A 143555-nucleotide genomic window follows, 5' to 3' on the forward strand; every position below is an offset into this window, starting at 1 on the left:
TATAACAAAAATAACCTTAATTTTGCATCAATACCTTAAACAAGAGTAGGAACATACGTACAGTTATAACAAAAATAACCTTAAATTTGTATCAATATACAAAATCCATAACAATGTAAGATATTTGAGACTAGTAGTTGCTTTTAGTCTGAAAGTAGATTCAATAATCTACCCTTTTATCCTACTATACCCAAATCCCCCTATTTTCTTTTCAAAAAGAGGTTCTTGAATTTAACCTTCTTTGCTTAATTTCCTTCCTTACCATGACCAATAAGAACTTGCAATTAACCCCCCTAAACAATGACAAACATCCATAACCCACCAAACAACCAAAAAACTCCCACCCTACCTCTTGAGAATGTGGGCATCATGTTCTTAAATTACTTTCTGTTGTCTGAAAGTGACATCATCTTTAGGGGACCCTGAGAAAATTGGGATAATGGTCAAATCCTGGGAGAGGTAGCTGTATCATTTGTTGTCTAGTCTCTGTGTAACAGAAAGCACATGCTTATCTGAAGCCCTGGCTGGTGTAGTGCTTGAGGCTGGACCCTCTCAGCTAGCAGATTTGAAGTTGTTCTGGATGTAGATTTTTGAGGAACTGAGACAGAGGCATTTTTGAGAGGCTGGATCACCTGGGCTACTCATTTTCATTAGTGTCTGGTTCTTTTTTTTTTTTTTTTCTGAAAGCGTGCAAACTTTTAAAGGTAGCATACACATCTGCATTAACACAGTATGAAATATGTGGTGTGCACAAATTAGCTAAAGATGATGTTCCAGTCTATGTTTGAGCAGGTGAAAGGCATTTGTCAACTTTATAAGCCCATTTGGAATGCAAAACCCTTCACACAGCGTAAACAAATAGTCCGCAACAGAGCCCTAAAATCTGTGCAGAAGGAGTTGCTGGAACCCTGGGCACTTTTCCTGGTTTGGGCTACACTGAGTCTATAAGAATCTAGGTTGGAGACAAGGAGTGGTCACAGTGAAGCACCTTGCTACACTCACAGGGCAATGGATCTGCACAGGTCCATTGTTTTAGTTTGCCTTTTATTTAAACTTCATGACCAAAAGACTTGAGGAGGAAAAGGTTTTTTGGGAGGGGGGCGCTTAACATCCTGATCATGGTCCATCATGAAGGAAAATCGAGGCAGGAACTAAAGGCAGGAACCTAGAGGCAGGAACTGAAGCAGAAGCCATGGAGGAACTCTGCTTACTGGCTTGCTCCTCATGGCTTCCTCAGTTTGTTTACTTACACACCTCAGGACCACCTGCCCAGGGCTAGCATGCTGTACGGTGCACTGGATCCTCTCATATCCGTCACCCATCAAGAAGATGCTGACATATTTGCCCACAGGCCAATCTAATGGAGGCGATTTCTCAACTGTGGTTCCTTCTTCTCTGACAATTCTAGCTTGTCTCATGTTGACAAAAAAAGAAAACCTAACCAGTGTACCTGTGGAGCTTCCTCCCTCTTCAGCTACTCTGCCAGGCCCCTCTCTCTGTGCTTTTCAGAGAAACCCTGTCTCCAGCCATTCATCTCAGAGGCGAAGGGTGTACCAGTGATCATTTAATCCAGGGTCCTAGGGAAACTGAGGCCCAGAGAGACCAGCCTAAAGCCACATAGCTGGGGAGCTGCTGGCCTGCGATTGGAACCCAGGACCCTTCCCCTTCCCACCCTAGCTCACTACCTGATGAAGAGTCAGCATACCCTATGCAGAGTGCCCCCTAGAGCCGTGATTCTCAACCTTCCCAATGCTGCGGCGACCCTTTAATACAGTTCCTCCTGTTGTGGTGACCCCCAACCATAAAATTATTTTCTTTGCCACTCCATAACTGTAATTTTGCTACTGTTATGAGTCAATGTAAATATCTGATGCGCAGGATGTCTGATATTCGACCCCTGTGAAAGCGTCATTTGACACCAAAGGGGTCGTGACCCATAGGTTGAGAACCACTGTCCTAGAGGGCCCTGTGAACTTCAGCACCCCCTGGAAGACAATTAGAATTCAGGTGTGGAGTCCCAGATGGTCTGTGTCAGAATGGGTGGGGTGGGCACTCATCAAACCGTTTCTTACACATCACTGCCTTTGGTAACCTCTGGGGCCCATGTCACCATCAATTGTATGTGAGTGTTGCATATAATTTGTTACTAATAATACAGTGCCCAGTTGAAAGAATTATTTACTTCTTGAATAGAGCAGCTACAATAGCCTGGCTCACACATTTGCATAACAATCATCTCCCTTGATCAGCCCAGAGAGCCATGGACTTCCCACTAGCTCTTGGAAACAGGCTGAGTGTGAGAGCTTGCATTTTGTGCTTTTAGTTCCGTATAGCTTTAGCTTGTGTAGCTAAGGTAGCCTCAAACTCTCTTGCTGTTGCTTCCTAAAATCCAGGGCTTGTTTACTTTTAAAGCTTCGTTTTTACTATTATCTATGTATGTTTGTTTCCCATACACATGTGTATGCCACATGTATGTGGGTGCCTGTGGAGGCCAGAAGAGGGCGCCAGATCCCATTGGAGCTAGACTTACTGTGGCTGTCAGCAGCTTGCTGTGGGTGTTGGGAACCAAACTCAGGTGCTCTGGAAGAGCAGCAAACACTCCTAAGCCGTGAGCCGCACACTCCTAACTGGTGAGCCGCCTCCCCTGCCTCCTGACATTTTTGTTATGCTTTGTTTTTTACGCATTCACAAAGTGCTTTGACAGTGGCCTGGCCCTTGTGTATAGGGCTCCCTTCAGTGGGTACCTGGGAAGAGCTTTAAGCATGCCAGCTTGGGAGACAGGCAAAGCTGGTTTGGGTCCATGGCTGTACAGAACGTTTACTCAGAGCTCCTCATTCCTCTCAGTTTTAATTTCCTCATGTGTGAATTGGGAGTGCAAAGTCCTACCCCTTGGGGTTGCTATAGAGGCTAAATCACTCTAAAGTGTGTATAGGAGCATTGATGGGGATGGGCAGGGCTCCCCACAGACTGATACGGGGGGCACTTGGGTCTTGCAGCCTGACTTACACTTGCACCTGGCAAGGAAGGACTGCCTACCAACGGGTAAGGCTCAGAAAAGGGAGTGACACTATTCCCAGCCACAGCAGCTCTTTCCTGCCTTTGGCTTCCCTCAGTGGTGACTTATGGCTGAGGCTGGGCTCATCTTTTCCTTGTCCCCCTTCCATTACCAAAGTTTCTACCTAGCTGAGTTGACTTCAGGGAGAACCCTGGCAGAGCAGGGCCTGGGATGGACGGACAGAAGCCACAGCCGTAGCCCGTGAGCCCCTTCTGCTGTGAGAGGAGGAGGGAGGCTGAGCTCAATCATTCGGGAGTCACTCCTTCACCGCAGTCCTACCTCCCCTCTCTACTGCATCGATTTCCTTTCTGGGACAGAGAGCAAGAAGCTAGCAACTCGAGCGACATGTTGGGAACCCAGTGGGCTGGCAAATTTGATTCTCACACAAACCTTCCCCATCTCCCTGTCCTTCCATCCTCCTCGACCTGCCCATCTAAGCTACTCAGTAGGCTGTCCTGCCTTTTCAGGGTACTGATTGGCAAATGTTCACACTTGCAAGAAACCAATTTTCTTATTCACTGCACACTGGCCTCATTAAGTCCTGCAGTACATGTGACATCTCAGGAGGGGACACACCCCAGGCTCAGGGACTTTCCCAGTGTGTGTCAACTCCTCATAAATAATGGTAGTGGCCCAGTGGGAGCTACTGTCCTTGTTAATCCACCCCCTCACACCAGTGGACAATAAAGAACTAGATTCCAAATGAGCCAAGAGACAGAAATAATGAGAGTTCTCAATATCAGATCGATATTCCTCAGGACACTGGGGCAGAGAGTTGACAATGGCCCTGTGGTGGGCCAAGAGGCCGAAGAATGGCCTGGTCTGTGTGAGTCCCCAGCTCTGGTTTCTGGTTGTGAATTACAGACAGAAGTCTTTCCAGTAGAATGCGTTCCCTGGCTCCCTCTCTCCTGACGTGATACTGTGGCTCTCACCCATCAGCGAAGGGGCTCATTAGCACTTTGGAGGCTCGCGTCAAGGGCAGCTCTTGTTGTTATTCGTGGGAATCAGGTTATCTTTTAATGGTCCATTCCTCAGGGGGGTGAAGTCCTTTGGACACAGACAATTTTTAAAGTGGCAATTTATCTGGAAATGAGTGGCTGACTGTGGGAAGCCTGTGGGATGATTAAAACTATCTTGGTAGTAGGAGTAGCGGGGGTAGATTTATAGAGTGTTGGGCTGTTTATCAGCCTTAGCAAATCTATTGTTTAATCTCTTGCATATTCACAGACACAAGGAGGGGCAACTCAGATACACTTGGTAATGGACTCCAGCCTTGCAGCTGCCTTGGGCCAAGATGCAGAGACCAACCTTTCTTTAGTAAAAAGGTTCCGGCTGAGGGCTGGCAATAATGTGCTGTCTTCCTTCCCTCCCTCCACCTCCCTCCATTCCTTCCTTCTTTTCCATTCATATGTGTGTGTGTGTGTCAGGGGTAGGCCGGAGGACAGCCTAGTGTTCTGCATTAGGTGTCAGTCATTCATCTCTTTCTTGGAAAAGGGTTTCTCATTGACCTGGAACTCACCAAGTAGACTAGGTTGTCTGGCCAGGGGACCCCAGGGATCTGCTTATTTCTGCCTCCCCAGTAATGGACTTACAAGCATGTGCCACTATACATGGCTTTAAATAAACATATATTTACATATATATTATATATATAATATTTCTATTAATTGAGGATGTCATATAATATATTCGATCATGTACCCTCCCCCAACTTGTTCCCTAATTCCTCCCCAATCCATCCCCTACTCCTTACTTCCAAACATACTGGCCCTGTGTTTGAACCCAGGGTGATCCGATGCAGAGGCTGGTGTTCTATAGGACAGACAGCCTATTGTCTTGGGAGGCCCTGGTGACGGGGACGGGGACTATGAATAGCTAAAAAGCAGCACCAGTGCCACTGATGGGGTCATCTTGGGAGACCCTGTGCTCCCTCTGGTCAGGACCGGGTAGAGTGGAGCCTACAGATGGGGTCTGAGATGAGGCGGTGCTTTTGATCTACGCACACATGGGACTAGTTCTCCAACCAGAATGTCTATTTCTGATTCGAAAGGCTGACATAATGGTCTATGCACATTTTGATTTCCTTTTGGGGGAATTGCTTCCCTACTCCTAGATACAGTTTTGATAAGACTGTACATGCAGGTAGCCTGTTCCCCAGGGCATGGGCCCCAAGTCAGGCCAAGCAGACTCTCCTTGGACTTGGAATCTGAAGTTCAGTGACATGGATAGAAGGCATGCAGGGGAGCCCTGCTTCCTTCCACCTTGTCTAAACTCCATCTGGATGCGTAGACTCTGGGTCTGCTTCCGACAGCTGCCCATAGACTCTGGGTCTGCTCCGACAGCTGCCCATAGACTCTGGGTCTGCTCCGACAGCTGCCCACCCATTTGCCCAGTCTGGCCCTTCACCTCAGCTTGTTTGCCGAGGTCTGATCAGCTTGACACCCTGGACTCCAGCACATTTTCAACTTTTCCGGTCTGTACAGCCACCCACAGGGAGCAACGGTTCTGTAGTATGCCACCCGCCCACCTGTTCATGCTCACAACCTCCTGCATCCTGCTTCCCAGGCACTTCCCATCTTTTTCTCTGCAACGTGTTTGCTGCATGTTCTCTGAGTTTGGAGATACCATCCATGGGCTGGGGGACTACAAAAAAATGGAAGATGGTTGGGGCTTCTCTTAACTGTCTTATATATTCAAATAAGATATAGGCCTTTCTGAAGCCATCCATTTATTCTTGCATCTCTCCGGCAGCCAGCTTTCCAGGAGGCTAAGGGAGCGGCCATTCGTTCCCTTCCTATTTCTAGCACTCACTCTCTGCCAGGTGCTGCTGGTGGTAGGGTACCTGATGAGGGAACCCAACTCTGCCCTCTGGATGTTTAGGAACTCTGAACTCGAGTAGAGCACTCCTTGAACTTAGCGCCTCTCCAAACCACCCAGGGATCTTGGTAAAATTCAGAGTTTGACTATGTCGATGGGGCTAGTGCCTAAACTCTACATTTCTAAAAAAGAATTGCATGGCTCTACAGAGTTAGTTCTCAAATTGAATCGGACCCTCTGATCATGCTTTTTAAAATCCCAAAGTTGGCCTTCCAGACGCCTCAGTGGGTAAAGGCGCTTGTCACCAAGCCAAGCATCTGATTCTATTCCCAGGACCCACATAGTGGAAGGAGAAAAGTGACTATCACAAGTTGTTCTTTGGCCTCCACACATGTGCTATGGAATGTGTAGCCCCCCATAAACAAATAAGTGTGGAGTATGCAGCCCCCATAAATAAATAAGTGTGGAGTATGCAGCCCCATAAATAAATAAGTGCAATAAAATATACATTTCAAAAGTTTTAAAGTAAATAAAACCTCCATGCCAAGGTCATGATGAAATCAGAATCTCTCCTTCAGGGACCTTGGCATCTGTAACTTGTATCTATTAAGGATTCTAGTGGGAGGCCAGGATTAAGCATTGCTGATCTGCCAAAATAAGTTATGCCTGCTTTCTAGGGACGAAGTAACAAATTATCACTTAGTTACTAAAACACCTTAGATTTATTCTGTTAAAGTTCCGGGGGTCAAAAGTTCAAAGCCGCCTCCCTAACTCAATTTCACTAGCATCAAGGTGTGAACAGGGTGGCAGCTTCTGTTCTTTTTCTGCTTCTCTGGCCTCACTGGTTATTGATTCCCAGGCCTCCATCCACCCTGATGGAGTCTTTCTCGCTCTGCATCCCTGGAACGGTCCTGTCTTTCTTTCTGATTTGCCGGGGTTCTGGCAATCACAACTCACTCTCTCAGATAATCCCGGATAATCTTTCCAGCTGAAGATCAGCTGATGGGCAATCGTGTCCAGCCTCTGCAGGCATTCCAGGATGGGGCCTGGGAGGGTTTGGGGCAGGGTCATCATTTTGGCTTCCACGCAGACACTGAATCAGGCCAAGTAGTTAATTTAGTTCTGCCTTGCTGGAGAACTGCCCAGGTGAGGTGCTTAGGAATTCTAGGATAACCGAGGCTACAGAGTGAGGAGACGCTGTCAAAATAACAAAAGCAAAACCAAAAAAGACTTGCCTTTGGAAAGACACGGGGAGCATCAGAAGGAAAGGTGTCCTGAGTACCAGGCACTGTGCTGGAAGGGACTCTTCATTGGCTCTGGAGCGTTTTCTGGCAAATTCCCAAGAATGCTCCCCAGGACAGCACTGGTGAATTTAAATCAGCCACTGGAGGAGTGTGTGTGTGTGTGTGTGTGTGTGTGTGTGTGTGTGTGTGTGTGTGTAACATATTATGTATATATAATGCATAATTGGAAAATGTGCTAAATCAGCTTGGTGGATTTTGCTGCTTTGCTTTTAGCTCTTTCAGAGAGTCAAAGTTATCCGCTTCCCAGCACACCACTGCCAAGATGCCCATGGAGCTGAGTCTTGAAGACGCAGGCACCAGTGAGGTGGAGCATTCACCTCTGAAGGCTCTCTGTTCTCAGTGTAAGCTCCCTCTGGGCAAGTCTGGAATTCCAGTGCCTAGAGAGCAGGCTTCTCAAATACTCCTGTTCACATAGTGTGGTAGTTTGAATGTAATTAGCCCCTATAATCTCATAGGGAGTGGCACTATTAGGAGGTGTGGCTTATTGGAGTGGGTATGGCCTTGTTGGAGAAAGTGTGTCACTATGGGGGCAGGTTTTGAGGTTTCCTATGCTCAGGATACTGCCTAGTGTGACAGTCGACTTCCTGTTGCCTGTAAGATGTAGGACTCTGAACTCCAGCACCACATCGGCCTGCTTGCTGCCATGCTTCCCGTCGTGATGATAATGGAGTGCCATGTCTCTTCACAGCAATAGAAACTGAGTAAGACACATAGCTCTGGGTTCCAGGTGGGGAGCTGGGGGTGGGTTTCCAATGAAAACACTGAGTTGATCGGGGGTAGGGACTGAGAGTATGCTCAGAAACTCTGAGAGGCAGGACTCAAGAGCACCAGTGTCTAAAAGTGACCATGAAATAACACACTGTGGGCAACACAGGAAGCAATTAGTTAGGGTCTATGTTTACCAAATCTTATTTAACCAAAGATTCCATTGATTGCTACCATTTTGTATACATTGGGAAAGATTTTTTCTTCAAAGTAACTAGGTGAGATGCATCTTAATTTCAGCGCTATTAGACTATGGAAATGCATTTTTTAATGAAAATGCAGTAAAGTATAGAATTTTCATTTTGTAATTAAAAATTACAGAAAGTTACATTTACCAACATTTATGAAATGGACTGACAAGAGCCCTTCAGAGCCCTTACTTGGTATGGTGGTTTGAAAGAAAATGGCCCCCAAAGGGAGTGGCACTATTAGGAGGTATGGCCTTGTTGGAGAAAGTGTATTGTTGGGGGGGGCAGGCTTTGAGGTCTCATATATGCTCAAGCCATGCCCAGTGAGAGAGACCACTTCCTGCTCTCAGCATATCAAGATGTAGGACTCTCAGCTCCAGCACCATGTCTGCCCTCACGCCACCATGTTGCATCAAGATGATATTGGACTAAATCTCTGAAAATGTAAGTCACCCCAGTTATGTGTTTCTCCTTTAGAAGAGTTGCTGTGGTCATGGTGTCTCTTCACAGCAATAGAAACCCTAACTAAGACACTTGGTCACTTATTGGCTGGTTCTGAGGCCTGCATGACCCAAAGAGATGCAACAGGAAGAGGCCACACATACAAGGGTTGATTTGCTAACCTTTCTTATCAATGGACTATTTTTTATATTCCTATAATTTTTACATTTTATTGCTAGAGATTAGGTAATCTAGCTCTAAATCAATGTACTCCTCATAAAATAGAGAAATGGCTTAAAGGAATCATTGTCATTTGAAGTTAATACTAGTACTCACAAGCCCAAATGAGCAGTCATAAAGAAAGGGAACTGATATTCCTACTTCTACTATAAGTACCGCATCTGCCGGGCTAGACAGTAGCACACTGATATTCTAATCAGAGCTGACAAGACACTCTGGCAAAAAGGAAAAAAAATGATCAGAAACACATCTTGAAATGTGAGTTTATATTTATTTTTATTAGGAATAAATGTTACCTTAAAGACCTTGTGGTATATGAATTAAGTATGTAGTACATATTTGCAATAAATACATGTCCATACCTTAGGAGAAGTAGGTCTGCCCATCACAGTCACCCAGGAGTCCATGTTGATAGAACTACAACTGCAATTATAAGGACCAGAGTTTGGATCTCAGCACCCACGTAATAAGTGGGTGTCCAGCACAAACCTGTAACCCCAGCTTCAAGGGGTGGGGGAGTCTTGGAGACAAGAGAATCAATGGGTCTTGTTGATGCCCAAGCTAGCCAAGAGAACTGCAAATATCCCCAGGTTTAGGGAGACTCTGTCTCAAAGAAATAGGTGGAGAATAGTAGAGGAGGATACCCAGGGCTTTCTTTTGACTTCCAAGAACAGCTGCAGGTGCATGCTCCCCCACTCCAACACACACACACACACACACACACACACACACACACACACACACACGAGCACACATACAACCACACACATAAATAAATCAATCTTGAAAAAAATTTCCAGAGATCATCAGCCTGAAGAGAATCCAGAGCTACAGAGAATATTTTCCATTTAAGTTTTTTAAAAAAGATTCATTTTATTTTTAATTATGTGTATATGTGTGGGTATGTACACATGAGTACAGGTGCCCACAGTGGCCAGAATGGTAGCTACAGGCAGCTGGAACTGAACTCTGGTCCTCAGGAAGAGCAACAAGTGCTCTTAACTGCTGAGCCATCTCTCTAGGCCTAGGTATTCTCAGTTTTTAAAAAGAACGTCAGTGCTATAATAAGCACTGTGGGAGAAATGCCTTCCTGGTGACTCCATAGGAATGTGTCTGAGCTGAGTCTTGCAAGAAGCCAACTTCCTTCACATTTAATAGTGAATACATAAGTGCAAAACAAAAGGCGGTGTTTAATTAGGATGTAATTATTCACCCATGGTGGGCTCCCAGCACCATGTCCTGTTTTCATTAGAGGAACATCATCTCCTCATTAGCGACCCAAGTAGTGTCCCAATTTTGCCTGCCTGGGGCCTGGTGATTTTTGTAAGGAGTAGCAGCTGCAAGAAACCACTGCCATGTGCCCAGGGAAGAGAGGCTGGTGGGTGAAGAGAAGAGGGTTCTGGAGTGTTTGCTGGGAGGTTATGGGGTGGTAGCCCAGAGCACAGAAAACGAGGCATCTGAAGTATTACATTGCACTGGGAATGTGGCCAGTTTGCCTATTAAATTAGTGTCAAAGCTGGGATTAAAAAACAACTTTTTTCTTTTTCTAATCTAATATAAAACTTCCCCACTACTCAGCAGCTTCCTCTGAAGAGTCTTGTCAGAAGCCTCAAGGCTGAGTGAGTTCCTTGGCCCTGTGCGTGTGGGGTCCTCATTCCTGCTGTCGTGCTGTTATACGACAGCGTAATTGTGTGAGTGTAATTGCTGACCTGGTCTCTTCCCACTCAGCCATGACGTCCCTGAGAATGAGACAGGGCTTGTTCAGAGCGGTGGCCCTGGCCAGTGAGATGCACGGCACATGCGCAACTTGATTAAAAGGACGGATGGAAGGGCTGACTTGCTTCAGGTCTTCTACTGAAAACTCTGGGACATGTCCAGGTGGCTCAGTGCCGGGCAGAGTTGGTTTTTGTTTGTTTGTTTGAGACAAGGTTTCTCTGTGTAGTTTTGGTGTCTGTCTTGGATCTCGTCCTATAGACTAGGCTGGCCTCGAACTCACGGAGATCCACCTGGCTCTACCTCTCGAATGCTGGGATTAAAGGCGTGCGCCGCCACCACCGCCTGGTTGGGCAGAGTTTTTTAAATGAAGCTGGCTCACCCTTGTTGGGGAGGGTGCAGGCTTAATGTGGGATTCTTAATTAAACACATAAATCTGATGAAATCCATAACTTTGGTCACCTTTATAGACTGACTCACAGGACTGGCAAAATGGCTCACTGGGTTAAAGGTTCTTGCTGCCATGCCTGATGAGCTGAACTTGATCCCTAGGACATAGTGGTGGAAAGAGAAAACCAACTCTCTCAGGTTGTCCTTTGACACATGCGTGCACAAACACACAAATAAATAAACAAGTAAATGTAATTGAAATGTATATATTTTAAATGATTCACAAAAGAAAACACACACACACACACACACACACACAAATCTCCTGTATTTGTGCGATGTCGGGCTTTAGTTCTTGAGGAGAAGACGGGATGGGAGCTTCTGCAGGGTATCAACAGTGTCTACCAGAGCTGCGTGGACATGGAGAGCCGCTTTCCACTCCTCAGCCTCTGTTGTGCCCACTTGGCTCAGTTTCTCAAGGACGATGTGATGAAAAGTATATCTGAATGTGAGTCCCAATGTGGAAGCCTAACTGACCATTTTGGATTTGGAAGGAAGTGGTCTGCAAAAGAGAGCCCCTTGGGCGGCAATCCCGTAGGAAAGCAATTTGAGACATTGAACCCAAGGCAGACAGGGAATCTGGCTTTGTGGTGCCAAAGGAATTGTTTTGAGTGGGAGGCTGTAGAGGGGTGACCCAGGATCAATAGGTGAACATTACCAGGAGTCAGTTTCTGCTCTTGCCAAGGAAGAACCTTTTCCATTGTGCCACAGAAGATGAATGATTTCCCTGGGGCCGAGTTCCCTGTCACAGACAGACCTACCGAAGGTTGAATGAGCAAACTCCGGGAAGCAGCCAGGGTGATGATTCCAAGAATCCGGGTTTTCTTTTCAGCCTCTGATTCTCAAGTAGTCGGGTTCATTTTGAATGGCGCTTCATTTCCCTTGATTTGGCTCCTGCAAGGCCCGGCTTTCACCAGCCTCACCCATACTTGCCGAGCTTCTGCCCTCAAGTTGAAGTCAAGAGCTTGTGCAAGCGAGCTCTAAACAAAATGAAGAGATTCTGAGCAAAATCTCCCCGGATAATGCAGCGGAATATATTCTTCTAAAATATGAAACAGATAAGCAAAATAGCTTTTATTCCCTTTCTTGAACATCCCAGAAGCACCACTCTTCAAGATTGAGCTGTCAGAGTCAAAGGCTCCGAAATTAATGCAGCGCAATTTTCTGCCATTTGTGATAGATTTCTGGCCTTTTTATGCATGTGAACATCTCAGGCACGCGCAGAGGCGAAACTCAAGGGGGGAGGGAGGTTATTTCTACAGACTTCCTCCAGCCATTCCCCATTGTCTCCATCTGATCGCAGCTCCTTGTTTTGCACCGAATAACAATAAAATAAAAAAATGAGGACAAGTGGGAAAGAAAAGCAATGATGCGATTTTAATGTTCCGCCAACAACGCAGACAGAATTAAAATGTTCTTCGATTTTAGACAAAGGAAGAGGGATTTGGTTAAGGGCAAAAGAAAAAAGATGTATCGTTTTTATAGGAAGCACGTGTGGAGAGTGCTGTAACTTTTCTGGCCACACAAAAAGATCCACTAGAACATTCTTCCCAGTGCGGATCTCTCCTTCGGAGTGACGCACATTATGGTTCGGATTCTTATTTCTTGGAGGTTGGCACAGTTTGTCTTTCTGAGTTGGATACGAGTCCAGTCAGTTTTTCTTGATACTGTTTTGTTTTAACTGTACTTCCTTCCTTTCTTCCTTCCTCCCTCCCTCCCTCCCTCCCTCCCTCCCTTCCTTCCTTCCTTTCTTTGGTGTGTGTGTGTGTGTGTGTGTGTGTGTGTGTGTGTGTGTGTGAGTGTGTGTATATGTGTGTGTTCAAGCATGTAAACACATGCTATGGCATGTAGCATGTGTCAGAGGACAACTTGCATGAGTCAGTTCTCTCCTTCCACAGCGTGGGGCCCGGGGATTGAACTCGGGTTGTTGGGTTTAGCAGCAAGCCCCTTTGCTTGCTGCTGAGCCATTTCGCCAGCCCTGACCCCTGGTTTTGAACTTGCTGTTGTGATTCCTTTCCCCTCTGCCTGACACCAAGGCCATCTCACCCAGACTGCCTGACCTAGAACAGCCCCATGGCCAGACACCGAGGATGACTTTCATTTTGTGTTCTTCCTTAAAGAGTCTCACTGTCCAACAGTGTCTTGCCATTCTGTCGCTTCCTCAGTTGGAATAACACCCATAAAATCAGATCCTTGTCTCTCTGATTCCTAGGTCATTCCCAGCACCAGGAATCACAACTCACACACCTGTCCAGTTGGTGCCTTTCTTGCCCTCGGTCACTTCCGGTTTCCTCCCGCTCTGCTGTAGTTCCTGGACTCCTTTGAGGCACAGGGATCAGATTATACTAACTGGTTCTCTTACTTGGTGACATTACCTCCTGTCCTCCTCAACGTCCACCCCCATTCATGTTACCCCATCACCTACTTGTTATGACACTTAATGATTTTTGTTGTCATAGAAACACTGTGCCCTTTCAGCTTGTTGACCTCGCTGCTCCAGTCTCCTGTTCCGCCTCTTCCTCCTCCTTCTCCTTTGCCTTTTCCTCTTCCTCTAACCCCACCCCTCATTACCTGTGATGTCATTGCATACTTAATCAGGACTGCCACATTATCCAGCTGCCACCCCTGCGCCCTCCATACTCTGCCCTCCTTCGCTCCACACCGGTTTAGACTCCCACATCCATCCCTATAATCGTTCTTTGCGTCATTATAATCGACTACCTTGCCCCTGCCTCTTTCTTAATGTTTACCTGGCAAAATTCTAGTCCTGATTAAATCCAACTCACTGGCTGCTCCTCACCTGCAGTCATGACTGGGAAAAATACACACCCATATTGATTTGTTTCATTTAAATTCATGGTCATGAGCCTCAGGGGAGCCCTCCATGCTGTGGAAGTGTGCCTTTGCTCGCCTAGTTAATTGGCTCTTCCCCTCCAGAGCTGTTACAGACCTTTTCCTCTCTCCTCAGCCTCCTCTTCTGTCATCCTCTCCCCACTCCCAGCTGATGACCTTGTGTATAATTTCACTGAGTCAAGGGAACTTTCCACCATGTCCGTCAATCTGCCAGCACACCGAGTCCGCACAGTGCGCTGCCCTCCTATTACGGGAAGAGAGGAGTCCCCGCCTCCAGCAAAGGCCAAACTTCCAGCTTGAAGTACATCTCTCTTCCCTACTCAAAGTCCTTGCTCCTGCACCGACCCCTCTTTCTTCTGCTTTGTCCCTTTCTGATCTTTACTGGCTCATGCTTATCAGCATGGAAAACATGCTAGAATCTCTCCCATCTTAAAATAAGGTCATCCCTTGACCCCCACAATCCACTCCATCAACTGATTTCTCTGGGCCTTGACAACAAAGCTCCTTGGAGAGTGTAATTACAGTTGCTATCTCTGCAGCCTCACCTACTACTCCGTCTTGCATACTGTCTAGTCATGTGCTCCGTCCTCCATGGGTGGAACCATTGCCAAGGTCCCCTCTGCCACATCCAGTGCCCAGGTCTCAGAGCTCCTGTTTTGGACCTTTCATCTCCCTTTGGAGTGGCTCATGCTTCTTTAAGGATTTTTCCACTCTGCTTCCAACATGTTTCCCTCTTCTATTCTTCCATTCATGGGCTGCTACTTTCCAATCCTTGTGGTTCCTCCTCTCCAGTGTAACTGCAGACCCAGGTCGCAGTCTTGGACCGTCTCTCCATGCTCCCTCACTCTTTTCCTGTGAAAAACACCATTAACAGGTAGCCTATAAACAACGGACCTCCCACCTCATGGTTCCGAACCATGGGAAGTCCAAGATGGTGGCACCACAGGCTTAGTTTCTGGCAAGAACCAGGTTCTCATAGGATGTGCTTCCCAGCTGAATTATCATGTGGTAAAGGGACTGGCTACTCTCTGGGGCCTCTTTAACAAAAGCTTTCATTTCATTTTCGAGAGTGCAATCATCATGAATTCATCATTCTCCCCAAATCCCACCCCCTCAAGCCATCACCCTAGAGTTTAAGATTCCAGGATATACATTTTGGAAGAACTATATAGACTATGATACCTTGGATGGACTTATTCAGTCTCATCTATTAAATGAGCTTTAAAGATCATTTCCCAGGTCAGACGTGGTAGCAAATACCTGTGTTCCCAACACTCAGGAATTGGAGGCAGGAAGATGATGAGTTCAAGTCCAGCCTGGGCTACAAAGCAAGACCCCATCTCATAAAATAAAAACAAAACAACCTTTGCCCTGAACAGATGACCTCTCAGATTGTTGTCACCAGCCTTGACCTCTGTCCTGTACTCCAAATGTAAATACCCAAGCCCTTCCTGATATCTCTGCACGGTAATAGCAATCTCAAACATCACAGACGCAAACATGGATTCCACACCACCCTCACCTCCACCAAAACCACTCTCTCCTAGGAAGTCCTGGCTCTGTCATTGGTGTTACAGCCTCCTTTTCTCAGATCAAAAAGCTGTGAGTCATTATTGACCTCTCACATCTACATCCCATACTCAATCCATCGTCAGCCTTTCTAATTCCACCTTTAAAATACCGACAATCCTTGTTCAGCCCATGTTTAAGCCGTCATGTTGGTGAGACTTTATGGGTTAGACATGCCAAGTAAATGGGCCAAAGGCCACAAGGCCTCAACCCTACAAAAATAACTACAGACAACCAAGGAATGGTGAGAACAGGAGAAATAGTCTTCCTCAGGGAGGGAGCATATCAATTGGTTATTCAATGCCAAATAGTCATCCTTGAAAACATATATATAAGTAACATTCTACACATTGAGTGGGTTATGTTCAGGAATATATGTATATATACATATACATATGGGTATGTGTATTGTCAGGTGTTCACATGAATCTGTTTAAGGGGGTACCTAGGATTTATTAAAGTAATAAAGGGGAAGATACACTCTCGGACACAGAACCAGGTGAATAGCCGCTGTCTGTTCCACCTGGGAGTGAGTGGAACAGTCGTCTGAATCCACCCCAAGAAGAAGAGGAGGAGGAGGAGGAGGAGGAGGAGGAGGAGGAGGAGGAGGAGAAGGAGGAGGAGGAGAAGAAAAGGCTGAGACACCCCCCCACACACACACACCTTCTCCTTTTAAGCAATCACGTAATCTAAGACTTATACCTCAAAGCTAAGTGGTGGAACAAATTTCCACAACACATGTGTCCACTTAATGAAAAAAGAGGCTATGAGTTTGAAAGAAAGCAAGGAGGGATGTAGGGAAGGGTTTGGAGGGAGGAAAGGAAAGGGGGGAAATGGTGTAATTATATTAGAGTCTCAAAACTGAAAGAAGCAATAAAAAATTACAGACAGTCATGACTTACAGTGGCTTCACTGATGATTCATTCCTCAGCGGTGCAAAAGCAAAACAAACCTTTAGTAAAAACTGTCCTTCAACTTGTGAATTTTGATCGATTCTCAGAAAACAATACTGACGCAGCACCAAGGCTCATCTCTCAGTTAACCAGGACATCATGCTGGGGGAGCCGTCCATGTTCTATTGCACGCAGCGTTGCTCAGCTCTGTGGGGTAGATTAGGTGTATTCAAATTATTTTGAAGCTTGGAGGCGGTAGCGCACGCCTTTAATCCCAGCACTCAGCAGGCAGAGGCAGACAGATCTCTGTGAGTTCGAGGCCAGCCTGGTCTACAGAGTGAGATCCAGGACAGCCAGGGATACACAACACAGTGAAACCCTGTCTCAAAAAAACGAAAACAAACCCAAAATTGTTTTGAACTCATATTTCCAATTTATTATGAATTTTTAGATTACAGCCACATCGTAAAGTCATTCCTAGAGTGTGTTCTATTTTGTTGCTGCTATGACAAAATTCCTGAGAAAACTTAGAGGAGTGTTGTGTTTTGACTCATGGCTTAGGAGAGTTAGTTCCATGCTCAGCTGACTCCGTTGGCTTCTCTTATAGCGAGAGCCCCTGTGGCGGTCACCACAAAGGCCAATGAGTCTTTGTAGAATTAACTCCTTAAGTTGTGCTTTTTCCAGAAGGCTGGTGCCCCGAGAAGCATTAAGACCTTAGTAAACTGCCATCCCTCTCGTCTCCAGCCAGGATTATTTATATAGAGAGAAGGGCTTTGGAGATAAAGGCGGTCTGTCATTTCAGGGCTCCCCTCGGAGCCTCTGGCTAGGAGGCCGGCCACAGTTCTGAGATTTGAGATGTCTATGCTTCTCTTGGTATCCTCCTTTGCACTCTGGCCTCATTCTGCAGGTGTTTGGGCTCAGACACTTCTCAAAATGCTCCATCTGTTTAGTTTCGGCTGGTATCGACCTTGTACTCCTTCAGGGCATCCTAGGGAGTGGGATTAACTCAGAAACAAAACATTGATAGTATGTAAGTAATAGGCTAGAGCTAATACGTACACACAAATTCCCTTTTATAATGTGGAGTACAAATGTGTCTTTATAATTGTCTTAGTTACTTTTATATTGCTGTGATAAAACACCTTGACCAAAGAAACTTCTAGAAGAAAGAGTTTAGTGGGGGCTTACAGTTTCAGATGCTTCATAACCATCATGGCAGGGAGCATGGCAGTTGGCAAGCAGGCAGGCATGGCACTGGATCAGTAGCTGAGAGATGACATCTTGATCCACAAGCATGAGGCAGAGAGGATGGGAATGGCATGGGCTTTTGAAATCTCAAAGCCCATCCCCAAGTGACACACTTCCTCCAACAAGGCCTTATTTCCCAATCCTTTCCAAACAGTCCCATCAAGTGTCCAAACATATGAGCCTATGGGGGCCATTCTCAGCAAACTACTACGATAATACAGAATACAAAATTGCTCCTCTCTGCCTCACCTGTCCCCTGTTTCCCGCACTCCAGTAGTGACTCTTATCCATGAGATCTGCAGTTTATGAAAGACATGCTCACTGACGTTTATTACCAGTGTGGAACTCTCCAGCACAAAGTTGTACAGGTCAGAGTACTCCACATGCCACAGAAAGCAGTTAAGACTTGGTGTGAAACTATTTAAGAAACTGTTTAAGAAACGTGTGTGCCAGAAACAAAAGTAAGAGCCAAGGTTAGAAGACACTCACTGCATCAGGTAGCCTCGGATAAAATCGTTTCTCTATAACCCCTCAGCCTTGGTTACTTTTGAAATGGTTGGAATAAATCGACTCCGGTTTTTTTGCTATTGGCTTTGAGACATGGTCTCCTTACGAAGCCAAGGCTGGCCTTGAACTTCTAACCTCCCTGCTTCAGCCCTGCAAATAGCCAGCATGACTTTGTGTTGATTCTGACCTCGTTGTTTGAAGCATTAGTCTTGTATCCATGCGCTGAATTTTGGAATTTTAATAACCTTTATTCGGCATACACAGACCAGCTTTAAGTTGCCACCTTCTCAAGCCTTGTGTGATTTGCTCAGATGTTTTCCAGCATGCTTAAGCCCACTGGGTTTGTCCACATCTTTCCTTTCGCATTTTGGAAAATTATAGTCATTTTATCTAAGGAGAAAATTTTATTTAGCAATATAAAATCCTTCCTTTTCTATTCAGTTTTCCTTACCCAAAATTGTATCCTCAGACTAGTCTTCTCTGTATACCTTTTCTTTCTTACTTGATGTTTTCTCTGTGCTGTATTTCTCCCCATAATATCGTAAGAGTAACAGAAGAAACAAATTTGCTTGCTTTTATTAAAAGAGAATTGAGGGCGGGTGGTGGTGGTGGTGGTGGCGCATGCCTTTAATCCCAGCACTTGGGAGGCAGAGCCAGGTGGATCTCTGTGAGTTTGAGGCCAGCCTGGTCTACAGAGTGAGTTCTAGGACAGGCTCCAAAACTACACAGAGAATCCCTGTCTCAAAAAACCAAAAACAAACAAAAAAAGAGAATTGAGTCCAAATTGCATTTTTGAGATAGTATATCAAATTAACATAATCTGTTCACGCATCATTAAACCATGCTTTTCTTGTTTGTTGTAAACCCTAGGCAGACTTTACTTGACATTTTTTAGACTCTTTTACACTTTCTTTACACAAAAGTCTGAGTGAAAGAATATTATCTTCCAGGGAGAGCTGGCCAAGACGGCAGACTGGACAGAAAGAAAACAGGCCAAACAGAGGGAAAACACACAGAAAATCTTCCTATGTTAACTCTGTAATTACCATTTGGCATACAAAAGACATTTGCTCCCCTGATGACTTGGGGGATATACAAACAGCTGCTTTTTAAAAATAGAGGTATGAGCTGGTCAGACCAACTTATCAGAACATGCCCCAAGAGGCCGTTTCCGGCACTGAGGCTGTGTCAGGCATTCTAAAAGTCAGAGCCCCGAAACAAGCCGGACAACAGAACCGAACGGAACAGAACGGAACACGTGCCCACACGGCCCATAACCTGGGAATGAAAACAGTACAGAATACGCTTTGAAATCAAAGGCCAAACCAACCTTAACCCAGGCACCGAACCAGAAAGCTCCACGATTCCCTTTGTGAAGTGAAAGCAGCATAGTCTATGTGGCAGGGTCCCGGGAACCAGGAAGCTCCCCAGTGGAGGAGCCACTTAAGAGTGTTCCAGCCCGGAAGTCGGGCTTCCCAAGCCCAGGCATCGATGGCGATGCCTCCTTGACTCGGGGACTTTTTGGGTGGTCTTGAAGCCGTCCTTGTGGAGCTGCCAGAGTTTACCAGAGCTTGTGCTGTCTGTGACCAGATTGGCCAGTGAGCAGTGCGGAGGACTGAGTCTCTAAGCGCACTTTACCCAGCAAGCTGGGCACCTAAGGCAGCGGGTTAATGTCTTAAACATGCCGCCTACATCTCAGCTGCAGCCGGCAGATTATTTGGAAGTGCGGGGTGGGGACCAGAAGCAGCTGATCCTTTCGGAGCTCAGTTTTGCTCTTCTGTCAGGTGGTCAGGCACATTTCTGCAGCTTGTGATGCCGGTGCGTTTCTTGTTATCCTTGCCTTCTGCCTCATCTTGTGGATGTCTGGGCTCAGGTACTTCTTCTAACACCGGGTCGTGGCTGCCAGTGCCCACCTGGTATTCCTCCAGGGGCAACTGGTTTGGCTGGCTGGTGGTGAGAGGGTTAAATCTGAACAACAGTTAGCGTGTAGGTGCTACAGTTGTAACAAGATGCAGGTGCACATCCCTTTATAACAAACCGAGTAGGTGTATTGTTACAATACTGAATATAAAAGAATATAAAAGCCATCTTTTCTGTCCCATACCAGTAAGGCAGAACATGTTGGCATCAGAAGTTTGTGTAGAGGAGAGTACTGACATCATGGCAGACAGGAGGGAGAGAGGGAGGGAGGAAGAGAGAGAGAGAGTGAGAGACTGCTCTGTAACAAGATATACCCCCCGCTCCCCGCCAAGGACATGGTCCCTAGTGACCTACTTCCTCAGACACCACCTCCAAAAGTTTCTGTTGCTTTCTAATAATGCCATGAAATTATGAGTTCATCAGTAGATTAATCCACTGATTAATGGGGTAAAGGTTTTAACCCATGAGCACAGCCATTTGTATAAATAAAATTCAACTTCAACCTACCACCTCTACCATCCTCATCCAGGTTCAGGCATCACCACCTGTCTCTCTGGCATTATAATATTCTTCTCAGTGACGTCCCTACTGCCACCCTTGTCCTGTACTGTATGCGCCACACAAGCAGAAGGACACTTTGGGATGGGACGGAGACGAGACAGGGTGGCACAGAGCTGAGGTTGGGCTGAATTTACTATGCAGCTGCGATTGGCCTTGAACTCCTGACCTTTCCAACTCTGCTTCTCAAGCAAGGGCTGGGATTGAAGACTTCTGCCACCTAATTGAAAACGTGAAACAGCTCATGAGCATTCTTGTCCAAATCCAGATCCTTCTGTCACTCAGCATCCACCCCGCGTTCTCACTGAGGTCTGCGAAGCGCCGTGTGGGCTCTGTCCGCTAGAGCGTTCTCAGCGATGGAAGCATCGCCCTCTTTGCTGGCCACTGTGGCACCACAGGCAGCTGTTAACACTTCTGAGCAGCCTACAGCAACTGAGAAGCTGAATTTGAATTAAAGGAGATTTTTACATTTACTTATTGTGTGTGTGAACACACGCACAAGCCACGGTACATGGAGGCCAGAGGAGGACTCGCAGGAGTGAGTTCTCTCTCTCCTCCCACCGCCTAGGTGCTGGGGGTTAAACCCGGGTCCCCACGTTCCCCGGAGTCACCTTTACCCACTGAATCATTCCCCACATCTTTTTTTTAAGGACTTTTAAATTTTATGTGTGTATTTGTGCCTGACTATACGTATGTTCACCATGTGAGGAGACCAACAAGGGCATCACATCTCCTGGAACCGGAGTTACAGGCGCGTGTAAGCCGAACAATGTGAATGGTGAGACTTGAACCCAGGTCCTCTGCAAGAACAGCAAGTGCTCTTAACGGTTGATCTCCAGCCTCTTGATTTAAAAAAAAATGTTAAATTTCCTTCCATTCTAACTAATTTAAATTTAAATAGCAACATGTGTTTATTTATATTGGACAGTCCAGCCTTCCTCCCGGACTTGGCCTCCTACTCATTCATTCACACACTTTTCTGGAATAGATGCTGAGTGCACACCCTTCTACTTGACAAATACTCCATATGAGATGTAGTCCCATTCCTTCCAATTCATTCATTCGTTCATTCATTCATTTTGTACGTGTGTAAGAGCAGGTGTACCACAACGGCACATACATGGAGGTCAGAGGACAACTTTTGGGAGTTGGTCCTCTCCTTCCAATATGTGGGTTCCAAGGATCTAACTCAGGTCTTCAGGCTTGGCAGCAAGTGCCCTCAGCCACTGAGCCAGCTCACTGGCCTCATTTTTCTCTTTCATTTTGCTCCAGGCACACTGACTTTCCTGATGCTCCTTGAACATTTAAGCACATCGTGCCCATTGTACTTGTTTTTCTCGATGTCTGGAATTCCTTGTCCTGGTTATCAAATGTCTCACCCCCTCATTTTGTTCTGGTCAAATGTCATCTCTTCATAAATGTTTCCCGAACAATCTACCCACAAAGGCGTCACCTGTGGCTCTCCACCTCTGTTCTCGAGCCTAATTTTTCATCCTGACATTTGTGAGTGCCTGACACGGGCTCATCCTCCCTCTCCTCTATTAGCTTATAAGCCTCTGAGGGATGGGAGTCCGGGTCCGTTCGCTACAGTACATCCTATGCTTAGATGTGGATTCAGTCAGCAGCTGAATGTGTTCATTAGAGAAACAGGCCTTGGCCGAGAGTAAGCACCTAAGCGGCGTTGTATTGAAACAACAGGCCGACAGCTGTCAGAAGTTCCCAAGCATTGAGTTGACAGTGACGTTGGGGACGTCTGTGATGTGAAGGAACCTGCACAACAGCCTAAGGACCAGTGGCAGGTGTTTGAGCAGGCTGTGGGTGAGAGGGTCAGGGTGTGAGTGTGGTCTACAGAGGTCAACACGGAGAGCAGGAAGTGAAGGAGGAGAGAACAGCCCATGTGGGGAATGATTTGGCTGAGAAGACTTGGGCACAGTGCCCAGGTCAGGGCCTGGAGGGAGGACGTGGAGACCACAGGCAGACAGGAAGCATCCTCTCCCATCAGACGTAAGGTCTCCTGAAGCTGAACCACAGCTGCTCACCACAGACCATCTGGCCTAAGACAAACTTCTCAGGGTCCCTCCTCTTCTGGAAAGAGCTGGCCTGTTGACAGTGAGGCTCTAACTGTGTGCTCTTTGTCTAATGTTTGTTTCTCTTGTCCACATCCGCTCTGCGCCCTGCCTCAATTAATTCAATTCTTTTGTGATGAGGAGCAAGGAGTCCCTCTGGGCTTCAGATCTAAGCTGTGTTCTCCTTTCCAGCATCACCTGTGAGAAAGGAGATATTTGATCTCTCTTTGGTCTCTGTGTCTGTTTCTGCCTTAGAATCTGGAGATGGGACTCTCTTGGGGACCTTGATACCTGTAGCACCTGTGGTTCAAAATGCCACTCTTTAAAGAAAGAGTGGCCTCTCTCTGTGTCTGTGTCTGTCTGTCTGTCTGTCTGTCTGTCTGTCTGTCTCTCTCTCTCTCTCTCTCTCTCTCTCTCTGTGTGTGTGTGTGTGTGTGTGTGTGTGTGTGTGTGTGTGACTTGTGCCCATGGGTATGCTTGTAGAGGCCAGAACAAGACATTCCACGTCATCTTCTTCTGTTGTGCTTTAGTTTATTATTTTAGACAAGTTTCTCAGTGAATGAGAAACTCACCGTTTTAGTCTGGCTGGGCAGTGAACTCTAGGTATCCACCTGGCTCCAATCCCCACCCTCACCCCTACCCAATGCTGGAGTTACAGGCACACAGCCATGACTGGCTTCTTATGTGGATGCTATGAATTCGAACTCAGGTCCTTATGATTGCAGATAACCACTGTTACTCATGAAGCCATTTCCCCAACCTCAAATCCGCCGTTTCTAAAGCCTTCCCTGGATCCCAGAGACTGGAGCTCCCTCTCCAGCCTACTATTCTTTTTTTTTTTTTTTTTTAAGATTTATTTATTTATTATGTATATAGAAGAGGGTGCCAGATCTCATTACAGATGGTTGTGAGCCACCATGTGGTTGCTGGGAATTGAACTCAGGACCTCTGGAAGAGCAGTCGGTGCTCTTAACCCCTGAGCCATCTCTCCAGCCCGCCTACTGTTCTTTGTATACGCTTGACAACAGGCTCAAGACACCAGGCTGTCACAGTATTGGACAGCAAGTTCCTTTAGCTTCCAGACTCTTCCTTATCTGTCCCCTCAACTTTCAGCTCAGAATAAGGGTCCAAGAAGCCCATGAGTGGAACAGCTGGCTACGACTGGGGAGACAGGGTAACATGTACACTTGGGCAGAGTCCTAAGTCAAATTTTGTAACGATCATAAGAGACAGAGCCTGAAGGCTGGTTAGTCTTCATGTCCTCCTCTTTACCTCTCCACTAATGAGTTGACTGGCCATACTCAGCTGTCTAGGTGGTTCTACTGGGGACCATCAGCTTTGGATGAAGACATTCAGGCACTACTTCTTAAAACTCTTGTACTGGAATGGAGATGAATGCTCAGTGGGTAAAAACACTTGTTCTGAAAGTATGAGGACCAGAGTTCAAATCCTCAGTACCCATGTAAATAGCTGAGCATGGCCATGGATGTCTGTTACCCCAGCATTGTAGGGCAGAGACAGGTGAGTTCTCAGGAGCTTGCTGGCTAGCCTAGCCATTTCAGTGAGAGACCCCTCTGTCAAGACAATAGGGCAGAGAATGAGAGAGAAAGACTAATGCCCCACTCTGGCCTTCATATGCACATGTGTGGGCATGTGTACCCACATACACACATGCATACATCACACACACACACACACACACACACACACACACATACACACACACCATGTATTTTGGGTCAAAATATGCCAAATATTATAAGACATTGTACACAACTGAATAACAATTACATATTGTATATAAGAGAAATATTTTGTTAGTTTTTTTGGGGGGTGATGGTTGCACATATATGCAAAGTCATATATGTATGCACATATATGTATATATTAGAAGTGTATGCAGACAAATTGACAGATATGCTAATATAATGTCTGAAATTTACCTTAAGGCTTTTGAAAATAACCAGGTGAGATATGAAGTGAACAAGGTTAGAATATCAATATATTTTGAAGGTAGGTGATAGGTATGTGCGATTTCATTTTATTATTCTTTCCTTTTATTTTTGTACGTCTGAAAACATTTATCAAGCAAAACTCAATCACTTGTTCTCTCCCCTCATGAAGCTGAGAAGGTCACCCTCCATCCAGTGCCCTGTGCTCTCTCTATGTACCAGCGCAGTAAGAACCCACAGATCTATTAGTGAGACAGCTTCATTAGGAACCCTCAGATTCCACCTTAAAAAATGAGCTGATGTCAGTAAGCTTAAGAAGATGATGCTGTGAAAGGTCAAAAGGATTAGGAGAGCCGAGAGGGGGTTTGCCCCTAGACTAGGGCGTGACCTTCATCACAGTGAGAGAATTTCCAGGCCACAGAAATAGCCACGTGAACCACAGTAGATAAAAGCAGGAGCTTGGGGCTCCGGGCTTTGCTGGCTGTGAGCAGAATTTGCTCCCCTCCAGGGCTTCACACCAGAGCCCAGGCCACACAGCAGTGGGAGTAATTAAGCCAGGAAAGGTCATCGATCCATAATTCATGTCTAAAGGGCTCAATTTAATCATCAGCCGCCTCTCCACTTCCTCACCAGTGTCCACCTCAGTGGAGAAGGAAAAGGGCCACCTGAAGGCTGTGTTCTCCCCTTAGAGCAGATAAGGGCAGTTTCTGCTATCAGTCTTTGCTATTCAAAGGTGGGTAAGGTGTTCCCCCTTATAAGAGGACTTTATCTAGGTCACACTCTTGAATTTGAGGTCATTCAATAGACCATAATCAAATCCAAGTGATAATCACATTGCTGCCGTTTATTGAGCACTTAATATATGCTAGACCCTCTCCAGGAATTATTCCAATTCAGGAAAGTGGTCATATAATCTTCATTTTACTGTTCAGGAAATGGAGGTTCAGATGGGCTATAGACACTGAATAAATCAAACAGACAGGATTTAGATCTGTCTCTGACCAGCTCCAAGGCCCACGCACTTAACCTCTCCGTGTTTTGCCAACTAGAATTGTCTTGGACTTAATAGGAGAGCCACCCAGTGCCAAGTGAGCTCCTTGTGTTCTTCTTTTAAGTTGTTATCGGAGAAGTCAGAGTGGCTTGCTCAACTCTTCTGAAAACAGGCAGAAGCTGGAAGGAAGTGAGTACTTCTGCCTTGCCCGGAACCCTCTGCTGTCACCCATGTTGGGCCCTCACAGCACAGCATCACACCAGCAGCCCTGTAAGCCGTTCTGAACCTTCACAGGTGTTGGTGGCAATTGTTTCCTGGGACCTGACTTGCTTTGTGTTGGTCCAACTCGACCTGTTACTCATGTCTGGGTCCTGCCTTTGGTCTCCAGGAGCCTTTAACATTTGGCTTCCTCGTACAGCACAAGCCACCACTTGGCTGTTGCTGGAGACAAACTCTAGGGACCCTCTTCCGGTTGTTCAGTTGGTACTTTGAGGACTCAGTCTACTGGCTCATCCTCACAGGGGCCTGGGCGCAGGAAAGGTCTGTGGGCGTGGAACCTGGTCTCTCTGGTCAGAAACAGATCCAGAAATGATGGCTATGGTAGTGCTTTCCTTAGAGTTCTGGAAATTTTTTTTTCTTCAAATGCCAACTTGCTGTGGCATGCTGAGAAAAATCAAGGAAGAGGATTCTGGTCTTCACTTGGGTAGGGGAACTAAGAGATGGAGTAGGTGCCCTGAGAAGGACATGGAGGTGGCTGCAGGACCCTAAAGTGACTCAGGTGGAAGCAACTGAGGCCATTAGTTCAGGGAAGATGCTTTGCAGGCATGGAGCCCACCGGGCAGTAACAGCCCAGAAGATCTCTGGGGGACCGTAGTGCCAATGTCAGGGAGCCAAAGAAAGGAGATAGAGATGGGGTGTGTCTGTCAATCTAGGTAGCCGAGCTCTGTAGGAAGAGCTCCAAGACGTGCCTAGGGTCTTCAAAGCAGCTGTTCTTAACATATGGCCAGCTTCAGAAAGCCAGATAGAGGATGGCGACAGCCCCTCCCCCACGGTGGCTCAGCTTGAGATGCTTGGTGGCCTTCACTTCCCTTCCTGGCAAGGAGGAATTAATTAGACACCGTCACCACCTCACAAACTTGGAAACTCCCGTCTTGGCTGAGCTACCCAGATGGAAGTGCTTGAGTACCTACCTACTAGGCAACGGACACTGTTTACCCAGTCACTTTTGGGGGCCCTTGTCCAGGACAGTTACACCAATAGCAATAGCATCCTCTAGGGGAGGCTAACTCAAAGAAGATGTCAGAGAAGGAAGGTGCCATGCACTGCCTCTGGGTCTGGCCCTGCGGGAAGAAGAGGGAGTATTGGAATGGAGGGTCTTGTAGAAATGTTTTCTTGGCTAAGGAACTGTCCTAACAAAGTTTGAGGAAACCCAAGAAAAGCATTGCCCAAGCACCATTCACAACCCAGAAGCCGGATGCTAGTGTGCAGTAGCCCAGAGGCTCCCAGGCTAACCTTTCCCTCCCCAACTCACTCACAACTAGACTAGCTTCTGGGGAAAACAGACACTTTTCTTTGTGGTGCCGTTTGGCTCTAGCGTTTCAGTGGGATGAATAATGAAAGTGCCCTGCCATTCTGGCTCCCCACCCCAGGTGGGCACAGCTGTGAGGAAAACAGTTGGTTTGGGGCAATTTTCATGCCCAAGAATGATAAAGAATTGAATAGAGGCAAACAGGCCATCCAATCCACCTCCTGCTGGGGTGGCAGGCTCTCAGACTCTGCGGTCTCCCTGGGCTCTGGAGCAGCCACCTCCATCCGAGCCTGCTGCTCTCGCTGCAAGAGTTCCTGGAATCCTGGCCCTGGTTCCCAACCTTCTCCCCTGAGGTTGCCTCACGGAGCCATTTCCTCTTTTCTTGTCCTCCTCCTGAAGTCGTCATCTGCCCTGTCCCTAGGGGCTAAGGTGAGCTCCAACCCACCAACTGGCTTCCTGCTTGCCCGAGCAGCCCACTCTGAGGAAGCACCCTTAGGGACAGAGGTCTCTGTGGTTATCTCGGAGTTTTTAACCGTGCCCTGTTCCACTCTCCTGGGGAATGCTAAAGTTTCCCAAAAGCTGGGTAGCCGCCGCTAAAGGAGAACTTCAGAGTATCTGTCAGATAGATACATTCAGGAGTGTGACCGAAAATTCTTGTGTGTGTGTGTGTGTGTGTGTGTGTGTGTGTGTGTGTGTGTGTGTGTGTGTTAGGGGAAATAATTACTCAGAAAGAAACAAAATCTATCCCATCAAGCTTAGCCGTTGTTCTTAGAAACAAACACAGCATCACCCTCCCACAGCATAGCTACCCAGCCTTGACTCCGGCTGCCTCCTCCATGCTGAGACAGAACTCCTGTTGCCCAGACACTAGACAGGATCTCCCGGGCGATGGATCATGCCTCCACTCTCTACCACTCTCTCAGCCCCACGCGTGCTTTGTTAATTTGGGGGGGACTGAGAGTCAAAATGTAGTTGACGACAGCCCCCTCCTATGTCTGTCCCTCCCATGCTTTCTCTACCACCTCACCCCCAGGTCTGGGAAGGAAGAGGTTGAGAAGAATATATGTGGAGAGAGGACAAAGCTCAGAGAGGTAGAAATGGGGGGTGGGGTGGGAAGGCAATTTTGCATTCCTCATTAGCAGCACTAATTGCACAGTAATGACTTTGTGTTATTATCAGAAATTTATCTTGGCAAACAGTCAGCTCCCCAGCAGACACACGCTTGCCTCACAGCGACGGCTTGACACTCAAGAGAAAGAGCAATTTCGTCTCTAAAAGAAACTTCTTGAGCCCCGAATTCTGCTGTATGTGCTGAGAGGTTCTGAGTACGTGCCTCCAGCCTCCTATGGGGACGTTACTCTGAGGCAGAAGGCCAGGTTGAGACCTCCCCCACAGCTGAGGGAGCCTGAGCACAAATATCCGAGGGCCTGGGGTCCCCTCTCTCACTTGGTTCTGGAAAGGAAGTCTGCTGCCTTCTCTTTTCCAGAAAGTATTTGTTTTGGCTTCAAATATTTAAGCCTGGAATGTTCCCAGTTCCTTCTAACTCAAGTCACCTGGCAAAACAAGAAAGATAAAACAACTCAGAGTGCTCAAAACAGTTCCCTTCCAAGAAGCCTGCCTGATTTGGCCTGGGAAATCACTTTGGAGTCACACACACACACACTCACACACACACACACACACACACACACACACACACACACTCATACCCTCACCCTACACAAGATGTGGACCTGATGTGAGCCACTAAGGGTTTGAAGACTGTAGGACAGGTGAATCGGGGTTGGGGATTTAGCTCAGTGGTAGAGCGCTTGCCTGGCAAGCGCAATGCCCTGGGTTCGGTCCTCAGCTCTGGGGTGGGGTGGAGGGTGGGAAAGGAGAGGTAAATCTTGGTTTAAGAAGTATACAGGCTAGGAAGTGTCTTATTAAATGCCATGCCAAAGGAGAACACCGTGTGCAGTGGGATGACGAAAAAAGTGGACACCTGAGTCAGCTCCAGGAGTCCGCTGCCAACTCATGGCAACCTCTCAGTATCAAAGAAAGGGGAGCAGCTTCCAGCATCCCCACTCCATTAATGAGAAAACAATGGCACAGAGAGACTTAGCAACTGGCCCATGGTTGCACCAATATTATATCATTCATTGGTCACAAAGTTCCAGAGCTTAGAGCAGCCAAAGAAGCATAGAATCATGCAAAGTGGGGTGGCAGGCAGGGAGGGGGAGACGCAGGAATTGTTCCTTTGAGACCACAGCTCAGGCAGCCTATGGAGGACACCAGCGTATAGAGAAGCAGCTAGACAGAGGGACAGGGGGGAAAAGGCCAGGTCTAGGGGGGCTTTGTCTGCCCTACTAGAGAGAGCCAAAGTTAACATGAAGGGCCAAGACAATCTGGGAAATTGTGAAAAGGAGGGTGGCATAATCATGTGATGTCTTGCAGCATCCATGATCTGGAGGAAGCATGCTGAATGTCTAGACTAGGGTAGTGAGGATGCTTAGGAGAATCAGAACAGGGCATGGCTTCAAAACATTTAGAGATTAAGGAGGCCCAGTGATTGACTGTGTGGACACAGACGAGGGAGAAGGAGACGTCAGGAGGGCCCTCAGTTAAGACTCCAGTTCAGTTATTGTCTTTCTTTAAGGAGGAAGATCAGGTACACAAAATAAAATATAATTACCAGCTTGGATGTTTTGGATGGGAGAGACCTAGGATCGAGTTGTTTAGAACTGGGAGTTAAAAACGCACATGCGGAAGCAAGAATAGAGAGTCAGGGACCCAGAATAAGAGGTCCTTGGGATGTGGCTCTGGAGTGAGGTGGCCTGAGTTCCAGCCTGGTCACTTGGCCTCTGGAAGCTTTGGCTAATAGGGCCGTTGTGAGGATTAAGGAAACAATCTAGAGCCCAGACTGGCTTAAGGGCTCAGGGAATGTTTGATGTGTGTGTGTGTGTGTGTGTGTGTGTGTGTGTGTGTGTGTGTGTGTGTGTTACATTTTATTTACTTCATGTGCACATGCATGTGTATGTGTATGTCACAAAAGTGTGCCACAGTGGTCACCTAGAGGTCAGAGGACAATGTGCAGGACTTGCAGGAGTCAGTTCACTCTTTCCACCACACAGGTTCTGGGGATCCAACTCAGGTTGCTAGGCTTCTCAATAAGTCTTTACCTGCAAGGCCATCTCACCAGCCCACAGTGCTACTATTGATAATAGTATTGTTGCTGGGCATAATGCACGCCTGTAAGTTCAGTCCTGGAGAAGTGGAGGCAGGAAGATCAGGAGATCAAGACCACTCTAGGCTACATATCCAGTTGAAGGCTAGTCTAGGCTAAACAAACAAAAACAGTATTGTTTAACATTTGAAGTTCAAAAGGAGAATGGGCCACTTGGAGAAAATGTACAGGGACACAGGAGGAAAGCTGAACCCTGGAGAAAATGGAAAGATTGAGAGCGGAGAACTTAGGAGGATGGAAATTTAGAGAGGATTGAGCCACAGAAGTTTCCTGGTCAATGCAGACATGGGCATTTGTACAGCATAGAGGTCAGAGAACTCATTTTAAATCAATTTCACTCATGGCCTCTCTCCACAGCAATCCAGTGCTCTCCCTCAGGATAGCAGCCTGCCCAGAGCTCCAGGATCTGCATATAGTGTGGTGTATTTGAAGGTTGCCATGTACAGGAAACAGGACTGTGTCTCAGTTTCTGCAGACTGGGTCTCAGTGAAGACCTTAGTGAGTGCTGAGAGAGGGCACACATGAATGAATGAAGACACAGGCTCAAGTCTGGTTCTGCCAGGACTTTGGCTAAGAATCCAGGGCCTGTTATTTTACTCTCTCTGTCTCTGTCTCTGTCTCTGTCTCTGTGTCTCCGTCTCTGTGTCTCTGTGTCTCTGTGTCTCTGTGTCTGTGTCTGTGTCTGTGTCTGTCTCTGTCTCTGTCTCTGTCTCTGTCTCTGTCTCTCTCTCTCTCTCTCTCTCTCTCAGGTATTGGGGGCTCACCAGTGAGATGAGATTAACTAATATACCTTACTCTTAGGGCATCTCCCTCACAGAAGTTAACACCCGAGACTGCCTTGTCAAACGCCTCTCCCTTTACAAATGAAGCTTTAGTAAAGGAAAGAGGTGATGCCTCAGCCAGTCATTATACTCCAGCAAACAGCAGGAACATAGATGCTACCTGGGGTCTTGGATAGGAAAAGAATTTGATCCCACAGTGTAGAGGGAAACTATAATTTGGCAAACAGCTTTGTTCTTTCCAGGGACTCTGGCCCCTTCATTCCGTGGGAGATTTCAAGCCCCTGATTTGCTGTCTGAATTCTATCGAAATCCAGGATTAAGACATCTTTTGGCAGGCCTTTTCCAACATGTCACTTTAATTACTTTGGACATTTTATTTGGTTTTCTTTCATTAGTAGAACAGCCAGAGTCTTGAGATTGCAAACTCTCGGCAGGCTCCTGGGGAGAATTCCCACGCTGAGGCTGTGCTCTAGGTCCTTTCCTGGAAGCTGGGCCCTGAGCACCGTACACATCCCAGGTGTAGCCACCTGGAGAGTCCCAGCTCTGCTCAAAGTCAAGCAGTCAAGCATGTTTAGAGGAGGAGGAGTTGACCAGCCCAGGTTCCGACTCTGGGCTTTATCAATGACATCGACTTCCCTCCAAGCCAGCACCCGGGTCCCAGAGATCTTTGCAAAGACACACAGAACTGAATCTTCCATTCCTCTATAATTAATTTATGAATACCTTTTACATATAAGAAAGTCTATTGGAAAATATCATAACCTTTTAAAGGGAAATATAAAAATTTCACAACCCTACCAACCTTCTTTCAATATGAAGAAGGAAGAGGCATTACTCTGGTTAGAGGGTCTGGGAAGCACCTTTCTCACAACAGTTGAGGACTGAATGAGATAAATTCCTTCTTGGCTGTTTTCAGGGACTAGCTTAGCCAATGAGTACAAGTTAGCCTCTGAACACTATGCTTCCTGGGTGACCCTCTCTGATCTCGGAAAATACCTCAGAAACCATGGGGAAAGGGAGGTAGAGAGAAGAGCCTGGGCCCTCAAAGCTGGGTCACAGACCCCCTGTGGCTCTGACTTACTTGACAAAGCAGTGAGCTCCCTTGTGTCTAGTTGTCTGTTATCTCTCTCTGCACGTCAGACTATCCACCTTTACATCTCTGCCGGGGACTGGAGAGGCTGGGGGTGGGGCTGGGGAGAGGGCTCCCTATTTAGAAACGGCACTGAGATGGAAAGATGATATGACACATCAGTTCATGTCAAAGGAGCTCACTCTTCCCGCCTACAGCATTAGCAATTTCTTACCAAGGTTCAAATTAAAAAAAAATTATATGGACCTCATTTATTTTATTTGTAGCATAATTCAACAAGACACCACTGCTCTGAGTAGGGTGGGTGCTTGCCCCAAGGGCAGAGAATGGGGATGGGGGTGGGGAATGTGCACTTTAGCTATCTAGGGAGAGGATGACAAGGGCCTGGGAATGGGAGACCTCTGGTTTCTGCTTCAGATCTCTCATTCTGCCTCAGGCCCCTTGTCTAGACACATTCTGTACTTCTGAGCAGCCTGGTCCAGGGACCCCAGATTCAGACAATTCTGGCCAAAGCTAGAAGACAGCCGGGGGAGGGGAGGGGAGCTGGGCACATGGAAAATCATCTTCTGCTTCTAGCCTTGAAGGGCCCCTGCTTCACAAGGACACTGAAGTCTTGACGGTGGCTGGGACTGCCCTAGGCCTCCTACTACCCTGTCTGATGTCCCTGTTTGGCATTTGGCCATATTTCCCATGCTCCCCCCCCTTCCCCATGTGTAAGCCCACACTCAGCATAGTCTTTCTCTGCAGGGTTGAATGGTCTACAATTCCATTTCTTTCAACCTTTTTCCCTCTGGCATTTGGATGACGCCCTGGGAGTCTGAATCTGGTTTCTTCATATGAGAAGACTTTTAGATGTGTTTGGGAATTGGGGGCGGGGGGAAGGGTGTGAGAGATACAGGAGGAGGGTTTCCTCTGTTTTGATACTGGCTAGTCACCACAGTGGTATCAGCAGCTGATGGTGAGGCAGGAAGAGACCAGCTAGGGTGAAGCTTGTCATAGTGTACGAAAAAGTATTTTTAGTGTTACTTTCTGAATGTGTGCCTTTGTAGGTGTCTGACTAGGTTTCTCTGTATGTCCTACCCCCAGTCTCTGTGCCTGTCTCCTCTGTCTCAGTGTCTCTGTCTCTTTCCTGCAGTTACTCTGGCACCAGAAGCCTGGAGCTCCGGCCTCTTCCTGCAGCCCTGTCAGGGCAGAACCTCTTTCGCTCCGTTAGGTTGAGAAATGCCAGAGATGCAGAGCTGCCCGCCGAGTGTGGAGGCTGGATCCGGGAACAATGAGAAATTATCTGTTAATTCTCAGCTCCTGCCACCTGCTCTGCTCCAAAAAGGCTCCTTTGCCTTTAGTTTAGAGGCGAATTCCCCCACTCAGTGTAAGCAAAATATTGATTTCACTGCATCACAGACCTGGGCCCTTGGAAAGTTGGTCCTGTGTTTTTTCATTCTCTGCAAAGGCAAAACAAGGCGCTTTGTTCTGCGAAATGTCCCCAGGAACTCGAGAGGGGGAGGGAGAAATCGCCGCGGAGTGAGAGTTGCCGTAAACACTGGCAGAGAGCAGCTCTCCATTTGTGTTTTACATAAACACAAAACCCCCGCTTGGGAAGCTGCTAATGAGCATGTAGCCTGGAGCCTCGGAACTCCGATCTCTCCTGGGGGCTGGGGTTTGCATTGGCGGTGGAGGGGAGGATGACGGGGAGTCTTGGGTTCCTCAGGTGAGTTGAAGACAAGTGGAGATGCAGAAGCTTACCTGTTGTTTAGACAGCAACCCAGCACCACCGGCTGAAGGTGGTCCAGACTGCACAGGGCCCATGGATCAAGCCTCCTCAGTCCCTCCCGCCCGAAATCCTACATCTCTCAAAGGCAGATTCCAGGGACCCGGGTGGAAGCTGCGAACCGGCTCTAATTAACCGCCCCTCCCCACTATTCCCTAACACGGTGCGCACAGGCTGGTTGTACTAACCGAGCCTTCAGCACCACGGACAGGGCCTCAGCCTTTCCCTTGCTCTACCCCGCCCTGGCTGTCTGGGGTTTGCAACTGTAGGGGCCAGCTGATGAGGCTGGTGCAGATGGTGCACGATGGGGATCGCCTGGAGCTGGCGCTCGGAATCTCCTCCCTCCGGAACCTGAGTCACAGCCCAAGCCACTTCCAATTAGCTTGCTAATTCAGAGGAAAGACCCTCCTCCCCGACCACTTTCCCTTGCACACACCAGCATGTGTGTGGGCTCCGGCTAAAGTTTCTCTCCCAGATCCCACACATTGATGATAGGTGAGGGCAGGAATCTACCGTGATAGGACATTACAGGGCTCTGTGCGCTGGCAGTTAGCAATGGCTGCTAGATTTCCAGGGCTGAGTGAAGCATCCCAGCCATCCTGTTTCAGAGTCTCACTTCACAGCTTCCCGTGAAGTGAGACTCCTATTTAGTTTTCGGTCTTTCTGGCTCTTGTTATATATGCTTCATAGAAAAATATATTATTTCTGGTGGGTTTGGTCTGATGCGTGAAGGTGGGTCTGGTGGGAACCGAACCCCTTCCTGAAATGCTCCCCATTCCTATTGGCCAGAAACTTTCTCCTCCCGTTGCCATGGAGAGAGACGGCCGCTGCCTCCGTCGCCATAGCAACGTGCGGGTGCCTTGGACCACAAGCTTGCGGGGCTCTGAAAGTCTTCTGTACAGTTCCCCTCACTCCGCAGTCTTGGGGTCTTCTATCTCCGAAGCTGAGACCCGGCAAGTCTGGCTAACTTCTCCTGTCAACAACCATGGCAGGGTCCTCCCGCCGTACAGTCAGGCCATCCCTTTTTATGTTGTGTTATTGCGATGCCCACTTGTGTGGCATGTGGCAGTTTCCCCAACGTTTTCACAAGTACTACCTATATTCTCAGGGAGCTCACGAAGCACCAGTAATCATTACACCTCTTTTACGAGAAGGAAAAAACTGAGTCCCACCGCAGTGGTCACATCCGCAGTGGCCTTGAATCCTAAACGGTGTGGGACCACGGGGTTGGAACCTTCCCGGACTCAGGCAGGTCCCTGCGTGTGGAGGGGGCGGCCGAGAGGCGCCAGACTTGCCAGCTGCCGCGGGATGCCACGTGAGGGGCGGGGACCCTGCGGGGAAGTGATTAAAAGCACAGTCGAGCCGCAGGGGGCCGCTGCGGGGAGGGTCTTCTTGGGGCCGCCTTGCCCCGCCCCAGTCCGGTCGTGGCTGGGGTTCGAGCCACTGCTCCGCAGGCCTGAGTGTACGGGGCATGAGCGGGGTTTGGGGGGCCGGAGGGCCTCGGTGCCAGGCGGCGCTCGCGGTCCTGGCCTCTCTGTGCCGGGCCCGGCCGCCCCCTCTCGGGCTGGACGTGGAGACTTGTCGGAGCTTCGAGCTGCAGCCCCCGGAGCAGAGTCCGAGCGCGGCCGACTCAGGTACCGGGAGACCCAGAGCCCCCTCCATTCCTGGATTTTCACCCCAGTGGCCTCCCTTCCCCCAAGGCACCGGTCCAAGAGCCCCAGAAACCTCAGAAGTCTAGCTTAGGGTCCCAGCCTGGGCCAGTCCCCTGGCTCACCGCCCGCAGGAAGAAATTCGAAGGGGATCCGGGAGGAGAACCCCTTCTCCCCTCGGGTCACTAATGGGAGAGCTCCGAGATGCGGCACTCCTGGGGCCTCAGTTTCCCTGGTGTCTCTAGGCTCACCCCAGGGGCGATCGGCCGGGGTCGTGGAGTGGGAGACATCCTGGCTGCGGAGGAAAGACTGAGTTCCCCGGGGATTCCAGGGTCCAGGGCCCCTCAGTGACTGGGTGAAGGCGGGTCGAGCCCCTGGGCTTGGGAAAAACTTGCGTCTGCAGCTGGCACGCGGTCTTTGTGTCCAGGTCTCTCAGCAGCCAGTGGCTGTCTGCGTCTCGCCGGGGGTGGGGTGGGGGTGGGGGTGGGGAGGGTGTCGTGGCGTACCCCCCCCCCCCCGGCACCCCTATAACTCGCTCCCCCGGTCTCTCTCTGACTCACTCGGACTCCGGGCGGGTGCGCAACTGAGCCGGTGCCTCTCGCCGACTTTGCCAGGCGGGAACCTCCTGCCCGGGCGGTGCGGACCCTGCGCCGGACGTAGCCCCGGCGGCCGCCCGAGCCAAGTCGAGCTTACCGGAGCCGGTGAGTCCAGAGCCCGAGCCCGAGCCCCGCGGGGAGGGTCCCGCGTGCAGCCGCGACGTCTCGCGGGAGTCGCGACAACAGGGGTGGCGTGTCGCGCCCTGGCGGCGGGAGCCGCGGGAGTGTCCGCGGCGTGGCAGCCGACCGGCCCGGGTATGTACCTGCTGCACCGGTCTTTGCCGCCAAGCTCGCCCGCTGCAGCGGGATCCTTTGTCCCACAATTAGGAGGGTCCAGGACAGAGCGAGTATGGGTCGTGTCCCCTTGGATGGAAGGGCCCGGGGCAGCGCGAGGCCCGGAGTGAATGCGGCGTGGGGGTGGGGAGATCCTGCAGAGACCGAGGCGCTGGAGTTCCTCGGGGCTCCGCAGACTCACTGAACCCTGTCCCCAACCGAGACCCGGACTCGGACCCTAGTGGCCCTGGGCCTAGGCTTAAGTGGGAGTCGCTTCATGGTTCCATATGGCTGGCGCGGGAAAGAGAGGAGGGGAATGCTAGAGGCAAGAACATGGTCCCCACTGGTCTCCCCAGGGACAAGTGGCCAGGGACCAGAGGATAGATTCTGGGATCAAGTGCAGGTCGGGTAAGCTCTCCAGTGACCTCAGACTCCAGAACCCTGTTTCCATTTGAGGCTAAAGGTCAAAGATCGAGGTAGATTCTGGGTTAGGAATAGAGCCTTTGAGGGAGGGAGTAGAGAGGCCGGGGAAGGCTGTGTGTATCCTCCAGGAGGCTGTATCCAGCCTTGTGTGAGTGGAGCCCACCTCACATCTGTATGAGTCATTAGGAACGCTGCTCTCTCTCTCTCTGGCCTTCTCTGGCACTATTTTATCAATGAATTGATGACCACAGCAGAAGAGACCAAGACTAGACTTAAAGAACTTTGGCGTAGAACAGTGGTTTAAGTTGCTCTCCCTCTTCGGTATTCTCAGGACAGATTAGAGTGTCATTAGAGACCGTTTCTCTGGCGTCATCTTCTTATGCACACCCCCAGCTCCATATACTCCCAAGACAGAAATTTTCTCAAGTCAGTCACTTCCTACCTCCCCCCTTTCCATTAGCTGCCTCCCATCTTTTCCTCAGATGCTCCATCTGCAGTGGGGTCTTCCCTCTGGGCTTGATACCTCAGAGTATGGAGGGACAGAACACATCCACAGAGTTCTGCGTTACTACCTGTCCACCGCAAAAATGCTGGGGGCAGGGTAGACTGTTGTGTGGATGTGTTGGGGGAAACACTGGTATTCCGACTCCTGAAAGATTCCTTTAATCTGAACGCCCAAGCTGAGGTGAGTGAAGCCTGGGCGAGAGGCAGGGTACCAGCTCAATCAGTACCCTGCCCTAAGGTGAATTTGAGTTGTACAAACTGCCCCGGCCCTGGGGAGCTTTAACTTGGTTACTGTGTCTGTCACAAGCCCCCAAATCTTGGGGCCAAGATAAGCAAGGGATGCAGGTAGTCAGGGGGCTGGATCACATCCCTGGCTCTGCTGGCTCCCGGACCTTGGGGATTTAGGTGAGCACTGGATTGATGGAGATGTGGTATTCAGGCCAGAGTGCAGACTTTCCACCTCCCAGCCTGCTCCTTGCACCCCAGAGACTCCATCTAGGATCCGATCCTCCAACCAAAGCAACGCTGGATCTTTTCATCTGCAGTTTTATGAAAAAAGTGCAAGTGAGCAGAGTATGCTCGGCTCCCTTTTCCATCCTATCTTTTTTTCTTGCCTTCTGCCAGCTCCAAAGTGTCTAGCTTCCAGGATTCCCAGTAATACCCTGAGCTTCAACAGTTGAGACTCAGAGTCCACTACCATTTGTACAGACCTTCCTATAGGCCAGGGTCTGGGTAAGGAATTGCATCAGAAATCTCCATGAGTTAGACCCTGACTTGGAAAGATCTATACTGAAACTTTTCGCTTTCCCACTTTCTCTAAAAACCCTGAGAATAAAAGGTCTGCTTTCTTTCTTAATTTACTCCTTATATGCCCCATGCACTCAAATAGTCACCAACAGGCTTTCCTTCAGTCATTTTCCCTGTTGAGGTGAATGAACTTTATATATCGTCCAAGTTGCAGAGGGCAAGTGTGCAACAGAAATCTGACTGTTCTGGAATATTCTGGAACCTGAAATCTGACCCAAGCTGCCTGGTGCTGCAGGCTGGCAGCCAGGAGCAGTTGTTCCCAGCCTACCTATGGCCCTAGATGGATGTAATGTTTGTTAGCTTTGCTAATGACTCTAGAGATGTTCTGTGATCCAACCACCTGGTTTTGAAGTTGGCTTTTGCAGCCTAGAGAATGTTTTTTCCCCCTGTGTGTGCTGGCAAATGAAATGCAATGCACATTTCTCTAAAACAGAGTCCCATTTCTTCATCTGAAGAATCAGACACTCCCTGGCCCCTTCTAGACGAAAGGAAGGAATATATTTTACATTTGTGGAAGCCATGCACCACCCTGAACAACTGGCGGGGTGGTTTACCAATACTAGTATGTTTCATTCCTTAACTTATTTTTCCTCTCTTGATGTTTTGAGACAGGATCCAGCTATGTAGCCCAGGTTGGCCTGGAACTTGTGACAATCCTCCTGATACAGCACCACCACACCTAGAATGCACTCTGAGTGTCTTAAAGTCTAACATCTAACAGTTGTGGCGCCCTTGCATTCTAGATGTCTCTGGGAGTTCTGTTCTCCCTCTGGCTGTGATGGGGCCAAGTGGAGCTGGTCGTTCTAGTCTGCTTCATTCCTTTGAGCTCTGTGCAGAAGTTGTGTTTTCTCTTCTTACTGCGCAAACATTTCTTTGTCTTCTTGGCCCACTGAGCTGGGGGGGTGGGCTGTAAATGATGAGGACTGACTTTGGGGCTGGGGGTCGGGCCATGCTTCTTTAGGGTTGTCTTGAGTTGGGTTGAACATGGTAAGATGACCTGATTGAGCTCACCCTCACCCCCACAGCTTGGACTTAGGAGGAGGAACCTCTAATACTGAGCCTCTTAGGAAGTCTGGTCAGAGCTGCGGCAGCTGGGCAGCCAGTCCAGACACTGCAGGTTTAAATGACACCTTATCCCTCAACTTTTTTTTTTTAAAGATTTATTTATTTATTATGTACACCGAAGAGGGTGCCAGATCTCATTACAGATGGTTGTGAGCCACCATGTGGGTGCTGGGAATTGAACTCAGGACCTCTGGAAGAGCAGTCGGTGCTCTTAACCTCTGAGCCATCTCTCCAGCCCCCTTATCCCTCAACTTTTTCTCTCTCTGGGGCACGGAACTCCTTCCCCATGACATCCCACGCAGCTCTCGCCTCTCACTAGTGCAGCTATAAACTGGGGCGGAGAACAGAAGGGAGAGAATGGCTGACTGTTCCTCCCCTCCACCACACCAACTTTTAATTCCCCATTTAGGGGTACCATGGGTAGAAAGGTACAGGGACCATCTGCAATAATAAAATAATAATAATAATAATAATAATAATAATAATAATAATAATAATAAGCCGAATTAGTGCCGAAGATTTTTCACCATAACGTTCTACATTAGTCTCCAATTTGTCTCTGAATCCTCAAACGATGGTGGAAGCAGGCACCCAGTCATAAAGCTTGGTGCGGCCATAATTAGCCCGGCATTGTCTCTCCTCATCACAGTTTTTTCAGGAGCATTAATTCCTTCTCTGTTTGGACTCTGCTAATTATCCCCATCGGTGGCTTGCCCGGCTCTCTAAAGAAGAAAAGGAAGCAATGGCCCTCTGCTCCCCCTCCCCCTGACTCTGAATTTAATTACACCCACTTCTCCTAATAAATTTACAAGCCACAGCAGGGCTTATTATTAATGGACCGTGTCTGTTAGCCTCAGTAAGGACCAGCTACTGTTTTCTCAATACACACACACACACATACACCACACCACACCACACCACATCACACACACACAGCACACACACAGCATTCACCACATACACACACACACACACACACCACACCACACCACAGCACATCACACACACACATCACACACACAGCACTCACCACATACACAACACACACACACACACACACACACACACACACACACACACACACAGAGACACTCATGGGTATTCCTCAGGGATATCACTGGATGGGGCTTTTCAGGAGCCACTAGCTATTTGGTAGTTCATGGGTAACTTGAGGACATGCACTTCTCAGAGAAGAAGAAAAATCAGAGTGGAGGCTAGTTCCAGCCCAAGACTACAGGGATCTGTCCAGGTTTAAAAGATCAGGCCAAAGAGTAGAGAACACTCTCATCTTCTCCAGATTCCAGGTAAGAGATGTTTCCCTGACTTTGCTGTGCAGGTTTGAGTCTGCAGTGCTAACGCCCCACCTCCAGTCCCCAGAGATGCCTGGTTCAAGAGCCTGGACCTGGGTGTCAGAAAGCCCTGCATTCAAATCCCTGCTCTTCTGCCTCACACACTCCACATCCCTTGAGCCAGTGACTTGGTTATCATCTCTATACTTGGTTTATCTGTGAGAAGTGAATATGAATTCTTCAGGAGGCTGTAAAGATTAAATGAGATGATATGAAAGGCACAATGCTTGCTGCATAGAAATGAACAGCAAATACGATCATTAATATTAATACGAGTGGTTCTGCCTGGAGTCTCTTCCCTCCCTGGACTAAATGCTGTTCCTTCCATGTTATTGGACCTCTGTATCTCTTCTTCTCTGAGCTGTGGTTTACCTGTGGTCTCCACAAAGATGTGAAGAAAAGCACAGCTGGGCATCTGTATTTCTGAGGGGCCAGCAACAACTCCAGGCCCTGGGCCAGGCTTCTCTGGTACTGGAGTGAGCTGGGAACCTGTCCTTTCTTTGCTATTTCTCTCTCCAGTTTGTCTTTTCAACTACAATCTGTTAGCAAGAATGCCCGTGATGGTTACAAAATGGATTTCCCTGATGTGGGAACACATTAGAAAAAATGGCAACAAGAGCAAGCGATATGAGTTGCTGATGAATCCTGACACTGTGGATGGAGGGAAGAGGAGGGGGCACCTGGTCCGTCTTTAGAGAATGAAGTGTCACAGGGCAGACAAGCAGGCCCTGGGATGCTAATGAATAACTTAGCATCCCTGGATGAGGAAGGAGGCCATGAGCCATCATCCTACCAGATAACCAGATAGTCTCACTTAAGGTGACCAAGCAGCAGGCCCTACCCTAGTGACCTTCAAGGGGATCTTAATTTCCCAGGAGGGAAGAGGGAACTGAGGCCACTTTGCCCTCTGACCTAGGGTCTCTGTTCTCTGCTCTAGAGGCCGAGCTGTACATAGCAAACAATTATACTTAACCAAAAGAGAAAACCAAGTCTTGGGGAATAATAGCAGCTTGTGTTTGGGGAACACTCTCTTCATATTAGGGCTGTGCTTATTTCATTTTCATAATGATTCAGTGAGGTAGGAAGAACCATTAGAAAGCCACGTGGATGACATGCACTTTTCAGTCATCTACACTGGTTGCGCCCCCCCCCCCACACCTCCCGAGATACCTGCCACATTTCTGTGTACCTTGTGAAGTCCAGGTCCCCAGCTAGGATTAAAGCCACATGCCTTTGTTCCAGACAATGTCCTTGGGATTATGTCTCCAAAGCACAAATAGATCTACCCATCTTTTTCTCTCCCAGAGGTGGCTAGATGGTCTGAAAGCAGGTGCCATAGCTTGGATTGGTAGCGTCTACCCAAAGGCCCATGTGTTGCAAGCTTGTTTCCCGAAGTCAGCCTGTTGGGAGGGGTAGAACCTTCCAGCAATGAGGCCTACTGTTGTAGCAGGCCCCCAGTCCCTTCCCCCTTCTCTTCCTCTCTCTTGCTTCTTGGTCTTGGTGGAAGAGGTTTTGTTTCACCACACCTGTCCACTATGATGGGCCACGGTGGGCCAAACAATGGGACTGACAGATCATAGACTACAGCCTCCAGAACAGTGAGCCAAAACAAACCTTTGCTCTTCAGAAGTTGTTATCTCAGGCATTTGTTAGAATGACAGAGAGCTGACTCACACACTGGGGATGAAGGTTGGCTGAGTTCAAGACCACCCGTGTTATTTTAAGTCCTCTACAATTACCACCTCCTCTTGTCTTCCTCCTCCTCCTTCTTCTCTCTCTCTCCCTCTCTCTCTCTCTCTCTCTCTCTCTCTCTCTCTCTCTCTCTCTCTCTCTCTCTAGTCAGATTTTTTCCTTTGGGCTGCTAGTTCACAAATAACAACACAGAGACATTATTAATTATGAAAGTTTAGCCTTAGCTCAGGCTTGTTTTTAACTAGCTCTCATAACTTAAATCAACCCATTTCTATTAATCTACGTTCTGTCACGTACCACTCATCCTATTTCCTCTGTGTCTCCTCGAGTCTCTCTCATGGGGCTAGATACTTCCTCCTATTTCCTTTCCCTGCCAGGAAGTCCAACCTATATCTCCTGCCTAGCTATTGGCCATTCAGCTTTTTATTACCCCAATCATAGCAGTGATTTTTTTGTTTGTTTGTGTTTTTGTTTTTTAAGACAAGGTTTCCCTGTGTAGTTCTGGCTGTTCTAGAACTCACTCTGCAGACCAGGCTGGCCTTGAACTCACAGAGATCCGCCTGCCTCTGCCTCCCAAGTGCTGGGATTAAAGGCGTGCGCCACCACTGCCCGGCCTGCTCTTGCTTTCTTACTTACCACCTTATGCCTCCCGTATGGATGAACTCTTTCAGTGTCCAGAACCTAGTTCTCCTTGCATTGTCTGCCTGTGAGATGTCAATGCCCAGGCTCTTCTAGTCCTGGGAGAAGATTCTCCAGGCATGGGGTGGCCCTCCTGTTCTTTCATAACCAGTTTTGAGTGCTAGGGACTGATTCCCAATCATCCGTACCCTCTGTCTTCTCTAAGCATAGAGCCAAGGGAGCAGCAGCTGGAGGTCACATGGAGAAGCAACTACAATAACAACTACACAAAGCTGGGAGGGGGAAGAATCCCCTGGTCCCTCCCCCACCTTCTTTCATTTATGAATTCAGTTTTTTGTTTTTTGTTTTTTTTTTTTTTTGTAAAGCTGAACATTTAAATGCACTCTGTGCTCTCTGGATTCCCCCCTCACCTCCTCCCTTCTCATTAAAATTCTAATTATTACCAGAGCAAGTAAAATGTATGATCAAAGGAAAGCACGGCCCTAGAAATACCTTTTGTTTTCAAGTGGCTCACTGCAGAAAATGGGCCCAGAATAACCATAACAAAGAGCGCACATGGGAAGGGTCCAGAGATGTCCAGACACTTAGAATAAGGATATACATATCTACAGTAGCTTTCCAGATGCACCCAGACGGGTAAGGGCTTGGAAAGACAGCCTCCAAGCCATTTAGATCATAAACGTACAACAGGAAAAAATCTGAGTAAGTGCTTCCAACATATGTGTACCTGTCTCCAAGTTATATACATACTCTACCAAAGTGCTATTGCTGAGTCCTATGCACGAGGCTGGAGACTAGACCCACCTCACTGACTGTGTGACCTGGGCAATCTGTTAATTCTCTGGATGTTACTGGATGCAAAGAGAGATCAATAATTTCACCTGTTTTCATTAGAGAGGACCACATGATTGGATATATAAAAACCATTTTAATATTGGACATAATGATGTTGAATAAATTGACTAAATCCAATAATAAAATACTTATTACTATCAACCCATATATGACTTTTTGACTACTTATATGACATAATAAATATTACAATATCTTGGAAATTTTCTCTCTTGGGATACATGCATGCCTCATTGGAGACCTGGTAGCCTCTAGAGCAATAGTTCTCAACCTTCCTAATGCCATGACCCTTTAATACAGTTCCTCACATTGTGGTGACCCCAATCATACAATTATTTTTATTGCTACTTCATAACTGCAATTTTGCTACTGTTATGAATCGTAGTGTAAATATCTGTGTTTTCTGATAGTCTTAGGCGACCCTGAGAAAGGGTCATTTGACCCTAAAGGGGTCAGGATTCACTGGTTGAGAATCGCTGTTCTAGAGGACAGGCTAGTGCTAGTTCCTAGCCAGAGAAGGGCTCTGGAGTCCCTGTGCTGGCCTGAGTGGGGCAGAGGAGGTGGGGAGAGCCTTGCAGACAATCTTCTCTTCACCTCTTTTCATGGAGGCACCTGGCTGCTGGGGCAGGGACTAGACAGGAAGCTGGAAGGCTCCTCAAGAGCATGGCTAAAGTTCTTACTTCCTCAGAATGTAGGGTAGTTTTCTTTTAGGACTGGATACAGTAAAAGTACCTGGAGGGACCTAGGCATTTTGCCAAGCCTAGCTCAGAATCTGGCAATCTGGCATAGCTAAACTTAAATAGGAAAGATTTGTAACTCATTCATGTATGCCTGCTCATAAGCCGGTTCATGAATGAAAACACACTATACCTGGAACCAGTAGGAGTCTAGAGTTTAATCTGAGACAAACATATCATAGAAATGGAAAGAATAAGATAGTGGACACTGGGCCTGGCCCAAGTGTCCTATGTCTGACTAACCTGTGGCCTCTTGTAAGCCACTCCTCTGGGCCACTGCTGCCATCTTTAAATAGACGGCCTCGCCTTGGTACTTGTTGACTAATTGCACACGGTAAGATTAGTAAGGCAGTTAGCAGCCGGTCCAGAGGCTCCAACCTCCAGGTCTGCAGGGACCAGTCAAGTGAAAGACAGCAGAGGGTTGAGCTGATGGGACTCATCCGTGTAGAGGAAGTCACCCATCTGCCCACGGCCAGTTAGCAAGTCATTGGCCATCTTCCAGAAAAATGTCAAACATCTGGAGTAGTGACAGTTATGGAATTTCATAGCTTCTCACACAGTATTAGCCAAACCAGACTCCTAGGCTGGCTCATCCACAAGTGATCACGTGACAGCCCTGCCAGGCATACCTCTGGCTCAGAGCCTTCTGACTTCTGCCTCAGGCTCAAAGATTCATCTTCACATCTGGGGAGAGGAAGTGGGGTAGGAGCCTGCATACCAACTCTGCACATGAGGAGGCATTCTGCACAGCTGTCTTGAGATGATGGACACCCCTGGGTCTGGACAGGAGCAGGTTAAGGCTTTCAGTGCCTGCTTCCAACCCAGGCACACCGATCACAAATACTCGGTTTACAATAAAACTTCCAAAGAACCACAGAATGGAAGAAGACAGTGACGGGAGTCATTTGTACTTTGTAATTAGCCTTGACCTATATAGACCCTAGTAATCAGGTTCCAACTTACTACAAGTACCTGGTTAGCCTACAACAGGAAGAAAACTCTAGGGAAACAGAGGCTAACACACCTGCCCTTAGGGAAATGGGGCTGGACTCCTCTCCCTGGGAGAGAGCTGGGTGTTTATTGAATTCCTGCTTTGTTTCCGGATCAAACAAGACTAGAACCTGGACAAAGAAGGGAGCGTGAGTTAGCCAGCATCTGCCCCTACCTCACAGACTGTGTGTGGGTTGTGTGCAAAAATCACCGTAGGGGGCTGGAGAGAAAGTCCAATGAAAGGTGACTTGCATAACAAGGGCAAGGCTCTGGGTTTCATCCCCAGGACCCAAATAAAAAGAGTGAAAAAGAAAAACAAGACACTTAGAAGTCTGGCCGCAGTAACTGCTCTGATAGAAATTCAAACAGTGTACAAATATGAACGCTTCAGGAATTTGCACATTTGCTTAGATTCCCATTTAAATCACTGTCCCCTCCCTGGGCACAAGCCAGGAGCAGTAGGGCACGCAGCCAGTGCTCCCCAAGCTGGTAAAAGGTGGAGGCAGGGTGATGCTGAAGCAGTCAGACTCTGGTGAACACCAGGTTGCAGAGAGTTGACAAAACGGGCCATCAGTGGTCAACCCCCAAACCAACGCCTCTTCCCGTGACTTGGCAGCTTGGCTCATGACCGTTCTTCTCTCTTCTTCCGTCTTTGTCCCTTCTGTGTGTGCCTTCTTCCAACGCCTCACCTGCTTATCCCCACCTCTGTCTGTCTCTGTCCTTCCCTGCCTGCCTCACGCCGAGGGCAGGCACCTCTGTCAGCCTCCTCGCCGTGGTAGTTATTGTGTGTGGCGTGGCCCTGGTGGCAGTTTTTCTCTTTCTCTTTTGGAAGCTGTGCTGGATGCCCAGGAGGAGCAAGGAGGCTTCCAGCCCCTCTTCTGCTAACCCTGCTTCAGAGACCCTCCCAAGTCCCAGCTCCAGACGCAACATGGCGGATAAGCTGAAGGACCCCAGTGCTCTGGGCTTCCTGGAGGCGGCTGTGAAGATCAGCCACACTTCCCCAGATATCCCAGCCGAGGTGCAGATGTCAGTCAAAGAGCACATCATGCGTCACACGAGGCTGCAGCGACAGACCACAGAACCAGCATCATCCACCAGGTGAAGGGTGCACCTCTCCCCTTCTAACCCCCACGCGCCCATGCTTTCTGATAGAGTGCATCAGAGAGATTCCAGCCTCTGAGAACCAGGGTCCAAAAGTAATAGCATGTGTCTTTGGAGGACCAGATCAGATGGTGTGATCCACGGTGGCAATCAAGAGGGGAGGTGGCGTCAGGATAGGTGTGACGGAAGGGGAACCTTCATGGTGAGATGCTGTGCATGTGGTAAGCACATGGCTGCGAATGTGAGAACACAGAAGACCAGACTAGAAGCTAGGGTGAGAGTTTTGAGGCAAGGAAAAACTTCAGACAGGGGGAAGAGTCCATGCAAAGGCCCGGAGACGTAAAAGTTCACGGTGCATTAAGGGCTAAGTCAATGAAACCTCGCAGCTACAGTCTGTCATATGTTGGAGGTAAAGCAAGAGAGTCCAGGCTTTTTAAGACCCAGGATTTCTTTAAAACCCGTTTGAGTTCCCCACATGGCAGCAGTTGCATAACCTGGCATCATCTAGTTCAAAAGCCTACCAGCAACAAACCTGAGGGCCGCCTGCTTACTCTAACTCCAGAAACACCTCTAAAAAAAGATGTGGATAGGCGCTGTGTTTACTCAAAATCTGAGAATTTTGTAAATTCCTGGATCTCTGCAATGTTCCTCCAGGCTCAGAGACACCGATCTAAGGGAAAGAGATATGGTCTTCAGAAGACAGGCATGAAGATGCTAAGGTCTCACAGGCCGAGTCTGCCATACGGCCTTGGGCATAAAGCTCATTTTAAGCCTCACTTTTCTAAACTGTAAACTAGGGTAAATGACTCTGCTAAGGTTGTTGTGAGGAACCAATGAAAGAATCCATGTGATATCGCTGAGAGCTAACCCATGTTGCTAATCACGCACTTGGCCCCCTTCCAAGCACTTTGTGTGCGTCTATTTTACCCTCACACAATTCTATGCAGTTGTTACTTTTATTATCTTTATTTTTATAGTGCAGAGAATTTACTAACCTGTCTAAAGTAGCAGGACCCAAATTAACCTATGTGGCCTATCTCTAAAGCCTGTTCCTTTAACTACTTGACTGTCTGCTGGATGCTAATTCCTAGTAAGTAGTCATGATGGTGGCAGCAGTGGTGATGGTGGTGGTGATGATGATGATAACGATGAAGATGTAGGCAGTAGGAAGGATAGTCCTCCTCTTACAGAGGTTCATGCTCTGATGGAGAAAGTAGTCATGCCTACCAGGAAAGAAACCTAGAAAGCAGATGTCAGAAGAGCAAGAACAATGATTAAAACAATGGCTAACATTTATTGAGCTTGCTGTACAGCGGGCACCATTCCAACTACTTTACATATATTAAGACACACAATGCTTCCAACCACTCAGTGCGCAAAGTGTATGAATAGGAAAAGCGGGGTCAATGAGAGGGAAGGAAGGGGCCCCACCAGGGGGAGGATGAGGCACCAGGGGTGGGTCTGTCTTTATCCCACTCCTTCCCAAGCCCTGACACACATTTGTGTGTGTGTGTGTGTGTGTGTGTGTGTGTGTGTGTGTGTATGTGTGCCTCCTGTCCTCTACCAGACACACGTCCTTCAAACGCCACCTGCCACGGCAGATGCACGTCTCCAGTGTAGACTACGGTAACGAGCTCCCGCCAGCGGCCGAGCAGCCCACCAGCATTGGCCGCATCAAGCCTGAGCTCTACAAGCAGAAGTCAGTGGATGGGGATGATGCCAAGTGTGAGGCCGCCAAGAGCTGTGGGAAGATCAACTTCAGCCTCCGCTATGACTACGAGAGCGAGACCCTGATTGTGCGCATCCTGAAGGCCTTTGACCTCCCTGCCAAGGACTTTTGTGGAAGCTCTGACCCTTACGTCAAGATCTACCTCCTGCCCGACCGCAAGTGCAAGATGCAGACCCGGGTGCACCGCAAGACCCTGAACCCTACCTTTGACGAGAACTTCCACTTCCCCGTGCCCTATGAGGAGCTGGCTGACCGCAAGCTGCATCTCAGTGTCTTTGACTTTGACCGCTTCTCCCGCCATGACATGATCGGGGAGGTCATCCTGGACAATCTCTTTGAGGCCTCTGACCTGTCCCGGGAGACCTCCATTTGGAAGGACATCCAGTACGCCACTAGTGTGAGTACAGCCCTGTTCCCTTGGCTGCCTGGGCATTGGCAGTTCTGAGTTGGGTGGGAGACAATGTCCCCAGGTCTCTGTCCCGCTAAAGAGACATAGGAAACTATGGGGACTTCCTAGTGGCCCAGTTCATTCGGGGGAAGCCCTTGAACTCTGCCTAGATGGGGTAAGGAAGGAAGAGAATTTGTGTCTTTTGATTTTGGTTGTGTGGTGTGGGTGTTTCTCTCCATTTGCTAAGCCTTAAGTTTGTTATCTATAAAATCATGTTATGTAGTCTTTTAGATTGAAGGTAAGTCCATACTGAACTAGTCAGTAGGGTCTAGTAATTATTGATTTGTTTTAGAAGCTTGGAATCAGTGATCAAACTAGGCTGTGCCAATCAGTATGAACCAGGTCATGCATGCTGAAGTGACAAACAATCCTGGGAATTTGTGGCTTAAGACAACTCAAGTTTATTTCTTATTTGTGTTATATGTGCTTCACAGCTTGCCTGTGGGTTCTACTGGGCCTTGTCACCAAGGGAGCCAAGCCAACAGAGCCCTATGTCAAAGTATGCTCCCACAGTTAGACGTCAGGATGAAGAGGCTATGGCAAAGCGGGCTGTATGCCTTAATGCTTCTAGGCAAAAGTGACTTGCGTCACTTCCACTCATGTTTCATTAGCCAAAACAAGACACGTAGCGATTCTCGATGTCAAGGAGGCAAGGGCAAAGCAACCCTACTATGTCAAGGAGGAAGGCTGCTGCTTAGGAACAGCACACAGCACAGTCCCTCATCTTAGGCATGGTCCTCTCACTAGTCTGGGAGATGCAGGAAGCTAGCCTAAGAGAATGGCTGAGTTCACACACAAGGCCTGACTCCTGGCCTGTCCACAATCACCTGAAAGTGGCCAGGGAAGATTTCAAAGAGTCAAGGTTTAATTTCATTCATTCATTCATTCATTCATTCATTCATTCATTTTTAGATTCAGAAACCCAATTGTAAATCTAAATGTGTATATGCATGTGTCTGTTTGAAGGAAGGTTTGTGCATGTTCAGGCAATGCCTACAGAGCCTTGAAGAGGGGCATCAGATCCCATGGAGGTGGAGTTAAAAGTAGTTGTGAGCCGCCCAGTGTGGGTGCTAGGAACCAGTCTCAGGTCCTCTGCAAGAGCAGTGCACACTCATCCACTGAGCTACTGCCCCCTCAAGCTGGGTTTTTCAGAGAAGTGGAGGATGCGCTGGGTACAGGACCTAGTGAGGCCTACCCAAAGCCTCTGTTAACACTGACAGCATGAGATGATGGCGTTGTTTAAGGCATCCTGCAGATGGAGCTAGGCTGTACCCCTCTGCACCCAGCTGTGTGGATGAAAGTCTGCAGAGGCATTTAACCAAACTCTAATTGACTTTAGTGCAAGCTGCTGAAGTGTCTCCCTGGATGTTTCTTGAATTGTACCTTAGCAGAGGTGACTATATATACATACACACACACACACACACACACACACACACACACACACACACACAAACCCTACCTTTGAACAGTCCATATTTAACATCATTATGTGGAATCTGGCGTGAGCTGGCAGCCTGGCTAGCAGACAAACTGTGTCTGGGGTGGGGGACAGCAAAACAGTAGCAGCACCCTGAGGGGGCCCAGGAGCTCTGCAGCAGAAATCACTCTGAAGTTTACATCTGGTGCATCTCTTCCCTGTGTTCTCATAGAGCGGGGCTTCATTATGGTGGCTACAGCGGCTCAATTCTCACAGTGAGGCTGTGGCCCAGGGAGGGGAGCGCTCCTGGGCAGGGGCTCTGGTCCACTCTGTCCCCCTAGGAGCCTCCTCTGTCCCTGAACAGAGTTCAACCTTCCTGTCTTGGATGAAGAGCCAGCCTTGTCATGGAACAGGCTGTCTATGTGCAAGCACATCCCTCACCTGTATGTAACTTTCCACTTCCTGGAATGTAGCTCTCCCCACCCTGGTTCCATTGTCACCTCCCCTGCTCGGGTTCAGAAGAAGGCAGGTCCTCCCTAGTCAGTGTGAGTAGAGGCTTCCTCCGTCTCCTTATCCTAAGAGGACTATGAGGGGCCCGCGTGAGTGTGGGGCTGGGGTAAAAGGAAACCTTTGTGACTCACAGGAACTTAAAATCTAACCAAAGAGACAGGTGGTTTATACTCAGCAGCTGCAGGCCAGAAAATACTGTTTACTGATCACAATCTCCAAAGCCATGGGAGAGAAAGACCGTGGGGAAGATCTCCAAATGAGAGGGCTTGAACTCGATGGGGAAGGATGGACACAAATAACCCACCAGGCCCCAAACAGTGGGGCATTCTAGATGAGGAGTAGAGGGAGGCCAGCCCAGGCATTTCCAGGTCTGCAGAGCTGGGTACCAGACCTGGACTTGCCTGCAGTCTCTCTGAGCTGGGCTCCCTCTTCAGGTGAGGAGCATGGGGACCCCGCAAGCCCAACGACTCACCAGTCAGCATGGGCCTGGAGAACTGGCTCAAACCGCACAGACAAGAACTCAAGGAAGGGGAGGAGGGCTTCTACAGACAGGCTGGTGGTTCTTACCTCTGTGGTGATGTTGGCTGTGAAATTTAATTATTTGGGGACCAGGGAGACCCAAGTCACAGTCACAGGGAATGACCGAGCACTCAGAGTGTATGAAATCCAGTAGCCCGTGCAGGGGTGGTGGTGGGGAGGGGCAGATGAGTGTCGCCAACAGCCAGGTCTCGTTTCTCCCTTGTGCTTGATTTTGTCCTCAGAGCTGTACTTCAGACCTGAGCTTGGAATAACAGTTTTCCTGCTCCAGGCCGGTTGGTCCCTCAATACGCCCGACAGTCCTGCCTGGGTTTGCAGGGCTCTGTCTTACTTTTGTGATAAAATACTGACCAAAAGCACCTCGGGAGAGAAGGGTTTATTTCAGCGTACAGCTTACAGTCCATGGTCAAGGGAAGCCAAGGCGGGAACCTGGAGACAGGAACTGAAGCAGAGGCCATGGAGGAATGCTGTTTCCTGGCTTGCTTTTCATGGTTTGTTCAATTTGTACAGCCCTGGGCCACTTGCCCAGTGGTGGTACCACCCACAGTGGGCTGGACCCTTCCACCTCCGCCAGTAGTCAAGAAAATGCCCCACAGATACACCTACAGGCCAGTCCGGTGGAGACACTTCCTTAATTGAGGTTTCCTCAATCTTCCAGCATTTAGTTTGTGTCAGGTTGACAAGAACTAACCATCACAGACTGGTACATAGATCTGTCGCCCACCTCTCTGCCAGGCCAGTCCACTTTCCAACACCTCCATGTGATCTTCTGGTGCCATAGCAGCCGCCCCTTACATATATTTCTGTGTCCCCAAGGTACATCTCCTATTGTATTCTGTGTTGGAAAGTCTGAATCCTCCCAATGGAGGATTCAGGAACAGCTGTGTCTACAGTTGACTTTCTACTGGTGTTGAATTAGGTTAACCTGGGAAGGTTTCCTGGAGAAGGTCCAGTCATCTTTTTGCAGTAGGCACAACCAAACTTGGGAAGGGACGTTCTGTGTGCTCACTCAGAGTTCAAGGACACAGCTTGTTCTGGTGAGGGCAAGAGACTAACTAGCCAGACAGTCTAGACTGGAACAGAAAGCTAGTGACTCACAGCTTGAGTGGGAAGAGAGGTACCATGAGTGGAGGATTAGAAGGATGCTCTGTGACCATGCTCTGGTATGGATGCTATCCCAGCCCATCCTCAAGCGCATCGGGTGGGAATCACATTCAGCCCTAGCAGGAGGAACCAGGCTGGTCCACTGGCCCAGTGCTCAAGTTGGTTTGAAGTAGCAAAGCCTATTATTGAGTGTCTACAGAGCTTGAGGCTAGTGAGAGGGAGGTTAACATCTGGATAGTCTAGCTATGTTTATTGCAAACTCAAGTCCCAGGGGCCCCTGGCCTCCAGCTGTGTACAGCACTGGCCTGTGGGAGGGTGAGAAGCAGGCAGACGGGATATTCTGGGGCAGTTAGGCCCTCAGGTCTTCCAGTGATTTCCAAGCCTAGCCTTGGGAAAGAAAGCAAGTGTGTTCATGGCATCCGTTCCAGCCAGGGACACGGCTCTCACTCCTATGGACACAAGAAAGCCCCTGCCAGTCTCCCAGGCGATCTTAGGGGGTTGCCTCTGTCTCTCCAATCGGAGGTCCCATTGACTAAATTCATTCAAGTCTTCCCTCCCCCCTCTCCTAGCCGTCTCATTATTTCTATATAAAGCTGTGGATTTATCATTGTAATAGACCCACTGTCACTGGGTTTGCTAGCATCCCTGTAGTCTCGTAGTTATTGTTACAGCGGCCTCAGAGCCCAGTGCATGCCACTGTCTCTGTCAGTCACTGTCCCTGCTGTAACTGGAGCCATAAATATGTTGTGTTTGGTGGTGCCGACTGACTCGGACATCTCCCTGCTTTCCTGGGTCTCTACCAGATGTGTGTGTGTGTGTGTGTGTGTGTGTGTGTGTGTGTGTGTGAGAGAGAGAGAGAGAGAGAGAGAGAGAGAGAGAGAGAGAGAGAGAGAGAGAATGTGTGTGTTTGGATTGTTTGGGGGGCTGATGATAATTCCGGGGAGCCTGCACTCGGTGTGCGGGGTGGAAAGGATGCCTTCGGCAGTGGAAGAGTCTCCAGCACAGTAAGGAGTAGGGCCGTGCAGAAGAGCTTCCTCCCTCCTGGTGTCAGACAAACTTGTGTTCCATTCTATCTAGCTTCTGCACTTACATGCTCTGAGCCCTTGAGCATATTTAGACCGTGACTCAGTTTCACCATCAACAGACTTGGGGGCAATTTGTCTTTTCTGTTCTGTAATGGTAGTGTAATTCCTGAGCTACCTAGGGCAGCACTGGCCTAGAGCTACCTGCTTTCATGGAAATAGAGCTGTGTACACCTGTATGATCTCCACAGAAGAAGCCTAGAACCTGGGGTAATCGTACACTGGCACGTGCCAGATGTTCCTCCTCCTCCTATAATTTTCCCTATCAGTCCTCTTTCGGAGCCTCTGGAGAATAGCCTCAGGTCCTCCCCACAGCACCAGACTTTTCTTCCTCCTTCTCCCTAGAGGCACAGGATTCCACAGCTGTCCCTCAGCTCCCTCCCACTTACCTCCTTGAAGATCCCCCACTCCTGGGGAAAAGGAGTTTATACTCCCTGAGCTCCTGAGATGCCAGGAGCATGTTCTTTCTCACGCTGATCCTCGCCGTAACCCAATGATTGTCCTCTACATGTGAATACAGAAATGAAGGTTCAATGTTAAGTGACCCAGCTAAGTTCACCCAGAGACAAAATGGTAAACCGAGATTTGAATCTAGCTCTTCAGTGTGTCTAGATCATTCCTCGGGACAAACACTGGACCCTGAAATTGTGGGGCTCACCGAGATATTTGGCTGTTTTGTTTGGCTGTTTCCCTGTGGCCTGGTTAGATAGCTCCATTTGTCTTAACATCAGATTGTTTGAGGGGCAGTTTGTGTGCATTTGTGCTCTTTTTACCTTTTCTAGCATCCTTCCCACAGACACTGGCTTTGATAATCATTCCTCTCTCACTTAAACACTTACTGGGTGCTAACTGTATAACAGTCAGCGGCTTCCCTGAGTGCTTGTTGGCTACTATGGGAGAGATGGCAAAGAAAGAACCTCGCCTTAGAGTGCCCGGGTGCAAAGGAACAGGAGCGCATGCCTGGTGTGATCACACACGTGCGTACTCAGAATGCGCACTTGGCCAGAGACTAATTTAGAGTGCTTGACCACACAGCTATGCAAGCTGTGTCCTCCTGCAGACCGTCGAAAGAGGGCGAACAGTCAACCGAGAATGGTCTAGAAAACTTCCTAGGAAAGGAAGTTCGGGGTCACTCTGATGGCCGTGAAGATGTTGGTAGGAAGATGGATATAGAGTCTAGAGTTCTGGAGTAAGGCCACAGTTGAAGAAATAACTGGGAGACAGCATGTACAAGGAACTAAAGTCTTGAGGCTGCTTGAGATCCCAGTACGGATAGGTCTAGATAGAGAAGAGGACCCAACGGATAGGTCTAGATAGAGAAGAGGACCCAACGGTGGGCCCTGGGGCAGTGATGTAGGAACCATGAAGAGACACCAGGCAAGAGCCTAGGAAGCTAGCAACGGTGCCATGGGAGCAAGGCTGGAAAGGCACAGTGACTTGGGAAACAAGGAAGTCCTTCCAGAAGAGGAGGGAGGCTCCCCTGCGTCAGCTGCTGTGACTAATGGAGAGGAAGGTTGACTGAGACTTGACCATGATGCCCAGCATCAAAGAGGTCACCACAAGCCAGGACATGGGCTATCTTGGTGGACCCTTATTGGGGAAGGCCATTCGTGGGAGACAGGACAGGGCATGCTATTGTAGGAGAGCTTCCTAAAGGGGATGGCCTTGGACGTGGGATTTAAAGGCCCAGGAGGGTTGGTTTTGCAGTGTGCCCACAAGGCCATCTCACGTATGAGAAAAGCATGGGTGTAGGCATGTCTAGGAGTGAGCCTCCCCGAGTCTTTTAGCATCCCTCAGGCCAAGGAAATCCATTCTTCAGGACTCTGACGCAGGGCCTTGGCGTCCCTAGGATTCTGCCTTAAACCCCCAAGTGTCTGCTGAATTCTTGCATGGAGGACTAAAGCAGAGAGGGAGAGCTTGCCAGAGGAACCCTTTGGGGCAAATCATGGGCACACTGAAGTTCCAGAAGGTACAAAGGGAACAGAGTGGTCCTGCGTGAGCCATGGAGACAGCTCCCTGGGGCAAATCCCACACTCAGAACATCCTGAATAATTCACAAGGCTGGTCAGCCCTACCCTGCCCTGCCTTTTGAGCAGCCCCAATGAGCCCCATCTGCAACCTCCCTGACAGTTACCTGAGTCAGAAACCACAGGGCCACCAGGGGCTGCAGGACTCCCTTGTTTACTTGTGGCCCAGTGGGAGCTGCTGGCTGGCTGATTGCCTTGGCTGGATGCTCGTTTACCCCACTCCCCCCTCTGCCTTAGCCCCATTATCCTCATTAGACGCTGCATGCACTGCTCTCCCTCAGCCCCCTCTCAGGGCACCCTCTCTCTCGGGCCAGTGGGAGGAGATGTCTTTCCATCCGGGCCAGGCAGACCTTCCATATTGGGAGTATTATATACTTCAGAGTGTCCAGGCCTTGCCTTTTCTGAGACTGCCTGAGGGACCAAGATTCCTCAAGCAAAGGACTAGTGACAGTCTACCAAAGGTTGAGAGAGAGAGAGAGAGAGAGAGAGAGAGAGAGAGAGAGAGAGAGAGAGAGAGAGAGAGAGAGAGGTGTTGACAAGGACTGCAACCCATATTCAGCCTTCACTAGGATCCTGATGTGAGTACAGGAGGTGAGCCCCATGCCCCACGTCTATGAGCTTTTCCTTCTGTAGAGGTAACGGGTTTATACCAACTATTCTACACCCTTCACCTGGGCCACTTGGGACCAGCAACCTTTCTCAGGTACCCGGGGTTCGAGGTTTCCTATGTGGTGCTGTAAAACAAAGCTAATTGATCCAGACAGGGCTGTGACCTGGCCTTAAGTGTAGTTAGTTGCTCAATAACCGCTCTACTGGCCGTGAGTGTTCTTATTTCTAAACTTGTCCTTCTGCAGTAGGCCCTCTCTTGTAGCTTTAGAGGAAATAGCCTCACGACTGCTCGAGGCTCAGCACAGCAGGCACAGTTCCACTCTTCCTGTGACGAGTCCCTTAGCATGCAGAAGCCCTGCTGCCCGCCGGAGCTTGCCCACTGCAGAGCCCAGCTCCCACTGGCGACCACAGCACAGCTCAGATTTACCTCCCCCTGCGCTTGCATCTTGCTACAGCACAGGGCTGACAGGGTAAGCCCATGCTGCCCTGTAGCCAGCCCTGTGTGCCCCTCATCACTATGCTGTGCCTCTCAATGGTATAAATAGCTAATCTTTGCCTTACACAAGAATGAATGGGAAATCGTTAAGCAACTGGCTCCAGAGGCAATCCCAAACTCTGCTCCTCCAACTCGGGCACTCTGTCTCCATCACCCTTTGTCTGCTTCTTCTGGCACCCAATAACAACAGTATAACCGGCAGTGACATTTTCCCCTGGAGGGATATTGTGAGGCCCTCTGGACACTGTCACAACTTTGAACTCCAGGATTTATGTGTGGGGAAAGGACTGTCTTGTGTCCCCTAGATCCGCAGCAATTCAGAGAGACCAGGGCCTTGAGGCGAAAGAGTGCTGACCAGAATAGCAACAGACTTGAAGCACTGGGACCATTTGGAGACAGACTTCTTGTTTTCTCGTGGACCACAGTGTTCTGACTCCGTGTTCTCATTCTTGGTCTTGGAAAATGTCAAGGCTGGAACAGTTTTCAAAGATGATCCAGCCCAACTTGTGCCTGCCACAGACAAGTCAGTTAGGACCGTGAGAGTCATACAACCTGCCCAGGTGACTCCATAAGCTAGTGGACAGGAGACACGTCCTTCCTACCACCGGCCCTGACTCTAGCTTCTCAGAGGGAATTCTCAGGCCCTGCTTGTTTTCCATAGCACCCCACTTTTGTCCCGAGGCCCCCATCCTCTCACTGTCTATACAGTGAGCTGTCAAAGGGCACAGAACAAGGCAATATCAGCAGGTGAAACAAGATAGAAAGAGAAGCCATTCATCAATGTACCTTGATGCTGAGCCAACCAACCCCCGACTCAAAACATCCCCTTGGGCATAATAAATATTCATACCTTGAAGGAGAAGATGGCACAGGAGCTGCAGAGTCTAGGTCAGGCTGGGCCAGTGGCTAGCATATTTTTAAAGTGTTTGAGTGTCAACAACAATATAGAAAAACATGCTATCTACAGCAGCCAGCCCCCACTCAAACGCCATGCCCCCGAACACCATGCCCATCTGACTCTCATATATTTTCCTCTCATGTCTGAGTTGACATCTACTTAATTCTTCATGAATATTTCATCTCTTCCTTTCGAGACAGAGGAAGGTCTTAAGGGTCTCTCCAGGGCCACACCAACACTCAGGAATGAGAGATTTCCATGGAGTCCACTTGACCTTGGGATGAGGGCCAGTTGCTGGGGCTGGAGGACCAGGCATATTGTTAAGGCCTTCAGCCTTTTCTGGTCAACACAGACTAGCTTTTCCCTCAGTTTTCATGGCCTGAGAGATACTAGCTTACCTCGGAGGACTTCCATGTCTGTCATTTTAAAATTCTGTTCCACTGATGTTCTGAACTTGACATAGCCTGGACACCACCCGTAGGTGACTTTGGGAGTGGTTTCTAAGAGCTATTGTATATTATCAACCAAAACATGTGGGTGGTGGGTGTGGAGTGAGCTTGGGGAAATCGAGGGGACAAAGTCAGAAGACCAGCAAGTGTGGAATCGTGATTGCTGGTTTAATGATAACCACTGGTGCGCCTCAGCCTTCTGAGTGTGAGATGCTAAATGCCAGAGATGAAGCGTACTCCTCGACACCTCAGAACAGGCTCCAGTGTTATCCCCCAGTTTCCATGTACGGTGACTTGGGCAGCCCACTCCGTTACAGGGTGAGTGGTAGGAGTCATCCTGGGTGAGTTGACCTTCCTTTGACCTGCCTCTCTGGAGCTGGCTGGGAGAGGGCTTTGCCAAGATACTTGCCTCTCCTGGGATGGCAGCCTATATGTTGTCCATAGTCCCCTCTGGCTCCCATTGTCTGACTCCTCTGAGATGTCATTTTCTCTGTCTCCGAAGAATCTTCCTTCATTGACCCAGTCAGTGTATATCAGCCCAGCTCCACACACCCATGCCACATGAGGTGAGTGGCAGCATCACCTGGTGGGGGGGGGAATGCAGTGATGGGAACAGTGACCCAGTCAGTGTACACCAGCCCAGCTCCACACACCCATGCCACACGAGGTGAGTGGCAGCATCACCTGAAGGTTGCAGTGATAGGGACAGTGACCCAGTCAGTGTACACCAGCCCAGCTCCACACACCCATGCCACACGAGGTGAGTGGCAGCATCACCTGGAGGGTGCAGTGATAGGGACAGTGTTTCCTCTACCAAAGCCTAGCATGCAGTGCCTGCCTGCCCTGCCTCTTGTCCAGGATCTTCAAAGAGCGACCATTCCCACCACCCTGTCCTCCCCCAACTTCCCCAGATCCAAGCCTCCAGATCAAATACATAAACACACAAGACCCCTCTTTAAAGTACCCAGGGTAACTGAGCTTTCTCTAGCTCTTCCCAGGCTCATTTCCAGCCTTGCCTTCCCATATCCAACCAAAACCCAGGGGCATGCAATGAGGTGGCTACCTACTGCCTTCTGCCTGCTCTCCCCACCCTCCCCAGGAGACCTCTATGCTTTCACATGACGTTTCTTTTCTCTTGTTGCCTATGCGTTGTCGCAGCTTGCACGTTGTTGCCTGCACGTGGGGGAGGGGCCCCTGTTGGGAAGATGTGTTCAGTGTGCCTGTGACTGGAGCTGAAGTAACCACTCCCCATCTCAGCTTATCCAGTGCTACTGGAGGCTAGCACAGAGTCCCTAGTCCTTCTTACCCCCTACTGAGGCCTGATGGGTTAAGGAGAGACCTAATGAGGTCTTTCCTGGGAAGCAGACGGGCTATAAGGAGATTGCAGATGAATATGGAGAAAAGAGAGGGTACCAATGCCCAGAAATAGGCAGAGAGCTGCCAGGAGAAACCAGGGAGGGGCCTCTGAAGGGTCTCACCTTTGCCTGGCACCCATGGCCTGGGGCCTCTCAGGCCTTGTCAGTTGATGGCCTGTGCTTACTTTCTTTCGGTCACCCTAGCACTCAGAGCTCCTTTTTAGGTCACCAGGTAACTCCAGGGCAATGGACAAAAAAAGCCCAAGAAGTGCTGGGGTCTACACCCGGGCAGTCGCAAAACAGAATATGTGTTGGTAGCCAGAACCAAAGAGAAACCAAAGGAGACTCTGGGGTTGGGCAAGGATCGCTGCTCCAGCCACTCCCACCCTGGCAGGCCTCTCTGAGCCCTCTCTGTACCTTGGAAGGCTCTGTTTCTTACTGGAATAATGGAGGCTACCTGCATGGAGAGAAGTTGTCTTTGCCCCATGCAGCGGACTGGCCAGGGGCCCCACCCTCCTGGCACCTTCGGCTGACTCATCTTAGTGACACATTGGGATCTGCCAACTTCAGAAGAAGAAAACAGCTCGGTGGTGTGTCATGCAATGTAAGGCACATTTCTCTTCTGGAGAAGTTGGGGACAGGGCTGGCTTTGTGACTCGAGGCACCCAGTTGGAAATGCTGCCCCCGCACCACCAGCAGCGGTCTCCAGCTGAGTCACTCCCAGAGGCCCTCTGAGGAGAGAGACACTGGAAAGAGCCCTGCCCTCCCTGGATCAACACATTCAGTCAGCTGCTGAGAGGTGGCCGGCAATCAGGAAGGTGTAGGGAAGGACACACCAGCCAGCATGGTGTCCAGAGGCCACAGCGGATGTGGAGCGCTCTGCAGCTAGCAAGTTGAGGTGGGACAGGCTGTGTGGGCATCCTGCAGGTGTCGGGTTAGGACTCTGGTGGCTTTTAGGGGGAGAAATTATGAAGATTAAACTTTCTTTGGGTTTCTGGTGCTTTGGGGTAGGTTTGAGCGAGACCAGGGAAAGGCAGGCTGTGGATACTTTCCTAATTCAGTCCTGCTGACAAGGCTATTCTCTCTCTCTCTCTCTCTCTCTCTCTCTCTCTCTCTCTCTCTCTCTCTCTCTCTCTCTCTCTCTCTCTCTCTCTCTTTCTCCCTCCCTCCCTCCCCTATCCAAGGCTGGGCAGACACCCAGCTCTCTTCAGGGAATGAGTGTACCCTAAGGAAAAACACTCCAACCTGATTTGGAAGATTTTTTTTTTTAAATCAAAGAAACTCTGGCTGAACTCTGCTGCCGTTTGCATGAAATAGAAAAGGAGAATTGAGTGTGGGTGCACACACACACACACACACACACACACACACACACACACACCCCTCTCACATCTGTACCACACTGGGGAAGCAATGGAAGGGCCTCACTCTAGACCGTCTCACCCTCTCCTCCCAGGGGACCCCAGCCACCCCAGAGAGGGGTACTTTGGTCCTTGTAATGAAGTACATTTGGAAGAAGAGAATTTCTTGTGTGCTGGGAAGTGGGCATCTTATTAATAGCCAGGAGTGTGGTTATAAGCCTCACACTGCATCCACAAGCGCTGTCGGAGGAGGGTAAAGATTACCCTCCCCATCTTGGCTCTGAGATGCTGATAAGGGAGGTTAAAGTCAGCCAGGCCATAGTCTGGATTCGAGAGGTCTGGGAAGGATTCTGGTGTGAGGGTAGACTAAGTGTCAGCCCCCAAGAACCTTTGGCGAGCGTGGTGGGCTCTAGCTGCCCTTGCTTATGTGGACTCCAAAAAAATAACATCACCTATTCCCTTAGTAGTCAGATGAGCAAAAACAACCACTGCTACAGGCCGGACATCAGGGCAGAAGGAAACCTGGGTGAAGGAGTGGGGCTTCCCAGGTTACGGTCACGGTTCTTGCTCCTGAGTCTAACGACAATACCTTAGATGTTTATAAAGAACTTCCCAAATGCATTACCTCACTTCACCATCTCAATACAGTAAGAAATCCATTTTATTGATGAGAAGAACTGGGGGAATTCCCTGGAGCCGCACAGCTTTAAATCGATGGAGCAGAGAAGCAAAATTGAGATCAGTTTCTCATTTATTTATTTATTCATTCATAAAGTCTTACTCAATGGCCTGGATCTCACTATATAACTCAGATTGGCATGAAGCTTTGCAGTGATCCTCCTGCCTCAGCCCCACAGTGCTATGATTGTGGATACAGGCCACCACACCTGGCTGCATTGCTTTAGATGCTCTAGTAGATGTATATCGTCCTTTGGCTCAAGGTGAATGGTTATAGACTTACTCTAGACACTTTGGAAAGAATGACAAAAAGAAGGAAAGGAAAGAAGGAAAGAGACAGGGAAAGAAGTGGGGAGGAAGAAGAAGGTAGACAATATTTTCACAAAATCCCCTGTTGCCAAACAGTCGTGTGAACGCAAGAGTTAGGAAGATGCTCCAGAATGCTCTGGAAAGAGGTCCAGACCTGTGAGGTTGATGCACCGGCTAGGTGAGGCCTAGAGGATTCTAGAATTAAGTAATTCTCAAAAAAACGCTAGGAAGTGGGGTTGGCTAGAATGTTGTCTCTACAGTTAAGGGCATTTACTGCTCTTCCAGAGAACCGGAGTTTTGGTTCCCATGTCAAGCAGCCCACAGCTGTCTGTAACTCCAGCTCCAGGGAGTCTGACACCCTCTCCTGGGCTCCATGGGCACCTGCTACACATGGTCTATACACACATGCATCCACGTACAGTCAAAACCGCTGGAGGGAAGGGTGGGCAGCAGAAAGGAGGTGGGCAGGCGTGCAGGCTCAGAAGTGGGGCAGTGAGGCCAGGCTGTTGGTGCCATGGGCCATGGCTACTACTCCTCTGTAATGGGAATCTTGAGGTGTTAGGCCTCGGGTCTCCTTTTACCAGGTGTTAGGGCTGAAGCCTTCCCAAATTCTATCTGGAGGGCCTCCTACAACCTGACCAGGAACTGTCTCCAGCCAGTTAGCTTCTTGGTGGGTGGAGCTTCCATCCCGGGGGATGGGTAGTTTGAGTCTGCCTTTGAGCTTCTTTGCAACTGTGGGTATCTTCTCAGCAACACAGTCCTGGGATCCAAGCAGCCAGCCAGCACTGTCCCCCTTCCCAAGCTGCGATGCAGACACTCCAGGAACAGGGACCACACCTTGCTATCAGAAGCAACAAGCTAATAGGACATCCTTATGTTTCTAGCACACTGTTGAATTTACAACACCCTTTTACCTGACTGTTTCGTTCAATCCTTAGGGAATTTTGTACAAGGCATTATCCCAGCTCTGCAGATAGAGACAGGTGAGCGGAGAGAGAGGCTGGGTTGTCCGAGCTTTCAGGGCAGTAAGAACTTCCGTTCATTTTGTTGTCACGGTGTAGCTGGCGCCCAAGACAATCGCAAGATTAAAAATGTGCTTAACACCTCGGACAGCAGTAGCGAAGGGGTGAGCGAAAGAATGTCAGATGGCATCCTGCAGGGCCCCAGACAACAGGCATGCCCTGCCTCCAAACACTGCTGAGCTGGAGGCTTCACTTTTGACTTGGAGCATCTGGCAGCAAATTCGGAGAGGAAAACATAGGCACAGAATTCAGCGTCCATTAAGTAAAATAAACCAGATGCTGGAAAGAGAGTCCTAGAGCGGGAGGCAATTGGAAGAACAACACATCAGCATGGGGTGAGTTCAGAGCTCAGTTTTTGAATTCTAAACTTTATTCATCTCGTTAAGACTCAGTTTCTTCATCTGTAAAGTGGGAGTAATAATAGCCCCAAACTCAAATGAGCAGAGTTTCAGTCCAGCTAGAGGGTCACACAGTGAAACTCTCAATAAACCAACCAAACCAAACAAAAGCGTTTCATGTGCTAGGCATGCGGTAGCACACATCTGTAATCCAAGCGACGTGGCGGGTAAGGCAAAAGGATCATGGCAAGGCCAAGGCTAGATCAAGGCTAACCTAATCTACACAGTAGTTCTACACTAGCCAGGACTGCACAGAGACCCAGGTCAAAAAAACAAAACAAAAAGACAAAAAAAAACCATTTATTTGTCACAACAAAGTTATGAGCTGGGTTTGCAAAAGGGTTTTAAATTTACTATCATTATTAATTACTATTATTATGTATGTATGTACAGTGTGTGTGTGTGTGTGTGTGTGTGTGTACCTACATGTGTCATGTACATGTGTGGAGGCCAGAGGGACAACTTTGTAGGGGTTGGTTCTACAGTTCTGAAAGCTTTACATGTGTCTGGAGATTAGGTCGTCAGGCTTGTGGCAAAGGCTGTACCCGCTTAGCCATCTCGTCAGCCCAAATGAACCGGGTTTTGAAAGCTGGTGTAGACCAAGCTGGCCTTGATCTTGATCCCCCATCGTCAGCCTTCTCAGCGCAGGGATTAAAGGGTCCCTTGACACCATGCACCCCACAAATGAGTTTATCGTAAAGAGAAATTTAAAAAAAAAAAATGAGTCCGTGGAGTTGGTCGAGAGTCCAGAAGCAACGGACCTTGGATGATGCATGTAATGAATGTGGTCCTTGGTGAAAACCTCACAGAGAACTGGGCGGTTTGGCGTAAGGGTTAAAGAAAAGGAGCTTGGGTCAGGGCTGCCTGGACTGGACTGCACCCCCTTAAGACAAGTTGAGCAGGCGAGTTGATTTAGCATCTGTTCGCTTCTGTGGAAGATGTGGTAAGAGGAGTCTCTGTAAAGCCGTGTTGGGTGTTGCAGGAGAAAACCCACACCAGGTTCTTTACAGCCTGCACAGAGCAAGCTTCAAGGAAACACTGGCTATGAGCAATGTTTTCCCTCACTTATCGGTTATCTCCCTCCTATGTCGGAGACAGATAGACCCTGGAATCCAGGCCACTCAACTTCCCTCTGCCACCCATCAGGCTTATTTCTATGAATGGCCCCTGAAGCCCTGAACCCTGGCCTTGTATTGACAACGTGAGATGGGACTAGAAAATAAGCAAAGAGGTTTCAGCATGGGAACTCCATCTAGCATCAGATCAGCTGGACTGTCTGGCCCTTCAAAGCCTTCTTCTGATGTGTAAACTGGGAAGGAATCTCTAATCTCCAGGAACCCGGCACCCCAACACCGGCTACCACAGACGAGTCTTTACTCCAAATCTACAAACCGTAGAAGAACCAGGCTCGCCACACAGTCTTTAGAGAGGGTCAGTGAGACCGATCAAGTCGTCACCCTCCTCTCAGGGACAAAATTAGGCTGCAATAGAGCCAAATCTGGGGCATGCAGACGGCGGTGGCCACAGATTTATAGGACCCACCCCAGTCCTGGGAACACAGGACCCTGTCGCTGGGCTTTCGGGTCTGCTTGGAACCAATTGATTCCACCCCTGTTTGGGCCCTTGCCTCCCAGAGGAAGTCGCCTCAGCTGACACTGACAGGAGATGACTGGGTGGGGTGTGAGAGGAGAGGCAGGTGTGGGTGGGGGAGGCAGGAAGAGGTGAGAGAGGAAATGCTGGTGGCTGTGTGGGAGGCCAGGAAATGCAGGGCCTGACTTAGGAGAGGAGCTGTAGAGAAAACCAGGATGAGAACCCCAGGAATAGCCAGCCTGAGGGCCAGGGCTGTGGCCTGCGGAATGGTCGGCCTTGATGCCTCGGGATGGGGCTCTTCCTGAGCCAGTAGCCAGGTATGCCATGCTCCTTCAGGGCAGAGGAGCTTCCTCTGAGAGACAGAAGGGAAGATCTGAAATCTGCTGAGGAACTCAGGCACCCCCAGCTGTAGCTCTGAGGCCTCCCCCTGCCTTAGCTCTCAGGTGTCTCCACCTGTAACTCTGGCTGAGCCTTGAAACGTCTCCGTGGATGCTCCCCACCCTTTTCCTCCTAGCCTGAGCCTCAGTCCCTCACCACTCTGCCACTGCACTCTGCCTGGAAAGGAGGAAATAACCATTAGTGTCGCCTGCTCACCAGTGGGTGCCATTAGCCGGCTCTGGCAGAACACGCGGCCTATAATTTTTGGAGGCGTTACAATAATGGAGCTAATTTGGTATTTCATCATGTCCTCCGGGCAGGCTCACAGAAAGGGGGAAGGGCGGCCTGGGGCCTGCCTGCTTCGGAACAAGCTCTCTCAGTCAAGAAGAGCCTTGTCCTTCCTCTGGTGTGCTCAGGATCCTGAGGCCTTTTTCTCTGAGGTCTTTGTCTTCCTCTGCTGCGACGACAGCCTTACCTTCTGATGATGGGCTGTCAGAGAACCGCTCAGAGGCTTCGGGAGCCACCCCTAGCCAGCGGCACCACAGCAAGTCAAAGCAGTGGGGGGCTAAATCTTGACAGGATGTCTGAAGAGTCACATGCAACCTACCATGTAGAGGGCCTCAAAAGCGCCCATTCACTGGCCACAGAGTTCACCCCGCTCCATGGGAGGAAGGTCCAGTGTTGTTTCACAGCTGAGGACAGCAGTTCACGGAGGATAGTGACTTGTCACACACATCATTTTGCTCGGTAGCACTGAGCTGCAATTTAAACCCAGGCATCCCCACCGCCACCCCGCCACTCGTCCGTCTCTCAGTTTAACATTTCCCCTAAGTTCATCCGTTGCTGGGGCACCTGACCTGCAAGTCTCCTCTGGTCTGACGGGGGGTGAAGCCTGAAAAATAGCACCTCCGGGGCTCTAAAGCTGGCTATAGCCTTAGGAACCCAGGTCAAGAGATGGCCCCCTTCCCATCTTCCACCTAGGAACTACCCAAAGCCGTTGCTTCTTCCTCTTCCAAATGCAGACTCAGACTTTCATAGCACACCCCTGAGCCCTTAGCCCACAGGACAGGCAGATGGGACAGCCACCAGGAGTGACAGTCACCACCTGAGCCAACATGGCAGGAAGTCTACAAACTGCACACTTGCTCCAGAGGAGAGGGGCTTTGTCTGTGAGCAGCTGGTCAGGGCCCTCCCTGTGCCTCTCTCATAAGCTTCCGAAGCAGGGCCTGCGACCGACACCTGCCCAACGGAGAGCTACCTCAAGGATGACAATGCCACCCGCGGCCCATGGTCAGAGAGCTCCAGAGGAGTGACATTTAAGTTGTACCACTGGGGAGGCAGAACCCCAGAGCCCTATGGGGTTGTTTGCAATGGCTTCCATGCAGTGGACCCTCCTCCCCTTCGATTAAATAAAAGGCCAAGACCCAGCTCCTCACCAAACTCCAAGTCACCGAGCTCATTATTTATACTTAATTATGAGTGCCGGTAAAAGACGATCAAATTGCCTGGAAAATTTTAAAGCCAGGCAAACAACAGTTGATTTTGGAGAAAAGTAGATGGAGTAAAGATGGATACAGGACCCAAGAGTGGTGGTGCATGCCTATAATTCCAGCACTTGGGAAGTGGAGGCAGGAGGATCAGGATTTGAATTGTAGACATCCTCTGCTACATAGTGAATTCAAGGCAGCTTGAGCTACATGAGACCCTGTCTCGGAAACCGAAAGGGAAAGGGATGGATATGGGCTTTTAAAAAGCACAATGGCATAATTAGGATGATAGATGGTAACGAGGGGAAGGGCGTAAGCAGCCACGGAAACACTGTTGAGGACATCAAGGTGATGACTTCTTGAACTCCACGGTGTCAAACTACTGAGAAAGGTGGGAAAGGGTCCTCCCAGCTGAGACCGGAGGAGTTGGTGGATTACCTGCCCCTTGCTGCCTAGTGACATGTGACCAGTATCGTCTTGTTACAGACTACAGAGATCACACTTTAAGGGAACGAACTCTAAGGTTTGACATCTTCAACTCTCCCAAGAAGCCTGTAGGGATGGCAGACCATGTCCTTATTCCTCATCAAGACCTAAGAAAGACAACCAGAAAACCAAGTCCAGCTTTGTGGGCAATAGAGAGGCTACACTTGACTTGTTCAGAACTTCTTCACTGATCGTATCCTCGCCACAATGCTGGCAGCTGCATCCCAACAACCCAAGTGGAAAGATCTGTCCAGAGTGCTTCTGGCCTTTCCACACAGCTACTACATGTAGGAACGAGCTCTGACTCGGGGGTTCTGCCTGCTGCTGGAAGCTTCTTTCTGTCTTCCTTGAAAATGACGCATTGACCACAGGAACAGTTTAGCATCTGAGAAAATGGTAACAAAGCAGATAGTTTTCATGAGAAATGGCAGGCTGAAGCCAGAGTGTCACACTAGCTGTTCAAGTGGCCAAGAGGTGAGTCCTCCTGCAGTCTGTGACACAGGGTGACACTGTGCTTTAGTCTCTAGTAAAGAAGAGGCAGCAGGAAGACATGTTCTAAAAGGTCTAGTGCTTCTTGCTTCCAGAACACCAAAACTGTCTCCTCCCTGGGTCCTTAGCATCCTTTGATCTTCAGTGAGCAGGGGCAGAAGGGGGGCTGGAACCTGGGCAATCCTAGAGGAGGCTGGCAGGGATGACAAAGAGCCAGGTCTTCCGAGTTAACATCTGAGACCAAATCAAAATGGATCACTCAGGCAGTAGCGAGGCATTTAACTCCTCTGAGTTCCAAGACAAGGTGCCCGTGAGAGTGGGCGCCTCTGAGTGAAATGAACTGAATACATATTAATTTCTCAGCATGGTCCCTAGCTGATGCTCCACAACTGTGAATTCTCTTTCTTGACTTTGACTTTTATCATTTAAAAAAAAAAAAAAAAAAAGGTTAAAAAGTAGTAGAAGAAACTTCAAAATGCTGGCCAGAATGGCCTTATTGAAGTTGGTTCCTCTAACTCAGTAGTTCTTAACCTGTGGGTTGTGACCCCTTTTGGGGTCAAATGACCCTTTCAACAGGGTTTGCCTAAGACCATCAGGAAACACAGATATTTACATTATGATTCATAACAATAGCAAGATTACAGTTATGAAGTGTCAATAATTTGTGGTTGGGGGTCACCACAACATGAAGAATTGTATTAAAGGGTCGCAGCCTTAGGAAGGTTTGAGAACCACTGCCCTACCCAGCAGCAATGGTTGTCAGTTCCCTGACTTCACTAGTGCTTGTTAAAACAGACTTCTGGGACCGGCCCACTGGTGAGAGGTGATTCTGAGAAGCTCCAAGTGCTGCTGATGTTGTCCACCAAAGGAGTGCACCTGGGGATTACCTTAATAATTAAACCATAATGACTAAACACCATTACTTTTAAACCCTTTAAATTTGGGTGAGCCATTTTCTTGCTAAAAATGAACTCCCCAGCATACCTCATGGCACACAGGCGGAGGCCGGTGGTGATGCAGAGCAAACTCCTCCACACGGGCCAGGACCGGTCGAGGCTTCAATCATCAGGCTCTTGTTAAGCCCAACAAAGGAGAGGCTTGGTTAGGATGTGGTCACTTCTGCTCTGCCTTGGTATCTAACGACTTTGGTTACATTGGACCATGGTCTGTGCTACAGTGATCCCAACAGGGTCTGTCCCAGGGCGGCTTCAGAAGCTTGTCCTTCGCTTTCTCTATATACTGAGGCTGTGTTCATCAATAATGTGAGCGCCTAGACCCTACTTGCAGAGATTCTGATTCAGAGATCTTAGATCCCACTCGGGAAACAATCCCCCATCTCTTAAAAATCTATTTTCATTTAGTGTGTGTGTGTGTGTGTGTGTGTGTGTGTGTGTGTGTGTGAGAGAGAGAGAGAGAGAGAGAGAGAGAGAGAGAGAGACAGAGACAGAGACAGAGAGACAGACAGAGAGACAGAGGTGTGTATGATGTCTGTGGGCATGGGCATGTCATAGGGTATGTGTGAAGGCCAGAGGACAGCTTTGTGGAGTTGTTTCTCTTGCCTTCTACCTTCAGTTCCAAGGATCAGACTCAGGTTACCAGCCTGTTCAGCAAGCTCCTTTACCCACTGAACCATTTTGCCAGCCCTAAGACCCCCCACCTCCTGAAGCGACCTTCATGCAGAAGTCATGCCACTGCTGAGAAACACCTCCGAGGTCTGCTTTCTGTTATAGCATCCTGGGGAGACGGGGGTGGGGTGGGGGGGGAGGCAAAGCAAGCGCCTGTTCCTGTCACCACTCTAGTTTTACTTTACACTGATTGGAGATGGAATCCGGGGTCTACACAGGCCAGGCGAGTGCTCTACCACTGAGCCGCACCCCCAGGCCCCTTCTCAACTGTCTTCCTGTCACTGTCTTAGCCAGGCAAGAGGCCCTGCCGTGTGGAGCTGCTCATCAGTGCAGCAGATACTCGGCAGCGTGTGTAACAGACCAGGCAGCGTGCTCAGTCCTGGGAACACAGTGGTGAATAAAATAAAGGGTCTAGGGCAAGGCAAATGAAATAGCTGGGCGCGGGGCATCGAAAGAGCAGCCATTCTCCAGGGCTCACCCGAAGCTAAGCATGAGTATCTCGTTCGCTTTTGCCTCTTCTGCCTCTCTATTACCCTGGTAAGTCCCTGTCCTTTAGGAGCATACAGCAGCAGGAACGGTGTGCAAGGTCCTGAGGCAGGAGGCCCCTGGGCATGGGAAGAGCCAGGAGATAGTCTGGGCTGAAGTTGGCACCATTCATGTAGGCCCCTCTGTGGGGCTTGGCAAGAGTTTACAGCATTTCTCCCAGGGCAAAGTGTGTTAGTGATTTTCTCATGGTTGTGACAACATGTCAGGCAGGAACAAGAGAGGAAGGATTTATGTGGCTTCTGGTTGGAGGGGATACCATCCGTCATGGCAGGGAAGCATGGTGGCAGGCTGTGGAGGGGCAGCAGCCGGCAGCTGCTTGTTACATGGCGCCTAAGCAAGAGGCGGAGAGCTGGGCTGGATATGACTGTCAGTGCTTGTCCCTTCACAATGCACTTCCTTCAGCCCCTCCTCCTCCTCCTGAATGTCCCACAGATTCCCTAAAGAGCACCAGTCTCAGGGGATCAAGTGTGCAAAGGCACAAATCTATGGGGGGTCACTGCACACTCAACCACATCACGAGGGAAGCTTTGGATGGCTAGCTGGTGGGGCAAGGCCAGTCAGTCCTCTCCACGGTTTGAAAAGAATACTCTGGCACCTAGGTGGGAATAAAGGGAAGCAAGGAGCTCAGGCAGGCGTGGGAGATGTGCCTTGGCTTCCTGTGGCATGGGAGGTAGAGAGAGGTGAGGAACTCGAGATCTGGAGGCAGAATTTGCTTGGTGTGGTAAAGAACTCAATGTAAAGAACAGAGTGACTGGGCTTCATGTTGGTTTCTCGTTTCTGGCTTGAGCACTGGGGCAGATGGAAGAGCCGTTTACCAACGAAGAGAAAACAGGGAAATGTAAACGAAGGATGGAAAGCTCCACTTTGAGCACCTGTGAATTCTGAGGTTTCTGTGAGACAGCCAGGCAGTGGTTCTCAACCTTCCTAATGCTGTGACCCCTTAACAGTTCCTCATGTGAGGGTGACTCCCAACCATAAAAATTATTTTCATTGCTACTTCATAACTGTAACTTTGCTACTGTTATGGATCATAATGTAAATGATTGTTTTCCAATGGTCTTAGGCGACCCCTGTGAAAGGGTCCTTCGGTCACCGAAGGGGTCGAGATCCACAGGTTCAGAACCGCTGGTCTAGAGCCTAGGAGTGATGTCTAGGGGATCCATAAGCCCCCAGGAGTCATGACTACGGTGGTGGGTGAGGGGAGAAGACATTCCAGGCCTGGATAATGATGAGAACCCAGTAGGCAGAGACAGGGTCTCTAGGAAGAGCCACAGAGGAGCTGGGGAGGAGTAACCCATCAAATAGGAAGGGAACCAGAGGAGGTTCAGCAAGACCAAGAGATCCTGGAGTGAGAGAAGCAGGAGGCTGGTAAAGACGTAAACCTTCAGGGAGCCCAGCCCCAAATCTCCAGAGATGCTGGAGTCAGAGAAGCTGTCAAGCATGCCCCAGAGCTCTGTCTACTTGCCACCTCCAGGGGAATTGTTTGCAGAAACCTTCCCCAGCCACCCTTGGGGACTATCTACTTGGACCAGAGCATCCTTTAGAGAGACCCTGTCACCACAGCCAGTGAGGAACAGCGAGCTGAGATCACTTACTGCTGAGATGCCACCTTCTTCCCTGGGAAAACTGACAACTGACAGCCACCTACCTGGCAGACAAGTTGCAGGCAAGGAATGAAGACAGATTCTCATCATTAGCATCACTAATTTGCCATTTACTCCTTCCTGCCACCCCGGTATGCCATTAATGAAAAACTAATAGCAGCAGCAGATCTGACGGGAGCCACCCCCTCCCCCCCCCCCCCCCCGGGTCCCTTTTGGACAAAGCACCTTCTGCCACAGACTCTGGCTTTAGAAGGCGTTGCCTCCATCCCTTCCAGAACCTCCCCAAACTATGTTCTCCTCAAGCTCCCTTCCTCCCATGCTTGATCTACCCTCTCCCAGCTCCACCTACCTTCTTGAAGTCATTAGGAAGAGAGCTACCTTCCCAGTGTGATCCTGACCCACATGGCTGTCTAAAAGAAAGAGTGTGTGTGGAACTCTGAACCTCTTGTCAACGGCAGGTTCAAAAGGAAGAGGCTGAGGAGGTTTCCTAGGTGTCCCTCAAGATGTCCAGATACTCAAACATGTACCCCCCACTGATGTGTTTTAGTCACTCAGGGGGGGTCCCCTGAGATCAAGCACAGCTTGGGTGACCTCAGTCTTGCTCCTGGCACCTCTGTTCCCAGGAATCACCAGCTCTTCCACGGCCCAAGCTCTTGGCGTCCACACCGAAGCAGAAGCTAGAGAGTGTTGAGTTCCTTTAAGGCACCTCTGTTCTAATTGATCATTTATTCATAACCCGGCGCGGGCTTTGGGGCAGAAAAGCACTTGGGAGAGAGACAAGCAGGCAGGGAATTCTGAACACATAGAACCTGCCCCAACAAATCCAGCAGGAAGCACCAAGCAGCTAGACCCAGCAACCCAGCAACCCAACAGATACAGCCCACCTCTCCACCTCTGCCACCCTCGGCTTTCTCAATGAAGCCGTGAAAGCCCAGGCTTGAGGGACACAGGGAATCACCTCATCCCCTGGGCCTGATGCTCGCAGCAGGTGTCTCCAGTTGGCACCCTGAAACATATCCCCACCTCCATGGCTCACTCTCTCAGCAGGAAGCCAAGCCAGCCATGAGGGGGTGTGGCGTTCTAGGTGTCACTCACTTGCCTCTACACCAGCCCCACCATCCAGTGGGCCACCAGATCCTATTGCTTCTATCTTAGAGATAGCCTGCTTCTTCATTATGGCACGTGTCACACCTGTCCCTAGGGACATGGGAACACACCCTCAAAACAGGCCAGGAGGTCAGGGAAGGGTGCCCAAGAGGTGGTGACAGGACAGCTGGCCCGGAAGGACAAGCGTTCTCTAGGACAACCATCAGAAGCAGGGAGGCTTCATTTCAGGCAGTGGGAAGAACAAGGTGATGGCATTGAGGTGCAGAAGATTTGGGGACGTCTGAGGAGGGGGACAGTTGAGGCAGCACAGGCCAGTGCTGGAAGTGAGGACTCTTGAGCCTGAGTTCACATCCCAGCTCTGTCACTGAGAACTGTGTGTCCTAGGGCTACGCATATCACCTCCGTACCTCCGTGTACCTATGGGGGAAGGGGGCTGGGATGGCTAGTGCTAATCACAAACTTGACAGAATCTGGAATCACCAGGAGACTAGGCACGAGGCACACCTGTGAAGGATTAGGTAGCCTCTGGAAATGCCTAGGAAGGACTGTCTTGATTGAGTCCATTGATGTGGGAAGACACAGATCTTAACTGTGAATGGGACCGTTTCCTGGACATGAATCCCGGATTGCATAGAACGAAGACAGGGAACTGAGCATGGGCATGCCTACGTTGTTCTCTCCTTTTTTTTTTTTTTTTTTTTTTAAACTGTGGTTGCAATGTAACTAGCTGGCTCAAGATGCTCATGCTGACTTCCCAGCCATGATGGACCATAACCTTGAACTGTGAGCCAAACTAGTCATTTCTTCCTTACGTTGCTTTTGCCAGGGTCCCTCATTATGGCAACAGGACATAGTAACCAAGTAACTAAGGTAGGTGCAGGGTACCAACAGGACCCATCTCACGAGGCTTTTGTGATGACTAGGAGCTTGATGGACATAAGTACTTAGGACAGGATGGCACATAGTAAATACTCTACGATGTTCTGACTTTGTGGTTGGATGTAAGGCAACTGGGGAGGAATGGTGCAAGGTGAGGGGGGCTAGCAAGGAGGCACGGGCCAGCTCAGTAAGGAGCTTGATGCCACTCAGTTCTGGGGACAAAGGGTCTTCAGGGAGGGAGCTGGAGGCAGAAGGTGGAAGAGCCCCGTGTCAGAGCCACTGCTCATCTGTTGTATAGACTCGCGCTTTTGAATGACATTTCACTCGGAGAAGTTGTCCAGCTATACAAAACATATGTGAAGTGAGGAGTCACTGAGGAATTCTGACCAGAAGAGCAACGTTCTGGTTCCAGAAAGGACAGATCTGACGTGTGGGCAGAGGGGGTGGGAAGGTGGCAGAAGCCGGAGAGGCAGTGTGGGTCAGAACTAAAACAGTGCCACGGGGAGCGGAAGCACTTCAGGGCCTGGGGAAAGTCAACACAGCTTTCGTGAGAGAGTGGGGATCGAGAGTCATGCTCTCCCTTCTTTTCATGCCACCCATTCTTTCCACACCTGCTGAGGCCCTCCACCTGCTTCTATTCCTCCAGAGACTCTGCATTTCATGAGGGATGGTACCTGAAGACTATCAGGGCTTCCCTCCACCTCGCCATAGTCTCCTCTCAGCCTCTTCCTCCTTCCTGGCTATGCCTAGAACTAAGCCACACCCCTTCTCGGGGCACCAGGCCCGTAGGCTCCTCCCCTTCTCTGGGCACCAGGCCCGTAGGCTCCTCCCCTTCTCTGGGCACCAGGCCCGTAGGCCCCGCCCCTTCTCGGGGCACCAGGCCCGTAGGCCCCTCCCCTTCTCGGGGCACCAGGCCCCTGGGCTCCTGGCCTGCTGCCTTTTTACTGAGTGCTTTCCTTCCACTCTTGGCTCTTGTCGTCCCTCAGCTTTCAAAGCTACTCTGTCTGTTGTAGCCTTTCACCCCCACTCACTGTCCTGGCTCCTTGGATGCATCTGGCTTCATCTATCTCTGTCTCCATCCCCTACAATATAATCTCCCAGTGGGATTTAGTTTTGCCTTACACTGTCTCTGTCTCTGTCTCTGTCTCTCTCTCTCTCTCTCTCTCTCTCTCTGTCTGTCTGTCTCTCTCTCTTTCTCTCTCTCTCTCTCTCTCTCTCTCTCTCTCTCTCTCTCACACACACACACACACACACACACAGAGTAATTGTGAGATGAATAAGAGACCCACGCAGGAATGGTCTTCAGTGGGTGTCTGGGGAGTAGGGGACAGTGAGTTGAAAACAGAAGGAACAGATGTAGAGTCTCTCGTCACCTGAAGAATCAAGGACAAAGACTCATGTGTGGGCCACGAGGCACTCAGGGATGGGCCCTGCTCCTGTTGCCACCTCATCTAGGCTGCTGTCTATCCCCATCCCTTCCCTGCCACACCCTTTGGCTGTATGGAGCCTCTCAAGTCGAACTATGTCTTCACGTACTGCAGATCCATATACCTGGAGGATCTTGCTTGATCCCATCTGCTGACAAAAACCTTTTATTCACCTCTCTAGATCCTGTCAAATGTCACCCTCTCTGGAAAGCCTGCCCTGATACTTCTGGCTGAGTTTTCGCTCTCTCTACTCTCCCAGGTCCACCCAACTCTGTTATTAAGCTCACATTATTACACAAACCAGCCCTGACTCCCTTCCTCTCCTCTGTCTCCACCTGGAGACCATGAAGTTTCTATCACAGTAGTAATTAGAACAGCGAATCCATACTGAGCACTTACTCTGTGCTAAACACTAAGCCAAGCACTTTGCATGAATCACCTTATTTAATCTTTTCAATAACCCTAGGAGGTAGGTTGGATATTAGCCCCAAGTCTATGAAGGATTGCATAAGCTGTATTACTCATGAATCCGAGCTAGAACTTGGTCCCGGAGCTGCTTGATCCCAAATCCATATTCTCATCTACTATCTGTCAGGCCCTGGGCTAGGCATGAAAAAGTGAAATGATAAGTGAAGCCAGATCCCAAACCTACTCTCAAAGGGCCTACAAGCATCCATCATAACATCCCCAAATTAATGTTCAGGTTATGTGCTGTGACCCATGCTGTGAAGAGAAAGGCACAGATACCAGGGGAGTTAGCTTGGCTCAGAGGCTCCAGTCTCTATCTCTGATTCATCCTTGTGCCTCAGCCCTAAACCTCAGGCCTGCACAGAGGGGTTAATCACTGCATGCTTCTTTACCCATCAGAGTAGTCCTTTTGGCTTCTACCCCACCTCCCTTCCAGGTCCACTTGGCCCAAAGTAACTTAACAGCACTTCCTGGCCAGTGTCTCCAAGAGCCTTTTTAGGTCTCCCGTGGCTCTCCTGAAAGTGTAGCGGATGCTTCTCTGCTGATGGTGAGAGATTCAGACAAGCTACTTAATGATTAAGAGACTAGACGTGTTCTCTAAAAGATGGGAAGCATTGCTCTTGCTTTGCCCAGCCTGCGTTCCCCAGGCAGACTCAGGGCATGGATGCCACTCCTTGCCTGTTTAGGAAGCAGCATGATTAGCCCTGGAGAACAGCAAAACCTTTAGGGGGCTGTGAGAGCTAAAGGTTTGGAAGTGTTTGGACTGTCAAACGAGATTGCTAGGTTCCTTGAGACGGGCAACGGACACCAGTTCAGCATCCTTGGACCATCTCAGCAGGTGATGGTTGACAGATTAGAACTTCTAGGGTGAACGCTTAGGTCTTGTGACTTGCAGGATAGATATTGAGCACCACCCTTTCATTTTACAGGTGAGAGTTCAGAGATGTAAAGTGACTTTCTCAAGGTCTCACAAGCTAACCAGCAGCAGAGGAACTAAAAGCCTGGGTCTCTTGGATTGTGGTTCACTGTTCTTTCCTGGTCAGCATACTATAGGATTTATTATTACATCATCATCATCATCATCATCATCATCATCATCATCATCATTTACTATGTTTAGGCTTATGTTAAGTGCATCAAGGAGAAAGAGATGCTTTAATGATCTGTGGCAAACAGCTGCTGTGGAGCCTATGAAAGCAATGTCACAATGGATACGCCCTCAGAATCTTGCGGCCCAGGCATCCTGGACCCTGAAGCCAGGGAGCATGCTGCTATCATGGGCAGAAACATTGGTGGCTGGAAGATGTGTTGCACTTAGGACAGGTCTCTCCAAAAGCCAGTTTTCTGCTTCCCCTCCCCTGGCACCAGGCCGGCCTCCTCCCAGCTTCAGCCGAGCTGCTAGTCAGCTGGGATCAGCCCTATCAACCCCTCGGTTAGCAGAGGGGGCAGATCCGGTTTCTGCCACTTCGTGGACATCAGTGACCTCTCCCACACTGGGAGCACATTACTGCCCTCAGGCAGCCTCTGACATCAGGTGGAGATGAAAGCACCAAGGCACCAGCTGGTCTCCAGCCCCTGGTTTTTATTAAAGGCCAAAGTCTCAAACATTCCTAATAGGACAAAAGGCTGGCAAGGTGTGTAGAATTGGGTTGAAACCTGAGACAGGGGTCAGAGCAGAGAGAAGACTGGGGCCCAGCTGGGGCCTCCCTTCCCACTAGGTACGGGGACTACCAGCAAGGGCTGACTGGCTGCTGTGTGTTTACCTCCCACCTCTCCATTTACTCAGAATTAACCTACTTGGCTTGACCAGATACCCCAGCCCTATGTTGTCTGCCTGTGGAGTGGAACAACATTCTTAGTCCACCGAATCCCAGCAGCTAGCTGGCCAGCCGGCCTGGGAGACCCAGACTGCCATAGCAGAAGCCCCTGAAACTGGACTTCGGCCCCCAGACTCATTTCCTTTCTGAATCATAACGAGATTCTGGGCCAGTTTCTGTCTGGGCCACCAATGGAGAGTGAAGTCACCATTAGGTGTGGGCTTCTGGGGGTTCCATACTGCACCACACATCTAGCACCCACATGTCTTCACATCTCATGGGGAAGGACAGCCCTGCAAACCGAGGGGATCCCTTGGCCCAGTACTTCCCAGAGGGAGCCATCCTTGAGAGCTGTTCCCAGAGACTCCATTTACCCTGATGGATCCCAGGCAGGCAAAGCCAATCTCCCAGGTTCATACACAAACCAGCTCATATGCCCTGAAAGAGACAGCATATGGAAATGCCACCCTGCTCCTATGGCATGGCAATGATGGGGACATGGTGATAGCAGCCTTTGTTTGTTCCCTGTTAGAGGAGCCAGAAGTCTTCCCAAGGCCCTACCTCGACCATAGCATGGACACAGACATCCCTCCTGCCGGGAACCTTTTGGCTCTAAGGCAGTCATCCTGGCTTGCCGGCATCTGCAGCTCCTTGTGTGTGCTGTTGGCTGTCACCAAAGCACACGTGGTTTGCTAGGCAGGGATCCTCCACCCAAAGGGCCTTTTGTTAGCTACTCCATGGTAGGGGAGGGCACAAGTGAAGAGGTAAGTGACGTGGTGATTCCCAGGAGCTATTCATCAGCTATGGAGTTATCTACGCAAGGGGGAGAGGATTTCGGCCTACGTAACTGAAGATAGACACGTTATGTGGAACAGAAGTTGGCATGCGGAAGAGAGTAAATGAGGACGTGAGGTGGAACTCCGTTACTGAAAGCCCCCAAACAAAGAAGCGGAGTCTTGATTCGGAAGCCGAGCAATGGAGGAGCTGAGGTGTTTAAGCAGGGACATTGACATATGAGTGTCTGGCACTAAAGGACTTGCTAGTCACGCAGCCTCGGGCAAGTCCTTACCTTCAGGAACATTCATTTCCTCCGGTGTGAGGCAGGCATGATAGGAGCTCCCACCTGGTAGTACCAGCTAGAGCTCATGGAGAGAAAGTAGCTAAGGACTCCCCGGGCAAGCGGACAGCACGCAGTGCTGGCTCCTGTTCCTGCACCTAGTGAGTCTGAAACGGTGTCTGGGACTTTCGGCAGGGTCAGAATTAGAGCGCTGCTAAGGGAAAGAGGGAGAGAGGGACTTCTTCTTGTTTCTCACTGACTGCTTCCGTCAGAGATGGTGTGTTATCCAGACGTGTCACTGATCACACAGATGGACCCCAGGCACAGAAGGGGACGGTGATGTTCCCACAGTTCCAGGGCACAGGGCAGCTTCTGGGTCTCCCTCCCTTGATGAGGGGTCTGGGAAGATGCCTGAGAAAGGTGGGAATTTGAGCGCCATCATTGACTGGTTGACTGTGTGAGCATGGGGACAGTATCCACTCGGCCCCGCAGCATGTCTCCAGGAAGTATTCAGAAAATAAGAACAGGCCAGCCCGGGCTGGAGAGACGGTTCAGAGGTCAAGAGCACCTGTTCTTGCAGCCCACATGGTGCCTGACGACCGTCTCTAACTCCAGTTCCGGGGGATCTGACACTCTCTTTCGACTTTCATAGGCACTAGGTACACACACGCTGTACATGGACAAAATGCACACATAAAGTGGAATAAATGAATCTGGAGCCTGGGGCCTGTGCTGAGACACTTTGCTCAGCCTTGGTATAGGGAGGAGAGGACTGGACCCGCCTCATCTGAATCTACCAGGCCGAGCTGAATCCCCAGGGGAGACCTGGCCTTGGAGGAGATGGAAATGGGGGGAGGATTGGGAGGGAAGGCTGGGGGTGGGGGGGGAGGAGGGAGGACAGGGGAATCCGTGGCTGATATATAAAATTAAATTAATTGTAAAATAAAAAAAACTAAAAAAAAAATAAATCTGAGAAAAGAAGAATGAGGAGGAGGAGGAACCAATCAATGAACAGATGGATGTAGTCAAGGTTCACCTGACTTAACTGTCTAAAAATTCTGCTAGGATCACCTCCCCACAGTAATTTATTAACTCCCTTTTCTGTCTGACTTTTTTCCCCTTAATACTTCTGACTAATTTGTTTGCCTTTTAAAATATATATATATAGTGCCAGGCAGTGGAGGCGCACGCCTTTAATCCCAGCACTTGGGAGGCAGAGCCAGGCGGATCTCTGTGAGTTCGAGGCCAGCCTGGGCTACAGAGCAAGATCCAGGACAGGCACCAAAACTACACAGAGAAACCCTGTCTCCAAACAAACAAACAAACAAAAACCCCAAATATATATAGTACCTATGGCCCTAATTGTAAGCTCTGTGAAGGTAGGGGTTTTTGTCTCTTTGTTCTCTCCTGTAAATCAACACCCAGCATTTGGCAGGTGTTCAATAAATATTTTTGACTGAATAAATGTGTGGATGAATGAACAAATAGAAGGCCCTATCTGGAATCAGAACCACCTCCAACTCTGGCATCATCTTGTTCCTCTGCCTCCTCCTCCCCTAACCTACCTCTGGGAGATAGATCCATATCTTTGAATTCTAAGCCGTCTGTACCCCTTTCAATAAATAGGAAGCAGGCAGAGAAAGCAATCTGTTGAGGTGCTCTCTCCTACAACAGATGGGCATGCTTGCCATCTCTCTAGAAAGATGCTGTGACTTTCTAGGAAGGGACACTCTGCTCTCTCAGAAGCTTCCAGGGATCCCGAGTCAGGATGATTCTGGGGTAGGAGAGGCAACAGAGCGTGTGTGTATTTCTGAAGGATCATCACATTTAAGGGAAGAGGACAAACTGGATGTGAGGCGGGTCATAAAGCACGGGATGGCAAGTGTACATCTGGCTGGTTGGCAGAATGGCCTCAGCAGGGTATCGATTCCTTGCACATCTACTTCTAGACAGGAAGATAGAGCCTGGGGCCACGGCAGCCGGGTCATGAAAGACAATAAGCTGAGAAACAGAGCAGAAAAGAGTTGCAGATGTCCTGGAAGAAGAACGTTCCAGGGGCTGGAGCGTGTGTTCTGACCACATGACTGGATAGATGGGTCGTCGAAGGCTTAGTAACAGGGCAAGGGCATATAAACACCAAAGGTCTGCAGCCATGGCATGCATGCATAGAGCTAGTATCCAAAGCAGGATACACAGATGGGGCCAGAATCTGATCAGAAGCAAGAAGGATGGGCTGCCGGGCCGCTCTGGTGGCAGAGTGCTTGCCTAGCAGCTCAGAAACCAGTTATGATGCAAGCTTGTAAGCCCAGCCCGAACTCAGAGGGTAGAAGCAGGAGAATTAGAAGTTCAAGGTCATCCATAGCTGCAGAGCAAGCTTGAGGTGAGCCTCAAACTGGTCTCAAAATTTAAAACAGAGAGAGAGAGAGAGAGAGAGAGAGAGAGAGAGAGAGAGAGAGAACACTGAAGAGGTGAGTATTTGAAGGGGCATCACTGTAATCATTGCCCTTGGTTCCCAGTTACCCCAGATGAGACCAGTCCCTTGGGTCTTAAACTCATCGAATCCTGCAGTTCCGAACACTTTGAGCTCCAGAGTTCCCCACAGCCATTGCCAGGAAAGCAAGGACACCTCACCTGCTCTTTCATCTGCTTCTTTTGCAGGAAAGTGTGGACCTGGGAGAGATCATGTTCTCGCTCTGCTACCTGCCCACAGCAGGCAGGCTCACCCTCACAGTGATCAAGTGTCGCAATCTCAAGGCAATGGACATCACAGGCTACTCAGGTACCTCTCCTAGCCGGGGCTTATCATTTGGCCTCCCTGAAGTCCACACAGTAGGATTTAGAAGAGTATTCAGGAAGAAAGGGCAAGAGTTGCCACTCTCCTTAGGAGGCAAACTGCCTGCGTCTGAATCCCCCTCTGCCCCCTCCTTCCTATGTAAAGATGTGGATTCTGTACTGGTCTTCTGCCTCTGTGTAGGCATAGATCTGTCATGACTGACTTGAAGGAGGAAAAGATTGTTTGGCTCACAGGCTCTAGGGTGTCAGCCCGTAGTCATCTGACCCTCTTACTTTGAGCCTGTGGTAGTCCAGTACCTCATGGCAAGGAGACCTGTTAGGGGAACCTGTTACCCTCGTACCAGCTGGGAAATAAGGAGAGAGAAGTGGGATCAAGGTCCTAATATCCCTTTCAAGGGCATGTCCCTAGGAGCCTAGAGTTTCTACCATGACTAGTTCCACAGGCTGGGGACCAGGGCTTCAATATCCTGGAGGGACATTCAAGATCTAAATTGCAGCAGTTTTTTACATCTGAAAAGGAGGAGTGTCAATCCTGTGCACTGGTCAAATTCAGAATATGCTCAGTAATCCACACACTTATAGGTACTCAGTAGATACTATTCTTAGTATTCTTAGTATTAGTCTCGTTGTTGGGGATGGTCAGCCTTCCCAGTTAATATGGGGCTCCAGAACTTACAGAAGTTATGTGGAGTTAGAATGTAAGTGTTAGCAGGTTCACCCAGGCCTGGGGCGGCAGTCTGCAAACTGCATTCACCAAAGGAGTGGATACACTGGAAAGCAAAGTGCATTTGGGTTCAAGTATTTGTGGTTTTCCTGCAAAGCTCCTGCATCAGTCTTAGCACCACAGCAGCTGCGTTGAATAGAAATCTAGTGCAGTTCCAGCCGCAGGGAGACGCTTGTGTGAAGGCGGCTGCAGAAACTTGCAGACTTGACGGGGTACAAGAGATTCGGTCCTTCCTGCCGCTCTGCAGGTTGCCATAGGGCAGCGGTTCTAAACCAGTTCTAAACCCCTTCGGGGTTGCATGTCAGATATCCTGCATGTCAGAGATTTACATTAAGATTCATGACAGTAGCAAAGTTACAGTTATAAAATAGCGATGAAAATAACGTTATGGTTGGGGTTCACCACAGCATGAGGCATTGTATTAAAGGGTCACAGCATCAAGGAGGTTGAGAACCACTGTCATAAGGGAACTTATCTGTGTTTTGAGTTAACAAAGCAGTAGCTTGAGGCCTGGAAACCTCCTTCCCCACTGTGAGTTCAAACGGCCCTGAGATGTGTATTAGTGAAGCCTTCCAGAGAATTTCCCAGAGAGCATGGGGCTGCATCAGGATGCTGAATATGGGAAGAGGCTTGGTTTGTTTCCTAAGACCTCCATCCAGTCTTGAAATGATTCTGATTATCAGTGTAAAACCATATGGAAGGCATCTCTGACCTTGAATGAAAATACAGAAAACAATTTTCCAAGTGTTTCTTTTGTGTTCACTATTTATTTTCCTGGAAATATGATTACAAGTGCCAGGAAAAGGTGATGATAGTGGGAAAAAAATCATAGTGGCACACATCTGAATCCCAGAGTCCGGGAGGCTGAAGCAAGAAGACTTCAATTGGAGGGCCGTCTAGGCAAATAGCAAGTTCAAGGCCAGCATCAGCCACGTAGTGAGACCCTGTCCCCAAAACACAAGAGCCAGGTACGTAGCACAGTGCTAGAGAGAGTACTTGCTTAGCATGACTAAAACCCTGGATTCAGTACCCTCCATGGCAGAGAATAAAACGAGAGAGAGGCTGATGGTCCAGCTGAAAACATCTGGGCCCAGGTACACCCTATGAAGATGGAGGAAGAGGTCTGGGGACTTGGAAACTGAGTTTTCTTTGAATCCTTTCAAGTCCCTGCTCCAGCCTCCCACAGTCACTGCAGTGCCCACTTGAGTCCTCAAAGCCCTCACCCAGGGCCCCCAAGCAGCTCTTCCTCCCCCAAAGCATCTGACTCACATCAGGATGCAGCAGAGAGCGTCATGAACCTCTGCTGACATGGGAAAAAGCTCTCGGCAACAGCAAGCCAGCTTCCCCCAAATACAGCCAATGTAGATTTCATTTTAATACCAAAATAAGTGCACACGAGGACAGAAATTCACTAAGGACTCTCAAGGCGGCTGAGGGAAATAGGATTCTGCTGCCCTAGTCCCCAACACTGTCTTCTCTGTTGTAATCAAATTGATGTGCTAGAGAGTGATCTCAGAGGGAAGCCATAGATGATAACAAGGACTGCTATAAATCAGAGGGTTTGGGGTGAAGCGATTGTTTTTAACGTTAAGTTCTAACCTCTCCCTCACAGCTTCCCCTTGTTCCTACCTGGGTCTGGAATCCTATGTTAAATCTCAGCTGGATTCTGTAAATGCAAGGGCCTCCTTTGCACCTGAGATGCATATTTTGTTCATTGAGATGTGCAAGTCTCTGGAGCAATGCGTGAAACATCATAAGCATTCATGAAATGTGGACTAATGAATGAGCAAGTGAACGGTGAATAAATGAATTTACAGATAGCATATGAATCTGGCCCAAGGTGATGAAGTGGATACCCGCATGCCCGGGGCGCCTTATGATCTGTTTGTGAGGTTGAGGTTGTGGTTGCTTTCAGCCCAGACAGGTCTGACATTGGACTAAAGTGGAAAGAAAACAGAGCTCCTTAATTTGTGTTCCAGCCTTAGAGGTCTGGCACTGACCTCTAAAACCAAAGATCTTCCTCCTCTCTTTGATCCAAACTAGCCCAGAATCAACTATCCAAGCCTATCTCCTAGAACCATGAGAATAAAAGTGGTACAAAATAATTAGAAAAACCAGTATGCTACAGAAGTGTGGATTAACCCTTTTGTCTCCGATGCCTTTGGTTTACACTGCTTTGTATCTAGTGGTCAAAAGTGACTTTGGAGTCAGGCCTGGGACCAACTTCCCAGGCAAATCATTTAATCTCTCTAAGCTTCCATTTTCTGCCTATGAAATGGAGATATCAGTGATAAATGTTTTGCAGGGGAGATGGAAAGTAAACCTGGTGATAGACATCTCTTATCATAAGAACATGTACCAAATGCTGAATTCTGATGACTCCCACACAATGAGGCAGGAATACAGTGCTGGGCTTTAGGCCCCCTGGTGCTCAGGGCATCATAGAGAAGAACAGACCTCAAGGATCATCTGGGGCCACCATTTCACTCCATGCCACAGCCATTTCCCAGAAGCACCCTGGGGAGCAGTCATCTCTGCTCTCTGATTAGCCTCTTGGATGCTGGTGAGAGCTCAGTTCCTGCAGAATGAAATCTGCTCACTGAATGCTATAAACCAGATATTCCTTGCATGGATGGACAGAGCTCAGAAAGAAGGCACCGGCCCAGTGGCTCATGGGACAAGTGGCTGTGCCTGTATTTTCCTTAAATGGAAGTGTGTTCTGAATGGAGTGTCTGACCCCAGGAATAGAGGAGGAACAAGGTGGCGCAAACCTAGAGACACTTTCTAAAGCAGTGTGTAGCTGGAGAGACTTGAATATTAAAAGATGGGTCTTGGGCTTGGCTCTTTCCACTTGTGGTGACCTGAGCAATGTCCTGGGGAATAACTATAGGGAAGGGAGCCTGTGGGAACCAGACAGCTGTAGCATCCAAGCTCTCAACACGTCTTCCTCTTTACCAAATGCTCCCTAGAACGGGGGGGGGGGGGGGGGGGGGCCCTGAAAGTGTATAGTCAGGACAGGAGGTTGATTAAATTCCTCATGGTCTCCCCAGCTCCTCCATAAACCCAAGTGTCCCTGTGGCTAAGGCACAGCTGCCACCGCCATACTGGTTAGTCAGCAGCTCCCTTGGACGTCTATGAGAATGCTTTCAAGGCTTGGAGCTCGGTTGGGCTCATCTCGTGGGTGTCTAGTTTTTACTCTAAGTGGAGCCTTCATCTGCCCTTTCCCTACATGACGCCAAACAGTATGAGGCCTAGTGGGTGCTCAGGGGTCCTGGAGGCACAGCTGCTTACCTCAGAACTACAAGGCCAGGAGCGGGGCTACTTTGGCTCGTGCCTCCTAACAAGTTCACATGCGCCTTGGCTTCTGGACAAGAAGGTGTCTGAGCACATCGAGGTCTCAAAGCTATTATTACCTGTGAATTGTCTTTTTTCTTGAGCTGTGCAGCATAAATACTAATTATGATGGTGACTGAGACACCTGTGCTATGAGATATAATAGGTGTCCCTTCATCTGGATGAGTAGAAAATTTCAGGGTAGAAAGATGACCATGAAATACCCATTCAGAGAGCTAAAGGGGAGAGAAGATTAGGAGGAACATGGGAGTTTAATAAAAAGACATGTCTTTGCAGCATGGAGAGAATCCAAGATCCCACTGAGAAATAAAATGTCAACCAGCTGCCCCAGTCTTTGGGGATTGCTCACTCACTCTCCTGGCCACCGTTCCTCCTTGCTTCACTGCTCAGAAGTGGCCAGGAAATGGCTTCCAGGGAAGCAGCGGGCAGGGCCACTTCTCTGCTTCTTGATTCCAAATGGAAATGAGATTACTGGGACAGTGGGACCCAAAATCATGCCTTTGAGTGGGAAGGAGAGGAGCGGCATTGTGACTGATGCTGTGGCTTCATTCTAACACGTGGCTGTTCCTTGGGCAGCACTGAGTCCTATTTTTACCCCCTTTATCTTTTGGCTAAAAAGCTGGCACACCTCCAGAGAAAATGATTCTGTATAGGTTGAAAAAAAAACTAGGGCCTTTGTTAGCGTCAATGCTCTCTTGAGCTCTCCAGCCACGGTGCAGCTGAGATTCAGGGTTGGAAACTACATAACCATCGACAAGTGTCTTGTCTAAATTGGGGCTAGTTTTCCTATTAGTGACACACCATTAGGCATTCTCCCAAGAATACAAAGGTAGCTAAAGACTGCGTTTATTAAGTGTGGAGCATCCTCAGAGACAGGTGTTCTACATAAGTACAAAGTGACTTAATTATCTTAACCCACCGATCCCATCTGATGAGCAGCCGTGGGTCCAGAGATTCAGTCCCTCTGCGACAAAGGCTGTTCAAGAACATCTGTCTATCGAGGGCTCACACCTGTCATCTCAGCACTTGGGAAGGCTGAGGCAGGCAGATGGTTGTGAGTTTGAGGCCAGCCTGGGCTACAGAGTAGAGCCTGTGTTGAAAAGCAAACAAACGAAACAACAACTATCAGTTTAACGCACCATGTTCTTGCACTGACCTCACTGGCACAGATCCCTACGTCAAAGTGTCCCTGCTGTGTGACGGCCGGAGACTGAAAAAGAAGAAAACAACCATAAAAAAGAACACCCTCAACCCTGTCTACAACGAGGCCATCATCTTTGACATCCCCCCAGAAAACATGGACCAAGTGAGCCTGCTCATCTCTGTTATGGACTACGATAGGTAGGTGCCTTCCCAGAGGAGAATGGTTACCTTCCTCCAATGCAGCATAGGGGCCCTTGACCTTAGACCTGTAGTTCAGGGCCCATCAGTTTCAAATATGGCTCCACTTAAGAAACACATGGGAATTTGAGGAAGAACATGGGCTTCCCCTTACCAAAAGCTCCAATTTCCCTTCCCAGTCTGCTCCCATCAGGGATAACTCTACCTGCCAGCTTGCTTGAATTCATCCCTGACTACTTTTCTTCTGCTTGCCAAGCCCCGTCTTCTGCCCTTTCAAACACCTCTCTAGCATCTCCTCTCCTGCAGGATGGCTCTGCAGCCCTCATCACCCTTGGCCCTAAGTCAGCCACCGCCTGCCTGGACACTTTGCTCCTGGTCCTGCCCTTTTGAAAAACCATCACTGGCTCCCATTGTCCAGACCTCCAATAATCTGGACCCCAAATTACCATCCCACTAACTCCCCTGCCCTTTCTTTTCTCTTTTTTGGATTCTTCCCTCTTAAGGCTGGCTCAGATCCATTTTCAACCACTTCATCTCCCATGACTCTTCTCCAAGTATCGTTTTAGCTGAAGGATGCAGAAATCACACAATAAAGCCTCAACCTTAGATTTTTAGCTCGGGTTCTCAGGCATAGTAGGTGCTTGATGAACATACTTGAGGGATGATTTATGTTCTTGCTGAGTGAATAAATCGAAGCCTAGCCACTAGCGGTATGGAGAAATGATGCTCAGGGCAGGTTGGTTTATTTCCAAGTGCTGGGATCTCCAGAGAGGTTGTAACATGCTTCCCAAGTCAAATAAGTGAAGAGTCGGGCTCCTAACACCCAGCGGGGCCTTCTGTCACTGTTTCCTGAGATTCCAAGTAAGTCTGTAGCCTTTGCTCCCTTCTTTAAGTCCCTTACCATAAGAGGTTGGGCAAAGCCTCAGGGCCACTGGCAGCTGAAGACCCTGATATGCATTGATCTTCAGAGCTCGTGGTTCTGAGTTAGATGTACTAGACAGAGTCCCTCTCCCAAAGGACCTCTCTTTCTGGTAGCATTTTGAATGACCAATACTAAGACCTTTGTTTCTCCCTCAGAGTTGGCCACAATGAGATCATAGGAGTCTGTAGAGTGGGGATCAATGCTGAAGGCCTTGGCAGGGACCACTGGAATGAGATGCTGGCATACCCACGGAAGCCCATTGCACACTGGCACTCCTTGGTGGAGGTAAAGAAATCCTTCAAAGAGGTGGGTGAGGTCGCCTGGCCATTGCCATGTTTACTGCATGATGGCGTGGGCTGGAGAATGGCAGACGGCTGCTGGGAGTCCTCCGCCTTTTATGGAAAGGGACACGGGGAACACCCAGTGGATAACACACAGATGAGAAAGAAGATGGAGGCTGCCTGGCAAAGTCCCTGAGCATTGTGAGCATTTCAGAAGTAACAGTGATGGGCTAGGGATGCAGTTCAGTTGATGCCTGGCCTAGCATGCATGAAGCCCTGAGTTCGAGCTCCAGCACTGCCTAAAGCCAGGTGTGGTGTGGTGGCCAGTGTTTGGCAGGAGGAGTCATAGCTTAAGGTCACCTCAGCTTCATAGCAGGTTTGAGGCCAATGTGGGCTACACAGGACCTTGCCTCGAAAAATAACAAAGTTCAAAAGCAACACCGAGTTCTTAATGGAAAGTAAGAACTCTGAAGAAGTTCCCGGAAGTCCATTGTGCCAGGCCTGAAAAGCTTTCAAAAGCTCCTGGGCCAATTTAGTCCTGTAGGAGTAAGCCCCCAGGGGGTGAGGTCAGAATTGGCAAGGAATTCCACCTCCATCAGAACAGTAAGTTCCCTGAGGCTCCAGACAGCTCCTGCTTGGCAGGCCATCTCATCCACTGAGACAGCCAGCGAGCACACTTCCATCTGCTGCACGCTGCTTCTTACTGTAGCTAGGAGGGAGTACGGTGTCACGTGTCACACACATCCCCTGGCTGAAACTGGAGGCCTGCATTCTAACAAAGCCGGGCCTCCAGTCTTGGCCTCCTCTGAGCCCATCACTCCTCTCTCCATGGCAGCTTTGAGGGATATTTATTGTCTGTCCAACCTGCACCAAACCCAACAGATGAAAGCTCCTGTGCTCTTTCCAGACTCAGGACACATCTGCCTGGACACTTTGCTCCTGGTCCTGCCCTTCTGAAGAACCACCACTGGCTCCTATTGTCCAGACCTCCCATAACCTGGACCCTAAAATACCATCCCCCTAAATCCCCTCCCCTTTCTTCTCTTGTGGTCCCCAGGCCTGCTTTTCCTCAAATGTGCTAGGATTTGGGTGCTGGGGTGGGCAGTCAAGCTTTTGGCTTCGTTTTCAGTATCTCATACCCAGCTCATCCTGGAAAGCCTGCTGATAATTCCGCCATCCTAGTAGGCACTCACTATGCCTAGAGAACTGTACAAAATAGGAAACCTTTAATTTCAAACTAAAGAGTTCTCCCTTCTTCCACATGGTCTTTGAGAGTGACCCACTTTTCCCACTCCGATCAGAAAAGGCACGGCACACCTGCAGACCCCCTTCCTTCCTCGGGTGGGTACAGCAATCCCAACTATTGTCCAAGGTGTCGTCTCCAGAAAGAACAAAAGCTAAGGGGGTTGGACATGTTGAAATCTATTGGAGAAGGTGGCTTCCAGGGAGCCAGACTAGTCAGCGTACCTGCCCAAGCCCCGAGGCAGAATCGAGGAATAGGCCAAAGATCCTGCCAACTCAGGTCTTCCCATCCAGGCTTGTGGCTGCCCAGCTTTTACCACACCTGTGGTACTTCAGTGAGAGACCAGTCTCCCAGGACTCCTCCTCCCTTCGTGGAGCCCTGCCCTCTCAGCCAGAAGACTCTTCTGGCTGAGTGAGGGTCCTACTCCCAGTCATATGTAGGCTCACCGGGCAGAGCACTAACCAACCTGAAGCCATTCTTGCATCCCACCGAAGTCCATGTGGATTCAACCCGGGGACAGGAAGTGATGCCTTAATCCCCCCCCCACCTCCGGTGTTATAATATTGTGGAGACATTTAAGAATAGAATTTCAAGTAGTTTGGGGGCCTGGCATGGAATGTGCCGTAAGAGGCCTTCGGTGTGCTGTGACGCTTTAAGTAATTCACTGCCCTCCTCTGGTCCTTGGTTTCCGGGTTGATAAATGAGAAGAAAAGACACCCCGATCTCAGCTGTTCTGATGAGTGCTAACTCTCAGGGGCAAATGGGCCCAGGAACCTCCATGTTGAACCACAGCTGTTTCTCTAATCTGCAACCTGCAATAGAGAGTCACGTTGCCAGGCCCTCCCGCCCGCCTCTGACAAAAGAAACCACCAGAGCAGCAGCGGCCGGCCGGAGCGAAGTGCGAAGTACCTGAGCCGTGCCAGGCCCTGATCCTGGAATCGTGATGAATACTGTCTAATTAAGCCAAATAATTGATTCCAAGGGCCTTTTCTTTGAGAAACTCCAACTGTCTGGTCCAGATGACAAAGGCAAGATAAAGCGGAGCGAAGCCCTTGAAAATGAATATTTGATGAGACAGTAAAGGGAAAGTAACTGTATATGGAAAACGAAAAAGAGATTAAATTGATTCATATCCTTTGGGTTTACTTTTTTCCCTTGACCTGGCGGCGGGGAGAGCGCCCCTCCCCCCACCCGCTCTCCTCTCGTTTTTTCTTCTGCTCAGAGGATTGCTTCTCTCTGCGAGGAGACGCTGAAGATGACATTTGTCTTGGCAGCTTAGGACTCCGGCAGTCCACACCGGGGTGGTTTTACTGCCCCTCTCAACACCCACAGTTAACGCACCTTTCTAAAACTGCGTCTACAGCCTTGCCCGGCTAATAAGACCTTGTCACTCTGTTCCTGGGCTTCTTTTCACCGGTGTCCTCCAGACATCCCGTGAGCTCACACCTTGCCTTCTGTGGGACTGGTTAGCTACAAACTCAGATCTTGTATTTGTGCTACCCATAAAGAAATCTTCCCAGCTTTCGAGATGATGAATGGCCTAATCTCTGCAAAGCAGTCCATGTTTGTCTCACACCTCTCTCAGCGGAGTTTCCAACGCTGTGATCACTTCTTTTTTATTAATGAGAACAGAGAGCACCCTGCACGCTCGACTATTTGGGGTTTAAAATTAAGGTTGAGGGAAACAAATTAACTGGAAAGGCATTTCTTCCCTGATTGGATCTCTCATGAATAAAAGTCCATTAAGCCATAACCAGTACCCTTCCCTCCCAGCGCTACGCGTCACTGTCGCCGCCCCCCCTCCCCAGATGGTTTGACCGGTGACCTTATTCAAGGTGCTTCATGAACAAAGGAGCATGTTCAGATCATCTGACATAGATTCTGAGATCGCAGTTGGAACATTACCCATTTCAGTACAGCAAAGGACCCGAGTAGGACACAGCTGCCCCAGAACAGCGAGCTCCCCGTGTGCTGGGGACAGGTTTTCTGTCATTTTAGAGCTACCTTGATTAGTCTGCTGGAATCACTCGCCTTTGCATTGTCCATGAAGCCCATCTCTTCCCTTTATCTTCATAGGAAAACTCAGGGGCCGGGAGCGGGGCCAGTGTTCCTCATTAGTTCCAAATAAACAGTTATGCTCTGCGTGACTGCTCTCTGGGCTGCCATAGAAGGGAACAAGGCCCTTCGCCTAGTCATCTCGTGTTTTCGACCCTGACCTGGCCTGTGGGTCAGGCTGTTTAAGTGGCATGCTTGCCCAGGGGAGAGTCCCGTCATTGCTGTGTACCTTACACTGACTAGAGGTGGGAAGGGAGTGATTTGGAGTTCTGCTAATGGAAACACAAGGAACCATCTCAGGTCACCTTCTGGTTAAGAAACACTGGAGTCAGAAGTCACAGGGGGCTCAAGAACCAGGCATTTATGTATCTAAAATATTTCACCAGGGAACCCCTCGGTTGTGATTTCACTCACGTGGATGCTGCAAGCGGAGAGACAGCCACTGGAGTTAGGAGTAAGTACCTGGTGTGGACCTGAAGAGGTTAGGGTTCGGCTTACACTGTGTGTCTCTTTCCTCCCCTAGCGGGTGGTCACACGCCAGCACAGTGGCAGGATGGCCTAGAAAGGACGGTGTGTTGGGAGTGAGGAGACCTGACTGGGTCCTGGCTCTGCCCCTAACTGTCTGGATCTTGACTTCTCTGTGTTTCTGTTTGCTTACTTGTGTCCCAAGTTCACCCCTGGTTCTAACATACTGAGATAGTTCAGGTCAGGGGCATGCCGTGGCTGTCATCCACACCTCCAGCCCTTAAGGTGGTTGTAGAAACCTTCAGTGTGACTGTACAGGGAGAACTAAGGAGAAAGTAACCCAGAGAAGAAGCATGGACTCTCCTTGGCCCTGTAGGCGTCCCGTTTACTGTGGAGGCGGTACTGAAGCTAAATGGTCTACTTCTCAGGTATCTCAGCTCCGTCTGGAAATGGTTGAGAAAGGGGAACTTTGTCCTGGATTCCTCCCACAGCATTCGAATGCATGCTCCCTCGGCTCCATCTCTTCAGGAAAGAGATCCCTATAGCTCATGAGAAGCAGAAAGGCGCTGGATTTGTGGTTCAGAAAGCCATCCAGACCACTTAGCGCTCTCTCTCTCCCCCCCCTTCCCTCCTGCCCTCCCTCCCTCTTCCCCTCTCCATCCCTCTCTCCCTCTCCCCCCTCCTTCTGGAGCCTGCTCTGCTGGCAATGAGAAAGCACTGGTTCTCCCAGCCACAAAAGATTGAGTGAGCAGCGGACACTGCCTCACTTTGAAGTTAAAGCCCTGCCAGATAGGTCAGGAATATTCACAGGGTCAGATCTCTGCCCAGAAAACATCACAAACCTATGACTGGCTTTTATATCCAAAGAAGGGTCCAATGGCTCCAGGCACAGGTCCATCCATCCTCTGCGCTCCTTCACTCCATTACGCCTCATTACATCACCCACTTCAATGGGGCTCCGAGGGGCACAGGGAGGAGGGGTGTAGAGGGAATGGGCGGGGCTGTGTCTCCTCACCTCCTGCCCCTTCACAAGCCAGTGCAGACGCTCATAGGATGCCTTAAGACTGAAGAAGAGAGCCCCAACCGAAGCAGCACCAGGGTTACTTTTTCCTGTGTTAACGGCTCCCAGACAAATCACTAATAATTCGTGATCGCAGGTTCTTGGCAGTAAGGGCACATGCTGCCTCTCTTTGCTGCTAACATAATCTGATTTTCAGTGTGTGAAAAATGGCCAAAGCACTCAGAAATGGTTCAGTCATAGCACTGCATTAACACACACACACACACACACACACACACACACACACACACACACACACTCCATATCGTAAAGGAAGCTGAAATTAAGTCTGCAGTAGATCTTTTCTAAAAAACCAAGCATTGCAAACAGCTCTGAGCTTGTATCTTAGTTTTGCATGGCTGACAGCAAAGGTCTAGAAAGCTTACTGAGGCCGGGAGAGATGGACACAGTGCATGGGCCAGCGAATCTGAGATATCAATCCCCCCCCCCCCATCAATAACCGGGTTTTCTTCTCCCCACAGTGGCAGGGCCGAGCTGCCAGCTTCGACAGTGAGAGCTCATGCCCATCTCCGAAACCACCTCCGACACCATGAGCCGCACAGCCGAGCCACACAAACGGGACTCAGCAACGTTCTTTTCACACTTCTTCTGGTCGTCCAAACGCAGTGTTTGTGCAGTCACGGTGATGGCCGCCGCCGCGCCGCCGCCGCCGCAGCAGCCACTGCCTGCAGCCCATGGTCTTCACTGCTCCTGTGCGGGGGCAAGGCCGAGACACTCGTCTTTTGTGATCAGACCTGTCTTAGTCTTTTCTGTCTCCCAAGGTGATGTTTTCGTGGTTTTTCGCTTTGTTTGGGTCTCCTGTCAAGAAAGAAAGGAAAACACAATGGTTAGAGATATAAAACAAAGAGTGGAGAGCCCAGAAGTTGGTTCTGGGACATACAATGTAAAATAAGCTGTCTATTGGGGAAAGGCAGACTGAATCTGAGATTTTGTGCCTCCACCAAGCGCTCACCCCTGGAGCTGTGGCCATGTTTTCAGCGTCCTGCAAGAACGAGACCTATCAATCTCGGAGCCTGTCTGAGGTGGATTGTTCTTCTTGGGAGCTCTTCACTGCTGTGACACAAGCCAAGACGTGGTCTTCTTGTCCCACGTTGAAATCATGAGACCTCTGCCATGTTTGTGACTCTGTGGGGGACCCCTGCTCCCCTCTTTCCCCAACTGGAACAGTTTGGATTCCTCGCGGGAACTTAGCACTTTCCTTAGGAACGGTCCCGCTGAAACTAACCACGCCATATGTTTTCCAACACGCCACAGTTAATGATCACATTTGTTTGAAAACACAAGCTTAGTTCTCAAAAATAACTTTCATTGTAAAGAAAGGAGGCGCATATGTTCCAGAACGATTTCTGTGTTATACATAGCTTTATAATTCCACAAAGCACCAAGCAGCTGCTTAAAATGCCTAAACAGAGCAAAGAAAAATCTAGATAACATGTTCTTATCTGAATGGGGCATTTTGAAATCCAAACCACATTTTTAAGTCTGCCTGTCTGTGAAGAGCCTCCTGTTAGTTGAAACCCAGTCAGCCAGAGACTAGTTCAGACTCTGAGTCACTAACTTACCTTAAACTTTAGTTCTATTAACTAGTAAGTATTCTGTGTTGTTTGTTTCTGTCTCAGTGAGAGGATCTTTGCTTGTTTGTTTGTTTTTCTATTAGATCTCTACCTTAGGCCAAATTCAGTTTAGAAAACAAAAACGAACGACTGTATTTATAATAGCACATTCCTACTGAGTGACTAGTGGCCTTCCCACCATGCCCTAGAAGCAGGGTGATCTGCTCAGTCTAAAGCAAACACACGAAGGTGAGTTACCACTCCGCTTGTGGCTACACGGTACCGATTTTCAGCGCTGTAAGATTTGCAGGAAGCCAGTCAGCTGGGGAAAAACCCTTCTTTCAACAACCGAAGGTCAAGAACACAAAAGCCACCCTCATACCTCGTGTCTTACTCTCTACCTATGCCCCCATGCTATAGGAGTAGCGATTTAATAACGTAGCTCCCGCCGGGCGGTGGTGGCGCACGCCTTTAATCCCAGCACTTGGGAGGCAGAGCCAGGTGGATCTCTGTGAGTTCGAGGCCAGCCTGGGCTACCAAGTGAGTCCCAGGAAAGGCGCAAAGCGACACAGAGAAACCCTGTCTCGAAAAACAAAACAAAATAAATAAATAAATAAATAAATAATGTAGCTCCCATTTTAAGTCAAGCCACCAAGGTTCTCTGCTGATCTAACTTTATGTCTTCGTCTGCTAGCCAGAAGAGTGGTCAGATTGGAATGAGCCAACGGGATATTGTGGCAAGAGAAGCAGTCCACTTTTCTAGTAAATGTAGATGAGTCTAGACCCCACTGAGTATGAGCCTTGGGCTAGGGGCTGGTGTGTAAAGATTTTCTCCCCAAATATCTTGATATGCCTTTTTGGTCAGGCAGTCCTCGTCCCCTATTTAGAAGTACTCTTGAGATGGAGAAAACCCACAAGGTCATGACAAGAGTCCCAGCAAGCAAGCAACTTCATTGTATTTCTTGACTCTAGCTGGACCATTGCAGCCACACAGCAGGATAACTAGGAAGGGGACAGTTGGGTCCCCTGGGTCATAAGGAACGTAGACATTAGTGTGAGCACTCCATCCTCCCAGAAGTGGGTTCCAAATGCATGCCCAGCTGCCACCCCTAAACCCTCAGGCAGGTGGGATGCTCCATTCTAAGCTTTTAGAGAGGAGGGTGTGGTCTGCATGAATTATGGAATAACACTGCCTGTCTGAGAGACCCTTCTATGTCACAGATACTCTGTCCCATAAGTGAACATCCCAACAGTTTCAGGAAACCATGCCCTGGTCAACCTCTTTAGTTCCATCAGCTTTGGTATACATTAGGCATGGAAGCTCACTCCAGGAAGGCTTTTAGCTCCCAGGTTCCCTTCCCCGGAGCCCCCACCAAGGGTGGCCAGATCAGTCCTCCTCATCCTGAAGCATGAATGATATGAATAGACTTCTGCTTTCATTAGCCTCGGATTCCTCCCTCACAGATGAGAACTCACAGAAAGCTCATGCAGAATAAACTGGAATTCAAAGTTGACTGGCTTGTTGGCTTCCCCTAGTGCAAGGAACCCTTGGGGATGGTGGTGAGCTTTGCTGAAGTTGTGATAACCCAGGCCATTTGCACATAGAGGTTTGCAAAAGACACCAGATTCTCCTCTCCTTCATTTCACAGTGTTTCTTGGCTGAGAGATGCTCCCCTCCCCCTTTGCACTTACCCAGGATGTTAATTAATTGTATCATCATTTAAAAAAATTATGTTGTTAATTACTGCTTTGTGTCTTCCCACCCCTGTCACAGCCTGGAGTTTTTATTCAATTAAATCTCTGTCTCTTGCCCATTTCTCTTGTCATTTTCTGTTGCCGGATTCAGCAGGCGGCACACGCACACAGGGCACAGCATAGCTTTTGTTTTTCTCTTCGCTTCACGTACGTGGATAGCCACTTCCCGAGTCAGAGACAGGCCGAAGGGCCGTTGGGTTTTCACTGCTCGAAGGACACCTGGGCACCACAACAGGCTGGGGCCTGCCTGCCTGCTGTCGGGCTGCAGCTCAGAGCACTGGGGACGTGGGACCTGGCTGACCCTCAGCCACTCAGCATCACAGGCGGCCTCTACAGATGCTGAAGCCTCTGTGAGGAAATGGGTCACACTCCTAGCTGGAAAAGTACAATGCTTTTGTATTTTGTATTTCCCGGAGAGAAATACTGCTAACTCTCATAAAAGTACAACTTGGCAAAGCCTTAGGAAAAAAAACAAAAACAAAAACAAAAACAAAACAACTATTTAAAAAATAGTATCATAGACTCAAAAATTTTAAAAGAACACTCCAGCTTAACAGAATGTCCTCTCTTCTTACCCCAGGCTTCTAATTAAATTCAGAAGGTGGCCTGTAGAGAGGCGAGTGGAAGGTACATCCGTTTCTGTACAACTGCATCTAAATTACTGTTGCTCTGTAGGGAACCCAACTGCTGAGAGAAGTCCTCTGATGCCCAAGCAGGCCGCTGTGCCTTCTTCCACCTTCCTGTCTGGTCAAGCAAGCAGAATGCATTGAGGCACCGGTTCTAATGAGAGCCTTAAAAGCTAACAGGGTCAGTATTCATCAGCGCAGGTCAGGTTGCGCTGCACTAACAGCCTTCAGCTCTCAGAGGCTGGAAAGCAGCAGAGGCATATCTCTTGTTGTTCCTATGGGCCCATCCCATCAACACGGGGAGCCCTGCTCGATATATTTATCCAGAGGCACGAGATGACAGAGCAGCCAACATCTCAGACATTGCTCGTTACCATGCCTGAGGGAAAAGAACACTGGCATCATATTGGCCTATGTGCTCCGGCAAAGTGACTCATGTCACCGTTCCTTCACAGCTCATCGCTAGAATTACCCGTATGACCTCGCGGAACACACGAGGGGAAGAAGACAGGAAATATTTACTGAGTAGCTCTAGGGAAGACCACAGCGAACATAACCAGCCTGTGGAGGGTGGTAGCTACTGAATGGTTGATTCAGAAAAAGGGAGCCAAGTACAAATAGTAGATGGGGAAACCGGGATGCCTGTGTAGTATGTGGTCACAGTTGGGACAAGCAGGAGTGCTGACAGTTGAGCTGAGCCGGAAGCAAGGCCGGGGAAAGGGATTCCTAGTGTGTGTCTTATACATCATGTCTTTCACTACAGCCAGGAACAGCAGAACAAGGGAAAACCAGAGTCCTGTTTGGGCCAAACAATTGGAGATGCTGGAGTGAAGTCTAGCAGACAGCTGCAGTTCCAGATGCAGCCTGGCAGAGAGGTCAGGCATGAGATTGTTAATTACCGAAAGCTTGCATACCCAGAATGAGATGCGAAGACACTGCTAAAAGCTGACAGTGCTCAGTGGGTACCAGTAGGCAGGGAGGGCCTCAAAGACAGGTTCTCCAGGAACCACCATCCTTAGAGCTCAAGGGAGAAGAAAGCAACATGAACAGTGATGGAGAGGTGGCCACAAAGTGCCGATCAGTGACAACGCTGATGGACAAAAATAGATCGGTCAAGGGCTCAGAGGATGGATCTTCCTAACAAGCTCTCCCGAGGTGCTTACATACAACCCTGTTCACAAAAGGCCATTTCACTCATGTTTGCAACGGTTTCTTCCCCTTCTCCTCTCTGTTCTTCCCTTGCCTTTTAAAAACTGTGGTAAAATATACATAACAAAACCCATGCCGTTTTGATGGTTTTTAAGTACAAGAGTTCAGTTCCACTGTGCATACTGGTCTGCAGCTATCATCACCACCATCTAACCACAGAACATCTTACAAAACCAAATCTTAGTGCCTTTCACTCACCACCCCCAGTGCCTGGCAACTACAGCTCTGCTTTGTCTCTTTATACATTTGAAAAGTCTAGGTCCCTCACATGAGTGGAATCATAGGGTTTGCCATTTTTACATCTGGCTTATTTCACTTAGCATATCTTCAAGATTAATTATGTTGCAGTATGTGTTAGAACTTGCTTCCTTTTAAGGCTAATATTTCATTATGTGTAGACATGACATTTTGCTTATGCAGTCATCTGTCAGTGGGAACGTGGTTACTTCCGCCTCTAGGCTATTGTGAATAATGCTTCTCTCAAAACTGGTATACAAAAGTATTTCAATTCCTACTTTCAACTCTTATATATACCTAAAAGTAGAATTAATTGCAGGATTATAAAATCTATTTTTTTTTGAACCACCATCCTTATTTCCATAGCAACAGGACCATTTAATATATCCTCATCCAGGGTACATAAGATGTCTGATTTCTCCACATCTTGGCCAGGGTGGTTTTGTTGTCACTATTGTTTACAGTGGCCATGCTGTTAAATGTAAAGTGGTATCTTATTATGGTAATTAATCAATTAATTGAGACAGGGTCTCATGTAACCCAACTATGTATCATTCCTCTATCTCCACTGTGGGTACTAAATTTCTAGGCATTCACCACAGTGCCTTGTTTTCTATGGTGCTGGCAATCAAAATGAGGACTTTGTGTCTGCTAGGCTAGCACTCTACCAACTGAGCCCCAGCCCCAGCCTTATTATGGTTTTGATTTGCATTTCCCAGTAATTAGTGTGCTGAACATCAATGTGCTAATTGGCCATTTAGCATCTCTGGAAAAATACTCAAATTCTTTGCTCATTTTGAATTGGCTCATTTGCTGTTGAGCTGTGGGGGTTCTCTACACATTCTGGATACTCATCTTCTGTCAGGTATGTGTTTTACAAAATGATCTTCCATTGTTGGTTTTTGCTTTTGGGTGGGGGTTGAGGGGTGCTTGCACCCGCAGGCACCCAGGGGCCAGAAGAGGGCACCAGCTCCCTCAGAGCTGAGTCACAGGCATTTCAGGTGGGACACCTAACTTGTTATGTTGGTCCTGGGATCCAAACTCCCATTATCCCGATGATTTTGCAGCAAGGGCTGTTAACCACTCAACCATCTCTGAAGGCCCTGTTCTTTAATGCTACTGACCACGTCCTTGAATACCCCAAAGTTATTAACGTCAATGAAGTGTTGATGAATGGCTCTTCTGTGGCTTGGGCCCTTGATATCTAAAAAAATCAGTGCCAAACCCAATGTTTTTCCTCTAAGCCTTTTTTTTTTTTTTTTTTTTTTTTTTTGGTTTTTCGAGACAGGGTTTCTCTGTGTAGCTTTGCGCCTCTCCTGGAACTCACTTGGTAGCCCAGGCTGGCCTCGAACTCACAGAGATCCGCCTGGCTCTGCCTCCCGAGTGCTGGGATTAAAGGCGTGTGCCACCACCGCCCGGCTAAGCCTTTTTTTACATGTAAACCTCGACCCATTTTAAGTTAGGTTTTGTGCATGCTATAAAGAATCCACTCCATGAATACCCACTTTCCCTAACGTCATTTGTTGAAAAGACTGACCCTCTCACACTGAATTGTCTGGACTGAAAATCATTTGACCACATATGCAGCAGCAGTTTATTTATTTCAGAGTCCTCTAAACTATTTCACTGTCCCACATATCTGTCCTTATGTCAGTACTATGCTATTTTTATTATCGTAGTTTTGTATTAAGTTTTGAAATCAGAAAGTATTATTCCTCCAACTTCATACAGAAAGTATTCATCCTCCAACTTATAGCTATATGGTAGACACTTGTCTAGCATACATCAGGCTCTGAATTTGATCCTCAGTCCCACAAATACATACGTACTCTTTGGGTAAGTTTTTCATTTCTTTAAGAAAACATCACTTACATTCTGATAGGGATTGTCATGTATCTGTGGATTGCTCTGAGTAATGCTGACAGGAATTCCACTCTTGAGGAAACTATAATGACTCCCACAGGATACCATATGCCCACATTCTGTCCACAAAGTCACCTCACCTCACTGGGAATCCTACAGGTTGTGACCCTTAGTTCAGGACCAAGCACAGTTCTAGAGGTCAAGTTCAGCCCTCCAGACCTTGAACACTAACTTACCTTCTACTTATTTCCTGTGGAAATCGTCTCCCACAACTGTCAACAAAATTCAACTCTACAGTCCAACTTCTCTTTCCTGCCCTACCTCAAGCCCAAAATGCTCAACCACTTCAGCGGCCTTAATCCCTATTACTGCAGGTCAACCTCTTCTGCATGCACACAGGTATTTACTATTCACTTACTCAGTAAACATGCTGAGTGCCTTCTCAGCATCAGACATGTGAAGGCCAAGGATATGCCAGTCAATACCAATAACAGCTAACATACACTAAGAACCGATTATATGCCAGACTACATTGAAAGTACTTCACAAGGCATTATCTCATTCAATTCTCCTTTCAATCCTATAAAATTAAAGAGCTTGGCCAAGGTCACATAACTGAATCCAAATAATTAAAACTCATGCTCAACCATGATGTTAAGCTGCCTTCTAATGGAGCACAGTCTCAAGGAGCTCACAGTCCAGATGAGGAGACAGCCACATAAGTAGAAGTCAGCATCTCTGTAACATGGTAAGGACAATGCTAGGGATACACCAGAGATGTGAGGCCTCCCAGAGAAGGACTGCCTAATCCAGACATCTATACAATTGTACTTCATTGGGCATCTCTAAAACTAACTTGGAAACCTCAGTCTCATCTTTTCCATGACAGTGCCCTGCAATGGCTTCTTGGTCCCCAACATCAGTAATTCCCTCCAGGAGCTGCTAAAATGTCATGGGATCTGCTCATCACATGCCACCCTAGTTGATCACCCCATATACGTGCTCTCTGATGGATGATGCTGGGAAGGCAAAGCCTTGGTGTACCCTGGCGGCTGTACTGGAAAGTAGCATGGAACTCTACAAAGGCAAGCATACTCACTCCAGTACAGCATGTAGCTCCACATGTGCCGTTAGACTCAGAGCAGACAGCTGGATGGTGAGCCACCAGAGGTCAGGAAAGACAGTGTTTGGGGGACCTGGGGGAGTCCTTCAACCTCAGGCACTGCCACAGGTCCACTCAGTCCCCAGCCATGACGCATCTCCTTCCCCACAGTACCAGAATGTGACTCTCCTGCTGTAGGGCTCTCAGCTGAGGCCAACCAGCTCAGAAAATGCGTGCTGTGGAGGGGCACTGAGAGGGTACAGGATGCTGTTTCCTGAAGTGGCTCTCTTTTACTCTTGTAGACTGGGGAAGTCTGGTGACACATTGGGGACTCTGCAGACACACCGAGAGCATCCACGTAGGCAGGCGCCTCAGGCTTTCCCGAGACGTGTAACATTTCTCCTCTCTGTGGCTTCTTCCTGAAAACTCCGCCAGAGTCAGGCGTTCGAGGACTCCTTCAGGATGGGGCACTGGGGGATGAAAACTCGTGGCTAGAAATGATAAGAGTTTCTGGATATGTGAGTCCCTGAGATGACAAGGGACTTGCTAATCACCAAAAAATAAGGGACAGAGCCATTTTGTATCCTGGCCTTTCATCTCCCTGGAGAAATTACTGACAGTGACACACAGCAGTTAAAATAGATTGTGAAATCAAAGAGCCACGCAAGCTTCAGACATTGTCTTCCTTAAATTACCAATAATGTTCTCTTTCACATAATCCAGATATGCCCAGCTCCCTTTGCAGAGGCGCCCGGATGCCTGCGGCTGCCCTGGTGCCCTTTGCTCTCTAACCCTCCTACCAACAAGCAAGGGTACAGTTGGGTTCTCCAGCTTATTGAATCCCTGTGGCCACCTGCCGTGAGATGTTGTTTCCTGCCAGATCTTTCTGGTAGGGGTGGATTCATCTCTTTGATACCAATGTGTTTGGTAAACTCAGGGGCCAAGGGTCAGAAGATCAGGGTTAATTCCTGACTTCTTGGATTTCTTTGATCTTGCTATGGTTTGAATGCCCCTCCAAAATGTGTGTTGAGTGTGTGTGTGTGTGTGTGTGTGTGTGTGTGTGTGTGTGTGTGTTTGTGTGTACTGGAGTCCCAGCCTTATGCATGCTATGCAAGCCTTATCCCACTGAGCTACATTCCCAGACTCCCCTGTTGGAACTTAACTGCCCTCTTAATGCTGTTAAAAGCTGAGACCAGCAAACAGTTATTAGGTCCATGAGAATTGTGCCCTCATGAACAAATTAGTGTGGTTACCATGGGTGTGGTCTGGTTATCTTGGGAATGGATTCCTAAGAAAAATGGATCTGCTAGATTTTCTGCTCCACCGTAAGTGGTCACATACCCTTCCAGCACAAGATGACCCAGCACAAGGCCCTTAAGCAAATGCTCTCTCCATATTCTTAGGCTCCCTGGCTTCCAGAACCATGAACCGAATACATTTCTTTATAAATTCTCCAGTCTGGGACACTGTTACAGCATCTGAAAGGGGACTAAGATGACGCGAGTCTTTTCTGGTGCATCCCTTAGCCTCTCCGAGCCCCATTTCTGCCCCTGTGAGGTAAGTTTCTGACAGCAGCTATGCACTGCTCATTGCTGGGGGTGGGCAGGGCGCACGAGGACACACTGTCTCTTAGCGCCTGCTAAGACTTTGAAGGCTTCCCTCTGCTCACCTCTCACAACTGAGGAACTTGGGAACAAAGGGAAGAAGGCACTGGGCTGCTCTAAAGCAGAAGAAGGGGGGGAGGGACAGGAACAGGGACGCATGGGGGAAATAAATCAAGTGGCTGCGTAATTAATTTAGAATAACTTAAGCGCTGCGCATTAAAGGGAGACAAAAGTGGTGACATTTAATGAATTGTCGGTCGATATCTCACTCATTCCAGCTGTCTTGTAAAATGTCAGCTATCTCACAAGTCCTTTTCCTTGCAGCTGAAAGGTGTGTGTGTGTGTGTGTGTGTGTGTGTGTGTGTGTGTGTGTGTGTGAACAACAACCGCTAGGCCTGGCTTCTGCACGGTGGGTTAGCTTAGACACAATTTCAGAAGCAGGGGGTCCTGCCAGCTGCAGGGAGATAGACAATGCCCAGAGAGCTCTGTGAGCAGCTGTTCATTGTCTCCCCGCCCCCGCCCCCAACTGACTCATTCTCCGAGCCCTTGCTCACTTTCCTGCCATCAACTATAAAAATGCACAAGGTGTTTGTATCTGTTCATCAAGAAAGACAAGGTGGGGCTGAAGAGTTAGCTTTGTGACTGAGAACACTTGCACCCGTGAGGACCTGAGTTCTGAACCAATGTAATAAGCCAAGGGTGGTCTCACCTGAGCCTGAAATCCCAGTGTTGATAGGAAGTGGAGACAGGATGATTGGTAGGGCTTAACTGAAAAACTCAAGTTCCAGGTTTAGGGAGAGATTCTGTCTCAAAGTAATAGAGATCAGTGGTAGAGGAAGACTCCCAACACCCTTCTCTGGCCTCTGTGTGCATAAGCACAGTGCATTTGGTGCCAGCAAATACATACATATCTCCGTCTCTCTGTCTCTGTCTCTGTCTCTGTCTTTGTCTTCATCTCTCTCTCTCTCTCTCTCTCTCTCTCTCTCTCTCTCTCTCTCTCTCTCTCTCTCTCTCTCCTTCAAACTTCCTTCAAACTTCTAACTTCTCCTTTAAACAGAGTTTTGTATTTTCCAGAGAAAACCTTAGCTGAACTCCAGTGGGAGAAAGCCAGGCCATGGTTGCTGCAGAGAACTCTGGGCTCAGAATTCCCACTGGAAGCTGACCGGCCCTTGATTTGGTCTTGATTCTGCTTCAGAGACTAAGCGGGTAACATACCAGCTGGATTTTCACTTTAGGGGAAAATGTGAAGACATGTGGTACCAAACTGTTCCCATCTCAGACGGACAATGGCTCTCCCTGAAAGGGCACGCCTCACTTTGGGCCCCAGCTGAGAGCAGGCCTCTCTGACCTCACGGGCTGCTTGAGGTAAGCGAGGAGGAGCTGCTGAGGTCAAACAGAACCCTGGCTGCTGTTTGGCCAGCCTGCAAGCTGGAGCGGCCTGGGCAGATGTAGAAGTTCCAGCAACTACGGCTCATGGACCAGAGTGCAGCTTCTCTGGCTGGAGAAGTGAAGGGCTGTGATAGTCCAGACCCCTTAACAGCTCGGCCTCGGCTAAGCACAGCTGCAGGGAGGACCAGCCACACCTTTCCATGCTCGGCTCATATCCAGGTGTGCAGGGAGCCCATGCCAGCCCTGCAAATAGAGCCAATCACACTTCAGCTCTACTTCCCAAGGACACACATTAGGGAGTTCTGCTGAACCACGTGAGTATTCATCCCACTGCCTCTCTCCAGCCCGAGGAACCAGTGGGCTGTCACTAAAGCAAGCAGCCCCACCCTGTTCCCCTTGAGTCCTCTCCTTACAGGACTCTGATCTCCATCATGGGACCCATCTTCGCTGTCACCCCAGTTCACACACATACACACACCCTTACAAGTCAGAACCAACGGTCCAGTCCTCAGCCTCTCTCCAGTCCTCAAACCTCTCACATCGCCGACCACGTGGTGGAGAACTGACCCACGTCCTGGCTGAGTTCCCAAGTCCCCTTAAGCAAGGGCCCTAAGATGTCCTGTGCGGCCTGATCCCAGCGTCCCCGACAGGCCTCCTTTCTGTGGACCCCTGCAGCAGCATCCACTTGGTTTAACTCTTGACTCCCCTCCCTCAGTCTCCACATGCCGTATTTATTCAGTCTTTCTTTTTTCCCCTTTCATCCTTTCTCACTATCCCAATCTGTCTCCAGGTCTCATGAAATCCCTTCTGGATTACTCCGGCAATCCCTCCTACTTGGAATTCCAACTGCTCACCCTCCTTTATGCCAATCCAGGAGTTGTGAACTCCAGTACCTACAGGGGATGAGCAGGTGGCATAGATGTGACCTATAACATGAAGTGACAGGCACTAGACAGTGAAGGCTCTACTTGAAGACAGCCAAATTATTTTTAATTAATTTATTTGTATTTTATGTACATTGGTGTTTTGCCTGCATCTATGACTGTGTGAGGGTTTTGATCTCCTAGAACAGGAGTTATAGACAGTTGTGAGCTGCCATGTGGGTGCTGGGAATTGAACCCGGGTCCCCTGGAAGAGAAGCCAGGGCTCTTAACCGCTGAGCCATCTCTCCAGCCTCCAAATCATTTTTTTTTTAAGCATCACTGAGCAAACCACTCCTTGTGTGTCCCGTGGATAATAACTGTGTACCCAAACCCCCCTGCACTTATCTGGTAGCTCAGCCATCATAAGACTTTGGCATACACCTCTCCATTAACAAGGAAACTTTGCTGACTACCCTTTTGCCCACAGGAAGAGAATGGAATAATTAATGTTTGCAAAGAGCTTTAAAAATTAGCAAGGACTTGGCTGTCTGTGAAACTGGCATGCTTTCATCTTCCATTCAAAGAGCGTCAGAGGTCTCCATACTTGTTTCTCAAGCCTGTGACCCCTCTGTAACTGAGCTTGTCCTCCTCTACCCAAGAAACCCAATCCCACTCAGAGTTTGGGGTTTAACTCCACACCAGCCTCTCTGGGGAACCTAGAGGGGACTGTCCTTCCCTCCACAGCTGAAGCTGGCACTGAATCCACACACCTATTCCCTCTCTCTCTCACCACACCCATCCTCTACCAGGAATCCAGTCAGAGCTTTCTCATCATCTGGCTCCTTCCTGCCGCTGTCCTGCACACTTGGGTCATGGAAGATTCTGCTAGAGAAAAGAATCTCTGGATGGAAGCGGACCGATGGTCAAGTTCCAGGCTTCACAGAGACTGAGGGCCAGCTCTAGCAGCGGCGTTTAGACTTCCTGTGCACCTACCCACCAGAAAGCTTGGTGGACACAGGACTCACGGCCCACAGAGATTCCAATGCAGCAGTTCTGTGTTGGAGCCTAGCAATCTGTATCCCAACTTCTGACGGTTGGTTCTGATGCAGGGTGAAGGTCCATGCCTTCAGGTACATTTGGTCTCAGGATTAGAAACTGGACTTGAGTGTGAATGGTCATTCCTGAGAAGGCCTTTACCCAGCCCTGGTTCCCATGGTGAACCAGGGAATGCTCTGAATTCCTCCCAGCAGGTAGTCACAGGAGAGGGGGGACTCAGGTCTACCCCAGGCTTAGAGTGTGGTTACTTCCCCCCACCCTGGCATCTGTCCGGTAGCCCTTGTTCACAGCACAAACCGAAGAAGGCCTTCATGGCAGAGATGGCCGCTCTAGAAGCTCTGTCCAGGGCCCTGAAGGTCACCTCCTGCTCTCATCAGGGCTATACACCTCAGCCTCCATGACAGCAGGGTGAACCATTTACTTCCCACAACCACATCCCTACTTCTGTCTTCCAGATTGGAAAACAAAGGGCAGACAGTTGGTCATGACTGAGGACATCTGTTTATAACCCACGCTGGGGACAGACAGGCACATGAGGAAGTCGGGGAGAACTGCCCTGGCTTGGCAGCTCTTTTGGCTACCCTTCAGCTGCCCATCTTCTTCCATCAATCCTCACCTTCCCACGGGCCACAAGTGTTACCCAGGCTCCAAGGAACAAACCCCGGGGGATTTCATGAAGCAGACGCCGGACAATGAAGGACCAATGGGTTGAGAAGCTAGAAGCAAAAGTGGGGGCCTGGGCGGACACTGGTTCTAGCCACTGAGTCCAAGAATGGGAGGTTAGCTGAGCCTCCACCTCTAGGCCCATGAGAAAATATTCCAAGTTGCCCAAAGCAGCAACCTCTCTGGAGCTCCCAGCTTCCTGCTGGAGAGTGCCACACTGATTCTGCAGGAAGTTTACACAGAGTACCCCCTAAGGGACTACCAGTCTCCTTGGGTCTCCTCTCAAGGCTGTAGCCCCATTAATATTCTCAAAGCCGGGCTCAGAGCCTCTGACTCTACTTCACCCTCTTCTCAGCCCAGTTACTCATCAGATCCTAATCATCCCATCCAAAGAATGTTCTAGACTTGTTCCCATCATCATCTGGACACCACAACATGCCTTAGTTCAGGCCTCTTCCTTTTGGCCCTGGGCAGTGCGGGGGTGGGGGGTGGGGGGTCTATTAAGGGGTCTGCAGATCCCTGCTATTTTACTGCCTACTCCATTGGCTCCCAGCCTAGCACTCTCCATACCTAGGAGTCATCAGTGTTTGAAAGAACTGTCAGAAACGGTACATTTATCTGTGATTAGTAACAAATGTAATGGGTTAGATCAGTGGTTCTCAACCTTCCTAACGCTGCAACGCTTTAATACAGTTCCTCCTGTTGTGGTGACCCCAACCATACAATTATTTTCATTGCTACTTCATAACTGTGATTTTGCTACTGTTATGAATCTTAACATAAACATCTGTGTTTGCCAGTGGTCTTAGGCAACCCCTGTGAAAGGGTCGTTCAACACCCCCCCACACCCCACACACATACCCCCCCACACTCCCACCCCCCACCCCCTCACTCCCCCACTCCCCCACCCTCCCACCCCCACAAGGGGTCAAGATCCACAGGTTGAGAACCTCTGTGCTAAGTGTTTGAAACTAAGCTGTCAGATCTACAGGGAAAAATTCATGACAGGGTTTTCCTGGCAGTAGAATGTTGGGACTCATTGTCTATCTATGTTCATACAGTCCTGGTTGGTGATTTCTCTGGAAGAAACGTCTAGCGTTGTCTTTCTTAGGCCTTCCCGGCAGACTCTCACAATGGCATTTACACACAGAGCCCTGTGTGCTAATTTCCTCTCTTCTCTCAGGCTGCATTCACCAAATACCTATGCATTTCCACTTCTCCGGGAGTTCACCAAAACTCTTCCCTCATTCTAGAATGTTCTTCCATCCCTCCTTTGCCCATCAAAGCTCTTCTCATCTTCCACACTTGCTGTGGTTTGAACATGGTCCATTCTCTCTGATATTCATGTCTAGTGACGTTTGGTGGCCATTGTGGTAGTGTGGTTAAGTGGGTCCTTTGAGAGATGCAGTCATAAGGAGGGATTGGCTTTCTCACAGGAGTGAGTTCATTCTCATGGCAGCAGACTCATGTAGCAAGGGTGGGTTTCTATAAAGTGGAGTCACCCATTTTGTCTCTTTTTTGAATATCCACTTGCCCCGCTTTTCCACCACGTTATGACACAATAGAAGCTCCCCACCCCCACAGTCACAGCTGCCGGATCTTAAGACATTCAGTCCCCAGAATCATGAGCTGAATAAATATACCTTCATAATAAATTATTAAGTTTTGAATATTTGGTATAGCACCAGGAAAATGAACTAAGAGAATATTCTTGCTCAAACACCCCTCCTATGTCTGCCCAGAGTTCTGTACCTTTCAGATCAAATGAGTAGCTCCTTTTTGTCCCTAAGTCCGATGCTTGTGCCTTTCTTCTAGAGTATAATCTAGTTAGGGTCTGTCCCATCAGAGAGCTGCTTAAGAACTGAGGTCTCTAGACTGCCATGCATAAGTGTGTGACATGGAATGGGTGTTTAACTAATGTTGGTTCTCTAAAGAGAACTAGGAAGAAATGAGTAGATAATGTCTCCTACAGGCCAAAACCAGCAGCACCACAGCAAACTCAACCTGTCCCGCCCTGTGCCCAGAGCACAGGGTCACTTTCAATTCTCTGAGTATGCTCTTACGGTCTCCAGAAGCCACTTAGAGCCAGGAGGGCTACCATCTACCAATGATACTAATCACATCAGCTGCCATCTGTTGAGTGATTATGATGTGCCAGGCACTATGCCCAGCCCTTCCCATACATTGAAAGGATCACTTCTGCTATCACCCTTGAGATATCTCCTGCAGTAGCGTCCTATCACATATATGAGGATGCAAGAGAAGTATGGGAAATTTCCAGGCCGTGGAAGAAGCTAAGATTCCAACACAGAAGAGTCTGGTCCTACCCACTCTATCCTGCTTCCACAAGCCTGGATCCTGCTGTCCACACCCATCAGTCCGGAGCCAGTAGCACAGATGGCAGGTTCATCTCTTGCCAGGGACAGCAGAAGTCTCACAGGAGAGATTGGGCCCCTGCAGAAGGGACAGCTCACTGACCAGGCTTTCCCTGCTCTGGTCAAATCACAGGTTCCCTCACAGACTCCCTAACCCTTCCCAGAAAACCCGGCTCAGGCCACTGAGCATCACCATAATGAAAGCTCCTCTTCTGGCCCTTGCAATCCTTCCTCTCTCCGCAGGATGGTACCTGGGATATGATGCTTCTTGTGAAGGAAGCTTTCAATATCTGGCCAGTCCTACTAAGAAGGCTTGAATACAAACTGGGCCAGCGGAAAAGGGTAATTAGGCAGAGTTTTCCTGATGAAGTGGGAGGATCAGCAGGGGTAAGCTCGGGACCTTGGTCCTGGTGTTCATTTAATTAAGTATCGCCATTCGGTTCACACATTGGCTGCCAAGGCTTGGGGGGAAAATCCCAGCCAAACTCTTTCCTCATAACCCCTGGTGGGAACAGAGGAAAGAGGACGAGTGTGTGCTGCCTGTCCACCCTCACCCCCACCTCCGCCCCCGCCCAAATCAACAAGACAAAAACAGAGCAGCCAGAAGCCAGCCTCTTCTTCATGCTCAGCCTTTGATTACTAAAAAGAATAACCAAAAAAGAACAGAAAGAACCCTGGGGAGACAGGCTCTAGACTCCCAGGCAAACAAAAGGATTGGAGGAATGGAAAGGCATGCCTGAAAATCAGTTAGGCAATAGCTTCCAGTCATCCCATTTAAATCCTAACAAGGCCGCTGCTCTGAGATAACAAAGGCCACTGTGTTTAATGAAGGGTATAAATGGTAGAAATATGAGACAGGAGCTTTTGCAAGCTGTTAATGAGGTGGATAGGAAACCTCTAAAAATAAACCAGGGCAAGTTGAAAGGGTAATTAGGGGTGCAAAAATAAACAGAGGGTGTCAAGCTTAAAGAAGTTCAAGGCAAAGGCTCCTCCAACATGTCCTCAGTAGGTAGGGCAGGAGAGGGGCAGCTCAAGAACATGGAGTCAGAACATAGATCCTCTCTAAGAACATAGGAGCTCCAGCCACCTACAGCAACAAGCTACAGCAACGAGCTTCAGCCACCACGAACAGGCTCTGCCTTATTTATCAAAGTGTCCCCAAAGAGACCTGAGCAAATATTAGGTGATGGGAAACTTCAAACGCCAAATAATAAAACCCAACCTGGTTCATACCTTTGAACCGACTGCCAGCAATTGTGCCTGTGTGTGTGGGTGCATGGCTGTACAAACACACAGGTGCTTGTACCACATATTCAACCCACACACACAAATCCCCACCTACCTACTGAGATTTCCAGCCAAGGTCAGTTGCCTATGAATAGAGAGTGGGCGGCTGCAAACCCTTGAGGAGGATTTGAGATGTTCCGGTGTGCCTCCCACTTCCCACCTCCCACCTCCACAATGTCTTTCTCCCCTTCTCCATTACTGCCACATTAGAAAGCTGTTCTGTGGTCAAGTACATTTGGGACATTCTTGGCGTACCCTAGTCTAGGAGATGTGTATTAATGCATCAAGAACAGACACCTCCTTTTGTTTAATTCAGCATTCCCAAATGATTTCGGCCATGTAAAAATGTCCCACAAAATACCATTTACTAATGTCCTTATCCACTGCCCACTTCCAACTAGTAAAACTGGGGGCATTACCCTAACAATGGTGTGGGGATAGGACTGAGGAAGGTCAGCTGTGGGGCTTCCCTCTGATTCATGAGTGGGCAGACAGGTTAGCGGGTCCCATCCGGACAGGCCAGAGAGGAGCAAGGCTAGTGATGATGGGTAGAGTGGGGGAAGAGAAACCCACCCCCCAAAGAAAATGAGAAACTCTGGGGATAAACGTCCCATCATTCACTTGCTCTCTTCCAACATGTCTGCAAATGTCAAGCAACACCAGTCCTGGAGACTACAAAGTGGTACTCCCTTAGGAGAAGAATTGCTCCCGCAGATTCTGGTCCAGGGCACATAGCTCTGCCCTGTGAGCTCTGAATCCTTTCTGTTGCTAAGGAACTGAAAGATGGACTCATCCCAGGCTTTTACAGTTACTCCTGTAGGCTGTGTGACCCAGGCAAAGTAACTTCACCCTTTTCCATCACTTAGCTCATTTGTAAAATGAAAGCGGCCGGTAGCTTCCTCACGGAGCTGCTTAGAAGGCTTGACAGAATAAAGGCAAGTATTTACTTTTTTGTATGTCCTCCATAGTACAAGGCATTTATAACGACCAGAATAAGAAAGTGTTTCTTTCATCTGCACTTTTATTGTGTGATTTCATACACTCTCAGGGTCTTAGGTACATGGAGATGTGAATGGATCTGAAAAAAATGTTTGCCTAGATCTTGCTCTTGAATTTCCACTTTATGCTTATTACTATGCTTATGCTTAAGTATAAGAAAGCAGAAGACAATGAACTTCAAGGACCCCAGAAGACCTAGAGAGCAGAGAAACTAGCTCGGCATGAAGCTCTCTTCCTCTCAGGAGCCATCAGCTCCAAAGACTTGCTTTGTTCTTATCCCATACCCCACCACCTTCCTCAGCTTACTCCCTGATTTACCAGGGTTTAGAATCCAACTCCAGAGCCCCTTCTAGACTCTATATGTCTTTGCTCAGATCTCAAGAGTGTTTGGATGAGCCTATCCATTCATAAGTCTAGCTCCCCAACATGAGAGATCCATCCCAAATCTCATAGCTGTGGCACTACAGAGGGAGATGTCTAAATGACACACAGAACTGTCTTCCGACATCACTGGACAGGACAAATAATCCAAATTTGTCAGTTTTGTTACTCTGCTCACCTGCCTGACACACAGAATCTTTTCTCTGTTCCAGTATTTTCAGGGATGCCTTTGTCTAACTTGATCACATTTATAGCTTCAAGCCACGCCTCTTCCCCCCACAGATGACAACTTGAAGGTATAGTCTACTCTCCGTTCAGAGGCAGTAAGTGTCAAGAAGTCATCACAATATTCAAATTAGGTCCATTCCTCTTTTATTCCGTGAGATTCTGCAACTTCTTGTCTTCAATTTGGGAAGTATATGGTGAACTTAACCTTGGTCATACCCCTGGCACCCAGCACAGTTGCAAAACCAGGGAGGCAGAATTCACAATAATTATCTGCATAGGGAAAAAAAACACAAAGGAGAAAGGAATAGCTCTTCAGGAACAAACAACAGCATTAGCATTTTTATTCAAGCATACCTTAAGTGCTACTGCTACAAAGAGCCTTGGCTGCTCTGAAAGGACAGTGTCCTTGGGATAGTGCCTGTTCTTAATAGTTGAAATAAATTTGAGAACCGTGTCCATAAATTTCCTGCTGTTTAGAATGCAGGATTAGCCTCCTCAATCTGACTTTCCTTCTCTCCAACAGTGATGCCGTACTGTATGAAGAGGTGCAGCTGACAGGCAGGAGGTACGTCCTTTCCAATCTCCTCTCATCCATAGTCTAACCTTAGCTACTTAGTGGAAAGGGGTCTTTTTGTTTTGTGGGGAAGGCAGAATAAGAACTGTCTTGGAGGAGCTTTTGAGGGTGTCATGTCCCAGCAACTTCTCCCAAACAGCCCTCTCCCAACAGCCCCAATATCTATCTTTGTCAATCAGGGATTTAGCATCGGCACTAGAAACTCAATGAGACAGAAAATTAGGACTAGACCACAGTTTAGCAAGGACCATTAGTTTCTGAACTTGATTCTGAGTAATCAGAGAGCTCCAGCTACAGGCAAAATGGGCTCTTTGCACCAAAATTATATAATCACCCTGCCCTTATTTTCTGATAGACAGGCCTTCCAGACAGAACCCTGTCTCTCTGCTGCTAGTCTTTAGCTAATGTCATAAGCAACCAATAGTCTTCTACATTCTCTGTTAATTCAGTCATCAAGCCTCCAATGGATTTACCTATGCATGCGGCAGGACTTACATGTGTCTATTATTTATTTCTCACCAAATATCACAGGCTGCAAACTTCCTGTCCTGTGGAATGTTTTTTATTATATATCATTCCAGTGATATCATAGCTTATTTTTAAGATTTTTTTTTGTTGTTGTTTTGTTTTGTTTTTCGAGACAGGGTTTCTCTGTGTAGCTTTGCGCCTTTCCTGGAACTCACTTGGTAGCCCAGGCTGGCCTCGAACTCACAGAGATCCGCCTGGCTCTGCCTCCCGAGTGCTGGGATTAAAGGCGTGCGCCACCACCGCCCGGCTTTATTTTTAAGATTTTAAGGCTTTATGACTTGAAGCCCCACTTCTGATACCAATTTCTATTCTAATGAGAACTCTGGTTATAATCTCAAAAGAACTAAAATGAAAAAATTTACGTATTTGTATTAGTCAGGGTCCTTTAAGTAATGGAACTGACAGAATATGTATTTATTTTGGGACTTATTAGAGTGGTTTACAGGCTGCGATCCAGCTAGTTCAACAATGGCTGTCTACTAACAGAAATGCCAGGACTCCAGCAGTTGTTCAGTCCATGAGACTGGATGTCTCAGCTGATCTTCAGCATGCACGGGAGTCCTGAAGACATAGACTCTAATACCAGTGAAGGAATGGGCTTGCTATCGAGGAGACAGCAAGCAGGCAAAGAGCAAGGGCTTCCTTCTTCCATGTCCTTTATATGGGCTGCCAACAGAAGGTGTGGCCCAGATTTAAGGTGGGTCTTCCCACCTCAAAAGATCTGGATTAAAGGTGGGTCTTCCCACTTCAAATGATTTAGTTAAGAAAAATCCCTCACAGGTATATCCAGCATCTTGGGTTTTAGTTAATTTCAGATGTAGTTGAGTTGACAACCAAGAACACCCATCACATCACAGTATTCAATATGTAAGATATGTGAGAAAGTGTGTGTGTGTGTGTGTGTGTGTGTACTTTGTCGTGTTCAAGGAATCAGGAACTGAAAATCAGAACAAAACCAGGTGTTTCTTCACTCCCTGTCTCTCTGTCTATCTGCCTTTTTCTTTCAGGAACTTGAGGACAGCAATTTGGTTTCTAAGTTCTTCATCAGTTTTTGTTTGCTCCTTCTTCCTCTCTTCTCAAGTCTTTTAGGAAGACAATAGGGATGGCAGCTTTCTGCCTTCTCAGCAATTTACACAACCGCCCGACAGCTGCCACAGCCCAAGCCTGAGAGACAGCCTCATACCGTTCGTTGTCTATTTGTGGCTGGAAGTACCGGGTAGCTTGCTTGGACGAAACTCTTCAGAGACAGGATATGGCTGACATTTGTTTGACCCCCGACCACACAATTGACTGGTTAGCCAGCATATTTGGTTGCTGTTGTTTCTGACAGTTGTCCCATGCCTAGTCAGCACTGACAGTCATGTGAGAACCAGGCAGTCTGTAATTCTGCCCTTTTTCTGGAATTACAGCATCCAAGAATTCATCATTAAAATATAAATAGCAGCATGTCTCGGTATCTGTGTGCACACATGTGTACATTTATTTCATCTCATGAAATCCAAAGTGCCCCCAAATATGTTGTATCCCAAAGTGAAATTATCATCTCTGCATACCCCAGCCCTCCTTCTCTGTCTATGACTGTGATCTCAGTGGGTGGCACCATTGACCCTGTGGTTATCTAGATATAATGAGTGTTTTGCCCTTCACTCTTTCTTCTACTCCAACCCTTATATCTAATTAAACATCAAGTCTTATTGATTTTACCTCCCAAATATCTCTTGAGTCCATCCCATTCTGTGAACCTTCCAGCACTATCTTGGATCAGGCAATTATATTCTTGACTGGTTTACCCTAGCAGCCTTCTACCTGATCTCCCCTCATTCATCTTTCTCCTTCCAGATATTTCCCATACAGCATCGAGACAAATCTGCTTATGTGACCCCCTGCTTAAAACCTTCCGGCAGCACTCCAGTGTTCCAGCCCCTCAAGGATGTGGCTTCTGTCTACTGCTCCAGCCTTCCTGTTTGATCTCACTCTCAGATAGATCCTTTCTGAACAGTTTTTCAGCTCTCAGAATCCCCATTTTCACTTCTTTAGCTGTACCATGCCCGGCACCCCTCCTTGACCTGTCTTCAACTGAATTAGTATGCTTTCTGTGCATTCTCATAAGAAGCTTATCATTACTATGGTTCCTATCATTCTGTATTGCAAGTGCCTATTCCCTTGCCTGTCTGTGTCTTGGGAACTTTTTAGGTGGATGTGGTGGCGAATGCCTATAATCCCAGTACACAGGAATTCCACAAAGGCAAGAAGGATCAGAAATTCAAGGTCACCATCTGTTACATAGCAACTCCAAGACCACTCCTTGGAGAGGGAGAGAGAGAGAGAGAGAGAGAGAGAGAGAGAGAGAGAGAGAACAGAAAAGTTGTCTTTTTATCATTATACTTGACACATATGCTATTCAATATTGTAAAATAAAACATACATATTCATGCACACATATATGTATAACCTGCCCCATGCAGGTACTTCATCATCACAGTGACTGTTAGCATCTGTGTAGGGCCTTCTTCCTCTTCTTCTTCCTCCTCCTCCTCCTCCTCCTCCTCTTCTTTTTCTTCTCCTTCTGAAAGATACAAATTGTATGTCCTTGGATTGCCACTAAAGTCTTCCCAATCCTGGCACAATGTTAAGAAAAAAATAAAGAAGAAACCACACTCTTATTTACTTATAAGGAAGTGTGCCTTAAATATGGCAAGTGTCTTATCTGTCGGCAAGCGGCTGTGGTTGGTTCCTGTTAGGAAAACCCCATGATTGGAAAGCAGGTCTCCATCTCCGGCAGCAGAGAAAAGGGCAAGAAGCAGCGAGCACGCTCTGGAGAAAGATGGACTGCGAGTAGTGAAGTCTGAAAACTTAGAAGCTACTGACATTGTTAGGAGGACTGTGAAGAGCCTGTACCAGGATCCTCTAACTGCCACGTGGACACAAGGGAGGGGGTGACTTTTTGTTCCAACCATTAACGTAGGTATTATGGTCCTTAAGTGGTGATTTATAATGTTCCTAATGGCAGGGCACATAGCTGGGGCTGAGTGAGGATTAGATACAACACAGTGGCTCAGTAAGCAGCTAAAAAATCATTGACCAGGGAAAAGTTAGGTACAGGGTGACCTGATTTTCTAGAGAACAGCATGACAAAGTAGGCCTAGCAGAGGGAGGAAATCAAGGGCCAGGCTGGATGACAGAGTAAATACAGAATGGATTAAGCGGCAGCTGCCTGTGAGGGGTGAGGTCCGTCCATCTTACAGTACTGTCCCAGCTATCTGCATTTCCAGCACCACTCAGAGCCTCCTACCTAATTAATAAGACCACCACTGGTATTCTTGTTGTGTTGTTATTATTTTAGTGCCGGGAAATCAGAGCATAATAGTGACAAAAATATTTCACATACAGGGGGTAGATAGCCTCAGGAATAAAAGACAGATTAGGTTATATCCAGCAAACCCAAGCCACTGGCCGATGCATGATGACAGAGGCACACTTCCATTTGCTTTATCAGTTGTCCAGAAAGGAAAAGAAAAGCTGCCCCAATAACAAACGGCTTACCAACAGACACCCTTGCCTACAGGCAGATCTCAAGCTGAAGCTCCTTTGCTGGGTCCGAGACTTCGGGCTGAATTAAAAGCTCCCTAAATGCTGACAGAATAGTTCTACAGATAAACATGTGTTTGCATAATTGATCCAACCACGAGTAAATGTAAGACCTGTGTTTCTCAGCGTTGTGCCCAAAGCCGTGCCTTCTATCCGGTCTGACAGCTCTGTCTGTCACTGTTGCTGTCTCCAGTCCACTCCTACCACTCTTCACCATCCCCTTTCCTCTTCGGATTACCGCACGGAGCTGTAAGCCAGCCTCTGCCTACTCTCCAGTCTCCTTGTGATAGGATGACATATACGTTGTGTTTTCCTACCACAGATCCTGGATTGCAACTCCCATAATACCCTTGTTGTTTTCCTGAATGACTAGAGCAATGAGCATGTGTTTTGTTGAAGCATAATAATTGGCATCTCATCCTTAGGGGCTGAAGCGGTTTCAGAGCAATAAAAATGAAAAACAATCCTTTTTTTTTTTTTAACAGTATAGAGGGTAGTTTGGGACCCCAGAAGTGACCCACAGAGCAATCTCTTTCTCTCTAACTTACTCCTTTTTCTCTGCAAGGTGAGCCACAGAAGTTAGAATTTCTGTTCCCCAAAGAGAATCCCAGGCCTTCTGCCTTGGAACCAGCCATCCAGAAATCCTCCAACAACAGGCCAATGGACACTCACTTCAGAAGGGGCCATTCCCTAAGCCCTAGAGGAAGGAATGCTGCTCAGTGAAGTCAAGGAGATTCCGGACACACATCCCTGCCAGGCTCTCATCTGCATCTGTTAGCGTTAGCTCCCACTTTCTGTGTCCGATCACCTTCCCACACTGGCATCTATATTTCAGTCCCACTTATCCAAAGAAATCTTTACCGAACTCCAAAGGATAAGACTGGGAGAACTTCTCATCAGCTGAACACACTGGGACTTACAGGGAGATGAACAAAAATTCATTTAGGTGACGAGACGGCAGCCCATCCCAACTCCAGGATGAGATCTTGTGCTCAGGATGCTTCTTGACTTTTATCTCGTGTCTCTTCATCTGGCTGCTTATTTGTATCCTTGAAAGTAATTTTACAATAAAGCAGTAAATGTCTTTCCTTGAGTCCTTCGAGCCTCTCTAGCAAGTTAACCAACCCAAAGAAGCGGTCACGAGAACCTCAGTCTGTAGCCAGTTGGTCAGAAGTACGAAAGGCCCAGGCTTGCAGTTGGTACCTCAGCCAGGGACAGTCTTGGAGCATGAGCCCATAGTCTGGGAGGTCTGCTGCTATCACCAGACCCATAGCATTGGAACGGAACTGACTTAGAGGACCTCCTGCTAACATCTGTTCCAGGAGTGAGTGCTGCTGGCCAGCGGAGGAAAACCTTGCACATTTCGGTCACAGAAGGATCTGTGTTGCTAAAATGTCATGTGTGAAACTGAGTTTAAGGTTTGTTTTCCTTTATAATACCAGATCCCTACAATTCATTCTCCCCACACAACACAGTCTTGTATTTGTAACTTATTCTAGAACCATGTTTTGGGGGAAGGGCTCTGGAGAGATGATTCATCAATTAGGATCATATATTGCTTTTACAGAGGACTTGAGTTCAATCCCAGCACCAACATCTGGCAGCTCACAACTGCCTGTAACTCCAGCTCTAGTGGATCTGATACTTTATTCTGGACTCCAGAGTACTGCATTCATGAACACACATCATCCCCATACATACAACACAACTCCTTCTCTCTCTCTCTCTCTCTCTCTCTCTCTCTCTCTCTCTCTCTCTCTCTTTCTCTCTCTTTCTCTCTCTCTCCTCTCTCTCTCTCTCTCTCTCTCTCTCTCTCTCTCTCTCTCCCTCTCCCCCTCTCCCCCTCTCCCTCTCCCTCTCCCTCTCCCCCTCCCCCTCCCCCCTCCCCCTCCCCTCCCCCTCCCCCCCTCTCTTTCACACACACACACACACACACACACACACACACACACACACACACAAAGAAAAGAAAAGAAAATTTAAAAAGGAAAAAGGCCCTCAGATATGAATTAGGGAGAATCTGAAACCCCAAATGCTTGTGTTTTCTTTTTGTAGAATATGTCAAAGAAAATCTCAGGCATAATAGCACATCACTCATATATATCCATGCATTTTTTTTATCTCCAGCTTCTACAGGCTTTAACCTAAAAATCATGGTATCATTGCACCTAACAAAATAAATAATAACATTATTGAATACTGACCTCTATTTAGAGTTCCTGGGTTCGTTCCAAAGATGCTTTGGAAAGGATGTCAATGAGATGGGACTCGGTGTTTGGTTTCCTCCCTCAGGCTCTTTTACTCTGTAACAGCCCTCCTCCTCCATGTGTTCATGTCCATTGTTCTCTTGGAAATATAAACTGAGATCCTTCTTGTGATTCATAAATGTGGTGATTGAGTTTTCGTGTCACAGTGAGGATAGGCTTCTCTCAAACTGTGTTACAACTGTAGGGCATTACTTGTCTGACATGTTAAAAAGGAAAGAAATAAAATATAAGTCAGATCCAGTCAGACTGGGCTTAATTCCCCCCCTCAACAGACTCTTATTCTTACAGATAGCACAAAGCCCAAACCTTCACCACACCCTAGGCCCCTCTTGATGGCTGCCTGGCTACCTTGCAGAGGCTCTTCAGCACAGTCCATCCCAAACCTGTTTTTACCCACAATTCTGTACTTACCTTTCCAACTGCCCAGAATGCTTTATCCTCTCCATATCCTGTGGAAGTGACTTCATGCCCAGTGCCTGATAGGAGATAGATGACTTCCCTGTGACATGTTATGAATGAGCTCTTCTTCCCCTAGGCTGCCCTACATCGCATCACCTTGTTCCCATTTCTTCGTGGAGTTTATTACTGTCTGAAATTACGTTCTCCTTAATGCATTTGCTTCCCCATGTAATGGGATGTTAGAATGGAAGTCCCTTAGCTAAACACTGAAGAAATAAATGTGAACTATTGAGGCTAGGTAACCACTTATAAAAATCTACAAAGGGAATGGTCACGAATCCTTCCCTGATTCATGGTGCCCTCAGCTAGATCAAAAAATGCAGGGAAACGAAAGGGGGATTTATGGAGGATTTCCCTGGAAGGAGTTGTTGCTGTCCTGAGAGGCATGTGGGTATTGCAGAGACAGGCCCATTTAGAGACATTGCAATCTGCTCTCCATGGTTAATGGGATGGGAGATGTGCATCAGATATGAGACTGTATTTGAGTCTTGCCTGAGAAGGCTAAAGTGGGTATCCTGGGGAAACAGCAGAGCGGGTACTGTCCTGGGCTCTGTCTGCAGCTACAAAGCCTGCTGTGCTAAGAGATGTTTGAGTATTTGCTATGGACCCGTGTAGACTGTCTCAGTCCATTTTGAAGCCATTAGATCTGAATACTTGAGACTGAGAAATCAATAGAGAACAGAACTCTTGGTCTCGGTGTGGTGGAAGCTGGGAAGCCAAAGATCGAAGTGCCGGGAGGTTCGGGTATCTCATGAGCATCCAGTTCCTACTACCCAAATGACACCTCGAATGTCAGAGGGAGAAGAGGGGAAAAGGCCATTTTCCACATGGCAGAAGAACAAACTAGAGAGAGGGCCTGTGCCCACGAGTCCATCTCATAGCCGCACTAATCTTGTTATGGGGCAGAGCTAACACCTAAAACCTTCCTGGAGCTCCACCTCTCACATCTGCAGAATTGGGGATTAAATTTCCAACATATAAATGTTGCCATACATACAAACTGTACCCTGAGCCATGCAAGAAAAATCAGAAAAGGATTTTTTGGGTTCCGGGTTCCTAGAGATACAATGACCCAGCTAAGACCTGTTCTTCCTAGAAGCTGAGGAAGCGCAAGCATCACTCACCAGGAGTGTGTAGAGAGGCTTAGCCTGCAGGCCCCAGACACAAAACCTCTCAGCCTGCTAAGAACAGTACGTTCCCTTGCCACTTTCCACACACATATAATCTCCACCCTCTATAGGAAGTGAAATACCAGCCAGGAAGAGGGGCAGATAAGGAGGTAAATAAGAGAAAGCAGAAGCTAGCTATATCCATGTTCCAGGAATCAGAAAGTGATCTACCATAATTCAAAAGTGCTGACTCTGGATAGAATTGAAGGATCTTTTTAAAATAAATAATCCTTTCCAGAGTTCCTGCAGTGTAATCAGCATGAGTTATGTAAAAAAAATTTCTTTCTCTTTATTTTATTTCATGCTTCAGATTTTTTTGTTTTGTTTTTTGTTTTTGTTTTTTGAGACAGGGTTTCTCTGTGTCGTTTTGGTGCCTGTCTTAGAGCTCACTCTGTAGACCAGGCTGGTCTCGAACTCACAGAGATCCACCTGCCTCTGCCTCCCAAGTGCTGGGATTAAAGGCATGCGCCACCACTACCCAGCTGCTTCAGATTTTTGAGACAGGGTCCCAGGTTATGGTAGGCTGGCCTTTAACTCACTACATAGCCAGAGATGTCCTTGAATTGCTGATTCTCCTGCCTCTACTTCCCAAGTCCTGGGGTTACAGGTGTGCATCAGGGTACTTGGTTTGTATGCAGGGCTGGGGATTGAATCCAGGGCTTTATGAGTGCTAGGCATACACTCTACCAACTAGGCTACACCCCCAGCTGAAGCATCTAATTATTGCCTTTCAGTGGTCATTTGGATTTTTAATCTTTATTTTTTTTACTCATGTGCGCGTGCGTGCGTGCGTGCGTGCGTGCGTGTAAGTGCCCATGGAGGCCAGGAGAGGGTATCATATCCCCAGGAGCTGGTGTTATAGGTTGTTGTGAGTAATTGGAGAATGCTAGAACCCAAGCTCTAGTCTTCTGGAAGAGCAATACACATTCTTAACCACTGAGCCATCCCATCTCTCCAGCCCCTCATTTCATTTTTTTAAAAGATTTATTTATTATGTACACAGTGTTCTGCTTGCATGTGTCCCTGCAGGCCAGAAGAGGGCACCAGATCTCATTACAGATGGTTGTGAGCCACCATGTAGGTGCTGGGAATTGAACTCAGGACCTCTGGAAGAACAGCCAGTGCTCTTAACCATTGAGCCATCTCTCCAGCCCTGATTTCAGTTTTTAAACTGAGGCTCTTTCACCAATTTAAAGTGACCAAAGAATTGTCCATCATCTACAAATGGGAAGGACAACCATGGGGTCTGCCCATATTTCCCCTACAGGAACAGATTGCCATCCTGAGCAGACATCAAGCAGGCACTAGAAACTGAAAGCACATTCTGTTTTGATGTTGCACAATAAGTGCTTAGCCTGACAGCTTGTCTCTGTCGACTGGCACATAAGCCCCACAAGACTGGACTCTGTCACCTAGACATTGTATCACCAAAGTTAAAATGAAGGTCTAGAACCCCATAAAGATTGTAAGATATCAGGGAGTTGGAGAGATGGCCCAGTGGTTAAGAGCACTGGCTGCTCTTCTAGAGGATGTGGGTTCAATTCCTAGTACCCACATGGCAGCTCACAAACTGCCTGTAACTCCAGTTCCAGGGGGTCTGACACCCTCACACAGACATACATGCAGGCCAAACCAGTTTACATAAAATAAGAATATATGAATCATTTAAAAATGGTTAAAGAAAGAAAACATTTTTTTAAAGGTTTTAAGGTATCATCCTGATTGATCAGCGGATTCATCATTACATTCCCAGTCATCTTCCAATAGCAGAGCTTCTGCTTTGAGCCATTGAAAGTTACAAGTATAGGGGGCTGGAGAGATGGCTCAGAGGTTAAGGACACTGACTGCTCTTCCAGAGGTCCTGAGTTCAATTCCCAACTCCCACATGGTGGCTCACAACCATCTGTAATGAGATCTGGTTCCCTCTTTGGGCCTGCAAGGACACATGCAAGCAGAACACTGTGTACATAATAAATAAATCTTTTTTTTTAAAAAAAAAAAGTTACTCGGATAGTTATCCTGGATAAGTTGTCATGACGATACCCCACAATTTGATTGGGTTAAAATAAAACTATATTTCTCGTTTGTGAAAGATCCAAAAGTAACATTCCCAAGCTGTCCAAACTGTTCCCTCCAGCAGTGGCTCAGGGGTCCAGGTTCCTTCTGTCTTGCCAGTGTCCTGACCAGTATCACATGGTTTCCAAGGCACCTGGTGAGGAAGTCTGAAATTCATCTCCAGCTCAGAAATGACACAGCCCCCATCTCTGCTTACACTGTTTTAGCCAGACCTAGTCTTTTGAACCCAGCTAGAGAGAACTTGGAGCGTTTGGGTGTTTGGCTAGACAGCTCCAATCTCCAGTGCTTCTAACGTGGAAGTAGAGCTTACATCCTTGAGGGTCAGTTAGCTTCCTGCATGGAGAGGCTGGAGAGGCAGCTCACTGGCTAAGGGATCTTACAGAGGACCTGGGTTGGATTCCTAGCACCCACTTTAGGTAGATCACAACTGCCTGAAACTCCAGTCCCAGGCGATCCAGCTCCTCTGCATCACACATATTCAAAATTTCCACAAACTGGTTGTTAACCCTGCCACTCGACCCCCAGCCCCTGCTGTTCCATGTTCGCCCCCACCGGCTCTTGCCTGTGATTAATAGTTGCCGCTCATCAACCAGATCCTCCACCAAAGCTGTTTTCTGAGCTTTTTCTGACCAGAGCACCTGGATCTGGGGAACAGTAGGCTGGTCCTGGGGATGCCTGGCTGCCCAGGTGTGCGCCATGGGACGGCGTTTGTCCACCATCCCTCCCAGCTTTATCAATTCAACATTTAACAGTTCAGAACCAAATAAGAGATCTCCCTTGGGAACAGCTTGTGTTAGCCAGAGGATGCTGCTCTGTTTAGCTACCATAGAAAATATCACTGTTAGATAGGGTCACCTACCCAGGGTAAGAAACTTGAGTGATTCTATGTGGCCAGAAAAGTTCCTCACTGAGCAGAGACCACCCCCAGTAGTTCTAGAGGCCTCTCAACATCTTAATATTTCTCTCTGCTGTGTAGTTTGAGAACCTCTTATAAGAAGCAGCCTAGCTGAGGACAATGGCAAGAGACTTGGTTTCTTTTTGAAAACTGGAAGCCAGGGTGTGGCTCGGTGGAAGAGTGCTTATCTAGCATACACAAGACCCTACATTCAAACACTGTAAAACAGAAAGAAAAAAATCGGTATTTAGCTGGCCATCATATGTGCTTTCCCTTGTCATACTCCAATTCTTATGTAGTTATTTTGTTTTTACTGTTATTATTATAATGAGAGCAATATTTGGAAAAGTGATTAATGTGCTTTTCTCATGCCTTTCAGTGGATCTGACCTTTTCCCATGCTTGGTCCCAAGTATCCATCTGTCTGGGGAAAGATTAAATTGTTATAGAATGATGCAAAAAGAAATAAGAAGTTAATATTCTGCTATTGACGTTTAAAGTGAGATTTCTGTGAAAGGCACTGACCCTTGAATCCAGGCCATTACCCTGCAAGGGGGAGAACAGAAGGTGGTGAAAATGACAGACAGAGGTGCAGTATCCAGGCCACTTGCCAGGGCGTGACTTTAGTTTCTCTGAGACTCAGTCTCCTCATCTGTGAAATGGGAGAAGTAGAAGTACTTAGCCCAGAGGGTAGTTAGGAAACAGCTAACCTACAAGAAGTGTGCATTCAACAAACACTTGTTTGCTTTCTTCTAGAGGCCAGTGCTGTGGCATTTAGAAAGAGTGGAAAGAACAAGGTAAACATTCCATAAACACAGACTTCCCTTTCCCGGATTCCTTTTCCTTCCCCTTTGTGTATCCAAGCTCTTCCAGCTCCTGCACAGTGAGGAAGCTAAGTCTACAATAGATGCTGTGACAGCTGAGCTGTCAAGTTGATGAGCTCTAGAGTCCTGATTAGGGCAACTGAAGCCAGAAGACCCGTCAGTGCGTGTGGCGCCGTGTGGCGCCGTTCCCCGAAGTGGGAAAAGGTGAGCTGAGCACAGGCATTCATCACCGTCCTGCAGTGTGAGCAGCCGCCAGGGTTTCCTCGCCACCACGCGGGACTGGCTGGACCTTGGGATGTGAAGCAGAAGACGCCCTCTCTCCCTTCAGCTGCTTTTGTAGGGGCGTTTTATCACAGCAGCCGGAAGGTAACTAACACAGAGGAGGATGTGAGGAGAGCCTCCCCGTTCAGTCTTGAGGGACTGTGAGAAAACGAAGTGAGAAAGAGAGGGGCAGAAAAACACTGCTCTCCCATCATACACATCACACACATAAAAAACATACCGCGTAATGTGCCATACACAACACACACATATACCACATACACCATATGTTTATATCAGATAAAATACAGTCCATATACCACAACTTACCACATATACATACCACCATATACACATACCACATACACTACACATCATGCACACAGCAGATACCATACACCACATATACACCATACACCACACATGCAATACTATACCAAACAAACATGTCATAAACTAAACATGTACATTCCATGCTCACATCCCAGCATAACACATACACATACAACACATACATACCATATGCTACACATACCACATATGTACAGGTGTATACCAGACACCAAAGCACATATCACACACATACACAAACACGCACATGTACACGCACACACATACACATAATCCCATCCCACATACTATTGGGACTAAGCTTCTGAAATAACCAGAAAATGGAAAACACTAAGGACATTGAGACCTCCTTTGACAAAGCCTGGACATGAGGGCCACACAGCCTGCCAAGCAGGAGGGTCTGGCCAGCCTTCTTGCACTTCTCTCAGATCCAGACCCTTCCTGGAGCTGCAGCAAAGAAGATCAGAAGCAGAGCCAGGACATGGGAATCAGAAAATGAAATCATGAAAATTCAGAAGCCCACCATCCTGCCGAAGACACTCTGAAGCCTGCCAGGAGATAATGTAAGGACCTGACCAGTCTGAGAGAGACCAGATCACAAGTCCCTCTAGCTGCCAGCATGCAAGGGCCAGGACAAGTGACCCAAGATGGAGCCCAGCAGTCTGAGGAAGCAAGCATTTCTACAGGAAGGTTGGCTGTACCCTACAGGTGTTGCTTAGATTGTTGTCTTGTTGTGAACTGAATCTGCATTTTACCGCCAGCTACCCCGAGGCCAGAGAAAAACTAGAGATTCCAATTCTCTGTGGATTTCCAAGGTATGAGTTTTATGGCTTTGATACAGCTTACACTGTTATTTTACTGTTATTATATACAATCAATCCTCTGTGGAGTTCAGGAATCGCCCTTCCCATCCACAGAGCCATCTGGCAAACGGAGACCCCCACCCCCACTCCCAGCCCATGGATGATTGCCCCAGAACGGACATGTGGCGAAAGCTGAAGCCATCGGAACACCTGAGAATCTGAGTCAAGAAAGATGAGCTGTCTGTTTCTAACACACGTTTGTGAGCTTTTGCATGAGCAGAGATTCCCACCCTGGGGCAGCAGCTCCCTACAGAGCCTCCCACCTCCCTGCATGCAAGTATGTCTGTGAACATTCTATATGCAAATGACCATCCACTTGGTACGCCAGAACTATTTCACCTAACTGGCTAAATCATCACTAGGGTTACTACATGTTAGAATACTCATAGGAAAATGATTATTGTAAGAGTCTCCTAAGAACTCTAATTTGGTATTCTGTTAAGGTCACAGTTGGTGATGAGATGGCATTCTCCCTGTGTGCAGACTCACAGATAGCTGGGACTCCTACAGTTCGGGGTAATGGCATATTATTGTCAGTGTTTTAAACAGTGTTACTTTGAATCGACTGTAGGCTTTGATAGGTTAATGACACTGGCCTTTAATTAAAATTTACATTTACTATAAGTCACTATAAATTTAGTTTCAGGATTATTTACCTTTATAATTTTATGATTTGTTATGGTTGTTGTGTATTGTGATCTTTTGGGCCTATAATTTGTTAATAACTAGACTTTGAAACTATTATGTTTCAAATAAGGACCAGCCTGCCTATTTAACGCATATGTGTATACATCCCTCCTTGCAATTGGATTAATGTGGCAATAATCCATGTAACATGGAAATTTTTTTTCACCTCTGAAATTTGGGGTGATTGAAAGGTTTCAAGGTTTGTGCTGTTCTTCAGTGGGTCACAGTGAAAAACCTAAGGCCTCTCTTCTGGAGGTAGGACCCACATACCTGAGCAGGAAGATCTGCCCGACTTTCCCTCCTGAAGATACCTCATTAGTCAGTTAATAACGATGCTGTAGTCAATGAGGAACATATGCACGATGATGGGCCCATTAGGTTATAGCGGAGCTGACAAATTCTTATTGCATAGAATGATGGTTGATCTCTGTTGCCAACTTGATTGGATCTGGGAGCAACTAAAAGATGGGCTGCGGGCAGCCAGGCGGTGGTGGCGCACGTCTTTAATCCCAGCACTCGGGAGGCAGAGGCAGGTGGATCTTTGTGAGTTCGAGGCCAGCCTGGTCTACAGAGCGAGATCCAGGAATGGCGCAAAGCTACACAGAGAAACCCTGTCTCGAAAAAACAAAACAAACAAACAAACAAACAAAAATGGGCTGCGGGACACAGAGATTTTCCTGATCAGGTTATTTGAAGTGGGAAGACCCATTCTAAATGTGGCAGATTGACGAGCAGGAGGCCCAAGGAAAAACAAGGCTTTTGCCTGCTCGCCTTTGCGTCTTGTGGCCAGTTTATATACTGCATTCCTTTGCTCACAGCAGTATCCATTTTGGGACTCCAACATGGATTGAAGACCAGTGACGTTCCAGGAATCCTCCAGGCCTTCAGCGCCAGGTCGGGACGGCTGAAGCATCAGCCTCACTGACCAAGGGGCTATCAGGTTCTCAGCCCACCTAGTATGAAGACAGCCAGTATTGAACTACTCAGACCACATCGTGTAAGCCGATCGATAAATCCTCTTTTAATGTGCATTCATTCAATATCAATGAATCCTCTCTGAAAATGCATTCATCCCACCAGTTCTTTTCCTCCAGAAAACCTTGGCTAATACACATTAAATGTTAGAATCCAGGCCAGAGAGTGTCCAGGCCACAGCCCCTGCAGCGGTCCTTCCCTCTCACAGACCGAGGGCATTGTCTGTGAATCTCCAGGTTTCTGGATTTCTCACCTGGAAAGGTGAGTTTGCATCAAAAGGAATATTGGTAGCCACATATTCTGCTCCCCGCCTCCTTCCCTGCCTCCCGTTCGGGGGAATTAGAGAGCCTGGCTGCAGCCTTCTTCTGTGAAACATGCCCGCGCACCCCCACCAAGAAAGCTGTGAGAAGAGACCCTACTCCTGCTGCATGGGCTCCACCCACACCCCAATTCCTCTCTTGAATCCCCAGCACATTATCTTTCTCTGGTGCTAGGGCCTGAATTCTCCTCAGAGCCCCTGTCATGCTGTTTTCTGTCTGTCCATAGTGTTAGTAACTCTTTTAGCAAATTTCTTACCCCCAACTATCCACCTAAACGTCCTTCTTGAACCTGAATCTGAGACCTTTCATACACAGTGACTTTGTGATGTCATAGTTCAACTCACTACTCATGCATTGTGGTGTGAACTCGCCTGCGGTGCCGTGGGTCATATACAAGTACGGTGCAGACAGTTATGTACGGTACGGGGCACTTGATAATGACAATAAATGACCGTCACTGGTTCAGGTTCTGACTATGTCAACTGTGTAGGATACAGGGGTGAAGAAGGAGCAAGGGTGGGAGGACTCTGCAAAGAGAGCAGGGAGCAAGTGGGACAAATGGATAGACGGAGTTTGGGGCATGTTGCTGTGTGCAGGAACTACAGGAAAGTGGCCAGCTATAGTCAGTGTTAGCCAGGGTCCCACCATTTTGTGAGGCTCCTCCACTTTGGTTGAATTGTAACAATTTCTGAAACTGCAGCAATTTTGTTTTCAGAACTAAAGGAACTTACTTTCCTAGTTTCTTGCTCGCCCACCCTCACAGCTGATTCGGAGACAGTCTGAGTGCAAGCAGGTGCTGTGGACACTCACTAACGACAGCACAGAACCTCTTTCCTTCCACTGCAAAGGGACCTCCACTCCACCACAGGGGCCTGAACTCTCCTCTCCATGCTGCTGTCTGCCTCTCTGTCTACGGAGTGAATAACTTCGAATAAGTCTCTTACCCCAGAGGACAGTCTGCCTCAGTGTCTCTTTGAACCCCCAACTTGAAACTTTTCATCCAGGCCGAGCCTGACAGATCCTCTTCAGTGTTCACAGATTTTCCCTGAAATAGTTGCAATGGTGAGAACCTAATTACTAGGTTATACACTGCATTACAATCACATTTCCACCCTACTTTGATGAGATTTGGGGTGTTTCCAAATTTGTGAACATTATATTCCAGAAACTCTCCTATTATTCCCTCAGGGACTCATACACACTGAAAATTTTTATTGTTTGTTTTTGAGACGGGGCCTTATTGATCCAAGCTGGATCTGACTTTTGAAACTTGGCTATGTAGCCGTGAATGATCTCGAACTCCTGATCTGTCCGCCTCCACCTCTAGAGTGTTGGGATTACGGTTGTGTATCACCACATCTGCTTTATGCAATCCTGGGGAGTAAACCCAGGGCTTCCTGCATGCTAGACAAACGCTCCACCAACTGAGTGCCTGTCGAGCATGTGGGAAGCCCTGGGTTTATTTCCCAGGATTACCTCCCACCACCTGAGCCCCAGCTCAAAGTTGCTTTTATTAATTTCCCTGTCAGCCTCAATTCCAAGTTTCCCAAAGGTTCTCACTCCTGCTAAGCTCACAAGAGACACTTCGTTTTGTTTTTCTGACTTCCAGATCTAACCGGACGACCTGTGAGCCCAACCACCAGCCTGGTCCCCTTCCCCCCACTTTCCTGTCACCTCCCTCGAGTTCTGCTAGCTGCCAGGTTGCCCATTGTATCAGTCTAGTCAAATAGACGATCTACCACATAAACAGCACCATAAAGAGAGGACCCATTCGTCTGGCTGACCCTGTAACAGTGACTGTTCTCTCTCTCCTCTCTGTGACAGAGGATCTAATAGAAGCCACTCCAGGGAGTGGGAGCTAGTCTGACTCATTGTTCAGGAGTGACAGTCCATCATGGACAGTCCATCGTGGCGTCTGACTCATTGTTCAGGAGTCACGGTCCGTCGTGGACAGTCCATCGTGGCGTCTGACTCATTGTTCAGGAGTTACAGTCCGTCGTGGACAGTCCGTCGTGGACAGTCCGTCGTGGACAGTCCATCGTGGCGTCTGACTCATTGTTCAGGAGTTACAGTCCGTCGTGGCAGAGAAGACGTGACGGCAGAGTGGCTGACGGCTGTGGCAGCAACAGAAGCAGCAACCCAGTAAGCAGTCAGAAAGCAGAGCTTGGGCTGGAATGGTCGCACTACAGTCCTTTATCCCTCTCCCTTTCCCTCTCCCTCTCCCTCTGTCTCTGTCTCTGTCTCTGTCTCTGTGTGTCTCTCTCTCTGTGTCTCTGTGTCTCTCTGTGTCTCTCTGTGTCTCTCTGTCTCTGTCTGTCTCTCTCTCTGTCTCTCTGTCTCTCTGTCTCTCTCTCTCTCTCTCTCTCTCTCTCACACACACACACACACACACACACACACACACACACCCCATAGATTCTAGGGCCCAATTCAAACTTACCAAACATAATTTTCCTGAGTGGCTCAGTCATTCAGGATGGGGAATCCTTCTTGGTGTGCTGGTTAATTTTCATCAACTTGACACAAACTAGAGTCACTTGAGAAGAAGGAGCCATAATTAAGGAATTGCCTCCATCAGACTGGGATGTAGGCAAGTCTGTGGGAGAGTTTTCCTGATTAATGATTGATATGGGAGGGCCCAGCCCACCATGGGAGTTGCCATACCCTAGGCAAGTGGTCCTGCACTCTATAAGAAAGCAAACCAAGTAAGCTACAGAGAACAAGCCAGTATGCAGCATTCCTCTGTGGTCTCTGTTTCAGTTCCTGCCTTAAGCTCCTGCCTGGCGTTCCTCCATGATGGACTCACAGAAACAGAAAGGCTAACGGAAGGACGGGTTCTCTTGCTCTTGAAACACCGCTGACGTGTGGGTTATTCTTCCTGATTGCTTCAGCATCTCACTGAGACAAAAGACTAGGAGATGAGCTAGGCCTTAGACTCACTGGATCACCAAGAGCAGCCACGGCTGTTTATGCAATGTGTCCCAATCTAGCAGAGACACTTGAGACAATGGAAGACAAATTTCCCAAGAGTCAAAGGAGGAAGAGACCTGTGGGAGGACACAGTCCTAGCCAGACAAGAGCTGACAGTGGCTTCACTGGCGAGGTGGCCAGGATAGGGGAGAGGAAGCAGATCTGAGGCACAAGCTCTCTCTCAGACTTGGTAATGGAAATGGATGGTGAGCAAGGAGGGAGCCAGGACAGCTTCCTGGTTTCTGTAGCTTGAGCAGCTCTGTGTGGTGGTGTCTCACCAAGAGAGAAAACACTGGGATGGAAATCAAGAGCTTCACTCTGGCCGTGTGAAGTCTGCATGTCTGTAAGGCATTCAGGAGAGCAGAGATGTCAATTAAAGGCTGAAGAGAAGCTGGGGCTGGGGATGGAAATGTGTGAGTCACCAAGCATAGCAATGTTATTTAAAGCCCCCAGCGGGCTAGAACCACCTACAGAGAGAAGGTAGATTCCTGCCCTGCCAGGCTCCCTCCACACTGCCCTCCACCCCTCTGGTCATCTAAAATGCATATGTAATCATGACATTCTCCTTCAAATTATGCAATAGCACTCAAAGGATTTTTTTTCCTTCCTCCTTGTGAGATGAAATTTTACTAAAATTTTGTTTAAACTGAAAAAGGAAAGCTGTGTTAACACGTTGTACATTGACCTAGTTTCTAGGAAGAAATTATATAGCGCTGATTAAAAGCCAGTACAATATTTGGAAAGTTAAGGAGAAACAGAGAACGCAAAGAAAAAATAATGAAGGCAAGCGGATAATTAAATTATTGCAAATGTGTTGCTTTTAACATTACTTTCTCAGAGTCACTAAGATAATTCATATACTCGGCTGAAGATTTTAATTGCTTAAAAGGCCACTGGCCACTGTGTGACCTTGTAAGCCGTGTTGACCGCCTCTGTCTCCTCCTGCTTTCCCTGTAAGATGAGGATAATGATGTTTGCACTGGTTCTCTGCAAAGGTTGTTGAGAGGGCCAGAGGAGATAACGGAAATACAAACACCAGAACCGCTTACCAGAGCGGGGGAGGCTCTAAGCTCCTGACGCTGGAGGACTGTGACCTACTATGCTTATGTCCTCTCTGCCCAGAAGAGTGCACAGAGTGCTTTGGGGGATGTTATCAGAGACAGGGAAAGGGCTGCAAGCACTCCTTATTGCTTCCAGAATAAACCTCAGCTGGGTTCCCCGAAGAACGGTCTCACATTAGGACTCCAGTGCAACACTGTCCCTGAGGGTATCCAGAATGAAGGAGTGAGGGGACAGAAAGAGACAAAGAGAAGTGACAGTGCAATGGGGACACCACCGACTGGAGACAGTGGAGGGATGGAGGAGACAGTGGAGGGATGGAGACAGTGGAGGGATGGAGGAGACAGTGGAGGGATGGAGGAGACAGAGGAGGGATGGAGACAGTGGAGGGATGGAGGAGACAGTGGAGGGATGGAGGAGACAGTGGAGGGATGGAGGAGACAGTGGAGGGATGGAGGAGACAGTGGAGGGATGGAGACAGTGGAGGGATGGAGGAGACAGAGGAGGGATGGAGGAGACAGAGGAGGGATGGAGGAGACAGTGGAGGGATGGAGGAGACAGTGGAGGGATGGAGGAGACAGTGGAGGGATGGATGGAGACAGTGGAGGGATGGAGGAGACAGTGGAGGGATGGAGACAGTGGAGGGATGGAGGAGACAGTGGAGGGATGGAGGAGACAGTGGAGGGATGGAGGAGACAGTGGAGGGATGGAGACAGTGGAGGGATGGAGGAGACAGTGGAGGGATGGATGGAGACAGTGGAGGGATGGATGAGACAGTGGAGGGATGGAGGAGACAGTGGAGGGATGGAGACAGTGGAGGGATGGAGGAGACAGTGGAGGGATGGAGGAGACAGTGGAGGGATGGAGACAGTGGAGGGATGGAGACAGTGGAGGGATGGAGGAGACAGTGGAGGGATGGAGGAGACAGTGGAGGGATGGAGACAGTGGAGGGATGGATGGAGACAGTGGAGGGATGGAGGAGACAGAGGAGGGATGGATGGAGACAGTGGAGGGATGGAGGAGACAGTGGAGGGATGGAGGAGACAGTGGAGGGATGGAGGAGACAGAGGAGGGATGGAGACAGAGGAGGGATGGATGGAGACAGTGGAGGGATGGAGGAGACAGTGGAGGGATCGAGACAGTGGAGGGATGGAGACAGTGGAGGGATGGATGGAGACAGTGGAGGGATGGATGGAGACAGTGGAGGGATGGAGACAGTGGAGGGATGGAGGAGACAGAGGAGGGATGGAGGAGACAGTGGAGGGATGGAGGAGACAGTGGAGGGATGGAGGAGACAGTGGAGGGATGGAGACAGTGGAGGGATGGAGACAGTGGAGGGATGGAGGAGACAGTGGAGGGATGGAGGAGACAGTGGAGGGATGGAGGAGACAGTGGAGGGATGGAGGAGACAGTGGAGGGATGGAGGAGACAGTGGAGGGATGGAGGAGACAGTGGAGGGATGGAGACAGTGGAGGGATGGAGGAGACAGTGGAGGGATGGAGACAGTGGAGGGATGGAGGAGACAGTGGAGGGATGGAGGAGACAGTGGAGGGATGGAGGAGACAGTGGAGGGATGGAGGAGACAGTGGAGGGATGGAGGAGACAGTGGAGGGATGGAGACAGTGGAGGGATGGAGGAGACAGTGGAGGGATGGAGGAGACAGTGGAGGGATGGAGACAGTGGAGGGATGGAGGAGACAGTGGAGGGATGGAGGAGACAGTGGAGGGATGGAGACAGTGGAGGGATGGAGGAGACAGTGGAGGGATGGAGGAGACAGTGGAGGGATGGAGACAGTGGAGGGATGGAGACAGAGGAGGGATGGAGGAGACAGTGGAGGGATGGAGGAGACAGAGGAGGGATGGAGGAGACAGTGGAGGGATGGAGGAGACAGAGGAGGGATGGATGGAGACAGTGGAGGGATGGAGGAGACAGTGGAGGGATGGAGACAGTGGAGGGATGGAGACAGTGGAGGGATGGAGGAGACAGTGGAGGGATGGAGACAGTGGAGGGATGGAGGAGACAGTGGAGGGATGGAGGAGACAGTGGAGGGATGGAGACAGTGGAGGGATGGAGGAGACAGTGGAGGGATGGAGGAGACAGAGGAGGGATGGAGGAGACAGAGGAGGGATGGAGGAGACAGTGGAGGGATGGAGGAGACAGTGGAGGGATGGAGGAGACAGTGGAGGGATGGAGGAGACAGTGGAGGGATGGAGGAGACAGTGGAGGGATGGAGGAGACAGTGGAGGGATGGAGGAGACAGTGGAGGGATGGAGGAGACAGTGGAGGGATGGAGGAGACAGTGGAGGGATGGAGGAGACAGTGGAGGGATGGAGGAGACAGTGGAGGGATGGAGGAGACAGTGGAGGGATGGAGGAGACAGTGGAGGGATGGAGGAGACAGTGGAGGGATGGAGGAGACAGTGGAGGGATGGAGGAGACAGTGGAGGGATGGAGGAGACAGTGGAGGGATGGAGGAGACAGTGGAGGGATGGAGGAGACAGTGGAGGGATGGAGGAGACAGTGGAGGGATGGAGGAGACAGTGGAGGGATGGAGGAGACAGTGGAGGGATGGAGGAGACAGTGGAGGGATGGAGGAGACAGTGGAGGGATGGAGGAGACAGTGGAGGGATGGAGGAGACAGTGGAGGGATGGAGGAGACAGAGGAGGGACGGAGACAGTGGAGGGATGGAGGAGACAGTGGAGGGATGGAGGAGACAGTGGAGGGATGGAGGAGACAGTGGAGGGATGGAGACAGTGGAGGGATGGAGGAGACAGTGGAGGGATGGAGGAGACAGTGGAGGGATGGAGGAGACAGTGGAGGGATGGAGGAGACAGTGGAGGGATGGAGGAGACAGTGGAGGGATGGAGGAGACAGTGGAGGGATGGAGGAGACAGAGGAGGGACGGAGACAGTGGAGGGATGGAGGAGACAGTGGAGGGATGGAGGAGACAGTGGAGGGATGGAGGAGACAGTGGAGGGATGGAGACAGTGGAGGGATGGAGGAGACAGTGGAGGGATGGAGGAGACAGTGGAGGGATGGAGGAGACAGTGGAGGGATGGAGACATTGGAGGGATCAGTTCCGTCAGAAGCTTGTGAGTCATTTCTCTAAGTGCCCACCTGAAAGGCAGGGTGATGAAAGTTTACCCACCAGCTTCAGTCTCTCCCCTGCATGAGGCTGTCATGGAGTACACTGGCCAACCTCCCTCCCCCAAATGAACATTTCCTGTGGCTTTGTTGATACTCAAAGGCAGAGGCAGGTGTGGAAGGTCCTGGGTACTGAGCTGGAGCATGGTCATAACCTCCTAACACAGCAGCAACTGGCATCAGAGGTGGATGAGGAGATGTGATGTGGTGACCAAAAGCTGTCTGCTACAAACTCCAAGCCTTCCAACTGCCATTTGCTGTCTGCTACAGTTTGAACATTTCCCCCAAAGTCGGCATGTCAGAAAGTTAATCTTTATATACAACAGTGTCATATTGTTATAAGAGGTGATCAGCTCTTGATGGCATACAAATGCACTAATGCCATTGTCACAGGAGTAAGTTAGTTATCCCAGGGGTGGATCCAATAACTCAATGAGTTCAGTTTAGTTTTCTCTCTCTCTCTCTCTCTCTCTCTCTCTCTCTCTCTCTCTCTCTCTCTCTCTCTCTCTCTGTCTCTCTCTCTCTCTCTCTCTCTCACACACACACACACACACACACACACACACACACACCACATCACTTATTTCTTTCTGCTATGTTACTATTACAATATAAGGTCTTCATCAAATGCAGCCCTTCAATCTTGGACTTTGAAGTCTCCAAAAGCCTGGTCCAAAGAGATGTCTGTTGTTTCTAAATCACCTTGGCTATGTTACTGTGGCAGAGCAGCACCAAGTACCTAAGACATCTTCCCCTAGATCCTCAGGGAACTGTCCCTGCCACTGAGCTGTGCTGAAGAGGCAGCTCCATGGAGCTTTAGATCAAAGCTGTCCCAAGGGCAACCAAAATTTCGGGTTGCTTGTTAGGGTCTCTGCAACCAGCACAGCCAACAGAGTAACCATCTGAGGAAGGCAAGAAGATTGTTCAGTTCAACACGACTCAGTAGCCAGTGTTGGTTCAAACTTGGAGAGTCTGACTCCATGTAACTTATTTTAGGCATATTTAATTTCACATTGTGGTAAAAACTTTACTGGTGATAATTAATTCAATCCCACATGCACAATTAAGACATGACTACATAGAAATGCTTTGTAAAATACATGTGACATCTTCCATAAAGATAGGTTCTATAGATTGACAAGCTCTCCATAAGGATCCAGTGTGGTCTTGGCTATACACATAGTGCAAATGTCACCAGGCTATTAACCATATCCACTACCAGTCTCCTGGGTGGATAACAAATTATGTATCCTTTCCTTTGAAGGAACAAGTCTGTGCGTATAACATTCCTGGTTCCCTTGGTGCTCATCTGTGAGCACAGGGACTTCCATGCCCACCAACAGTTGCTGACTGATAACTCATAATTAGTTAAAGATCAGTTCTCTGAGAGAATGGAGAGATCAGGTTCTCTCTCTGGGAAATATGAACTGAGAACACCCAAGAGTATGAGTCAGTCCATCAGTAGCAGGCATCAAACCCAACAGGAAGACAAGGAAGGATGGGACCAGGGTAAAGTGGGCCAGCAGGCAGGTTGATCGGGGCCATTCTTGACTGAGTATTAAGGGGTGATTGTGTGTTAACCAGACAAAGAAAATGAACTGAAAGGTAAGTGAAGGAAGACGATGAGAAGAAAAGGCAAGCTGGAGAGAAGTGCCCGAGAGCGCCACTGCAGGCAGGTGGAATGAGACACCACAGGCAGAATGCATTCCCTTAAAGGAGACCCAGAACCACCATGATAAGGTTGCGCTGCTGCTCCTGAGGCAGGTCATGAGGCTGTCCAACATGTGTCCCTCTCAGCAGTCCTACCCCCTCCAAATAAAAGGGTCTAAGCTAGGGTTTCAGATACCCAGAACTCCGCCAGACTCCCCATGTTTGCCCCATGTTCTCATGATAGCCTGCCTCAATTTCCTATGCAACTGTCTATCCTGTAAAACTTTGCTCAAAGCTGGGTGTGGTGGCATATGCCTATAATCCTAGCACTTGGGAGGCTGAGATTAAAGGGTTTCCATGAGTTCAAAGTCTGCCTGGACTACATAGTGAGATCCCAATTCAAATTTAAAAACACCCTCAGCTCAGACAACAGACTTTTTCTGACTCCACCGTCCTAAATAACCTTGTCCTCTGTGGTACCTATCTGTATTAGAGCATCCTTTGAATTGCTGATATTCTCATCTAATGCCCTGACTTTGAGAACTCCCTGAAAGGCACAATTAATTATTTGTCTATTTAACAGTTATAGTTCGAGATCTGATTGTGTGCGAGGTGTTGAAGACATAAAAACAAATAAGGAAAATCGAGTATGGAGAGATGTGCCTGTGGTCCCAGCATTAAACAGTCAGAAGCAGGAGTCAGTTTTAGCTGCAAGGCAAAAATCCTGTCTCAAAAAAACTGAGAAAAAAGAGAGGACAAGGAGAAGGGGTGGGCAGCAGAGTTCTTGCTCTCACAGAACTTACATAGAACTTGTTGGATGAATGGATGGGTGGGTGGAATGATGGATGGATGGATGGATGGACGAATGGACGGATGGATGTATGGATGTATGGGTGGGTGGAATGATGGATGGATGGATGGATGGATGGATGGACGAATGGACGGATGGATGGATGGATGGATGGGTGGGTGGAATGATGGATGGATGGATGGATGGATGGATGGATGATGGATGGATGGATGGATGGATGGGTTGATGGGTAGATGATAGATGGACAGATGGGTAGATGGACGGATAGAAGGATGGATGGATGAATAGATGGGTGAGTGTGTTGATGGGCAGATGAATAGGTGGGTGAATGGGTGGATGGGTGGATAGGTGGATGGATGGATGGATACATGGATGGATGGTTGGATGGATGGATAGGTGGACGGATATGTGTGTTGATGGGTAAATGGATAGGTGGGTGGATGAGTGGATGAATGAAAAAGTGACTGAAGCTCTTAAGAAAGAAGGTTTATTCCCTCTATATATTCTCTTATAAAGGCATAAGGGAATAAAAGATCCCCACTTCAGGTTTTAGTTAACTCAGTCTAAGGCCAGCTACAACTCCATCTCTGGATGAGTTCTCCTTCATTATGGAACAAACCATCCTGTGACTGACAAACTTTATACGATTTTCCAATGTCATAACTTGAGACAAAGTCCAACAGGAATGACTTGTTTCTGCTCTCCTGTCTCTGGGGACACAGCTAGCAAAGCTGAAAGCCAGGACCTGACTGCCCCTGAAGGGCTTGTCTGGGGCCAGACACTGCTCCCCCCCCCCCACGCATGTGGCAAGTGGATTACTGCCTGTGTGTGTCTCCACAGAGCTAGCTGAGCAGCCTCTCAAACGGCAGTTGGCTTCCCCTGAGCAAATCATCTGAGGGAATTGGGTGAGAAATGTCACTCGTAACCTCTCCTCAGAGCTCACATGCTGCCGGTTTCACTGTATTCTAGAAGGTCACAAGAAACGTGTTGTTCAACCTAGCCTGTGTTTGAGGGGACAAAGACGATACATCACCTCTTGAAAGGAGTAGTTGAAAAGAAGCTGCGAAGCAGGAGTAGCAGTGCATGCCTTTAATCCTAGCACTTAGAAGGCAGGGTTGTTCTCTGTGAGTTCAAAGCCAACCAGGGCTACATACTAAGTTCCAGGCCAGCTGGGACTACACAGTATGACCCTGCCTAAAAAAAGATAGAAGAAGTGAGCATATTGGTTCATTTTATCTTCTCCTGAGGAACTACCTCTGTCCAACCCCTCCTCTGTAAACTCTCTCCTACCAAGTAAGACATAGACACTGCCCCCCCCAACATCTACTATACTAACAAGCAACCGCCCTTTGCATTTTTAAAAGGTCATATTGCCAATTCCCACGGAAAATAGAGACAAAGGGGTTGAAATGACAGATCTAAAGAAATTATAAAAATCACACGAACTGACAAAGCAGCAGAGATGGGGCCCATGAGATCACCGTGTTCTGGTTCTGCGTCCCTGACCTCACTTCAAATGCCTGCCCATGTTCTCACCCTGGACTCACCTGCACTTCCTGCCTGGTGGATATGCTGCTGAGCTTCTGGGGCCTTAGCCCAAGGATATCTGCTTGACTCTTCTACATCTGATAGGATTTCTGATCTCTTCTAGAACCACCTGGAGTTATGAACTGTCTAGTTTCTGTTGTTACTGTTCTGATTGTCGAGGCAGGCTCTCTGTATGTAGCCCAGACTGGCCTTGAACTCCCAATCTTCCTGCCACATCCACCCAAGTGCTGGGATTACAGGTATGAGGTACCACATCCTGTTGAGCTATTCTGCTCTAGGCCCCTGCCCACACTGGCACTTCTAAGTTGTACCTTGATCCAGGGATAGTGGAAAAGGAAGTCTTGGCTCCAAACAGCACCCAAAGGTTTCCCCCCTGGATTTTAGATGTCCTACCCGAGGGCCAAGCAATGTTATTTCTTTCTTAGAAAACTTCAATAGCCCTGTAACTGATCTACCTCCTAACAGCCTTCCACATCTCAGTCAGAAGGGCTTAAGTCCATAGTCTGATCTTGCCGTTCCTGTTCTTGAGGCCCTTCAATGGCTTACCTTACCCCCAAATCCACACAAAGTCTAGACAAAGTTCACAAGTCTTTCTTTGACACAGCCTGACACGGGCTTTCAGTCAATGGGGAGAGCTAGGCCTGCCCTGTTCTCACACTTTCCTCTACCTGGAAAGCTCACCTCTCTGGCTGCCCACCCCTCACCAGGCCTCATGCCTACTGGCTTTCCAGAAGTTCTGTCTGACTTTCCCCTACTCCAAGCTAGCCCACAGGACTTGCTCTTACTTTTCACACAAGGCTGTATGTCTCTGCTCTATCTATACTGTTAAAACATTGAACGTCAACTGGGTGGTGGTGGTGCATGCTTTTTTTTTTTAGGATTTTTTTTCATTTTTCTTTATTAAGAAATTTTCTACTCACTCTATGGTGCATGCTTTTAATCCCAGCACTTGGGAGGCAGAGGCAGATGAATCTCTGTGAGTTCAAGGTTAGCCTGGTCTACAGATCAAGTTCCAGAACAGCCAGGATTGTTACACAGAGAAACCCTGTCTCGAAAAATAAAATAAAATAAAAAAATGAAGGTCTAACCTAGACCCTCTATTCTTAATGTATTTGGCATACAGTACTTGCAGTGTGAACATTATCTGATTGGTTGGTGAGTGAGTGACTGACTGACTGACTGAATGAATGAGTGAATGAACATATGAACAGAGGTCCTTCCCATCTGTCTCCCAGGTGTCCATGGTAGTTCCCTGGAAGGCCTACCTTGGTCCTATTCTCCTGTAACACACAATTGCCTGAAGAACTCTGACTTAGGGGACAGATGAGTGCTAAGGAGGGAGGGTTCAGCTCTTCTGTGACCTTTGCTCTTCTGGATCACCTTCAAAGATGAGTCTTGTTAATTCTGGAATGTGGCACCCCAGCACCCCAATCATCAGTAACCACTGTGACCCATGTGGCAGGCCCCCCAAAACAGGGGATCAACTGCCATTTTTTTCATCCTCTCTGTGTGACTATTTGAAGCTGTCATCCAGGTCTGCAGGATGACCACTGACTTTGGCCACTGTCCTTTCCTGACAGTTTACTGTCCTTTACGAGACTATATGGCCCCACCTCTAATATCAAGTAAGACAGTCCTTCACCAGAGAAATCCAAAGCTAGAAAGATGCAGAGCTCTGAAGTTTGTGACTACCATTGACCTAAAATAAGAGCTTGGGGGGGCTAGGGGTATAGCTCAGTGGTACAGTGTTCACCTAGCATACACAAAGCCCTGTGTTCAATCCCCAGGACTCCAATAAAGATCCTACTTTAGAACAAATAAGAAAAAAAGTTTGTTCTAAGCCATGAGGGATGATGGTCCAGGAACACACACGGCAGTCACTCTGAGTCACTGTAGAAGAGGTTATGTGAACTTTAACAGATACAGAACAAAGGAAAGGCATACATGAGCGGGTACGCTGATCAGTTGCAGGGGTGGAAGCATCAGGTGGGCTGGTGGCAGCAGACTGGAGGGGTCTCTGTGTGTCACCTTTCTGTCACTGGGACAAAGCACCTGGCAGAGCCATTTAGCTGGAGGTAACACTGAGATACAGACATTTCAGACCACGGCTGACCGGCTGGCTGGCTTTGGGCCTGAGGGGAGGGAGAAGACCATGGTGGCCGAAGGCCTTAGTCAAGCAGAGCTGTTCCCCTCACAGCATGCAGAAAGCAAAGGAACACATCTTTCCAGGGCACGCCCCCAGTCATCTACTTCCTGTGATCAGCCCTGCCTCCTTCTTTCTCCTACCTCCTAATAATACCGACAGATTATTAATCTACAAGGAATCTAGTCACTGACTAGGTCAGAGACCTTAGAATCCAACTACTTACCCCAAACCTATCAGCTGGCCACTAAGCCTTTGGGGCGGAGAGATGGGGAGGACACTTGGTATCTAAACCCATAGCACCTAGGAACTGCTTTTGCTCTACAGCATTGACTCCACACTCAGGCTGACAAGTTTGAAAGGTTCTGGGTTTGGGGTTAGAGGGGGACACCGCTGTCCCTTTGGGTAAGAGATTTATTAGAAGAGTTATTTACTCCACAGCCAGGCAGGCAGACAGGCATGGCAGGACCCCTTAGGAGAGTTCAGGCTCCTGAGACAAGAGCAGAGGTCCTTTCTTAGAGGATTTAGAGAAAGGAGAGTAGAAAGGAGATTGAAAAGTTTCCTTTTTTGGCTTGCTGGTGGTCGTTGCTAGGGGTAACCAGGGGATGGCAAGTTTAAGAATGTCAAGTGATGGATGAATATCTTTCCTGGCAAGCTGTTACTAGGGGTTGATAGGCGGGGAGGGCAGGAGCAAGTTGCTTAGTTCTAGGAATCAAATTACATCAGTTTCTAGAATTGTCACAGTTCAACAAAAATGGAAGAGCTTTACAAAATGGTGTGGCTCTGGTTGACAACGGACAAACATCTAACACCAATGTCTTGGTTTTTGTGTCTGTCTGCTTCCCTTATTTTGGCTGAAAATGCAGAGATCAGTCATTATCCTTAACTTTTTCAGTCACACCTTGGATTCCCAGAAGCGACGCCCAAGATGGGCGGGGGATGGGGGGCAATTCTCGATGCTGAGGAGGCAGTGCCCTGGAGCCGAAGACATTGGTGTCTGCTTAAGTGACCATTGTCAACCAGAGCCACACCGTTGTGTAACGCTCATGAGAACCAGCTTCCTCCCATCAAGCAAGGATGGATGGTAGTAACAACTCCAAGACCACCTTGCACATCAGAACAGAGGCAGTGGTCAGCCAGGCCATACCTTGACCAGGACCAGTATTCAGAACTTTTGATCCTTACACTAATTTTTTCTCTACTTAAGCCTAAAGTTTGTGTCCCTAGACGCGTCTCTTTGTCCCACCTCCCGATGTACCCACCTCGACTAAATCTCCTCTGCCTGCTTGGCACCATTAGTCACCTCTCTAATAAGCTTAGATGATGATGAGTGGCCCAGTCAGCATTTTGAGGATGCTGGCAGGGCTTAGGCTTTTTCCATAAAAACTCCAGTTACAAAACCATAACCCTCCTCTGTGGGCTTCAGATGTTATCTTACAGCACTGTTAGCTTTAGGCTTCGTGGAGGTTAAGCTTCATAATACATTCTGAGGAATTTATCTATCAGTCATGAAAATGTTAGGTCAGACATAAAAGTTAAAGGAATTGGCTAGAAGAGGTCCTAAAATCCTAAAATAATCCAAGATAATTGTGACTTGGACCTATAGCATTCCATATTTCCACAGCCACAATGGTCTTCAAGGTCAAGTCCAAGGTCAAGCAGTCCACCAGATCTTTAGATACAGCTTCTTCAGAGAACCTCAATTCATACTACCTCTCTGTTTCCTGGGACCATATGTGTATGGTGGGAAGCCTGAGTTCTAGAGTCCCACTACCTGAGGTAGACCTGGGATCCACCATTGACTTGAGCAAGTCATAGGAACTTTTTTTTTTTTTGAGATAGGTATCTTACTACATAGCCCAGGTTGGCCTTAATCATGTGTTTTTCTCATGGGAGAGTTGGCCCTGCCCCTTGCCTGGGCAGTGTGGGAGAGCTGACCCTGAAAGCCTGTAAGCTGGCCCTGCCCCTCCCTGGCTGCAGCATTTGAGGGGGGTAGGGGAGAGACTGCACCTTGCCTAGGCAACACAGGAGAGCTAACCCTGGCAGCATGGATGTGGGAGAGCTGGGCCCTGAAGGGGTGAGCACGGGGAAAGATGGCCCCACCCAGAGCTGACCTTGGTGTTGTGGGTGTAGAAGAGTCAGCCCCACCCCTTGCCTGGGCAAAGTGGGAGACCTGTCCCCAGTGGCACGGGTACAAGAGAATGGGCAGGCTGACCAACTCAGCTACCATCCAGGCCCAGATCTAGAGCTTTGAGTTGGCCCACCCCAACATCTACCCCATCCATGAATTGCTGGAGTGCATGAAGAGGCTGGTCCTTCAGAACCAAAGCTTCAGGATCTGAATGACACAGAACAAAAACAGGATATCCAAGAGGAAACCTGGTAAGGACTCAGTATTGATAGTGAAGCAGAAGCCAGAGGTCTCGAACAATACCAATGACTCATTCATAGCAATGAACATTTGCAAGCAAAGCTGTTTGGGCAGAAGGGTACACTGTGTGCCACACAGTGACATGCTGCAGCTTCCATGGCGAGATTTCTTTTCTTTTGTTGGGGGGAAGGTTGCAAGGGCAGAGGGCAGATATGGAGGGATGGGGAGAAGGGTGGGATTGGGGTGCACGATGTGAAATTGACAAAGAATCAATAAAAAGTTAAATAAAACAAAACGTGCTCCTTCTGCCTCAGCCTCCCAAGTGCTGGGATTATAAGTATTTGCTGCCACCTCTCAGTGTCAGGGAACTTTTTAATCCTTTGATACCTTCTTAATACTATTATAAGAGCTAATTAAGACCGTCCGTGTAAAGGAATTTAGAAGAGAGTCGGTCCTCAAATAGATGACAGCTACTACATTTGCACATATAGTATGTGGAGGACCACTGAGCATCCCTCACTCTCCGACTCTTCTTTGTCTCACTCCATCCCCTCTGCATCTTCCTTCAAAGCCTGTCCTCT

The 143555-nt window shown here is 48.5% G+C and overlaps 1 protein-coding gene, 2 long non-coding RNA genes and 1 other non-coding gene across 5 annotated transcripts; 2 read left to right on the forward strand and 2 right to left on the reverse strand.

Annotated features, from left to right (window-relative positions):
- Nucleotides 1–35323: 35323 nt before the first annotated feature.
- Nucleotides 35324–92902, forward strand: Syt6 (synaptotagmin 6). Its single transcript, XM_059265991.1, has 7 exons — nucleotides 35324–35558; nucleotides 46250–46598; nucleotides 48169–48727; nucleotides 80652–80772; nucleotides 86034–86205; nucleotides 87283–87433; nucleotides 92714–92902. The coding sequence occupies exons 1-7, from the start codon at nucleotides 35396–35398 to the stop codon at nucleotides 92783–92785; spliced, it is 1587 nt and encodes a 528-aa protein (XP_059121974.1). The 5' UTR covers nucleotides 35324–35395; the 3' UTR covers nucleotides 92786–92902.
- Nucleotides 92903–111569: 18667 nt separating this feature from the next.
- On the reverse strand, nucleotides 111570–115098 carry LOC131912619 (uncharacterized). The gene is made up of 2 exons (XR_009379657.1): nucleotides 114970–115098; nucleotides 111570–111712 (listed from the first exon to the last, which is right to left on the reverse strand). It is a non-coding gene; the product is annotated as an uncharacterized LOC131912619 (long non-coding RNA).
- A 3244-nt stretch (nucleotides 115099–118342) lies between these two features.
- On the reverse strand, nucleotides 118343–134693 carry LOC131912620 (uncharacterized). Of its 2 annotated transcripts, XR_009379659.1 has the most exons (5): nucleotides 134456–134693; nucleotides 128223–128323; nucleotides 126254–126453; nucleotides 118811–118875; nucleotides 118343–118595 (listed from the first exon to the last, which is right to left on the reverse strand). It is a non-coding gene; the product is annotated as an uncharacterized LOC131912620 (long non-coding RNA). The 2 variants fall into 2 exon arrangements; XR_009379658.1 differs by lacking the exons at nucleotides 128223–128323; nucleotides 134456–134693 and adding an exon at nucleotides 127535–127578.
- Nucleotides 118498–118601, forward strand: LOC131913953 (small nucleolar RNA U13). Its single transcript, XR_009380022.1, has one exon. It is a non-coding gene; the product is annotated as a small nucleolar RNA U13 (small nucleolar RNA).
- Nucleotides 134694–143555: the final 8862 nt, after the last annotated feature.

The sequence above is a fragment of the Peromyscus eremicus genome, chromosome 6, assembly GCF_949786415.1.
Source record: "Peromyscus eremicus chromosome 6, PerEre_H2_v1, whole genome shotgun sequence".
NCBI lineage: Eukaryota > Metazoa > Chordata > Mammalia > Rodentia > Cricetidae > Peromyscus > Peromyscus eremicus.

What these genes read in the sequence shown, in the direction of transcription:
- Syt6 (XM_059265991.1), top strand. Translation starts at nt 35,396, where the DNA reads ATGAGCGGGGTTTGGGGGGCCGGAGGGCCTCGGTGCCAGGCGGCGCTC. An exon ending in ACATCCAGTACGCCACTAGT is followed by an intron (nt 48,728 to 80,651) that starts GTGAGTACAGCC and finishes CTTCTTTTGCAG; the next exon opens with GAAAGTGTGGACCTGGGAGA. An exon ending in TAAAGAAATCCTTCAAAGAG is followed by an intron (nt 87,434 to 92,713) that starts GTGGGTGAGGTC and finishes TTCTCCCCACAG; the next exon opens with TGGCAGGGCCGAGCTGCCAG.